We start from the raw sequence: 144,179 nt of genomic DNA on the forward strand, positions 1-144,179 counted from the left end.
CTGCTAGGAATCAGTTTGGTTCAGTCATTCAATGTGTCTGACTCTTTGCGACCCCATGAATCACAGCACACCAGGCCTCCCTGTCCATCACCAACTCCCGGAGTTTACCCAAACTCATGTCCATTAAGTCAGTGATGCCATCCAACCATCTCATCCTCCGTCGTCCCCTTTTCCTCCTGCCCTAAATCTTTCCCAGCATCAGGGTCTTTTCAGATGAGTCAGCTCTTAGCATCAGGTGGCCAAAATATTGGAGTTGCAGCTTCAACATCAGTCCTATCAATGAACACCCAGGACTGATCTCCTTTAGGATGGACTGGTTGGATCTCCTTGCAGTCCAAGGGACTCTCAAGAGTCTTCTCCAACACCACAGTTCAAAAGCATCAATTCTTTGGTGCTCAGGTTTCTTTATAGTCCAACTCTCACATCCATACATGACCACTGGAAAAACCATAGCCTTGACTAGGTTGACAAAGTAATGTCTCTGCTTTTTAATAGGCTGTCTAGGTTGGTCATAACTTTCCTTCAAAAAAGTAAGCGTCTTTTAATTTCATGGCTGCAGTCACCATCTGAAGTGATTTTGGAGCCCAGAAAAATAAAGTCAGCCACTGTTTCCACTGTTTCCCCATCTATTTGGCATGAAGTGATGGGACCAGATGCCATGAACTTAGTTTTCTGAATGTTGAGCTTTAAGCCAACTTTTTCACTCTGCTCCCTCACTTTCATCAAGAGGCTCTTTAGTTCTTCCCTTTCTGCCATAAGGGTGGTGTCATCTGCATATCTGAGGTTATTGATATTTACCCAGGCAATCTTGATTCCAGCTTGTGCCTCTTCCAGCCCGGCATTTCTCATGATGTACTCTGCATATAAGTTAAATAAGCAGGGTGACAATATATAGCCTTGACGTACTCCTTTTCCTATTTGGAAGCAGTCTGTTGTTTCATGTCCAGTTCTATCTGTTGCTTCCTGACCTGCATACAGGTTTCTCAAGAGGCAGGTCAGGTGGTCTGGTATCCCCATCTCTTTAAGAATTTTCCACAGTTTATTGTGATCCACACAGCCAAAGGCTTTGGCATAGTCAATAAAGCAGAAATAGATGTTTTTCTGGAACTCTCTTGCTTTTTCGATGATCCAGTGGATGTTGGCAATTGGATCTCTGGTTCCTCTGCCTTTTCTAAAACCAGCTTGAACATCTGAAAGTTCACAGTTCACATATTGCTTAAGCCTGGCTTGGAGAATTTTGATTACTACTTTACTAGCATGGGAGATGAGTGCAATTGTGTGGTAGTTTGAGCATTCTTTGGCATTGCCTTTCTTTGGGATTGGAATGAAAACTGACCTTTTCCAGTCCTGTGGCCACTGCTGAGTTTTCCAAATTTGCTGACATATTGAGTGAAGCACTTTCACAGCATCATCTTTTAGGATTTGAAATAGCTCAACTGGAATTCCATCACATCCACTAGCTTTGTTCATAGTGATGCTTCCTAAGGCTACAGGAATAGATTTTTTTCTTGCTCAATGTCTATCACATAATAATCCATTCAAGAAACACTTGATAACTGATTAGTGACTCACCAATTAAAATCTTCCTTTTATTAACAGCTATGTGGATCCCATTGGACATCAATGTAAAAAAATATGAAATGCTTTGAACAGTTTTTTTTTTTTTTTTTTGTTTATGTTCTCCATGATTTACTCTTTTATTGAAAAACCTATCAAATAAATGTACCTGGTCCCTGTATTTATGCCAAACCATATGTACTATGAATTCCTCAGTTTATAGGTATTTCTCATACCACATATTCTTTTAGTAGTTCTAAATTTCAAGATACTGAATTTGGTGACATAGACTTTATAACCTAATTTTAAAAGTATACAGTTTAAAAATGCTCTTATTTTATGATTCATTTAAACCAAAATTCCTTTAAATGGGAAAGGGCAATACATTTACAAACTCCCAACCCTTGTTATCTCTTGCACATAATTTCTCTATTCTTGTTCCTAGGTTACATAGCACTGCTGGAAAAAATTTTATAAACCCATACTCAAAAGTATCCTGGAGTATGAAAATAAAGGACAAATATAAAGAGGATGCTAACCAGCAATTCAAACAATGATGGCCAATACATGCTTAAATGTAAAGCACAAGATAAAAATGAACAACTGTACGAAAATTCAATTTCCTTACTTTGTTATATCTGGCTTTCAACTCTTATGATTAAAGGCAATGATTTCCCTTGAACATCAAAGACAGCAGACACACAATATAAAGTGCATAAGAAAAATCTTGTTTTCTGTTTATTCCCAAAATTGTGTAGATACCTCAAAGGGAGAAATAAAGACAAAGTGTGAAAGTTCTGGACTCATCTATGCTTGTCACCAACTTGAGGTGTGTTTTGAGTTCCTTATTGTTATCACTAGTGTCCCTCATTATTATTTTTTCTTTCCCACATTCAACACTATCCTTTCTATTCTGGCCAACTCATTTAACCTGTCTGGTAAATTCTTTCTTGTCACTCATCATAACAATGTAGTGAAAATTTGGGAGACATTACAGACTTGAAGAATATTCAATGAAAAGAGTGTTTAATGGTGATATAGTGGAGGTACTGTAAAGATAGAGATTGGAAATAGATATGGATACAAGACTCCCTGTAGACACTCAGATATGTAAGACAAGGCTCAACACTGTGGTCTGTGAAAATGACTTGATTGTGAACTAGCTCACCTACATCCTCAGACTTCGCTTGGATTATTCCTCCCATGACCCTGACCAGCATCAAAACTCCCCAGCAGTGTCTCCGTCCACCACTCCTCAGAACTGCATTAATTTAAGAAGCAACACATTCTGACCTCCAGCCACTGACACAGCGTCCCTCTACCACCAGCTCTCAGCAGTGCCTCTCCTGTTGACTCCTGGTTCCCTTCTTGCTGCTGCTTTCCACCGACCGCTAGACCCACCAGTAATTCTCTTAATAGTTTAGCCTTTGGCTTGCAGCCTTCTCTCAACTGATTCACGGCAATACCTTGTTCATCTCAATGTCCATATGAATGGTGCTTTCCACATATCAGCCTCCGTGTTCCTACACCACCTCTGCATCTTCACTGAAGCACCCACCCACATTTACCTTTGGATCTGTTGTCCAGCTTACAAGATTTTAAGTCGAGATTTCTCCTCTTTGATTGTTATGTATCCTTCCTCCCTTTCCACATCTACCGAAATTGCTGCTCAGTCACCCTCATCACAGCTTTCAACATGTTCATTCCTCCTTTACCTCGGTTCTTTCTTTATTTGCCTTTTTAGCCATCTGTGGCTCTTATACTGAACAAGTTAATATAATCCCTATTAGTACTCCAGAATCCTTTGTGTTTCCTTTTACCATGTCACTGGCCTTGGCAAGTTCTGAGCAAACTGTCATCAACTTTCTCCACACTCCTATCAGGCTGCTGAATATTACTGAAGAAAATTTTGAACGTGAGTCACTTCTTTTCATTCCAAAATCTGGCCTCAACTGGGCCTGCACTTATATTCACAGTTCTGAATTTACTTCTGAATAAGCCTCTGTTACTTAGGCTGAATCAAATTGTTATCAGTTATCTCAACGTCTACCTATTTTGTCATCTTCTATTTTCTTAATTATGCTCTATATGATGTAAATGTATGAGCTTTCTCTTCTCCATACTTCAAATGTCCAGCTTGTATAATCCATCCTATTCTTTTTTACAGGAAGGCATTTCTGTACTGCTGTATCCATTACATGTATGCATTCCTTTCCCAACTCCTCCAAGAATATACTCCATTCATCATCACACCCACCTCTGGCATCCTTTCTCAGCCAACAATTACACCCAAGTCTCCCACACTCATACAAAGTTCCCTCAATCATCCTATCTCCATGAGGTACCATTCTTCCTGTGTCTTCTTGCAACCATCAAGTAGAAAATTATCTATGCTTGATGCCTCCAACTTCAACTTCCACTTCTTCATTTATGTGCATCTAACCTCGCCAAGGTCAACAGTGACCATCTTAGCCACATAATCTTTTTTATTAATAATCGTTTTCTCAAAGAACATTCAAAAACATGAGAAAATTCCCATGATAGAATGGCAAAATTTTTTAAGTAACAAAATTATAGAATATGGCCTCAATTTGTGTTACTTAAAGTGTTGACATGGGTCGGGAAGATCCTCTGGAGCAGGAACTGGCGACCCACTCCAGTATTCTTGCCTGGAGAATTTCATGGACAGAGGAGCCTGGCGGGCTACAGTCCATGGGGTTGCAAAGAGTCAGACACGACTGAGTGATTAACACAAAGTGTTGACAAACATGTTAATGTGAATGTCTGTTCAGGAAGTAAGTGGGAAAAAAACTACCAAAATGTTAGAAGTTATCAGATTTAAGGTTACTGATAAATAAGTCAAATTATAGATACTTTTTACATATTTTTATGCTTTTACAAATATGCTTTAATGAATATCACTTTCAAAATCAGCAAGGCAAAAAAGGATTTAAATATATAGATGTTTTCCTCATTCTACTTTCTCAGGCCTCTAATGTGTTTCACCATATTGATTGCAAGTCCCAAGAGCTCTTCCCAGGACTGGTATCTGAGACATGCGATCTGTGCAGTCACACAGTGGCCCATTCTTAGAAAGACTCTACTTGCAGCTCAGGACTCTTTTGTCTCTGTTTTTAAATTCTTAACACTTTTTTAACAGGGGCCCCATATTTTCATTTTCCGCTAAGCCCTACTAAGTATGTAGCTTGTCTTGACTCTTCCTTTAGCTTCAGACACTGCATTCTCGTTTTCCTACATCTCTAACCTGCCTTTTTTATTTCATTATTCCACCCACTAAATTCAGTTTTTTATAAGAGTTCCCATCACCAACCTTGCCCTCTCCTCTGTTATTCTCACTAATGGATTCAGCTCTCACTTCATCAGATGCCACCTAAACATGCTTACCTGAATCTTGAGCTTCAAATCTGTGTTTCCACCCATAATCTGGATATTTCCACCAGGACCTTCAATCAGCACTTCACATTTAACATGTCTAAAAAAGGAATGCAGCCTCTACTTATGTGTTCTTCCATGACCTTCTTCTTGCCCTCAACTTTATGTTTTGGAGGTTTACTCATGTTGATGCATGCCACTATATTTCACTTATTTTCACTGCTGTGTAGTATTCTGCTGTTTGAACATACTTCAATTTATTTCTCCATTTTTCTTGAGAGGAATATTTGGATTCTTTAAGTGGGGGAAGTTTGCTATTTCTCATTACATCCTGGTACACACATGCCAAAAAAGAGTTTCCCTGGATTATGAAGCTAGGAATGATATGGCTATGTCACAGAGTACACATAAATTCAGCTTTACTCGACAATACTAAACTGTTTTCAGAGTGGTTGCTGCAAACTCCTAAATTATCCCTCTGCGCCCCAATAGCCCTTTACCATAAGTTTGCCTTCTATGTCTGTGGATCTATTTCTGTTTTGTATGTAAGTTCATTTGTACCTTTTTTTTCTAGATTCTACATATTAACAATATCATATGATATTTATCTTTCTCTGTCTGACTTCCCTTAGTATGATACTCTCAAGGTCCACTTAGGTTGCTGCAAATGGCACTGTTTCATTCTTTTACTACTGAGCAATATTCCATTGTATATATGTATCACATCTCCTTTATCCATTCATCTGTCGATTTTGCTTCTATGTCTTGTTATTATAAATAGTGCTGCACTGAACATTGGGGTACACATATCTTCACATTACTATATATTTATTGTATATAGATACTCACAAGGAACTACTGTATAGCACAGGGAACTATACTCAATATTTTGTAATAACCTATAAAAAAATTTGGAAAAAGAATACACATATATGTGTGTGTATAAATCATGTTGCTATACACCTGAAATTAACACAACATTGTAAATAAACTATGTTAGTGTTAGTCACTCAGTCATGTCCAACTCTTTGCGACCCCATGGACTATAGTCCACCAGGCTCCTCTGTCTATGGAATTCTCCAGGCAAGAATACTGGAGTGGGGTACCATTCCCTTCTCCAGGGGATCTTCCCAACCCAGGGATCAAACCTGGGTCTCTTGAATTGCAGACAATTAGGAAAAGAGAGAGAGAGATGGCCATCAGTTTACATACACTCCCACCTGCAGGGTGTGAAAGTTCTTGTTGTTCTATACCCTCACTGACACTTGAAATTGTTGGATTGAAATTTGTCAATGCTATGGTATCTCACTGTGATTTTGATTTTCATTTCCCTGATTATTAATGATAATGGACATCTTCCATATGCTAATTGTATCCTGTCCTTGTAGTACCATTATAATCAGAAAATTGCCTTTTAAAAAAAATTATACTCTATACCATAGCCAGCTGTTGTCAGCATAGAAAAGCTTTTCATTCAACCCTAAAGAAAACTAAAATCTAAATTCCTATCCTCACTTAGATGTTAAACTTGACCAGTGTCAAAAACTCTGCTACTTTGGGACTTGACTAAGTAATACAGTCTCATGACTATGATGATTTATAAAAATAGTTCTGTATGGAGGCTATCCATGTAACCAGCTCAGTGCCGTATTTAGAGACAGATTAACTTCAGGGATAGACATCATATAGAAGAAAGAATTCTCATGCCACCCAGAAGAACTCAGCTCCTAACCCAGCAAGAACAAGAACTAGGGAAGTAAACACAAGAATCTATTTTTTGAAGAGGCTTCTCTACTCAGGAAAGGACATGTGGAAACCATGGGAAATGAAAGTACACGGCCATCCCTGGCCCAGCCCAGCTCCACCTCTCCTAGACACTTCCCTTGACACTTTCTGGAGTTCCCCAAGCATGCTCTCCTCATAAGTCACTGCTTCCTGTCTATGTCACCTAAATATTTCACATCAGGGAAGACTAAGTACCCTGCGGCAAGGAATCCCCCAAATTGAGTTGAGGTTAATTAACTTACAAAGTACACATGGCCATGAATTTCAAGTTCCTGAATTACAGAGATGAGATGATGATTAACTCAGTTCAATCTGACAGATGTTTGTTAAGCAACTACTATAATCCTCATAAAACAAGACAATAGAACCCTTTCTCAGTTAGTAAGCAAAGTTTATAAATCAAGAATAAGAAAGTATTCCACAGCTCTTACTTGAAAATAGAAAGACCACTATCAAGCCACATCCTGATTTCATCATAATTTTTGCAGGATATTTAATAAAATGCTATACTTAATAAGTCTCGTCCTCACTTTCCTCTCCAGTAACAATTGGGAGAAAGTTGGCCTTGATATTATTTCAAAAGCTTCTTGGTAATTCAAAATTATTGCTCTACCATTCCATCCTCTAAAGTAAAAAAATAATAATGGCCAAAATTTATTGAGTTCTTACTACGTGCCAGGAGTTACAGCAAGTGACATGCATAGCTTCTCACTTAAGGTTCACAACAACCCTTTGAGGTGTATTTTCTTGATGCTGTTGCTGCTCTGATTTAGGTGTAATTCCCACACAATAATGAGCTATATTTAAATAATAATTTTATATGTTTTAATGATATATATTCCTCTGAAACCTTCACCATAACCAAGACAATGAAAATATCCATCAGTCCAAAAGTTTATTCATGACCTTTTATAATCTCTCCCCTTCACTCCCCCCTGTTTTCTCCCTCCTTCCCATTCAAGCAAATACTGATTATTATAGATTAGCTTGAGCTTTCCAGAATTTTTGAAAGTGGCATCTTATCATATGTACACTGCTTTTCTGGCTTTTTTACTCATCATAATTATTCTGAGATTCATCCATTTGGGATATTTGTCAATAGCTGTTTGTTTGTTTTTATCTCTACTGCTTAGCTCCACATTCCATTATCTGAATATACCATGATCAGTTTGTTCATTCACCTTTGATATTTGACCTTTTTCCAGGTTTTGTCTATCATGTAGAAAGCAGTTTAAACACTCATATATAGGTTTTTGGATGAGCATGTGCTTTCATTTCTCTTGCGTAAATATCTAGGGGAAGAAAGACTAGGCTACCTCTAGATTAGATATATGCTCAACATTAAAAAAGGATCTGCGCATCTTACTGCTGCTGTAATAAATTACAACACACACCAAAAAAAAGTGGCTTAAAAACAGCACAAATTTATCTCATAGCTCTAGAGGTCAAAATTTCGAAGTTAAAGTGTTAGCCAGACTGTTCCTTCTGGAAGATTCAGGGGAAAAGTTATTTGCCCTCCTTTGTTAACTGCTGGTCTGTCTGTATTCCCTAGGTTCTTGGCCTCTTTCTCCAGACACTAACTTCCTACTTCTGTGATCACACATCCTACTACTGACTCTTATTCTCCTGCCTCTCTCTTATAAGGACACCTTTGTGATTATATTGTACTCGTCTGGATATGATAATCTCCTGTATCTCTAAGATCTTTCACTTAGTCACATCTACAAAGTTTCTGTATGATGAAATCTACTACAGGTTCTGGGCATTTAGATGTGAACATCTCTGAGTAGCCATTATTCAACCTACCAATCTGTCTTCCAAAGAGGTTGTATTATTTTACATCCCCAATAGTGGGATAAGGGAGTACCGACCCTACACATCCTTATCAACCCTTGTTAGACGTTTTAATGTTAACCATTCTAACAGGGTCACGTTAAAATCTCATTGTTCCTTTTAATTTGTGCTTCTTGAATAATGGGCTTCCCTGGTGGCCCAGACAGTGAAGAATCTGCCTACAATGCCAGAGACCTGGGTTGGATCCCTGGGTTGGATCCCTGGGTTGGGAAGATACCCTGGAGGAGTGTGTGGCAACCTACTCTAGTATTCTTGCCTGGAGAATCCCCATGGACAGAGGAGACTGGCAGGTACAGTCCATAGGTCGCACTATCGGACACGACTGAGCAACTAAGCATAAACACACGTCTTGAATAACAGATGATGTTGAACATCTTTTCATGTATTTCTTTGCCATTAGTAAATTTTCTTAGATGAAGGGTTTTTTCAAGCTTTTTCCATTTTTTAAATTTGGTTTGTGTTTTTATTGTTGGATTTTAAGAGTAGTTTATATATTCTGAATATGAAACTGTTATTAGATGTGATTTGCAAATATTTTATGCCAGTCTGTGGCTTCTCTATTTGTTCTCTTAACAGTCTTTCAAAATGCTGAAGTTTTTCATTTTGATTAGGTTCAATTTATAATTTTTTTCTTTTGTAAACTGGGCCTTGGTGCCATGTCTAAAAAAAATTCTTTGCCTAATCTAAGGTCAAAAAGATTTTCTCTTGTGTTTTCTTTTAGACATCTTACAGTTTTAGTTCTTATATTTAAGTCTATGATCCATTTTGAATTAAGTTTTGTATATAGTGTAAGATATGAATTAAAGTCCTTTGTTTTGCATATAAATATCCAATTGTTCTAACACCACTGGTTGAAAAGCCCAGGCTTTCTCCACTGAATAGCCTTGTGCCCTTAGTTGTCCATATATGTGTGAATCTATTTCACAATATCTGGTCTATTATATTTACCTATTTGTCCATCTGTGTATCATTAGCATACTGTCTTGATTATATTAATAAGACGTGGAAGCAGATAATGTTAATCCTCCAATTTTATCCTTTTCTAAGTTGTCTTGGTTATTTTGGGTCTTCATTTTTTATCCGAATTTTATAATTATATTGCAATGTATATGTATAAGTCTCTGGGGATTTTGATTGGGATTATATTGAATTTCTAGCTTATTTTGAGGAGAAATGACATCATGGCAACATTGATTCTCCTGTCCTATGAACACTGTATATCTCTTCATTATTAAGTTCTTCTCAATGTTTTATAGATTTCAGTGAATGCAGGTCTTATCTTTTGTCAAATATAATTTTAAGTATTTTCATATTTTTGATGCTATTTTAATTTTTTTTCAATTTCTGATTGTTCATTGCTAGCTTATACAATTTTTTGTATGTGCTAAGTTGCTTCAGTCATGTCTAACTCTTTGTGACCCTATGGACTGTACCCCACCAGACTCCTCTGTCCTTGGGATTCTCCAGGCAAGAACACTGGAGTGAGTTGCCATTTCCTTCTCCAGAGGATCTTCCTGACCTAAGGTCAAACCCACGTCTCTTATGTCTTCTGCATTGGCAGACAAGTTCTTTATAATTAGCACCTCATGGGAAGCATCTTGCAATCTTGCTAACTCATTTATTAGATCTAGTAGCTTTTTTAAAACATTGAATTCTCTAAGTAGTTGTCTGTAAATAAAGACAGTTTTATTTCTTCTTTTCCAAGCTGAATGTCTTTTTTCTCCTTTGGTTTGTGCAGTAAATTTCATTATAACTACTAATTTAGTAGCATCCAACTGATAGATTTTCATATGTTGTGATTTCATTTTCATCAGTTCACAGTACTTTCTAATTTCCCTTTTGATTTCTCTTTTGACTCATGACTAATTTAGAAATGTGTCATTTGGTTTCCAGCTAGTTGGTCGTTTTCCATAGATCCTTCTGTTATTGATTTCTAACTTAGTGGCCAAAAAACACACATTATATGACTACTATCTTTTTAAAGATACCAAGACTTCTGGGGCCCAGAATATGATCTTTGTAAATATTCAACATGCACTTGAAAATAAATGTCTGCATCTGAAAATAAACTGCTAGAATTGATGAAGTATTCTATAAATGCCAGTTATTTAAATGCTGGTTAATTGTCTTTAAAGGTACACACCTTAACTAGTTTTCTGTCTACTTGTTTTATCAACTGAGAGAATTATATTAAAATATCTGATTATAATTTGTGGATTTGTCTACATCTCCTTACAGTTCTGTTTCTGTACCATATATTTTGAAGCAAAGCTCTCTGCTCTTTTACTGAAAGCATGAGCCCTCAGGAATGTTATTTCTTCCTGATAAATTGACATGTTTATTATTATGTAATGACCTCCTTTATCCCAAGTAATTGTCTTTGCTCTGAAATCTGCTTTATGTTATTAATATAGCCTATAGCCACTTCACTTTTCTTTTGACTAATGTTAACATACTATTTTTCAATCTTTTATTTTTTATTTCCTTCTGTCTTTGTATTTAAAGTGTGTTTCTTGTAGACAACATATAGTTAGAGCTTCCTTTTAATCAAATGCAATAATTTCTACCTTTTAATTGGGGTGTTTAGCCTATTTACAATTAATGTAACTATAGCTATGGTTAGATTTAAGCTTATCATCTCACTTCTTTTTTCTATATGTCTCATGATATTTGTTCTTTTTTTTATTTTCTGTGTTTCTAAATTAATTGAATATCTTCAATAATTGAAATTTATCTCCTTTGTTAACAGTATTAACTAAAACTTCTGTTTCAACAGTATACATTCATTTGCCCATTTCAGTTTCCGGGTTTTGTCATATATTTTATTTCCACATATGTATATTAGTTTCTACATATGTATATTGATTTTCTAGTTTTCTGCATAACAAATTAGTATAAACTCCCAGATGGCGGGTGGGACTAGTGGTAAAAAGCCCGCCTGCAAATACAGGAGATATAAGAGACACAGGTTTGACCCTTGGGTGGGGAAGATCCCCTGGAAGACAGCATGGCAAACCGCTGTAGTATCCTTGCCTAGAAAATCCCAGGGACAGAGGAGCCTAGCAGACTAAGGTCCATAAGGTCGCAAGGAGTCAGACAAAACTGAAGCGACTTCACTCACTAGAGGCTTAACACTATACTCATTTATTATCTCACAATTCTATAAGAAGTCTCGGATGACCTGGCTAGATTTTCAACTTTCGGTCTCACAGGCTGAAATCAAGATATAAGCCCAGGGTGCTCTTATCTGTATGGGGTCTCCTCCCAATCTCATTCTTCTTACTGACAATTCCGTTCCTTGTGATTTTACAGCTGAAGTCCTCAGCTCCAAACCACCTCGTTGATGGTACACAAGCAGTCATTCTCAGCTCCTTGTGACTGCTCTCCAGTCTCTACAGGAACCCTGCCATCTGCAAAGCCAGCACCAGGACATCAAATTCCTCTCGTGCTTTCAATTTCGGCATCTTCCTCTCAACCACCAGATGGAGAAAAATGTCTTGCTTGTAAAACTACACTTATGATTAGGTAGGTACACTTGGAAAATCTCCCTATCTTAAGGCCAACTAGCTGTAAAATATAACATTGGAATAACATTAGAATATAACACAATAATAATGATATTACAATATTCAAAGGTATCAGAGATTAGAGCATGGTTCTTGGGGGACAATTTTTTAAAATTCTCCTTAACACAATACTTTATAAACCACACATCACATTGTTATTATCTTTGCAATATTTAATTTTCTTTCAAAATATTTAAAATAAGAAAAATATCTGGAAAATTCTTAAGGAGATGTGAATACCAGACCACATGACTTGCCTCTTGAGAAATTTGTATACAGGTCAGGAAGCAACAGTTAGAACTGGATATGGAGCAACAGACTGGTTCCAAATCGGGAAAGGAGTACATTAAGCCTGTATACTGCCACCTTGCTTATTTAACTTACATGCACAGTACATCATGAGAAACACTGGACTGGATGAAGCACAACTGAACTCAAGATTGCGGGAGAAATGTCAATAACCTCAGATATGCAGATGACACCACCCTTATGGCAGAAAGTGAAGAAGAACTAAAGAGCCTCTTGATGAAAGTGAAAAAGGAGAGTGAAAAAGCTGGCTTAAAATTCAAGATTCAGAAAACTAAGATCATGGCATTTGGTCCCATCATTTCATGGAAAATAGATGGGGAAACAGTGGAAACTAACAGCCTGTGTTTTGGGGGGGCTCCAAAATCACTGCAGATGGTGATTACAGCCATGAAATTAAAAGACACTTGTTCCTTGGAAGAAGAGTAATGACCAACCTAGACAGCATATTAAAAGTCAGAGACATTACTTTGCCAACAAAGGTCCATCTAATCAAGGCTACAGTTTTTCCAGTAGTCATATATGGATGTGAGAGCTGGACTATAAAGAAAACTGAGTGCCAAAGAATTGATGCTTTTGAACTGTGGTGTTGGAGAAGACTCTTGAGAGTCCCTTGGACTGCAAGGAGATCCAACCAGTCCATCAAAGGAGACCAGTCCTGAATATTCATTGGAAAGACTGATGCTGAAGCTGAAACTCCAGTACTTTGGCCACCTGATGTGAAGAACTGACTCATTTGAAAAGACCCTGATGCTGGAAAAGATTGAAGGCAGGGGGAGAAGGGGACAAGAGAGGATGAGGTGGTTGGATGGCATCACCGACTCAATGGAAATGAGTTTGAGTAAACTTCAGGAGTTGGTGATTGACAGGAAAGCCTCACGTGCTGTAGTCCATGGGGTCGCTAAGAGTCGGACACAAGTGAGCAACTGAACTGAATGTCTTGTGCTATTCATTTCTTTGTGAGCATCCATATTTCTGTCTGCTATCTTTTTCCTTCTGACTGAAGAAGTTTTTTCAACATTTCTTGTTGTACACCTCTGCTCATGAATTCTTTAGGCTTTTGCATGTTTAAAAGCATGTTTAAAAATTCTTATTTCTCCTATGCTTCTCAAATATATCTTTACAGGGTATGCAATTCTTGGTAACAGTTTTTTATTTTTAGTGTATACATCAAGATGTTGAGTCATTGTCTTCTCAGTTGCATTGTTTCTGATGAAAAAATCTATTACCATCATTATCTTTGCTCCTCTATACATACTGTATCTTTTTTTTACCATTTATAAGATTTTTTTTCTCTATCATTTCTAACAGTTTGATAATGATGTGCTTTGGTATTGTTTTCTTCAAGTTGCTTGTGTTTACATTTCAATATATTTCATTAATCTGTAGGTTTATAATTTTCACTAAATTTGGAAAACACTCAGCTATTATTTCTTCAAATATTTTTCTGTATTTCCTTTTTCAGGAACTTGTATTACATCTACATTAATCTGCTTCAAGTTGTCTGAAAGCTCACTGATGCCGTTCATATTTTATTCATTTTTTCAGGGTGTATTTCATTTTGGATTGCTTCTATTGCTGTGTCTTCAAATTTATTATTTTTTTTGTGATGTCTAGTTCAGTTCAGTCACTCAGTCGTGTCCGACTCCTTGTGAACCCATGGACTGCAGCATGACAGACCACCCTGTCCATCACCAACTCCGAGTTTCCCCAAACTCATGTCCATTGAGTCAGTGATGCCATCCAACCATCTCATCCTCTGTTGTCCCCTTCTCCTCCTGCCCTCAATCTTCCCCAGCATCAGGGTCTTTTCAGCTGAGTCAGCTCTTCACATCAGGTGACCAAAGTATTGGAGTTTCAGCTTCAGCATCAGTCCTTCCAATGAACACTCAGGAATGATTTCCTTTACAATAGACTGGTTGGATCTCCTTGCAGTCCAAGAGACTCTCATGAGTCTTCTCCAACACCACAGTTCAAAAGCATCAATTCTTCAGCACTCAGCTTTCTTCATAGTCCCAACTCTCAATTCCATATATGACCACTGGAAAAACCATAGAATTGACTAGATGGACTTTGTTGACAAAGTAATGTCTTTGTTTTTTAATATGCTATCTAAGTTGGTGGTAACTTTTCTTCCAAGGAGCAAGTGTCTTTTAATTTCATGGCTGCAATCACCATCTGCTGTGATTTTGGAGCCCAGAAAAATAAAGTCTGCCACAGTATCCACTCTTTCCCCATCTACTTGCCATGAAGTGATGGGACTGGATGCCATGATTTTCATTTTCTGAATGTTGAGCTTTAAGCCAACTTTTTCACTCTCCTCTTTCACTTTCACCAAGAGGCTCTTTAGTTCTTCTTCACTTTCTGCCATAAGGGTGGTGTCATCTGCATATCTGAGGTTAATGATATTTCTCCTGGCAATCTTGATTCCAGCTTGTGCCTCATCCAGCCCAGCGTTTCTCATGATGTGCTCTGCATATAAGTTAAATAAGCAGGGTGACAATATACAGCCTTGGTGTACTCCTTTCCCTGTTTGTAACCAGTCTGTTGTTCCATGTCCAGTTCTAACTGTTGCTTCCTGACCTGCATACAGGTTTCTCAAGAGGCAGGTCAGGTGGTCTGGTATTCCCATCTCTTTAAGAATTTTCCACAGTTTGTTGTGATCCACACAGTCAAAGGCTTTGGCATAGTCAATAAAGCAGAAGTAGATGTCTTCTGGAACCCTCTTGCTTTCCTGATGATCCAGTGGATATTGGCAATTTGATCTCTGGTTCCTCTGCCTTTTCTAAAACCAGCTTGAACATCTGGAAGTTCATGATTCATGTATTGTTGAAGCCTGGCTTAGAAAATTTTGAGTTCTACTTTACTAGCATGTGAGATGAGTGCAATTGTGTGGTAGTTTGGTTTAAAGATCTATTGAGCATGACCCCGCCCATCAGAACAAGACCCAGTTTTCCTCTCAGTCAGCTTCTTCCATCAGGAAGCTTTCATAAGCCTCTTATCCTTCTCCATCAGAGGGCAGACAGACTGAAACCACAATCAAAGAAAACTAAGCAATCTAATCACATAGACCACAGCCTTGTCTAACTCAATGAAACAGTTATGCCATGTAGGGCCACCCAAGATGGACGGTGGCCATGGTAAAGAGTTCTGACAAAACATGATCCAGTGGAGAAGGATGGCAAACCACTTCAGTATTCCTGCCATGAGAACCACACAAACAGTATGAAAAGGCAAAAAGATAGGACACTGAAAGATGAACTCCCCAGGTCAGTAGGTGCCCAATATGCTACTGGAGATCAGTGGAGAAATAACTCCAGAAAGAATGAAGAGACGGAGGCAAAAAAAACAACAACCAGTTGTGGATGTGACTGGTGATGGAAGCAAGGTCTGATGCTGTAAAGAACAATATTGCATAGGAACCAGGAATGTTAGGTCCATGAATCAAGGCAAATTGGAAGTGGTCAAACAGGAGATGGCAAGAGTGAATGTCGACATTCTAGGAATCAGCGAACTAAAATGGACTAAAATGGGTGAATTTAACTCAGATGACTGCTATATCTACTACTGTGGGCAAGAATCCCTTATAAGAAATGGAGTAGCCATCATAGTCAACAAAAGAGTCTGAAACGCAGTCCTTGGATGCAATCTCAAAAACGACAGAATGATCTTTGTCCATTTCCAAGGCAAACTGTTCAATATCATGGTAATCCAAGTCTATGCCCCAACCAGTAATGCCAAAGAAACTGTGATGTCTAATCTGCCATTAATTCTATCTATTATATTTATTATCTCAGACATTGTCATTTTAATCTCTAGAAGTCAATCTGGGACTTTATGTCTTCTATGTTCTGATTTTATTGAACATATATAATATAGTTATAATAACAGTATAAATGCCCGTCTGCTAATTCTAACATCTCTACCAGTTAGGGATTGGTTTTGATTGATTTTTCTCACCATTGTGGGTCATATTTCCCTGCCCCTTTGCATGCTTGATAATTTTTGATGGGGTGCCAGACATTATGAATTTTGTCTTGTTGAATACTGAGTATTTTGATATTCTAAAAATACACTACTGAGCTTTGTTCTAGGATGCAGTTAAATTATTCTGGAACAGTTTGATCATGTTAGGTCTTGCTCTTAAAATTTGTTAGGCAAGACCAGAGCTGTGTTTATTCTAGATCTCATTATTTCTCACTGAAGAAGCAAGAACCTCTAAGTACCCCAGCTGTGAACTATGACATTTTACAGTCTGGTGGGAACACATTATTCCTCACCCTATGTGAGTACTGGGCAGTGTTCCCGCTACTCCTTTGCAGTGCTTTCCCTCCTCAACCCTGAATAATCCTTCAAATGCAAGTGCTGGTCAGAACGCACATAAATACTTCATCAGGTCCTTCTGCAGCTCTGCAGGATTCAAGTATCTAAAAATACTTTCATTCTAAGGAACCCAAGAATTGCCTTGCCCCTGTCAAATATCTCAGCACTATACTGCCATCATCCTTAAGGCACTTCTGTCAGTGTGTATAGTAGTTAAAATCAGAGTGCTTCCCCTAAGTAGGTACTCTATCACCTTCGATGGTCTAAAAAGTGTTACAGAACATAAAAATTTTCATTTTTATCTCATACAGCACTTCTCATAATAAAATGTTGACTATAGGTGTACCATTCGTTTTCTAGAAGGTCATGGGCACTCAGAACTTCCTAGCATGATGAGTCATCTCCTTGCCCATTCCTTGACCATGTTCCAACCCACCTCAGAGGTTCAAGTGACTTTTCTGATAGGACTTTCCCACAAGACAAAAAACAATTAAGGACCCCATTCAGGGACCCAGATTGTTGCTGTTATTCAGTGGCTCAGTCGTGCCTGACTCTTTGCAACCCCATGGACTGTAGCACACCAGGCCTCCCTGTCCTTCGCTATCTCCTGGAGCTTGCTCAAACTCATGTCCATTGAATCAGTGATGCCATCCAACCAACTCATCCTCTGTCATCCCCTTCTCCTGCCTTCAATTTTTTCCATCATCAGAGACCCAAGTACTTTATATTTAACGGGACAGAATGGTAACATAGCTTCCTTTTTGGTAAAGTAGAAAAATTTAAACCAGAAATTATAAGTATCCCTAAATAATAATGTCCTTAAATAATGCTAAAAGGCATGATTTCAATGTTTAATATTAATTTCTGGTGATACTTAATCAACATTGGTTTAGAACACTGCAGTTTTTAGTGTTGAGCAGTTAACTGGACCTGTCAGAAAAGCTTGAGAAATTAGCACTTAAAACAACCCAACAATCCTTCTGTGATCCCTTTACAAGGTGAGTAATGTCACCTTCTAATTTCTCTTTTTACAAACAAGATGTTCAGGTACTACTGTTAAGCAATCTATTTCATAATGCAAAAGTCTGAAAGACTTTTGCTGTCATGATATTTTGGTGATGGATAGTCAGAGAAATTTTCTCAGTGAGGCAACCCTTGGAGAGCCCTGTTCAAATGACTCTCCTCTCCTCCATCTTCACCTTCAGTTAAACCTGTCAATGGTTTCTTTGTTCTCAAAGCAAAGCTACCACCACAACAATTAAAAAAAGAGAAAGGAAGGAGATCTTCCTTTCCTGAGATGCTATCCTGTGTCTCTCTTTCTCATCATTTAACTTTTCCAAATGTTTGAAACCTCTATTTCCTCATCCTCTACTCATTCCAAATTCCTTATCATCTGGCTTTTGCCCTGTATTAATTTACACACTATAGGATAGTCTGAAACTAGACTGTCTCAGACATCATTATCTGAACATGTAGTAACAAACCAATCCCTCTTTCACCTTTATAACTCTGCAACATTTAACATTCATCATTCTTTCCTAAAGTCTCCTCCTCTATTGTCTTTATGACAGCATTCTTTCAGAGTTCCTCCCACGTCTACAAAACAATCTCTCTACCTACTTATTTGACTCCTTTTTCTACCTCTGACCCCTGATGCTTAATAAACATGTAAGCAATCAGTAAGTATATAATGCCAAATTAACCAGTCAATTCATCAAATTTTAATGCCTTATAAAGGGAGAAAATGATTTGTGAAGTGGATTACTTGATCTCTTAAATAATTGCAGGGAAAGGGAAAGGGAAAGGGAAGTTGCTCAGTCGAGCCTGACTCTTTGCAACCCCATGGGCAGTAGCCTGCACAAAGCTCCTCCGTCCATGGGATTTTTCTAGGCAAGAATACTGCAGTGGGTTGCCATTTCCTCTTCCCCACCCAAGGATCAAACCCAGGTCTCCCGCATTGTAGACAGACACTTTACCGTCTGAACCACCAGGGAAGTCCCATTTCAGTGAAGGAATACGTAAATGATGTGTGTGGTTGAAGAGATAATGTGCTCTAAAGCAGTCTTGGTTAGACTGAGGATGACTGGTGGGAGAAGGGTGAGGGGGTTGTATTCTTGAAGTATTTTGTGTTTAAGATAAGACCTGGAAGACTAGGTAGGATTTTGTAAGCAAAGTTGCAGGGGACTAGATTCCAAGCTCGGTGTGAACAAAGGCATAGAGAAGCAGGAGAATATGAAGTGTTCAGAGAATGATTAGAAGAGTTTGACCCAAGGAGAGAATTCATATAGAGGATACTGAGAGATAAAGCTGGAAGGGCAAGTTAAAGTTAGATTATGTAGTCTTTGTCCCACTGGTGGGTGGAGCTGCTGGCAACTGCCCGGGAACAATGAACGCTGGGCTTTGCCAGAATCAAAGTTGTCAGATGCTCATGTGACCATGATGACTATGTGAGTTTTCCCACTTCTCCACCATCCCTATGGCAGCATTTTACCTTATAATGGTCAGTTCCAGATTTTCTTCTGGTTTATTCAACCATCTATTTATTCAAACATTCATTTAAAAACTTACTATATTCCAAACATTGTGCAAGATTCTAAGGATTCCAAGATAAGCAGCCATGCTTCTGGTCCCAGAAGCTTCACATTTCAGTAAAATGCCAGCCTTTAGTTTCTTCCTGGCTAAAAATGTTATGCTGATGACATGAAGTCTTACCTAAATAAGTTTGGGCTTCCCTCATGGTTCAGCTGGTAAATAATCCGCCTGCAGTTCGATCCCTGGGTTGGGAAGATCCACTGAAGAAGGGAATGGCTACCCACTTCAGTATTCAGGCCTGGAGAGTTAGTTGGACATGACTGAGTGACTTTCACTTTCTTCACTAAATAAGTTTTGTGTTTCATCTGTTTTGGTTTTTTGCTTTGGTCACCTATTGGATTTGTCACTTAATATGTACTATTTATTAAAAAAGCTTCCGAGGTGGCACTAGTGGTAAAGAGTCTGCCTGCCAATGCAAGAGATGCAAGAGAAATGGGTTTCATCCCTGGGTCAGGAAGATCCCCTGGAGTAGGAAATGGCAACCCACTCCAGTATTCTTGCCTGGAAAATTCCATGGACAGAGGAGACTGGTGGGCTACAGCCCATGGGGTCAGAAGGGAGGGGACTTTCCTAGCGGTCCAGTCAGTAAAGACTTTAAAAAAAAAAAAATAGTCCATGTCCAAAAAAAAGAAAATTTTAATAAATTAGAAAAATAAAAAGAGAAAGAAGCTAGTTATTTTTATTTTTACTTTAGCAAAAGTATATCAGAAAAAAGACTTTCCCCCTTGGAAAGAATAGCAGATCTTTGTGATTTAGATATTAACTTACCATCTTCTCCAGGAAGGAAAATACCAGAATTATTTTCTTAGGTATATTTTAATTTGTGGGTAGACTAAATCCCTGAAATAATCAGACTTTATTTAACTCAGAAATTCTAGCAGTTTCAGAGGCAGAAACACTGTTTAGAATTTTTTTTCTGAACATGGTTACAGTAAATGATAACTGAGAGTCTGTACCCTACCCCAACCTCTAACCTAAGCCACAAAACTATGGTGTAATGCTCCCAAATTATTTTTTGTCCAGCTGGGGAAGAGGAAGAAGAATAGATAAGGGATTTTCTCTCTTGAATTCTTTGTGATTTCAGAAGCTTAAGACATTAATTATACTATTCTTGCATGAAACTGCTGACACCATTATTTGATGCCCATGAACTTCCTCTTTCCTGTAATCATTTCCTCTTTAGAAGCCGTTTTCTATTACTGTCAATACTCTCTTTTATATAACAGCTATATTTTTAAAAGATGGCAGATGAGCCTGCCCAAAAAAGCTGACATAGTTATCAAGTGGAAAATCAAATATATCATGTAGCAAAGGCTAGTTTCATAATCAATATCCTCTTTCCCCCTAAAATAACAAATGAATACTTTCTTCATAGCAGCTTCATTGGTTTTAATGACTGCTGAGAGGGAGCTATATAACAGAGGGATTATACGAAGTCCGGAGAAAGCCCATCGGGAGCCTGCCAGATTGTTTAGGCGGCACAAAGTAATTCTTTGGGAAATAAAGTCAGCAAGCTGGATGGAATATTAACCATCAGGGAAATGCAAGTCAAAAATGCAATGAGATAGTACCTCACACCTGTCAGAATGGCTATCATCAAGAAGACAAAAAATAACAAGCGTAGGCGAGGATGTGGAGAAAAGGGAACATTCCTGCACTATTGTTGGGACTACACATTGGTCTAGCCACTGAAAAACAGTATGGAGATTCCTCAAAAATCTAAAATAGAACTACCATATGATCCAGCAATCCCACTTCTGGGTATTTGGCTAAAGAAAATAGAAATACTAGCTCAAAAAAATATTTGCCCCCTTTTATTCACTGCATGCTCACTTAAGGGTCTATAGATGGATGAATAGATAAATAATATGATATATAATAAAATATTATTGTCATTAAAAAAGGAAATTCTGCCACTATGACAACATGAATGGACCTTGAGGGCATTGTGCGAAGTGAAATGAGTCGGACAAAAAAAAGCAAATACTACCTGACCTCACTTATATCTAGAATACAAAAACAAAACAAAACAAAAAAAACCTCACAGATACAGAGAAGTGATTAGTGGTTGCTACAGGCAGGGGATAAATCTTTAAAGTTCTAATCACAAGGGGAAAAATTATAACCAAGGATGGTAATTACTGTCAACTAGACAGGATAATGATCATTTCACAATGTCTACATACATTGAAGCATTATGCTGTATATCTGAATCTAATATAATGCTATGTGTCAGTTATAATAAACCTAGAACCTATAGATTTATGAGCCATGCCCTCTAGGAAATGACACATAAACCAGGGTATTAAATGGAGGTGTATTTTAGACTAAATACTTCCTACTCTAGGAGATAATGTCCCAATATATCACTCAGAGATCTTGTCTACTCTGAATGAGACAGCATGTGTTTGATGCAGAAGGGAAAACCTGATAGCCACCCTTAGCATCTCAGATCTCTGGCTGCTTTGTCCGAGACTCTATCATTTCTAACTGAAATCATTAGTAAAATCTGATACTGGCTAATAATTTCTGATTCTTGTAAACCTGTTTGACAACCCAATTCTTTGTTTTAGCTCACACTCCTAGAAATGAATGGTCCGATGACTGCTGTCATCCCTGGCAGAGCAGAAGAAAAAGGAGGCTTCCTTTGACATGGGAGGAAAAAAAAAAAAAACAGCTGAACTTTATTTAAATAAAGCTTTAATCTCTAAAATGCCCAGGCACAAAGAGAATCTCCACCCACCTGCCCATGTTTGTCCATAGGCCTTCTCTACGCATTCACAGCAAAAACTAGAATCAGACCAAAGGCATCGAGAAAGACTGCTGAGGCCTAGGCAGAAAGGACAGTGGTGTCTGAAGGAAAAGCAGAATAACTAACAGAAATCCTCCAGGCACTCCAGGCCTTCATTAAGTATGAAGACAGGGTCACCTGTAGCTGGAATGTGGCAAAAGACCCGAGGGAACCCAGCCGTGCAAGCATGTGAGGCCTGCCGTGAAGTGAGCATGTGAAGTCTGAGAATAGGAAAACTAAAAGAAATTTTCCTAACACTGTGTGCAAGGCAACGAAAGTGTTATCACTGAAGAATGGACAGAACAACCGACAGAGGCTCCTTTGACATTCAGATACAAGGGGTCTGATCAAGTTTGATGTCAGGGCTAAAGAACTGAGAAAAACACTCTGGCCACTTTGGGCCTCGGCAGTAGCGACCTGTCTTTGGGAAAACAATATAAATGAGAGAGACTCCCTGACAGGCAGGCATGTGGGGCTGCTAAAGCCAAGAACAAGGAAAGATCCAGGCACATAGATTCCCAAACTTGCTACAGGAAAGATCCTTATCTCAGCTTCAAATACTTTAAAGCCATTGTGAACTGAATCCAACTAACAGAACCACTAAATCCCAAAGAAGATTAACTCAGTCTCCTGTTGGCCTGACAGGAGATATGACTTTCCTGGGCAAAAATATTCTTTACTTCAAGATCTAATACTCTTGATGTGTGTGTTTTTAATTTCTAAGTCGTGTCTGATTCTTTGCAAGTCCATGGACTGTAACCCACCAGGCTCCTCCGTCCATGGGGTTTCCCAGGCAAGAATACTGGAGTGGGTTGCCATTTCCTTTTCCAGGGGATCTTTCCAACCCAGTGACTGAACTCACATCTTCTGCATTGGCAGGAGGATTCTTTACCACTGACGCACCAGGGAAGCCCAGTGTTCTTTACACTGAAGAGTTTAAAATTCAATCAAAATTCATTAGACAGATAAAGAGGTAAGGTCATATAACTTATCCCTAGGCAAGTGTTGTGAGTTGAATTACTTCCCCCATTCCTCCCAAATCAAAAAAACAAACAAACATATATTGAAGCCCTAACCTAATGTAACTGTATCAGTATTTGGAGAGAGAGCTTTTAGGGAGATAAGGTTAAACAAGTTCATAATGGTCAAGCTCTACTCTGATAAGATTGGTATCCTCATAACAAGAGGGGAGACACCAGATGCCTTACTTTCTCCCCATGCTTACAGAGGATGGTCACCATGTGAGAACAGCATGAGAAGATGCCTGCCTGCTAGCAAGGAAGAGAAGATCCACTAGAGACCATCTCTGCCGGCACCGTGATCTTGGGCTTCCAGCCTCCACAACTATGAGAAATTGAACGTCTGCTATTTAAGTCACCCAGTCTGTGGCCTGTGTTTGCAGCTGAGCTGACTAATATAGAGAGAAAACACTCCATAAAATCAGATCCAGATATAAATCAGAGATTCAAATTATTATACAGGGACTTTAAAGTAACTATAATGAACATATTACATGATCTAAAGAAAAAGGAGGACAGCATACATGTACAGACAGGGAATTTCAGTAGAGATATGAAAATTATGTTAAAAACTATGGTACAAATGAACTTATTTACAAAACAGAGTCACAGATGTAGAAAATAAACTAATGGTTACTGGGGGGAAAGTGGGGACAGGGGAGATAAATTGGGAGAGTTGGATTGACATATACACATTATTATATATCAAATACATAACTAGCAAAGACCTAATGTGTAGCACAGGGAACTCTCAACCCGCTGCATTGACCTGTTGGATACATGTATAACTGATACACTTTTGACCTACAACCTGAAACTAACACAACATTGTAAATCAACTACATTCTAATTAAAAACAATTTTTAAAAGCTAGTGGAAATGCTATAAATAAAAAATAAAATTAGAAAAATAAAGATTTTTTCAATAGGCTTATCAGCAGATGGACACACCAAAAAAAAAAAAAATCACTAAACTGAAAGTAATTATCAATATTCAGGCTAGGAGGGCAGATAATCAATAATGGTGATTTTCCACCCAAAATAATAGAAACCACAGGACAATGGAATTTTTTTTTTAATGTTAAAAGAAGTAAGTTAATTTAGCATTCTATAACCAGAAAAACTATTCATCAAAAGTGAAAGTGAAATAAAGACAAAGACATTTTTTGACACACAATACTTGAATGTTTCACCTGCACACCTGAATTACAAGATATGCTAAAAGAAGTTTCTTAGATTGAAAACAAATGATTCCAAATAGAAATCCAGTTCAGCAAGAAGGAATGAGAAACACCAAAAAAAGTAAAAACTTTGGAAAACATGACTTTTTAAAAGATTATTCATACAGATATTTTTAAATCTCTTTAATAGGCTTGTTGAAAATAATATGCTATTGTAGCCTTTAGTGTCTATGTATAAATAAAATATATATTACAAAAGCAAAAAAAAAGCAGGAGTGAAAACTGTAAGGTTTTAAGAAAATTTGAGAAGTAGAGAACATTTTTTGAAAGTCAGCAGTAATATATTAAAGTCAATAGTGAGGCAAAATGGAATACTAAAGATATTCAATTTAGGAGAAGAAATTTTAAAAGGGAAAGAAGAAAATAGATCATAAGAGGAAAATAGAACACAAACACAAGTTGATAGCATTAAGCCTAACAGTTTTATAATGATATTAACAGTAAATAAACTTGGAACCTTAATTCAGTTCAGTTCAGTTGCTCAGTTGTGTCCAGCTCTTTGGGACTCCATGGACTGCAGCATGCCAGGCTTCCCTGCCATCACCAACTCCCAGAGCTTACTCAAACTCATGTCTATCGAGTTGGTGATACATCGAATCATCTCATCCTCTGTCATTCCGTTCTCCTCCTGCCTTCAATCTTTCCCAGAATCAGGGTCTTTTCAAATGAGTCAGTTCTTCGCATCAGGTGGCCAAAGTTTTAGGGTTTCAGCATCAGTCCTTCTAATGAACATTCAGGACTGATTTTCTTTAGGATGGACTGACTGGATCTCCTTGCAGTCCAAGGGACTCTCAAGAGTCTTCTCCAACACCACAGTTCAAAAGCATCAATTCTTCGGCACTCAGTTTTCTTTATAGTTCAACTCTCACATCCATGTATGACTACTGGAAAAACCATACCTTTGACTAGACAGACCTTTGTTGTCAAAGTAGTATCTCTGCTTTTTAATATGCAGCCTAGGTTGGTCATAACTTTTCTTCCAAGGAGCAAGTGTCTTTTAACTTCATGGCTGCAATCACCATCTGCAGCGATTTTGGAGCCCAAAAAATAAAGTCTGTCACTATTTTCACTGTTTCCCCCTCTATTTGCCATTACATAATGGGACCAGATGCCATGATCTTCATTTTCTGAATATTGAGTTTTAAGTCAACTTTTTCACTGAACCTTAATTTACCCTGTGCTATTTTCAGTACTATACAGAAACAGAAAAGAAGGAAGATATAAAAATCTATATCCACCTTAAGATGCTGTGCTGTGCTTAGTTACTCAGTCATGCCTGACTCTGCAACCCCTATGGCCTGTAGCCCACTAGGTTTCTCTGTCCATGGAGATTCTCCATGCAAGAACACTGGTGTGGGTTACCATGCCCTCCTCCCGGGGATCTTCCCAGCCCAGGGATTGAACCCTGGTCTTCTGAATTGCAAGTGGATTCTCTACTGCCTGAGCCAGCAGGGAAGCCCAAAGATGCTAGTTTAAAAAAAAGAGAGAGAGAAAAGAAAATTCAAAGTAACTAGAAGGAAAGAAATAAAAAATAAGAGTGGGGGGGGAGACAGAAAATGGCAAAACAATAGAAAAAATTAACAAGTCAAGATTGATAAAATCAATAAATCTCTAGTAAGAGAAATTAAGAAAAAGGAAGAAGATATAATGTCCAAATACTAGAAAAGAAACAATGTCTATTATTAAAGATCCTATTGTTGCTGTTGTTGTTCAGTTGCCAAGTCATGTCCCGCTCTCTGAGACCCCATGAACTCTACCACACCAGGCTTCCCCTCCTTCACTACCTCCCTTAGTTTGCTTAAACTCATGTCCATAGAGTTGGACATGCCATCCAACCATCTTGTCATCTGTCTCTCCCTTCTCCTCTTGCCCTCAGTCTTTCCCAGCATCAGGGTCTGGTGGCCAAGGTATTAGAGCTTTAACTTTAGTATCAGTGCTTCCAGTGAATATTTAGGGTTGATTTCCTTTATGATTGACTGGTTTAATCTCCTTGCTGTTCAAGCAATTCTCAAGAGTCTTCTCTAGCACCACAGTTTGAAAGCATCAATTCTTTTGTGCTCAGTCTTCTTTATGGTCCAACTCTCACATTCGTACATGACTACTGGAAAACCATACCATTGAGTATATGGACCTTTGGCAGCAAAGTGATGTCTCTGCTTTTAACATGCTGTCTAGGTTTGTCATAGTTTTTCCTCCAAGGAGCAAATGTCTTTTAATTTCATGGCTGCAATCACCATTCACAGTGATTTTGGAACCCAAGGAAATAAAATCTGTCAGTTTCCACTTTTTACATTTATTGACCATGAAGTGATGGGACCAGATGCCACGATCTTAGTTTCTTGAATGTTGAGTTTTAAGCCAGCTTTTTCACTCTCCTCTTCACCTTCATCTAGAAGCTCTTCAGTTCCTCTTTTCTTTCTGCCTTATGGGTGGTGTCATCTGCATATCTGAGATTATTGATATTTCTCCAGATATCTTGATTCCGGCTCGGGCTTTTTCCAGCCTGGCATTTCACATGATGTACTCTGCATAGAAGTTAAGTAAGCAGAGTAACAATATACAGCCTTGACATACTCCTTTCCCAATTCTGAACCAATCCATTGTTCCATGTCTGGTTCTAACTGTTGCTTTGTGACCTGCATACATGTTTCTCGGGAGGCAGATAAGGTGGTCGGGTATTCCTATCTCTAAGAATTTTCCACAGTTTTTTGTGATCCATACGGGAAAGGGCCTTAGTGTAGTCAATGAAGCAGAAGTAGATTTTTTTTAATTCCCTTGCTTTTTCTATGATCCAGTGGATGTTGGCAATTTGATCCCTGGTTCCTCTGCCTTTTCTAAATCCAGCTTGGACATCTGGAAGTTCTAGGTTTACATACTGCTAAAGCCTCGCTTGAAGCATTTTGAGCATAATCTTGCTAGCGTGTGAAATGAGTGCAATTGTACGGTAATCTGAATACATTGCCTTTCTTTGAGATTGGAATGAAAACTGACCTTTTCCAGTCCCATGGCCACTGCTGAGTTTCCAGATGTGCTGGCATATTGAGTGCAGCACTTTCACAGCATCACCTGTTAGGATTTGAAATACCTTCATTGGAATTCTATCACTTCCACTAGCTTTGTTTGTAGTGATGCTTTCCTAGGCCCACTTGACTTCACATTCCAGGATGTCTGGCTCTAGGTGAGTGACCACATGATCATGGTTATCCAACAGGGCCTTTTCCCAGGCCCCCAGGAAGCATGTTGACCAACACCTAGAAGCCACTAAAGGTTCTACACACTCAAGAGGACAAGCATTGGGACAACCAGGGTACTGAACATGTCCTCTGGCTATGTTTAGCAGCTGAAGGGAATGTCCCTGCTAGTCAGGGCCTGACAAAACATGGTCCACTGGAGAAGGGAATGGCAAACCACTTCAGTATTCTTGCCTTGAGAACCCCATGAACAGTATAAAAAGGAAAAAATATATATATATTACACTGAAAGAAGAGCCCCCCAGGTTGGTAGGTGTCCAATAAGCTACTGGGGAAGAGCAAAGAAATAGCTCCAGAAAGAATGAAGAGACTGAACTGAAAAGGAAAGAACACCCAGTTGTGAATGTGTCTGGTGGTGAAAGTAAAGTCTGATGCTGTAAAGAACAATATTGCATAGGAACCTGTAATGTTAGGTCCATGAATCAAGGTAAACTGGAAGTGGTCAGACAGGAAATGGCAAGAGTGAATATCAACATTTTAGGAATCAGTGAAATAATCAGAGAAATATCAATAACCTCAGATAAGCAGATGACACCACCCTTATGGCAGAAAGGGAAGAAGAACTAAAGAGCCTCTTGATGAAAGTGAAAGAGGAGAGTGAAAAAGTTGGCTTAAAGCTCAACATTCAGAAAACTAAGATCATGGCATCTGGTCCCATCACTTAATGGCAAATAGATAGGGGAACAGTGACTGACTTTATTTTTCTGGGCTCCAAAATCACTTCAGATGGTAATTGCAGCCATGAAATTATTCCTTGGAAGGAAAGTTATGCCCAACCTAGATAGCATATTGAAAAGCAGAGACATTACTTTGTCAACAAAGGTCCATCTAGTCAAGGCTATGATTTTTCCAGTGGATGTGAGAGTTGGACTATAAAGAAAGCTGAGCACTGAAGAATTAATGCTTTTGAACTGTGGTATTGGAGAAGACTCTTGAGAGTCCCTTGGACTGCAAGGAGATCCAACCAGTCCATCCTAAAGGAAATCAGTCCTGAATGTTCATTGGAAGGACTGATGCTGAAACTGAAACTCCAATACTTTGGCCACTTGTGAAGAGCTGACTCATTTGAAAAGACCCTGATGCTGGGAAAGATTGAGGGCGGGAGGAGAAGGGGACGGCAGAGGATGAGATGGTTGGATGGCATCACTGACTCCATGGACATGGGTTTGGGTGGACTCTGGAAGTTGGTGATGGATAGGGAAGCCTGGCGTGCTGCGGTTCATGGGGTCGCAAAGAGCTGGACACGACTGAGCAACTGAACTGACTGAATTAAAATGGACAAGAATGGGTGAATTTAATTCATATGACAATTATGTCTACTCCTGAGGGCAAGAATCCCTTAGAAGGAATGGAGTAGTCCTCATAGTCAACAAAAGAGTCTGAAATGCAGTACTTGGATGCAATCTCAAAAACGACAGAATGATCTGTTTGTTTCCAAGGCAAACCATTCAGCATCATAATAATCCAAGTTTATGCCCTAACCACTAATGTTGAAGAAGCTGAAGTTAAATGATTCTATGAAGACCTACAAGACCTTCTAGAACTAACACCAAAAAGGTATCCTTTTCATCATAGGGGCCTGAAATGCAAAACTAGGAAGTCAAGAGCTACCTTGAGTAACAGACAAGTTTGGCCTTGGACTATAAAATGAAGCTAGACAAAATCTAACAGAGTTTTGCCAAGAGAACATACTGGTCATAGCAAACACTCTCTTCCAACAACATAAGAAATGACTCTACACATGGACATCATGAAATGGTCAATACTGAAATCAGATTGATTATAATCTTTGTAGCTGAAGATGGAGAAGCTCTATACAGTCAGCAAAAACAAGACCTGGAGCAGGCTGTGACTCAGATCATCAGCTCCTTATTGCAAAATTCAGGCTCAAATTGAAGAAAGTAGAGAAAATCCAGGGACCTTTCAGGTATGACCTAAGTCAAATTCCTCATGATTACACAGTGGAGGTGATGAATAGATTCAAGGGATTAGATCTAGTAGACAGAATGCCTGAAGAACTATGGATGAAGGTTTGTAACATTGTACAGGAGGTGGTGACCAAAACCATCCCCAGGAAAAAGAAATTCAAGAAGGCAAAGTGGTTGTCTAAGGAGTCCTTACAAATAGCTGAGAAAAGAGGCATGAAAGGCAAAGAAGAAAGGGAAAGATACACCCAAATGAATGCAGAGTTCCAGAGACTAGCAATGAGAGATAAGAAAGCCTTCCTCGGTGATCAATGCAAAGAAATAGAGAAAAACAACAGAATGGGAAAGGCTAGAGATCTCTTCAATAAAATTAAAGATACCAAAGGAACATTTCATGTAAAGATGGGCACAAAGGAGGACAGAAACACAGGAACCTAACAGAAGCAGATTGAGGAGGTGGCAAGAATATACAGAACTGTACAAAAAAGTTCTTAATGACCTGGATAAAAGATCCTATAGATATTAAAAGTAATAAAAAAGTACTATTTTGAACAACTTTTTGCCAATAAATAGAACAACTTACATGAAATATACACATATCTTGAAAAACATGTCATGAACAGGCCTGATATTGTTTTAATTACAATGTAAGTGCGTGACATTGAGCTTTTGATTGCTGAGGCATCCATTTCAAAGATATCCATCTCAAATAAACATATTGCCAGCTATATGACAGAACAAAACAACTAGATAAAGAACTAGTCCACTCCTACGCATGAAATTCTCCTTTTATAAAGCCCTGGGTGACCTAGATAACTGACCACTTTAGTGACTCCTGCATTTATTTGAATTCCCACACTTATGCTTTAAATTCACCAATAAACAGTAAACTCACAATGCCCTAGATGCCTTACTCTTGGACCCTAATAAAGGCAGGGCTCTAGGTTTTCTCTCTCTGTGTCTCTAAGACCTTGCTATGTGGCTTTCAGCCATGCTGCGTACACTCTTGGACCTATGAGTAATAAATCTTGTTATTAAAAGTTCCCTGATTCTTTCTTGCTGAAATGCATCGTGCAATCCTAATAGAACCACAAGGGCCATGCCAGCCACAATATTAGTAAGGATAGGGGAGGGTTCTATAAGGTTGTAGGGCTGGGCGAGTGCCTAGGGACTCCCAGGCAAGAACATCACCATCAGTAAGTTGGGAGAACACAACAACATAGCTTATCAAAACTGACAAAACAAATGAATTCACTGGTGGTCCAGTGATTAGTACTCTTCGCTTCCACTGGGGCACAGATTGGATCCTCAGTTGGGGAATTAAGATTCCATGTGCTGTGCAGTATGGCAAAAAAAAGAAAAAAAAAAAAACTTTTTTAGAAAAAGCTTTTTAAAAACTAACAAAAAAAAATAGAAAATCTGAATATCTTACATTTAAAGTTTTTTTAATCAAATTTTCAACTTAGAACTGCTAGGACCTACGGGCTTCCCTTGTGGCTCAGATGGTAAAGAATCTGTCTGCAATATAGGAGACCTGAGTTTGGGTTGGGAAGACCCTTGGGTTGGGAAGATCCCCTGGAGAAGGGAATAGCTACAGTGCTCTTGCCTGGAGAATTCCATGGACAGGATAGCCTGGCTGGCTACTGTCCATGGTGTCACAGAGTTGGACATCCCAATCCAGCTCGTGCATATATGAACTAGCATTTTTAATAAGTAGTAAAATTAAGGACTATTCCACAAATGTTGTTGGGACAATTGATCTGGCAAATGCATTATTTTCCAATCTTACTCCCAAAAAATAAATAAATAAGAAACAATTCACCTTCACCTAGAAATGGACAACAGGAGTTGTTAACCATATGTATTTGCCTGGACCACCTGGGCATCTCTCAGAACAGAAGAAAGTGGGAGATAAATTCTACAAATATTCAGGGGACTGACATATCAATTAAATTTTTAGAGGCTTAGTGGTCTAGAGCATGTTGGACATTTCCTCCAAAGTAAAGGATCGATTATTTTACTTTGTATCTCTCACCAAGAAGTACAACACACACCAAAAAAAAAAGAAGAAGAAGAAATACAACACATAAGGGCTTCTTCAAGTTCTGAGGGGAGTATATTCCATACCTGGGATATTACCAGGCTTCCCTGGTGGCTCAGCTGGTAAAGAATCCACCTGAAATACAGGAGACCCTTGTTCAATTCCTGGTTCAGGAAGATCCCCTGGAGAAGGGATAGGCTACCCACTTCAGTATTCTTGGGCTTCTGTAGGGCCCAAAGCAGGAAAGAGAAAGCTAGCAGACCCAGCCTGTGGGACAAGTGGCCCTGATTGTTGAATCACATGACCACATTCCCTGCAATGGAAAATCATATATCTGATGAACAACAAATTCTGCTGCTCTACTGAACCATAGTAGAGATAGAGAGCTAGTTCCTGGAACATCAAGTGAACCACCAGCTAGAACTGCTGATCATAAAGCTGTCAGACCTACAAAATCACAATAAGGTCTGAAGGCCCAGCAGTAGGCCATCATGAGATGCAACTGGAACATCTGAGATTGAGCATGAAAAGGGCTGGAGGGTTTCAGCAAGCTCCATGAGCAGGTAGCTAGGTCAGCATGTCATTGTCATCAACCATTATTGCACCAGTTCAAACATACGGCCACATGCAATTACTTTAAGACTAGCTTACCATGATGGTTAGTTTATGTGGCAATTTGAGTGGACCACAGGGTGCCCAGATATTTGATTAACCATTATTTGTGTATTCCTGTGAGGGTAGTTTTAGATGAGATTAACATTTAAATTGGTAGAGTGAGTAAAGCAGATTGCCAGCCAGAATGTGGGTGGGCCTCATGCAACCAACCAAGATCAGAAAAGAACAAAAGGTCGATCCTGCCTTGAATAGGAGAATGCCCCTGCCTGTTGGTCTTCAAGCTAAGGCATCCACTTTTCCTGGTTCTACAGCAACTTCTGGCCTAAATACACATATATATCCCCTACTGGTTCTGTTTCTCTGGAGAACGTTGACTATATTTGTGAAGGCAAAATGATTAAGCTTGGTCCATGAATTAGCCAGCTTAGTATGTGGGTGTAAGCCTAAGAAGACAGTGCTTGAATTATACTCCTATTCATTGGTGACTGTGAAAGAGAATGGTGAGAGGAAGTCTTCCCATTGGGCCAAGCTTTGGGAGATATGTATCTGTTTGCGATTAAAAAAAAAAAAGTGACCAGTGCAAAATGACTTGGCACAGCTGATCAAGGTTTTAGAAGGAGAAATACTGAAAGACTGGGGTCAAGAAAATCTAGAGTAGGAACATGAGATGTGGGCTGACATATGGAAATGGATTCAAAGTCTAAAGGGTTTGTATTGCATATAATCCCTAAAGAGAATCTATGATAGAAAAATCACTAAATGCACAGGTAGACAAAATTATTTGACAGTTGACATACGTTAGTTTGCATTGGCCATTCCTTGCATTGAACACATGGACAAAGTAGCCATGATGGCAGAAATGGAGGCCTTGTATGAGCTGAAAAGCATGGGCTTCCAATTGCCAAAGTTGATCCAGCTACTGCTACTGCTAGATCTCCTACCTGTCAACCCTAAATCGCTATTACAAGACTCTTAATGAGACTGAGATTGTTTGTCTCCAATGTGGCCACCATCAGTTCCTCTCTTCCCTGTATGCACATGTCACACCCCCCATCCATAGGTAGAATCCATTTCTCCTTTATCTCGGATCCTGGCTGGGCTTTAATGACTCACCAGTAGAAATCCAGACATTCTGTAACTTCCAAAGCTAAGTGGTAAGAAGCCTTGCAACTGTTACTGGACCTCTCAGAATGCTCTTTCCTAGGGAGCATTCTCTAGGAAATGAGAGAAACCACCTGCCCACCAAGCAGCTTGAGATATCTGTCTGAGACAACCATGCTGCGAGAAGACACAGTCATCTACAGAGAACTGAGTAACGAGACACCGTGTCCAGAGAGAGAGAGGCAGGCTAAGGCACACAGATGCATCAGACTTCCAAGTAAAGAGCTACCTGAGAAGTGACTCCTCCAGCCTCAGGTACTCCTGCTGAAGCCGTGTGGGTCAGAAACATACTAGCCAGGTGAGTCCTTCCTGACCTCTTAAACCAGGATATCAAGAGCAAAAATAGAATTAAGTCACTAAGTTATGGGGTGGTTTATTATACAATAATAAAGACCAAACCAGTCAGTTGGTGGCAAGTTGACTGCATTAGACCCCTTCTACCTTGGAAAAGGTAACAATTCATTCTGACAATAATATGCAATTATTCAAGGTAAGGATTAGTTTCTATTTGCAGGCCTGAACAATTAGAAGGTATCTGACTCACTGTCCCAGCATCCCACATTATATCACCTCATATCAAGTGAACAACACCAAACGACATACAAGAGTTGGCACATGATTGCAAAATCTCTTAACTCATACTGTACCATGGAGAACTCACAAAAATGACAGATCAAAGGCGATACCTTGCAAGGATAGGAATCCCATCCTTTAGAACATTGTACTTTTTTTTTTTTTTTTTTTTTGGTCATTCAGAAGTTTTTTTTTTTTTCCATTTATTTTTATTAGTTGGAGGCTAATTACTTTACAACATTGCAGTGGTTTTCATCATACATTGAAATGAATTAGCCATGGATTTACATGTATTCCCATCCCGGTCCCCCCTCCCACCTCCCTCTCCACCCGATCCCTCTGGGTCTTCCCAGTGCACCAGGCCCGAGCACTTGTCTCATGCATCCAACCTGGGCTGGTGATCTGTTTCACCCTAGATATACATGTTTTGATGCTGTTCTCTTGAAACATCCCACCCTCGCCTTCTCCCACAGAGTCCACAAGTCTGTTCTATACATCTGAGTCTCTTTTTCTTTTTTTGCATATAGGGTTATCGTTACCATCTTTCTAAATTCCATATATATGTGTTAGTATACTGTAATGGTCTTTATCTTTCTGGCTTACTTCACTCTGTATAATGGGCTCCAGTTTCATCCATCTCATTAGAACTGATTCAAATGAATTCTTTTTAATGGCTGAGTAATATTCCATGGTGTATATGCACCACAGCTTCCTCATCCATTCGTCTGCGGATGGGCATCTAGGTTGCTTCCATGTCCTGGCTATTATAAACAGTGCTGCGATGAACATTGGGGTGGACGTGTCTCTTTCGGATCTGGTTTCCTCAGTGTGTATGCCTAGAAGTGGTATTGCTGGGTCATATGGCAGTTCTATTTCCAGCTTTTTAAGGAATCTCCACACTGTTTTCCATAGTGGCTGTACTAATTTGCATTCCCACCAACAGTGTAAGAGGGTTCCCTTTTCTCCACACCCTCTCCAGCATTTATTGCTTGTAGACTTTTGGATAGCAGCCATCCTGACTGGCGTGTAATGGTACCTCATTGTAGTGTTGATTTGCATTTCTCTGATAATGAGTGATGTTGAGCATCTTTTCATGTGTTTGTTAGCCATCCATATGTCTTCCTTGGAAAAATGTCTGTTTAGTTCTTTGGCCCATTTTTTGATTGGGTCATTTATTTTCCTGGAATTGAGCTGCAGGAGTTGCTTGTATATTTTTGAGATTAATCCTTTGTCTGTTGCTTCATTTGCTATTATTTTCTCCCAATCTGAGGGCTGTCTTTTCACCTTGCTTATAGTTTCCTTTGTTGTGCAAAAGCTTTTAAGTTTCATTAGGTCCCATTTGTTTATTTTTGCTTTTGTTTCTAAAATTCTGGGATGTGGGTCATAGAGGATCCTGCTGTGATTTATGTCGGAGAGTGTTTTGCCTAAGTTCTCCTCTAGGAGTTTTATGGTTTCTGGTCTTACATTTAGATTTTTAATCCATTTTGAGTTTATTTTTGTGTATGGTGTTAGAAAGTGTTCTAGTTTCATTCTTTTACAGGTGGTTGACCAGTTTTCCCAGCACCACTTGTTAAAGAGGTTGTCTTTTTTCCATTGTATATCCTTGCCTCCTTTGTCGAAGATAAGGTGACCATAGGTTCGTGGATTTATCTCTGGGCTTTCTATTCTGTTCCATTGATCTATATTTCTGTCTTTGTGCCAGTACCATACTGTCTTGATGACTGTGGCTTTGTAGTATAGTCTGAAGTCAGGCAGATTGATTCCTCCAGTTCCATTCTTCTTTCTCAAGGTTACTTTGGCTATTCGAGGTTTCTTGTATTTCCATACAAATTGTGAAATTATTTGTTCTAGTTCTGTGAAAAATACCGTTGGTAGTTTGATAGGGATTGCATTGAATCTATAGATTGCTTTGGGTAGTATAGCCATTTTGACAATATTGATTCTTCCAATCCATGAACACGGTATATTTCTCCATCTGTTTGTGTCCTCTTTGATTTCTCTCATCAGTGTTTTATAGTTTTCTATGTATAGGTCTTTTGTTTCTTTAGGTAGATATACTCCTAAGTATTTTATTTTTTTTGTTGCAATGGTGATGGTATCGTTTCCTTAATTTCTCTTTCTGTTTTCTCATTGTTAGTGTATAGGAATGCAAGAGATTTCTGTGTGTTAATTTTATATCCTGCAACTTTACTGTATTCATTGATTAGCTCTAGTAATTTTCTGGTAGAGTCTTTAGGGTTTTCTATGTAGAGGATCATGTCATCTGCAAACAGAGAGAGTTTCACTTCTTCTTTTCCTATCTGGATTCCTTTTACTTCTTTTTCTGCCCTGATTTCTGTGGCCAACACTTCCAAAACTATGTTGAATAGTAGTGGTGAGAGTGGGCACCCTTGTCTTGTTCCTGATTTCAGAGGAAATGCTTTCAATTTTTCACCATTGAGGGTGATGCTTGCTCTGGGTTTGTCATATATAGCTTTTATTATGTTGAGGTATGTTCCTTCTATTCCTGCTTTCTGGAGAGTTTTAATCATAAATGGATGTTGAATTTTGTCAAAGGCTTTTTCTGCATCTATTGAGATAATCATATGGTTTTTATCCTTCAATTTGTTAATGTGGTGTATTACATTGATTGATTTGCAGATATTAAAGAATCCTTGCATTCCTGGGATAAAGCCCACTTGGTCATGGTGTATGATTTTTTTAATATGTTGTTGGATTCTGTTTGCTAGAATTTTGTTAAGGATTTTTGCATCTATGTTCATCAGTGATATTGGCCTGTAGTTTTCTTTTTTTGTGGCATCTTTGTCTGGTTTTGGAATTAGGGTGATGGTGGCCTCATAGAATGAGTTTGGAAGTTTACCACCTTCTGCAATTTTCTGGAAGAGTTTGAGTAAGATAGGTGTTAGCTCTTCTCTAAATTTTTGGTAGAATTCAGCTGTGAAGCCATCTGGTCCTGGGCTTTTGTCTGCTGGAAGATTTCTGATTACAGTTTCGATTTCCTTGCTTGAGATCGTTTTGTTAAGATCTTCTATTTCTTCCTGATTCAGTTTTGGAAAGTTATACTTCTCTAAGAACTTGTCCATTTCTTCCAAGTTGTCCATTTTATTGGCATAGAGCTGCTGGTAGTAGTCTCTTATGATCCTTTGTATTTCAGTGTTGTCTGTTGTGATCTCTCCATTTTCGTTTCTAATTTTGTTAATTTGGTTCTTCTCCCTTTGTTTCTTAATGAGTCTTGCTAATGGTTTGTCAATTTTGTTTATTTTTTCAAAAAACCAGCTTTTAGCTTTGTTGATTTTTGCTATGGTCTCTTTAGTTTCTTTTGCATTTATTTCTGCCCTACTTTTTAAGATTTCTTTCCTTCTACCAACCCTGGGGTTCTTCATTTCTTCCTTCTCTAGTTGCTTTAGGTGTAGAGTTAGGTTATTTATTTGACTTTTTTCTTGTTTCTTGAGGTAGGCCTGTAATGCTATGAATCTTCCCCTTAGCACTGCTTTTACAGTGTCCCATAGGTTTTGGGTTGTTGTGTTTTCATTTTCATTCATTTCTATGCATATTTTGATTTCTTTTTTGATTTCTTCTATGATTTGTTGGTTATTCAGAAGCGTGTTGTTTAGCCTCCATATGTTTGAATTTTTAAGAATTTTTTTCCTGTAATTGAGATCTAATCTTACTGCACTGTGGTCAGAAAAGATGACTGGAATGATTTCAATTTTTTTGAATTTACCAAGACTAGATTTATGGCCCAGGATGTGATCTATTCTGGAGAAGGTTCCGTGTGCACTTGAGAAAAAGGTGAAGTTGATTGTTTTGGGGTGAAACGTCCTATAGATGTCAATTAGGTCTAGCTGGTCCATTGTGCCCTTTAAAGTTTGTGTTTCCTTGTTCATTTTCTGTTTAGTTGATCTATCCATAGTTGTGAGTGGGGTATTAAAGTCTCCTACTATTATTGTGTTACTATTAATTTCCTCTTTCATACTCGTTAGTGTTTGCCTTACATATTGTGGTGCTCCTATGTTGGGTGCATATGTATTTATAATTGTTATATCTTCTTCTTGGATTGATCCTTTGATCATTATGTAGTGTCCATCTTTGTCTCTTTTCACAGCCTTTATTTGAAAGTCTATTTTATCTGATATGAGTATTGCGACTCCTGCTTTCTTTTGGTCTCCGTTTGCGTGGAATATTTTTTTCCAGCCCTTCACTTTTAGTCTGTATGTGTCCCTTGCTTTGAGGTGGGTCTCTTGTAGACAGCATATATAGGGGTCTTGCTTTTGTATCCATTCAGCCAGCCTTTGTCTTTTGGTTGGGGCATTCAACCCATTTACATTTAAGGATTAATAGGTATGGTCCCGTTGCCATTTATTTTGTTGTTTGGGGTTCATGTTTATACCACCTTTCTGTGTTTCCTATCTAGAGAAGATCCTTTAGTATTTGTTGAAGAGCTGGTTTGGTGGTGCTGAATTCTCTCAGCTTTTGCTTGTCTGTAAAGCTTTTGAGTTCTCCTTCATATCTGAATGAGATCCTTGCTGGGTAGAGTAATCTAGGTTGTAGGTTATTCTCTTTCATTACTTTAAGTATGTCCTGCCATTCCCTTCTGGCCTGAAGGGTTTCTATTGATAGATCAGCTGTTATCCTTATGGGAATCCCTTTGTGTGTTATTTGTTGTTTCTCCCTTGCTGCTTTTAATATTTGTTCTTTGTGTTTGATCTTTGTTAATTTGATTACTATGTGTCTTGGGGTGTTTCGCCTTGGGTTCATCCTGTTTGGAACTCTCTGGGTTTCTTGGACTTGGGTGGCTACTTCCTTCCCCATTTTAGGGAAGTTTTCAGCTATTATCTCCTCGAGTAACTTCTCATGGCCTTTCTTTTTGTCTTCTTCTTCTGGGACTCCTATGATTCGAATGTTGGGGTGTTTCACATTGTCCCAGAGGTCCCTGAGGTTGTCCTCATTTCTTTTGATTCTTTTTTCTTTTTTCCCTCTCTGCTTCATTTATTTCCACCATTTTATCTTCTAACTCACTTATCCTATCTTCTGTCTCTGTTATTCTACTCATGGTTCCCTCCAAAGTGTTTTTGATCTCATTTATTTCATTATTAATTTTTAATTGACTTTTTTTTATTTCTTCTAGGTACTTGTTAAACCTTTCTTGCATCTTCTCAATCTTTGTCTCCAGGCTATTTATTTGTAACTCCATTTTGTTTTCAAGATTTTGGATCATTTTTATTATCATTATTCTAAATTCTTTTTCAGGTAGATTCCCTATTTCCTCCTCTTTTGTTTGACTTGGTGGGCTTTTTTCATGTTCCTTTACCTGTTGGGTATTTCTCTGCCTTTTCATCTTGTTTAGATTGCTGTGTCTGGAGTGGGCTTTCTGTATTCTTGTGGTCTGTGGTTCCTTTTTATTGTGGAGGTTTCACCCAGTGGATGGGGTTGGACGATTGGTTTGTCAAGGTTTCCTGGTTAGGGAAGCTTGTGTCAGCGTTCTGGTGCGTGGAATTGGATTTCTTCTCTCTGGAGTGCAATGGAGTGTCCAGTAATGAGTTTTGCGATGGGTCTTTGTGTTAGGTGTGACTTTGGACAGCCTGTATATTGACACTCAGGTCTATGTTCCTGCGTTGCTAAAGAATTTGCGTGGTATGTCTTGTATTAGAGCTTATTGGCTCTTGGGTGGTGGTTGGTTTTAGTGTAGGTATGGAGGCTTTTAGGTGGTCTCTTATTCCTTAATGTTCCATGTAGTCAGGAGTTTTCTGGTTTTCTCAGGTTTTGGGCTTAAGTCTCCTGCCTCTGGATTTCAGTTTTATTCTTCCAATAGTCTCAAGACTTCTCCAACTATACAGCACTGATAATAAAACTTCTAGGTTAATGGTGAAAAGATTCTCCACTGTGAGAGACAACCAGAGAGATTCATAGAGTTACATGAAGAATAGGAGAGGGAGGAAGGAGACAGAGGTGAGCAGGAGGAGAAAAAGGGGACTCAAGAGGAGAGAGACGGATCTACGCAGTTATCTGTTCCCAAAGTGTTCTCTGTAGCCCAGACACCCACAAATATTCACAGAATTGGATTGGGAAGAGAAGGGGAAAGGAGGAAATAGAGGTGTTCTGAGGTAGAAAACAGAGAGTCAAAAGTGGGAGAGTAATCACCACACTCCTGGATAGAAATGGGAACTGAATATTGGATTCTTAAATGTCCAAAATTTATATCACATACTGAAAAACAAAGATTAAAAATCTAGTGTAGAGGTTAGACTCTTTGAAATACAATATTTAAAAACAAAAACACAAAAAAATTTAGAAATGTATATGAAGTTTGGTTTAAAAATAGGGTTTCTCTCTTTTTTTTTTCTTTTGTTTTGGCAAGGTTATAGTGAAATGAAAATGAAAATTAAGGAATAATAGAGGAGTATTAGAGGACTTTAAAAGGAAATAGAAGAGAAAAACAAGAAAAAGAAAAAAAAAAAAAAAGAAAAAAAATTTTTTTTCTCCTAATTAAAAAAATCGTAAAAATATATGAAAATGAAAGTTGAGGAGTAATGGGGGAGTAATAGGGAATTTTAAAAGAAAATAAAAGAGAAAAAATTTTAAAAAAGGAAAGAAAAAAGAATTTTTTTTAATTAAAAAAAAATACATATATATCTAGGAATTTCTCTGGAGTTGTTGCGGTCAGTGTAGGTTCAGTTCAATTTCAGACAGCTCCTCTTTCCAGCTCACACTTCTCGATATCTATAGGCCCCTTCCGGTGTAGTCGGTGTTACCTTCAAGGATTTTAATCTGTTGCACCGGTCCTTTCTGAAGCGGTTCCCTTTGTTTATTTTGGCTTCTCTTCGGTGTCTAATTTCCGCCCTGACACAGGCGGGCGGAGGTGATCTCTTATTTAGGTTCTCTAGTTCAGTTCAGTCCTGCTACGGGGAGGGCGGGGCGCTGCAGACAGATACCGCTCTGTGTGGATAGCACTCACCGTGTTCCGGTCACACTGGGTTTGCCCCGCTCACGGGTGTCAGTGCTTTTGCCGTCTACACTGCTCAGGCTCCCGGCTGCTCTATATGGAGCGGGCCCTGCGTTGAGTGCGGTTCCAGTTTTCGGGTACTCCACAAAAGCACGGATTCGGTTGCTCCTGCGTTTTGCGCCTTTCCTGGCCTGAGCGGTTCAGGCAGCCAGAGGCTTGGGCGCACTCTCCCCGGGTACGGCGCGCTTTTTCCCTCCGCAGCCGCAGCGCGCAGCCAGTCGGGTCTCAGGAAGTCTTTAGCTAGAACCCGGAGGCCTGTTTGCAGTGTGGGAGGGGGTGGCCTCTCAGGGGCTGAGTTTGCCCTTTTCCCCTCCCCCCTGCCTCCTGCCTCCAGCGGGGATGGGCCGGCTCTTCTCAGTCCCTTTGTTTTGCGAACCGCCGGCAGTGTGTCCGGGCCGGTTAAGTTTCTCCCTTGCTATCCCACAGTTTAAAAAAGCTCCCTCCGATTGCTCTCAGGGTCTTCGGGCCGGTCCTTACCCTAAGCAATGCCGCCCGCTCCTCTCCATTCCGACCCCGCTTGTTGCTGGCGGGTGCGGGCGTCTGGGGTACTTTTCTGCTGGGAGTTGCTTTTAGGCACGTACTCTGTGGGCCTTATTTAATTTTTCCTCCCAGTTAGATTGCCGAAAACTTCCCCCAGTCCTGCCAGTGCGAGGGTTTCCTGGTGATTGGAAACTTCCTCTATTAAGACTCCCTTCCCGGGACGGGTCTCCGTCAGTAGCTCTTTTGTCTCCCTTTTTATCTTTTATATTTTGTCCTACCTCCCTTCGAAGACAATGGGCTGCTTTTCTGGGCACCTGATGTCCTCTGCTAGCGATCAGAAGTTGTTTTGTGAAATTTGCTCAGCGTTCAAATGTTCTTTCGATGAATTTGTAGGAGAGAAAGTGGTCTCCCCATCCTATTCCTCCGCCGTCTTGGCTCCTCCCTCAGAACACTGTACTTTAAAAATCATTGACCTTTATATGATTTCTAATAGATCACTAATAGGTTGAATACATGCGCCCAGGAACTAAGCAGTGGAAGTAGACATGGCCCAACTTACCATCACTCCTGGTGACCCACTCGGGGATTTTCCCCGAGTTTTTGGAGAAGCTTCCTGTTGTAACTCAGGGCTCTTTAGAGTTCAAGGTCTCAGTTCCTCAAGGAGGAACGTCTCCACCAGCAGACACAGGTAAAACCCACTCATCTCCATAGTGCCTCTGCCTCCTGAGCCCTTTAGCTTCACATTCCAGATATCAGCAGTCAACAAAAGCAGCCACTTGATGTGGGCTGCCCCAGGAAGAGGGTGTGACTTTGGGCAAGGTGGTTGTGTATAGTGATCTTGACGAGGACTGGCCCCTAAGGGCTGAATGTTGACAGCATTCCCAGCAGTTAAATAAATAAATTTTTCTGTCCCATAGGAGAATCTTAGCAATGCATCATACTCTTCTTATCTACCTCATAGTGTATTTGGAGAAGGTAATGGGAGGACCTTGTATTTCATATGTGGATATTCATCCTTGACCTGGGTAGTTGTAAAAGCAAACCCAAGAGATCTTATTTAAGCCTTCATTGTAGAGACTGAAAATGTTTGTGTCAAAAAATACAGGTTTTCAACTGACCAGTGGAGTTGGGAGATTTAAGGGTCCAGAAGCAGATCCAGACATATAAGATCAACTAATTGACAAGGTGACACTGCAATTTAGTAAAGAAGATAAGGATAGTCATTTTAATAAACAGCACTGGGTAAATTGGATTGCCATCTGAAAACTAGTACATTTTGATCCTTACCTCCTGTTGCACTAAAAAGTTAACTACACAGATTATTGATCTCAGTGTAAAGGAAAGTTTTTAGAGGAAAATAAGAAAATAAACTGTTAAACACTTCCCAGCACGTTGATATCCTCCTCTCCTGCCTGGTCACTTCTCACCCTGCACCTCCTGGAAACTCCTTCCTCAGCTGATGAACACTGAGAAAATTGACACCATAATGGGGAAGACTCATAACATCTGTTGAACAATAAAACTACCTGAATTTATGCTCACACTTTCCATTTTCTCTCTCATTAAAATAAAAGCTCTACCTCTGTCCTCTCAAAAGAAAGACAAGCAAGTAAAAATGAAAACTCCACTTTTATTCCAAGTCTGCTCTTTATGCTTCAGTTTCCTCACCTCTAAGCAAAGTAAGACTAGCAATAGCTCCTGCTTCATCATAGGGGTTCAGTTCAGCTCAGTTCAGTTCAGTTCAGTTGCTCAGTCATGTCTGACTCTTTGCAACTCCGTGGACTGCAGCACGCCAGGCTTCCCTGTCCATCACCAACTCCCGGAGCTTGCTCAAACTCACATCCATCGTGTCGGTGATGCCATCCAGCCATCTCATCCTCTGTCGTCCCCTTCTCCTCCCGCCTTCAATCTTCCCCAGCATCAGGGTCTTTTCCAATGAGTTGCTTCTTCGCATTAGGTGGCTAAAGTACTGGAGTTTCAACTGCAACATCAGTCCTTCCAAAGAATATTCAGGACTGATTTCCTTCAGGATGGACTAGTTGGATCTCCTTGCTGTCCAAGAGACTCTCAAGAGTCTTCTCCAACACCACAGTTCAAAAGCATCAATTCTTTGGCACTCAGCTTTCTTTATAGTCCAACTCTCACATCCACCCATGACTACTGGAAAAACCATAGCTTTGACTAGATGGACCTTAGTTGGTGAAGTAATGTCTCTGCTTTTTAATATGCTGTCTAGGTTGGTCATAACTTTTCTTCCAAGGAGCAAGCGTCTTTGAATTTCATGGCTGCAGTCACCATCTACAGTGATTTTGGAGCCCAAAAAAATAAAGTCTGTCACTGTTTCCACTGTTTCCCCTTCTATTTGACATGAAGTGATAGGGCCAGATGCCATGGTCGTGGTTTTCTGAATGTTGAGTTTTAAGCCAACTTTTTAACTCTCCTCTTTCACTTTCATCAAAAGGCTCTTTAGGGGAGGTGGGAGGGGGGACTGGGATGGGGAGTACATGTAAATCCATGGCTAATTCATATCAATGTATAACAAAAACTACTGTAATGATGTAAAGTAATTAGCCTCCAACTAATAAAAATTTAAAAAAAAAAAAAAAAAAGGCTCTTTAGTTCTTCACTTTCTGCCTTATGAGTGGTGTCATCTGCATATCTGAGGTTATTGATATTTCTCCCGCAATCTTGATTTCAGCTTGTGTTTCATCCAGCCCAGCATTTCACATGATGTACTTTGCATACAAGTTAAAAAAGCAGGGTGACAATACACAGCTTTGATATACTCCTTCCCCAATTTAGAACCAGTCTGTTGTTCCATATCCAGTTCTAATTGTTGCTTCCTGACCTACATACAGATTTCTCAGGAGGCAGGTCAGGTGGTCTGGGAACCATCTCTTGAAAAATTTTCCACAGTTTGTTGTGATCCACACACTCAAAGGCTTTGGCGTAGTCAATAAAGCAAAAGTAGGTGTTTTTCTGGAGCTCTCTTGCTTTTTCAATGATCCAACAGATGTTGGCAATCTGATCTCTGGTTCCTCTGCCTTTTCTAAAACCAGCTTGAACATCTGGAAGTTCACGGTTCACGTATTGTTGAAGCCCAGCTTGGAGAATTTTGAGCATTACACTTTTCTAGCGTGTGAGATGAGTGCAATTGTGTGGTACTTTGAACATTCTTTGGCATTTCCTTTCTTTCAAATTGGAATGAAAGCTGACCTTTTCCAGTCCTGTGGCCACTGCTGAGTTTTCCAGATTTGCTGGCATATTGAGTGTAGCACTTTCACAGCATCATCTTTTAGAATTTGAAATAGCTCAACTGGAATTCAATCACCTCCACTAGCTTTGTACATCATAGGAGTAGGTAGTATTAAATTAGTGATGATAAAAATAGTTAAAATATTGACTGGTTCATGACAAGCACTAAATAAGTGTTAGTCACTACTCTACCCAGCGGGATATCTTTAAGAAGTTGACTTTACTTATAGTCTTCACTTTCTCACCTCTCATTCACTCTTAAAATCAAATAGCATTACGCCCATGTAAAAACTTCTCTAAAGTCTTCCCATTGAATGCATGATAAACTTTTAATCCCTTATGACATAATCTAGCAGACTTTCCCTTGTGATCTGGCCCCTGGTCATTTCATGTTTTCTCTTAATCCTTCCCTTCTGTTAAATCACCATGTGCTGTGCTGTGCTTAGTCGCTTAGTTGTGTCTGACTCTTTGTGACTCCATGGACGGTAGCCTGCCAGGCTCCTCTGTCCATGGAATTCTTCAGGCAAGAAAACTGGAGTGGGTTGCCACTGCCATCCTCCAGGGGATCTTCCCAACCCAGGGATCAAACACAGGCCTCCCACATTACAGGCAGATTCTTTACCATCTGAACCACCAGGGAAGACCAAGAATACTGGAGTGGGTAGCCTATCCCTTCTCCAGGGGATCTTCCTGATCCAGGAACTGAACTGGGGTCTCCTGCATTGCAAGCAGACTCTTTACCAGCTGAGCTACCAAGGAAGCCCATTCAATCACTATGCCTCAGATGAAATGATCTTTTTTCTCTTCCTCCAATATTCCAAGGTCATTCCTGCCTTTGCAATTGTTGCTTTATTTTTTATTCGCCTCCTTCATAAGTTACCATGAAAGGAGATATCAGGTGTGTTTTCTCATCCATCAATCCTCAAACACCCAGCAAATAATGTCTGTTATATAGTAAGTCCTCAAAAAAATGTGTGTGGACATCAAGAATTAGTTAATGAAAAACCCATTCTAGCCTGACTTACTTCTGTTTCGTGTTTCCAAATCCAGGAGACACATCTTTTCACACTTTAAGCTATTTTCCCCATAAGTCCACAGTTCACTCCATGAAACTCTCTTCCTTGCCTTTTATGAGGCTACTGTTTTCATGATTTTTCTTTGACTCCACTGTTTTTGCCTGTTAAATATGCTATGCAGGCTCCTATCCCCTCTATATATCTAAATTTTGAGGGTGTCAGTCATGGCTGGATCATGGGAATAACTTCTCCCCCCCTAATCTGTACCTAACCTGCTACATTGCCTTGTTATAAAAATTGCTGTGAACAAATCTGTTAGAGGGTGGGGGAGAATTCTGGCATTTTTCCCTCCCAAATGGAATTTTTGGTTAGATACCTGAATCTACAGAATAGGTAGGATGATTTCTTCATGTGTAAGACGGAAGACGGAGAAATCCCTTATCAGTTCACAGCCTTGACTTTGAAGCGTTGTGATATTCTCAGGCTCCGGTTACCTGCCTCATGTGGTCGCAAACAGTCAGACAGAACTGCGTGAGTAAGCGCCGCACAGCCGGAATGTTGCCTCTTGTCTCTGCCCGGGCTTGTCACCCGCTCTTCCCTCCATCTGTCACAAGCCGCCTCCCAGCACCTTTGTTCTCACACTACACCCTCTCTGTCCCGCCAATTTGTAACATCTGTCGTTTGCTCTTTGCAGGCACATACAGACGGGACTGGCCAGCAAGGCAACCACGTGAGAAGAGGAAGAGCACTTAGCCTCTGTACATTTTATCACACAGTCACAGACCACCTCCCTGGAAGGACTGAACTCAACATAATTTCTCTCTCATTCGTCGGCCACTTCTGCATACTCCCTTCCAGAGTCACTGTACCCTTCCTGCAGCAGCCAGAGACTAGACTTGCCCCAGAAGCGCCATGTCTGAAATATGAATAAAAGATCAACAGAAACAAATAAGAACATCCATTTATCGTTTTCTTTTTCTGGCCCATTCGAACACTATTTAATCTGTATGAATCAGGGCCATGTTTTTAAAAGGGCATCACCTTAAAACACAGAAAGGGGATTAAAGACCATCCTTTCAGATGAAAGTATCTGGCCAGATGTTAACAGGCAGAGAACTCTACAGCTGGAAGCCTTCCAAACATTTTTGCTTAGTAATAGATGTATCGTTCCCTTCGCCTGATGTCGTCCCTTTGTTGGTAGAGTCAAGAAAAGGAGGGGCATGGGAGGCAAGAAGAAAAACTAACCTAGTTATTCTTGGTCCAGGTACTTGCCTGGGCAGATGTATGTCAGAATTAGGGAGCTGATCACCAGTGGCTTCATATGCCTTCACCAGAAGAAAGCGCCAACACCTTTAGGACTTCTCATTTTAGAAAATAATTGGTAGCAACAAACAACTATGACCTGAATTATTTTACTAATAAAATAACTCCTGCTCATCATTTGTTCCAACTTATTCTGAACCAGCTCAGCAGAAAGAAATGCTAAATTATTTGCAAGTTCTGGGTGTACCTCGCTCACCTCCTGAAATTGAGACTGTAGCCTTGTTTTTTTTCTTTTATTCCCCTACTTCAGCACTAGTGCAAGGAGGGATTGTTTTATGGTTTATTTTTCCAGAGGCATAATGCAAGGTCATGCTGCACCAGTTCCTGAGGGAAAAATCAAGGCCAAAAATACACACAAGATATAAACCTCATAACCCCTTAAAAACAGATAAAAATAACCAGAGAAATGGCAATAAACCTGATTTAAACAAATTTGTGGAAGATGAAAATTGGATGGAGTGGTGACTAGTTTGACTTAGTAAAGGAAGGTGAATTCTAAATCCCCTTAGTGAGGGACAACAAAGAAAAGCAAGTTTATCCACTCCACACATTGGAGTTTCTGGTTTGATAGTCAGTCTTCCCCAACAAATCCATAATAAGCTCCTCCTCACGAGCAGGATAGAGTCTATCTTCACTCAGATTTTACTCCCAGAACCTAATAAAATGCTTGGCTGATAATTAGGGCTCAAAAAGTATCTATGAGTAAAAAGAGTGACTATATCACCTTGTTAAAGTACCTACTGGAAGACCTATTTACCTAATTCAGCTTTTAAAATCATAGTCTATGGTCAAAATTCTCCTTAGGGAGCTAGCCTAACACGGCACTTTATTATTTAGACAGAATCCGTGAAATGAACTAGCAAGAGACAACAAAGAGATGGCTTTCTTTTGCTGCTATAATAAATTACTGTGAACTCAGTGCCTTAAAACAACATAAATTTATTACCTTACCATTCTAGAGGTCAGCCATGTTTCTTTCTGGAAGCTCCATTTCCTTGGACCTTCCAGTTTCTAAAGGCCACCCACATCCCTTGGCTTGCAGCCCTCTTCCTCCGTTTTCAAAGCCAGCAACAGTGGGATGGGTCCTTCTCACAGTAAATCAGTCTGATCCTTGTTCTATCATCACACCTCTCTCTGACCCAACTATGAAAGTTTCTCAACTTTTAAAGACATGTGTGATTAGATTGGACCTCCTAGATAATCTAGCTTAATCTCTCATGTCAAGATCCTTATCTAAATCACATACGCAGTGGGTAAAGTAATATAATCCACAGTTTTCAGATAAGGTTATCTTTGGGGAGATTTTTTGCCCACCACAAATGGCTTCAAGTACCACTGGACTATATTGGGCCTATGCCCTCAGCACCTCTTAGAAGGGACCCATTTCCCTGAAACAATGTCAGCCATACTCGCTGGGAAGGAAAATCCCTCCATAAATTATATCAATAAAATACCATCTCATGGCAAACCCCCAAATGTCCCCTCTTCTAACGAGACTTAATCTGGCTTTAGTCATGTCTCTCACAGGGATCACCTGACTGACTGCTTACATCAAGCTATATCAAGCTGATCCATTTTTTTTTTTCAGAGAGACAAACATACTAACCATGCAGAACCACACATCTACTCAAATAAGTTGAAGACTGAAAAAGAAAAAATGTAAATTAGCCCTCAAAAGAAATCCTTTCAGTTCATGTTTCAACATAATAGTATCTTTCCACAGCTAAAGGTCATTCATCTATCTAGTTTTTGTTAGATGGGTTTTTTTTTTTTTTTGTCAATTTGGTAGTGGGGTTTTTTTCCCCCTCACTTCCCCACTCTGCTTTTCTCTTCTCCCAGCATTGGAATGGGTGAATGACCTTTCTTTTTTGTCTTGTATTTGTCCAAATCCAACTACTCCTGACAGTAACTTCATCCTCATTCACAACCAGTCTTCCTCGCTTTCTGTATTTTCACAGAACCTGTTCTCAGGACACTGTTCAGACAAGCACTGATTGGCTGAGTTATTATTACCATTCATTCCAAGACCATTGGTCACTCATAGTTGAGAGAGGGTCCAAGGCATCTATTAGCATGAACCTCTGAAGAAAGGACAGCAGAATGTTTTTCAAACAGCTATAGACTTCATTTGAGATTTGATTATTTATTACAAATGAAGAGGTCCTTATTTTTATTCTCTAAGACTTGAGTGTAGGAGCATGCGTTAGATTTCTTCAAAATGCAAGGTTCCTATACAGGCTATGCTGTAGCTCAGCCTTCTCTGAAACTAACACCTCAAGTAACCACATGATTAAAATGATATTTTCAGGGGAAGGGGAGGGTGTGATTCAAGAATGAAACCTATACTTGCTATAATAATTTCCTCAGGTTATCAGAATAATGAAATGCTGCCAGTTGGAAACTTCCATTTCCCAGCACTTGAGAGACATTTGAAATATGGGACAAATCTTCCTACCAGGAAGTTTTGCTAAGGTGTTTAATTAAAATTCCAAACTGTCGCAGAAATGAGACATTAAGTCTGGTTCCCCAACACCTCCCACTTCTGTGTTTGCCACATCTTCACTGGTAGCTGGCCCACTCATTCCATAAAATACCCTCCTGCATAGCATACACTTAGCCTTGAAGGTGGTCGGAGAATCCTCCCCAAGGCTTATAGCCATGCCACCATCTCTCCTCTCTACTAACACTGACGTTGACTGCCATTGCTCAGGTTTTCACTTTTTTTCCCTTCTCAGGAGGGAGACAAGTCACCTACTAACCCTTCTTGCCATTCTTCCTTTCTACTGGAAGCCCTCATCACCTGTATTTCCTTCACTGTGACCACAGAAAGGGTACCTTATGCATGAGTCCTTTAAATGATAATTACGATCTTGTTTCTTTTCCATCCTCCCACCGAAGGATGTGTATGTCTTGTTTTTGTCAGTTTCTTTCTGTGTTATTTCAAGACTTCTTTTTTGGTTCATGGTCTCCTTTTCCCTTCACATTTCCTAAATCCATTCTTGTGAGTTTATGCAGGTATTACTGTAGCATTACACCATAAATAGTAATAGGCATAAAATTCATACTGACAAATACCAGGGTTCATTTGCTGTAAATGTTATACAGGGTAACACAGAGAGAATAGAACAAAAAAGGCTGGTACTTTGACTTCTGAGCAACAACTAGGGCACCTCTGGAGTCAGTGAGGAGCCTACCTTACTCATAATTGGCTTTTGCAATATTTTAAACAATGAATAAGGTAGAGCCTTTATGAGTTCAACGCAGTGCAGATCTAAAAAGCTATAAATCATCACAAATATCTCCACATTCTTTATTCATTTGGGGATTCTTGGTTTGAAACCTTTAGCATGAATCATAAAACCAAAAGCAAATTTTAGGATAAAAGCACATTTAAAAAAAAAAAAAAAAGCAAATTGTTTACTGTTGTAACATTTCTAGGAACTAAGTGTTTGATCATCTACAGTGCTTACCACGGCGCCTATCACATAATGGTCTCTCAGCGGATGACTCTAGAATGGATAGATACACTAATGAATTCACAGTGTGGAAAGAAGAGGAGAGAGGCTTGTTTCAATACAATGTACCTGAAAACTTATCCATTACTTCAACGTCAGGACATGTATGCTATTTCACGAATGAGTGCCAAGCATTTTGAAAAGATGTTGATAACTGAGCATAGATCAAGGTAAAACCCAGTCGTGACTAACAGGGACACACCTCCATGCTGTTTGGCTTCATTTTTCTCCTGCCAGTCACGGCTCCCAACCTTCCTGTCAGAGTTCATTTTGCTTCCTTATTGAAACCAATATTCATATTCAAGGTATCTGCAAGGACAAACACAAACAACAGAGAAAGCTAATGCTTTGTATTCATTCCTCTTGAAGACAGCTCACAAGTTAGTCTTTCTCCTTTTCCCTCTAAAACCCCTACATCCTTCATTCACCCAGGTTCTTTCTCACCCTGCCTTCAGAAAGCTTTTCCCACCCTGCCTTGGAGAAATATGTAACCCTCTGATGAATGGAATACTAACAAGGCAAGGTAAGAACAACTTCAATTCTTTCTAGGATAACATAATTCCTTTTTCAGATTCATAAATTCTCTCAACCTCATAGAACCAGCAAAGCTGAAGAGACTCGAGATTCTGCTTTAACTGAGAGATTGGCCCTCCTCTAGAGTGGCAAGTCCAAACTTTGGTCAATTCTGGGTCATTTCCATTCTTGGTAAAACAAATGAATTTGTTTGGAACAGCTGCCCAGGGACCGCTCTATGGAAAACATAGTGGGTATAGTTTGACCTAGGATTCCAGATTCAAGCAAGGGAACCCTACTTTTTTAATTGGAGTATAGTTGCTTTTTAATGTCATGTCAGCTTCTGCTGTACCTCAAAGTGAATCCACCACACATATACACACATCCCCTCTTCCTTGGATTCCCTCCCCATTTAGGTCGCCACAGAGCAATGAGCAGTTCTCAGGCTATATAGGAGATTCTAATTAGTTACCTCATGCGAAGAGTTGACTCATTGGAGAAGACCCTGATGCTGGGAGGGACTGGGGGCAGGAGGAGAAGGGGACGACAGAGGATGAGATGGTCAGATGGCATCACCGACTCGATGGACATGAGCTTGGGTAAACTCTGGGAGTTGGTGGTAGACAGGGAGGCCTGGCATGCTGCAGTTCATGGGGTCGCAAAGAGTCGGACACGACTGAGCGACTGAACTGAACTGAACTGAATTAGTTATCTGTTTTATACATAGCACTGTATATATGCAAATCCCAGTCTCCCAATCCATCCCACGCTTCTTCCTCCCTTGGTATCCATACATTTGTTCTCTACATATATGTCTCTGCTTCTGCTTTGCAAATAAGTTCATCTATATCATTTTTCCACATTCCATGAATATAGAGGAATGGATAAAAGTAAATGTGGTACATATGTACAATGGAATATTATCCAGCCATAAAAAGGAACGACATTGTGTCATTTGAAGAGATGTGAATGAATCTAGAGACTACCATACAGAGTGAAGTCAGAAAGAGAAAAACAAATATCACATACTAACTCATTTAAGTGAGTCCTGCTTTGAGATTAAAAAAAATCTCTCTTCACAACAAAAAGGAATGGTTGGGGGTTGGGGTGAGTAAGAATACAACATTATTATCTTTGCTTCAAATTGTGCCTGCGTTAGACCCAGATCCATATAAGACACTCAGAATATGTTACAGTGCCCCAATTTTTATCATATCAATTTCACAACATTTATTGCTTCATCATATACCATAAGGATAAAAATATGAGAGGAAATCAACTGCTGGCTTCTTCCTTAGTCAAAAAACTATGCATTACTGTAGACCCCATCTTGCCCTCTTATTAAACTACTTACTTTAATAATGTAGGAGTGATAAATAGACATCTTTAAAATGTCAGTTGGGATGAAGATAGTTTATTTCAGTTTATAGTCTATCATAAGTTCCAATTGATCCAACAACTAGAAACTAGAACACATATATAGACTTTGAGCATCAGCAAATTGACCTCACAGATTATTAATGGCAGTTTTATATAATCTAGTTGAATACTTAAAAGATTATAGTAAGAGAAAGTAATTGTCCCTGTAATCAAAGTGAAATTGCCAGTATTTGATTTGGAAGAGACAAAGGTTCAAAGGTAGCTACTGATCCCATGCTGAGAGTTAAGATGTTCGGTGTATGAAGCACCTGCTTTTCATTATCTCACATCACTCATGTACCCAGAATTGTTGGCCTCTTTGGCCATGAGAGTCATCTACCCAACTTCTACCAGCTTCTCTTTGTCTGGAAAGGAAGCTACCCACAGAGCCTCTCTCATAGTCTATTTCAAAGATAAAAAGATGAAATTTGTCCCAGGGGGCCTATCTTTATACCAAGCCAGGAACACCCACATATAAGTTGGTTTCCAAATCAGCACTTTGCCCCAGTATCTACATGCCCGTTGATTGTTCCTGACTTCTATTCTTCAAATCTGATGCAGCCTCAAGTGACCTTAGGTGGTGGATAATTCTACCTCTGCTATAACTGGAATCTTTCAGAATGTTAAGCCAAACCTGGCCTAGTGGGTTATTGCTCATGGAAAGCAAACATTACATCTCTGAAGGCAAAAGTTATAAGCCATTTTCTAAAAGCTGAATAAAGGGAGGAAGAACATCAACCTATACTGGATCATTGTGAGACTGATCTCCTTAGATTTTGGGAAAGCTCCACCTCTCTGTGGAAGTCAATCTTTACTTGTCACAGCTAATGCAATTACCAAGGAAAAGAAGTAAAAGTGATACCACATTCCTGTAGTTTTCAAAGTAGCTGCCCCAGAATTCTCTTTCACATGCTACTCCCAAGTCTCTGTGGTCAGCTTACAATTTTTTAAGTCTACTGTTAAATAGAAAGCATGTAGTTCTCCGCAATACTTTAGGTATGAATTTATATTTGCAAATATATTTAGTCCTTCATTAGTTTACTGCACATACAATCCTCATCAGAAATGTTCTACTAGAGTTAAATGCATTCAAATATTTACTGCAACTTTTCTCTTCTTTGTCTAACTCAAATCCAGCCTGCTATACCATAATCCCATTTCCATTTTCTGGCTTCTCATTTCATTTGGCATCAGCACAAGAGAGATCAAGTATTTATCTGAAATTTGCACCAGGCTGGTTCACCTAGGTATCTAATTCATTTCTTATGCCCAACATTGATAGGACAGTGAGCCAACTCAATATGGAATTTGAGAAACCTGCACCGGTGACCCGACAGCTGCTTTTATCTCCTCCTTATTGAGTCCACTTCTCTGTAAGCCTACCCAGAATTCATATTCTCCCAAACCCAGTAGGAAAAGTTAAGGTTAAGTATGTAGATTACATAAGAGCAGACTCAACTAGGAGTTCTTGCTTTGTGCTGTAGGTTGTGGAGAGGAACAGTTTCACAGTAAAGATGATGTTTGAAGAGAATACATCTAGCAGTAGGAAGATTAGTCGAGGCTGTTATTTAAGAACATGAGACTTGGAGGGTGGCAATGAACATTACAGAGAAAGAAAACAAAGTAAAGAACTATATAAAATAGGGTTTGATAGAACAAGGTATTAAATGTATATAGGGAATAAAAGATAATCTATCAATTCCAGACTTAGAAATATAAAACTGGGAGCAAATTGAGAAAGACTTTTTCTTTAATTGACATATAGCTGATTGGCAATGCTGTGTTAGGTTCAGAGGTAAGCAAAGTGATTTAGTTATATACATTTTTCAGATTATTTTCCATTATAGGTTATTACAAAATATTGAATATAGTTCTTTTTACTATATATTAGGTTGCTGCAAACATAATTGCAGTTTTGGACTCTAAGTGTTAAATCATTATCATCAGTTCAGTTCAGTCAACTCAGTCATGTCCCACTCTTTGCAACTCCATGGACTGCAGCACACCAGGCTTCTCTGTTCATCACCAACTCCTGGAGCTTGCTCAAACTCATGTTTAATGAGTTGGTGATGCCATCCAACCATCTCATCCTCTGTCGCCCCCTTCTCCTGTCTTCAATCTTTCCCAGCATCAGGGTCTCTTCTAATGAGTCAGTTCTTCGCATCAGGTGGCCAAAGTTTTGGAGTTTCAGCTTCAGCATCAGTCCTTCCAATGAATATTCAGGACTGATTTCCTTTAGGATAGACTGGTTTGATGTTCTTGCAGTCCAAGGGACTCTCAAGAGTCTTCTCCAACACCACGGTTCTAAAGCATCAATTATTCAGCACTCAGCTTTCTTTATGGCCCAACACTCACATCCATACATGACTACTGGAAAAACCATAGCTTTGGCTAGATACACCTTTGTCAGCAAAGTAATGTCTCAGCTTTTTTATATGCTCTGTAGGTTTATAAAAGCTTTTCTTCCAAGAAGCAAGCATTTTTTTAATTTCATGGCTTCAGTCACCATTCACAATGATTTTGGAGGCCAAGAAAATAAAATCTGTCATTGTTTCCATTATTTTCCTGTCTATTTGCCATGAAGTGATTGGACTGGATGCCATGATCTTCATTTTTTGAATGTTGACCTTTAAGTCAGCTTTTTCACTCTCCTCTTTCAGTTTCATCAAGAGGCTCTTTAGTTCCTCTTCACTTTCTGCCATAAGGGTGGTGTCATCTGCATATCTGAGGTTATTGATATTTCTCCCAGCAATCTTGATTCCAACTTGTGCTTTATCCAGCCTGGCATATCACATGATGTACTCTGCATATAAGTTAAATAACCAAGGTGACAATATACAGCCTTGACATACACCTTTCTCAATTTGGAACCAGTCCATTGCTCCATGTCTGGTTCTAAATGTTGCTTCGTAACCTGCATACAGATTTTTCAGGAGGCAGGTAAGGTGGTATGATATTCCCATCTCTTAAAAATTTTTCCACAGTTTATTGTGATCCACACAGTCAAATACTTTAGTGCAGTCAATTAAGCAAATGTTTTTCTGGAATTCTCTTTTTCTATGATCCAGCAGATGTCGGCAATTTGATCTCTGATTCCTCTACCTTTTCTAAAACCAGCTTGAACATCTGGAAGTCTCGGTTCATGTACTGTTGAAGCCTAGTTTGGAGAATTTTGAGCATTACTTTCCTAGCATGTGAGCTGAGTGCAATTGTGTGGTAATTTGAACATTCTTTGGCATTTCCTTTCTTTGGGATTGGGATGAAAACTGACCTTTTCCAGTCCTGTGGCCACTGCTGAGTTTTCCAGATTTGCTGGCATATTGAGTGCAGCACTTTCACAGCATCATCTTTTAGGATCTGAAATACCTCAGCTGGAATTCTACCACCTCCACTATATTTGTTCATAGTGATGTTTCCTAAGGCCCGCTTGACTTTGCACTCCAGGATATCTGGCTCTAGGTGAGTGATCACACCACCATGGTTATCTGGATCATGAAGATATTTTTTGTTTAGCTTTTCTGTGTATTCTTGCCACCTCTTCTTAATATCTTCTGCATCTGTTAGGTCAATACCATTTCTTCTCAAACACATCTTTATTAATCAAAATAAAAACCATTACAATCAGTACATTTTTGCCAATGAGATATAAGTTGGTTTATTCCTATAGCATAAAAATCCATGCTTCGGGATTTGATGAACACTTGGAACACATTTTATACTTCCTTCTCTTTGTGGAAGTGTTTTCCCTGAAAAAAGTTGCTGAGATGCTTGAATAAGTGGTATAGTCAGTTGGTGAGAAGTCAGGTGAATATGGTGAATGAGGCAAAACTTCTTAGCCCAATTCATTCAACTTTTGAAGCAGTGTTTGTGCGATGTGCAGTTGGGCATTGTCTGGAGGAAAAGTGGGCCCTTTCTGTTGACCAAAGCTAGCTGCAGGCACTGAAGTTTTCAGTGCATCTCACCGATGTGCTGAGCATGCTTCTCAGACGCAGTGGTTTCACCGGGAAAGCTGGAGTGGGTCACACCAGCAGCAGACTACCAAACAGTGACCACGACCTTTCTTCAGGGCAAGTTTGGCTTTGGGAAGTGCTTTAGAGCTCCTTCTAAGTCCGATCACTGAGCTGGTCATCACCAGTTGTATAAAAATCCACTTTTCATCGCAGGTCACAATCCCAATCAAGAAATGGTTCATTGTTGTTGTGTAGAATAAGAGAAATGACAGTTCAAAACAACAATTTTTTTTTAATTTGTGGTCAGCTCATGAGGCACCCAATTTGTGAGCTTATTTTACCTTTCCAATTTGCTTCAAATGCTGAACGGCTGTAGAATGGTCAACATTGAGTTCTTTAACAAATCCTCATGTAGTTGTAAGAGGATCAAGCGAAACTGAGAGATGGCTCTCAGTTGGTCATTATCAACCTCCAATGGCTAGCTACTACACTTCTTATCTTCAAAGTTCTCATCTCCTTTGCAAAATTTCTTGAGCCACCATTGCACTGTACATTTACTAGCAGCTCATAAGCCAAATGTGTTGTTGATCTTGTGAGTTGTCTCTACTACTTTATGACCAATTTGAACTTGAATAAGAAAACTGCTTGAATTTGCTGTTTGTCTAACATTATTTCCCTAGTCTAAAATAAATATAAAATAAACAGCAAATAATAAGTCATTAACAGAAAAACATAAAGTGAGAAATGCACATTAAAATGGTATATAACATAACCCACATTTATCTAAGAATGCATTCCAATATCAAACAGCAAAGTTCAACTATGCAAAACCGCAAATACTTTTGCACCAACATAACAGTAGGTCTTTGTTGGTTATCTATTTTATATGTAGTAGTGTGTATCTGTTAATCCCAAACTCCTAATTTATCTCTCTTGCCCTCTTCCCATTTGGTAACCATAGTTTGTTTTCTATATCTATGAGTCTATATCTGTTTTGTAAATAAGTCCATTTGTATCATTTTTTTTAGATTCCACAAGTAAGTGATATATTTGTCTTTCTCTGTGGGGAAACTTTAAAGAAAGTAAGTTTAGCCTGGAACATAATGATTTCCAAATGATCTCATAACACTGAAGGCATCTAGAAGGCAGCTATATATGAGTTCTAGAGTTCAGATGAAAATCTGGAGCTCAATAAATGGAGGCAAGCATTCTCTTCAGAGAAGTGAAAGCTGGAATCAAAATTAACCTAGTCTCCAAGGAATAAAGTATAGAAAGATGAAGTGAAGGAGTTTAGAAAAGAATTTAAACACCTTTGGATTTGGCAAGGACAAGACTGTCTGTCAAGAGGTGCTGGTGGAAGCTCCATTTCTTCCTGTCTCATTCTCCTATATTTAAAAAAGACACAGAAGAGCAAATCCTTGAACCTGAAGCAAATGCCAGCACTTTGCAGAGCAACTCAGACAAGCTTCAAATATCAGTTCTGTACATTTAGAGACATGATCAGGTCATGGGGAAAGCTGGCATCAGCAAGGCTCTGAGGCCAGCTCAGCATCTGTGAAGCAGCCCGCTGGCTCAGCCACACTTTCTCACCTGCAGCTGAAGTTGGGATCAGTGGCTATAGCCTGGGAGACTCTTCACTGGGCATTTGCCTTGGGAACCCAGGCAGCTTGCTCTGGGGTCCCTGCAGTTACTCTCCAGACATGAGACTCTTTGGGGATTTGGGGGGATGGGCTGATTAATGAGTTTGTTGGTCAAGTTCTGTTTTATTTTTATGTTTTTTTTTTTTTTCCAGAGAAAGAGAATTTTCTTAACAGACCAGATAGAACAATAAATCCTGGACATCTGTGTCCTGAGGAGTGGACAGCTCATATATAGGAAACATCAGACCTATGAACAAGATACATGATGCCGACAGACATTTACTGCAGGCAACATTGTGTGAGGCTAACAGGTCAGAATCACGATAAATAGACCCAAGCAAAATGCCACTGAGCCCAGACAAGGCGAGACAGTCAAGAACATCTGGGGACCGAGATAAGTTCATGTGTAGAAAGACTGGAAATGACTGGACAGAAAGTAAGCCAAGAGAGTTTCCATGACCTCATAGCAATGTTTTAAGCAGTGCTCAAATCTTCTGGTGTAAGGATCTTGGTGGTTAATAGAGCTAACTCATAGCACATACTTCCCCCTAAGGATAGCAGTTGTTGTTTTAAGTCTGTGTCTTCTTCAGCTTTCCTCCATGTGTTCCTTGGACTCACACTTTCTTGCTGAGATGGTTTGGGTCTTTTTGCCCCTTCCCCCATCCCTTCAAGATGTGACACTCCCTCCACTTTTTAAACTCCCCCAATTTCTGAAACTCGCTCAGCACTGTTCAGCCTTCTACCGATGACACCGGTCAGACTCCCACAGGCCTTTGGTTGATTTCTACATGCTGTTTCTGGCTCACGTCTTCCTGTGATGAAACTGAAACCAGTTGCCTACTGCCGACACGCAGCTGACTCTACCAATAAACTCAGACAAAAAGGCAGCTGAGACACTCACTTCTGGATCAGGCTTGATCTCTGCAAGACAGATTCTGAGGGCTCAAAGGAAATGAGCTCCTATCATAAGCATGATGATCACCACATCAACATAAAGCCAAATGGGCACCTCCACTGGAATACCACCCCTTGAAAAAGGACGCGCTTTGGTACCCGCGCCACCACGAAAAGACCGACTCGCTGAGTCAAAAGCAGACTTCTGAGTCACCAGCCAGACAACACTTCAAGTCCCTGGAAACCATGACATCATGCACAACAAATCAAAAACTTCATGTTCCCAGCTTTTTTGTTTGTTTTAACTTAAAGATTCTTTGCTAGCCTTACCTCAGAGTCTGGGTAGCTATATTATCTCCCTTGGTTTATAGTTTACCTCTGCCTACCTGCCTCAGCATATAAACTGTACTCAAGTAATGCTTTGGAATATTAATTATTCTTCCAGGCAAACAAACAATCCTGGACATGGGGAACTTCAACACAAACTCAAATGTTCAATAACTGGCCAATGTATAAAGTACGTGACAACTCAAAAATATTCAGAAGTATTTTTAAATGTAGCTGAGGGTTACACAAAATTAACAAGATGGAGCTTACGCATTTGCATTCCAGATCCAGAATGAATACATGGCTTGCTCCACCCACTTCTGCCTTCTCATGAACAGCAAGATCTGGACAAATGTCATGACTACACGAGTGCTGTGTGGTCACTCTGGCTTTACAAGAAGAGCCAACGGATACACAACCACAGGGTTCATCTCTTTGTTCTTTAAAACATACTGTAAATAACAATTTCCATAGTAGTAATTTTAACTAGTAATTTTAATATTAATATGTTAAATTTCAACATATTAATATTAACCTGTTAACAAATTAATTTACAGAATTAACAAAACATAATTAACAAGATCCATACTGAATAGACCATGTAAGTATCTCATCAGTACTTTGGCAATTTTTTTTTTGTAGGACATAAACTCATCATGAAATGAGAATTCCTGTATGTGCCCTAGAAGCATATTGATAGAGAGTAGGAAGAACGACAGCCACATAGCCAGGCTCAGCATAAAGCACTGTGACCCAGTCTGAACCATGGCTGCTCAGTAGCATGACCTCAGGAGTGTAATACTCACTGGCATTCCCCCCTCCTTTAATCTTCTCATTGTACCTTCCTCTTACTCATGTCTAGTGAATGACCTCTTATTTTACTAAGATAGCTTAAAGCCTTCTTAAGGTTCCTCATCCACCATTTAATTTCTACAGCATGGTCTTATATTCAGCCTCACATTTAAATCATAAATAGTCTTCCTGCCTCCAGTTCTCTCCACCTCCACCACCCCAGTTTTTATTTCAACCTGATCTACCTTCATGGTTTTTTCCAGTAGTCAGGTATGGATGTGAGAGTTGGACTATAAAAAAAGCTGAGCACTGAAGAATTGATGTCTTTGAACCATGGTGTTGGAGAAGACTCTTGAGAATCCCTTGGACTGCAAGGAGATCCAACCAGTCCATCCTCTAGGAGATCAGTCCTGAATATTCATTGGAAGAACTGATGCTGAAGCTGAAACTCCAATACTTTGGCCACCTGATATGAAGAACTGACTCATTGGAGAAGATCCTGATGCTGGGAAAGATTGAAGGCAGGAGGAGAAGCAGATGACAGACGATGAGCTGGTTGGATGACATCACTGACTCAATGGACATGAGTCTGAGTAAACTCCAGGAGTTGGTGATGGACAGGGAGGCCTGACGTGCTGCAGTCCATGGGTCACAAAGAGTTGGACACGACTGGGTGACTGAATTGAACTGATCTACCTTCCTAAACCCCAGCTTCCACTATGGGACTCCTATGTTCAAAAGCTTTCCAAGAATCTATGCCTCTCATCATGGCCCTCTAAAATTTGACCATGGCTATTCCCAACATAAATGTTCTCAATCCAGATCATTCCTTTGTATATCCTATACTCTATAAAGATTTTCATCTCTTCTGTCTTACTCTAAAACTTCTAGAAAACAGAAACTGTAGCAAAAATTATGAAATATTTCTTTAGGGAAATGCAATCCTGGGACAAGAGTGAAGGAAAAAGAAAGGGACACAGGGAATGATGACAAGCAATAAAAGGTAACATAACAGCAATGGCCTCTACTTCACTACGAGCTTAAAGAATCTCAGTCACTTATCAGGTCACCTACTCAGCTACCCAGAATGTCTCCAGACAGGCTGGTCAGAGAAACTGTCTTGGATGAGTCCATTGAAGGATGGAAAGGAAAGAGTACTTATCTGCCCAAATTCTTTCCAGCTCTTACTGCTCTTTGCCCAAGTCAACTCTCTTCTAGGTTGTGTCTTCTGGACCTCTGAAGAGCTGCTTAGGCAGATAGAGCCCGTGCTTAATAGTATGATGTATCATACAAGCCTCAAAGTACGGAAGGAACCAGAGAGTCCAGGCATGGAGCTGGCCAGTCTTGGGTGGTAGAATGTCAAAGACTTTGTCAGGCTCCCAGCTGAGGCAGAGCAGATGGATGGAAGAGGTCAAAGCTCTTGAACCAGATAAGACTAAGAGAATGTGCAGAAGTGTATATGTTCAATATGCCATCTCCCCATCTATTCAAAGTCAGCCTTTCCATAAATTTTCCCCACTGATCTTCACCCCTGAAATCTTTATTCGAGGGCTTGCTCACATGCTACTAGATTTGAAGGTTATTTAAAGATGGTATGTGTGTGTTTAGTCTCCTTCTTTAAATTTTAAGCTCATTAATGGCAGATGCCACGTGTGTATTTCCGTGGATGTCCATCTCATCTGGCCTAGTAACAGCACATAAATAGAATCCCATCAGCAGCTGTTTAATAAGTAAAAGAGCAGAACGACCTGGAGGGTAGCAGATGTGGCGATCACTTTGGCCCTGGTGAACACAAGAACAGCCTCTTTTCTTTTGGCTTCATAGAAATAGCCTGAGTTTTGAAAGAAACCCTAATGACAGTTAAATCATTCCCTCATTGCACCCTATTCTCTCAAATCATTTCTTGCACAGTGAAAAAATGATGTAGGTTCCAAAACTACTTAGAAGCAACTGACTCTTTTTTTTTTTTTTTTTTGGCTCTTATTTTAAAAAAGAAAATGAACTCTTTTTCCTCTCCAACAGGAAATTAGTTAAAATTAGATCCTGTGTTCATCATTCAAATATTTTTCTTTTTTGTGAACAACCACCAATTCAAAATCAAGACCATGCAATGTGGTAAAATTGTTAAGACCATAGACTCTGGAGCCAGAGTCACTGGTTCAAATCTCAGCTCTGCCACTTACTGGCTATCTGACTTTGGGAGAGTTATTTAACTTCCATGTCCACAGTTTCCTTACAGATAAAATGAGAATAGTAACAGCCCCTACCCCAGAGGGTTTTTATGAACATGAAATGTGTAGGCATCTGTCATGCCTGGAAAACTACCTGAAACATGGCATAACACACATGAGAATTTGCTTAATAAATAAACAAGGTTGTGGGGTTTGGAAAGGAAAGATGAGAACAAGCAAAAGTATATACTGCTCTGGTTGGTTGAATTTATGGCTGTAAACTCTTTAAGATCAGACTTTCTCCTACTAAACAATATATCGCTGATGGTGTATAAATTTGAACTGTTTTTTTGAATAAATGGGGGAGAGGAAGTTATAAGCAGGAGTGAGAAAGCCCAGCTTGCAGCTAAAACTTGACGAACTAGATAACACCTAGTCTCTACTCCAAGAAAAGCATTTATATAGTTGATTGAAAAGTATGTGGGTCCCACCCAACATGCTGGTTGATTATTTCCTCATTCTTCTGTCATCTCAGCAGGTGTGGCTTATCATTCCAGACTCATCTTGCCAGTCCTATTTGCTCTTACCTCTGTTTTTCATTCTCTCTGTCTCTCAGACACCTTACTGGGTCCTTACCATTTGTTCAACTTCCTAGCTTCAAGACCACTCTGGAGAGAGAAGACAACAGCCCAGGGCAAATGCCAAACCAAACACATCCAGCTTCAGAGAAACTAACTCTTTGCTACTCCTCCCCAGGAACACAAAGGTTTTTCTTCCGAAGTAGGGGATATACCTTGGGGTCACATCCTTGCCTCATCACTACTCTCCAGAGTTCCTCCTCCTATATGCCTCTCTACCCTATACAGTAGACATTTACAGATCCAAACAAAATTATAAATGTAATCTGAGGACGTTGCAGCATGCCGGTTTTATTAAAGATCATTTGCTCAATTCAGTTTGAGTTAATATTTATAGCTATTGGACCAACTAACCCCAGTAAAAGGTCATTGGCCCAAGTTTCATACAGTGTGGCATTTTATTTACAGCCTCCTCCAAGTTTTTCCTGCGACTGAAACTCTATCAAAGTCTACATTTTCCCTGCAGCGATGAATTTCAACACTATATTGAATGGGAATTTGTACAGTGAATTTCTTCCCTCAGTATGGCATTTGCCACATCAAAGGAGGCCAATAAGAAAGTGCCTTCCAGAGAAGGCTTTCCTTGTGGCTCAGCTGGTAAAGAATCCACGTGCAATGTGGGAGACCTGGGTTTGATCCCTGGGTTGGAAAGATCACCTGGAGAAGGGAAGTTACCCACTCCAGTATTCTGGCCTGGAGAATTCCAGGGACTGTATAGTCCATGGAGTCACAGAGAGTCACTACTGAGAAATTTTCACTTCACTTCCAGAGAAGGGCTTTGAACTAGCTCTCTGAGGTATGTCATCAATTTGTAGAAGAAAATAAGGAATCATTTTCCCAAAAAAAATACACATACTACTAGGGAGCATTGTGGGGAAGGTGAATTTTTAATCTCTTATTCACTGTACCCTACATTCATAGGATTTCCTTCTAAAGAAATTGTGATACTGTTAGCGTTAGCCACTCAGTCCTGTCCAATTCTTTGCCATCCCATGGACCATAACCTACCAGGCTCCTCTGTCCATGGGATTTTCCGGGGATCAAACCATGTCTCCCACACTGCAGGCAGGTTCTTTACTGTGTAACTTGACCCCAACCTACAGGTCAGCCTCTCTGGCAATTAGGTCCTTTGAGTATAAAGAATAATAAAAATTTAGGGTAAGAAGAGAGCTTAAAATAGCATAGTCTAATTCCCTTACTTCTAGTAAGGAAACTTAGCCCAAAAGGGTGAAATGATATAGTCAAAAAACTCATTAAAAAACTAACTAAAATCAGAACTAGGATTTGAATCCAGACCTAATTATACTGATACTGGGCTCTAGTGCTAGGATATAATGCAACCATAAAAGTAACCTGAAATCTGTAACATTGTATAAACTCTCAACACAATGACTCAACTAAATACCAAGAATGTTTATTAATTTATTAAAAATTATTTCTTCTTTAACTATAGTGTGTTCAACTCTCTTTGGTAATCAGAAAAGCTTAGGAGTCAAGTTAAAGAAATGTGTAAAGTATAAATAAAGAAAAGTAAAGGGCATTTAAAAAGAAACTGAAAAGATGAGAGACGTCACCACATAACTGAATAGCAGGACATACACTGTCTAAATACACATTCTCTCCAGTGAAGTTAAAATAATTAGGAGAATCACATAAATTATGGTAGAAGCACCTTGCAAGTATTAGCCCACGAAACTCTCCTAACAGCCTTGCGAGGCAGAGGGAGTTAAGTAATCTGTCTTTGGTTGGTTCCTTCCAAAGAGTCATCAAGTGAGAACACTGGGGTCACATCCAGACAATCTCACTCCAGGACTTTGCTCTTAGTGACCACTCCTTCAGGCAGTAAGTATATGAAGACACAGTATCACAAAAAATAAACGTTCAAAGCCTGTTTTCACTTCCATCGAACTGTCAGAGTGGCAAACATTACACACGTATAGCCTTGGAAGCAGGGTTTGTTTGTAGGTGTTTCCTAGAAGGAGACTCAGAAACTAATACATGAAATGCTCAAGGATGCATCGTTTGTGATACTGAGAATCTGGAAATAAAATAAATGTCAACCAACAAGAGATTCCTTAAACTATGGGGCAGCCATTCTGTGGGGGACCAAGAAGGGCGTGACAAATAATGTAGCAAATTCCTATGTATCGTCATAAAGCAAGTCACATCTCATGTATTGCTAGAGGGATGGAAATGGACACACCCTGAGGTGGTGCAGGGGTCAAGGATTGACCTGCCAGCGCAGGAGATTCAAGAGACGCAGGTTTGGTCTCTGGGCCAGGAAGAACTCCTGGAGAAGGAAATGGCAACCCACTCTAATACTCTTGCCTGGAAAATTCCATGAACAGAGGAGTCCGGCAGACTACAATCTATGGGGTAGCAAAGAGTTGGACACCACTGAGCGTGCACACACACACACACACACACACACACACACGAGTTAAGCGTTCAGTCCCTGGAATGAGACACTCCTGAGTTCCAATTCTGGCTCACTACTTTCTACTCTCTGACCTTGGGCAAAATTACTTCTTTACCTCTCTGAGCTTTTGTTTTCTCATCTGTAAAAAGTACTGGTGCCTGCTTTATATCATTAGTATGAGAATTAATAATATAGTGCTTGTAACAGGCCCAAAGCACAACACAATAAATGCTCAAAAAATGTTAACAAATGTTACGGACTTAACCTGAAGAGCCATATCTGTCTGTTTTCTGGCTATAGGGACAGCAGTGCTTGTCTTTAGCTTCATCAATAATGGTGTGTTAATCCAAAATTCAAGAAGACACATACCCCAATGTTCATTGCAGCACTATTTATAGTAGCTAGAACATGGAAGCAACCTAGATGTCCATCAACAGATGAATGGATAAAAAGTTGTGGTACATATACACAATGGAGTATTACTCAGCCAACAAAAGAATGCATGTGAGTCAGTTCTAGTGAGGTGGATGAACCTAGAGCCTATTATACAGAGTGAAGTCAGAAAGAGAAAGATAAATATCTAGAAAGATGGTACTGGTGAATTTATTTGCAAGACAGCAATGGAGAGACATAGAGAAAAGACTTATGGACACAGGGAGAAGGGAGGAGAGGGTGAGATATATGGAGAGAATAACACGGAAACTCATATTACCATATGTAAAATAGATAGCCAATGGGAATTTGCTGTGTGTCTCAGGGAACTCAGTCAGGTGCTTTCTATCAACTTAGAGGGATAGGATGGGGAGGGAGATGGGAGGGATGTTAAAGAGGGAGGGAACATAGGTACACCTATGGCTGATTCATGCTGATGTTTGGCAGAAAACAACAAAATTATGTAAAGCAATTATCCTTCAATTAAAAAATAAATAAATTTTTAAAAAATAATGGTGTGTTACTTAAACAGTATCTGAGCCAAGTCCTAAACTTTCCTGGTGAGTTGTTCTGCATGCAGTCTAAGTTCCAACTTGTACCAGTCCGGATATTATCTTGTGGAAGCATTTGCAATACAATTTTTGTTATGCTAAATAAAGTAGTACCTGAGTAGAAGCATGAATTAAAAAGCAAGTCAGTAACAAATACCATATGATGTCACTAATACACAGAAACTAAAACATAGTACAAATAAACTTATTTATGAAACAGAATCAGACTCATAGGCATAGAAAACAAATTTATGGTTACCAAAAGGGAAGCAGGGATAAATTAGGAGTATGAGATTAACAGACACACATTACCATATATAAAATAGGTAGATAACAAAGAGTTACTGTTTAGCATAGGGAAATGCATTTAATATCTCATAACAACCTAAAATGAAAAAGTGTTTGTTTTCATTCTTAATCGTTTTTTCTTCAATTTCTTAAAAACTTTTTATTTTATATTGGAGTCTAGTGAGAAACAATGTCATGAAAGCTTCAAGTGTACAGCAAAGTGATTTAAAATTTTTTTTAATTTTTAACATTTGAAAAAAGACTTTTTAAATTATATATACACTTGAAACTAACACAGTATTGTAAATCCATTATATTTCCATTTTTTAAAAGTCAGTTAGTTTTTCAATTCCAATTGCTGTTTTTCTTCAAATTCCAACTTAGTTTCCATCTCCTCGCCTTCCATGCTCCATTCCCTGAAGTTACTCAGTCAGCACATTTTCTCTGCTGAATACTTCAGGTATATTTCTATTATGGCAACTATCATTCTGTATTTATGCTTGTTTGCTCTCCTAGACTGTACATGCTTCCAGGTCAGGTGCTAGGTCTTATTCATCTTTTACCCACCAAATACCTCCATGATGCTGAAAATATACTCAAAAATGTGAAATAGATTACAGTTAAAATAAGCTGAATTCTGAGGTTCGACCTCAGAAATATTTGAAAACTTATCCCCAAAATGGCTAGAAAATAGCCTAAAGAGAAAGATAGAGGAAGGAAACACAAAGACCAGTTTGGAAAGTTGCTGCATATATAATAGAACAAAGCATAAGATTCTGAGGTCATAAATCAACCCATGCTCTATTTATTTTAGCTTCCACTTTTCTGAACACAGTTACTTAGGAGAGCTCAAAGCAAGACAGAAAGAATCCTAGACTAGGAATCTAGAGACCTGGATTTAGTCCCAGCTGTGCCATGAACTATCATTTACTGTCTCTAAGTCTGTGTGGGACATAATGATTCATAAGATTCTTTCAAATTCTTCCCATATCAGCACAACACCTGATCTACTCTCATTAATTTCACTCTACAGCTAGAAAAATTGAGACAAGAACTCATATCAGAGTCCTACAACAACTGGCGGTCAGAATCAAAAGTGGAACATGGAAGGAAAAGCTCCCCACCTGGAGCCCATCCCTGCAGAGGCACCCTGCGCTTAGTGGCAGAAGGGACTGGTAGGGAAAATCAAAGCTTCTCTGCCCTCTGCCAAGAACATGACATTCCCACACCCATGGAAGACAAATGAGTGCATAGTGTTGGCAGTCAGCACAACCTCCTGGGTTCCAAGACATGCAAGGATGTCTTAATCAATGTTCCTGCCAGGCACCTGGGGACAGAAATTGCTCAAGATCCACCTATGAAAACAGGAGTCTTGCCTGGGCCATCTTGTTTGTTGTAGGAACATTGATTAAGGCATCCTTGCATGTCTTGGAAACAGGAGTCTTGCCTGGGCCATCTTGTTGACTGTAGTCACCGAGGCATCATCTGAGGCTGACAACTAGATCCAGGACCAAATCCAGAGGTGAGAATTTGACTGACCATTTGGTTCAGACACCCACATCCAAATAGAGAACACTGAAATCTTGAAAAGAAGTCTAAAAACATGGATTGTACGCACACATTTTAGACTAAAGTCCATTCAGCTTCTCAGAAGACAAGGTAAGAATAAAGAATCAGGAGGCGGGATCAAGACAGCAGAATAGGAAGACCCTGAGCTCATCTCCACAGACACCAAACTTTTACATTTAGACAATTACTTTGACAGAATTACTGTCAATTAATTACTTCTAGGAAACAATTACTTCTGGAGAAACTCTCTCTGAAAAGGACCTGAAGACTAGCAGAACAGCTCATCTACAATTAAGGATACAAAGAAAAACCACATCACGATGGGTAGGAAGGGAAGACCCACAATCTAGCCAGGACCCAAACCCCAGCACAGTGACCCATAAGCAGAAGGAGATGTCACAAATGCAAAGGTGCTCTCTAAGAAGCAAAGGGTTCAAGTCCCACATTGGGCACCACAGCTCTGGGGATAAGCACTGGGAAGATGAGCCCATAAAACTGGCTTTGAAAAATAATAGGGCTTAACTCTGGGAGGGCCAGAGAGCTGAAGGAAATCTAGACTCTGCTTTTAAAGGTCTCACATATAAACTCATTTTCTCTGAGTTCCAGCTCAGGTAGGAGTTTGAAAAGTGCCTGGCACTCTAGCTAGTCCATCAAAGCCACCACCCCACCAGGCTCCTGGCCTACATCCATTCCAATGCCAGCTGTCCCTCCAAGGCAGCAGCCCAGGCATACACTGTGCCCATTGCAGCTCCAGCCATCCCACCAGGACAGTAGTTTTGGCATGCCTTGGGAGAGCTCTAACCTGAACCTGCTCCATTTCTAGCCATTCAACCAAAGTAACCCTGATCCAACCTAGTGCACCCTGCAACTCTCCCCGCTTCAGCCCCAGCTGGCCTGCCAAAGTGACCCCAGCACATGCAGTCTACATAGGGAATACTCCAACCCAAGACTACATCTTCAACATCAGAGGAGGTAACTATTTCACCTAATTCATAGACGCAACCACAGAAAATCAAACAAAATGAGGAGACAGAGGAGTTTATTCTAAAAGAATAGACCAAAATGCCCAGGGGAAAAAATGCCCAATGAAACAGAGGTAAGTAATTTACATGATAAAGACTTCAAAGCCATAGTCATAAAGATCTACAGAACTTGGGAGAAGAATGAAAGTACATAGTGAAAACTCCAACAAAGAATTAGAAAATAGAGAAAAGAATCAACCAGAGCTGAAGAATACAGAAATGTAATAAAAAAAAAAAAAAAAAAAATATATATATATATATATATACTAGAGGGAATTGACACGAGATTATATGCTACATAAGAATGTATAAGTGACCTGGAAGATAGAATGATGGAAATCATCCAATCAAAACAATAAAAAGAAAAAGATTTTAAAAGAATATACGTTCAGAAACCCATGACAATATCAAGCATGCTAATATTTGTATTATAGGAGTCCCAGAAAGAGAAGAGAAAAAGGGCCAGAAAATTATTTTAAGAAATAGTGGCTGATGAGAATTCCTTGGTAGTCCAATGATTAGGACTTAGCACGTTCACTTTTATGTGGCCCAGGTTCAATCCCTGGTAGGGGAACTAAGATCACACAAGCCATGTGGTGCAGCCCAAAAAAAAGTGGCTGAAAACTTCCCTAAACTGAAGAAGGAAACAAATATCCAGGTCCAGAAATCAAAGAGAATACCAAACAAAATGAACCCAAAGAAACCCACACCAAGGCTTTTCAGAATTAAAATGGAAAATTGTAAAGAGAAAATATGAAAGGCAGCAAGAGAAAAAAAGTGATTCACATACAAGGGAAGCTTTCTAAGGTTATCAACTGCTTTTAAAGTAGAAACTGTATGCCATAAAGGAATAACATAATGTATCTAAAGTGCTGAAATGAAAAAAAGTTACAACTGAGTAAGGCTATCATTCCAAATTGAGGGAGAGACCACAAGTCTGTTCTATACATCTGAGTCTCTTTTCTTTTTTTGCATATAAGGTTATCGTTACCATCTTTCTAAATTCCATATATATGTGTTAGTATACTGTAATGGTCTTTATCTTTCTGGCTTACTTCGCTCTGTATAATGGGCTCCAGTTTCACCCATCTCATTAGAACTGATTCAAATGAATTCTTTTTAATGGCTGAGTAATATTCCATGGTGTATATGTACCACAGCTTCCTCATCCATGCACTGGGAAGACCCAGAGGGATGGGGTGGAGAGGGAGGTGGGAGGGGGGACCGGGATGGGGAATACATGTAAATCCATGGCTAATTCATTTCAATGTATGACAAAACCACTGCAATGTTGTAAAGTAATTAGCCTCCAACTAATAAAAATAAATGGAAAAAAAAAAACAAATTGAGGGAGAGAGAAAGTTTCTGAAACAAACAAAAATGATAAAACTGCATTACTGGTCTTACAAGGATGTTAAAGGGAAAAGAAAAGGTCATAACTAGAAATGCAAAAATGTATGAAAGCAAAAAATCTCACTGGTAAAAACAAATGTATGGTAAAGACAGTGGATCAACCAATTAAAAAGCCAATATGAAGATTAAAAGACAAAATCATAAATCAACTTTAACTACAGCAAGTAGTTAATGGATACACAAAGTAAAAAGATATAAAACATAACATCAAAAACAAGAAACCTAGGGCTTGAGGAGGTAAAATGAAGTCCTTCTAGAATGTATCCGAACCTAAGTGACTATCAGCTTAAACAAGCACTAGAGGGAATATATAGAGCCATATAGATAGATATAAATCCCATGGTAACCAGAAACCAAAAACCTATAATAAGTTCTCCCCAAAAAAGAAATGTAAATATAATACTTAAGAAAATCTTAAACTACAGGGAAAAGACTTAAAGAAGAAAGGAAAAGAGAAGAACTAGAAAAACAACCAGAAGACAAGTAACAGAATGGCAAATGAACAAACCTATCAATAATTACTTTAAATGTAAATGGACCATGAGAAGTTACTCAAGGAGATAATAGCTGAAAAGTTCCCTAAAATGGAGAAGGAAATAGCCACCCAAGTCCAAGAAACCCAGAGAGTCCCAAACGGATAAACCCAAGGCGAAACACCCCAAGACACATATTAATCAAATTTACAAAGATCAAATACAAAGAACAAATATTAAAAGCAGCAAGGGAGAAACAACAAATAACACACAAAGGGATTCCCATAAGGATAACAGCTGATCTATCAATAGAAACCCTTCAGGCCAGAAGGGAATGGCAGGACATACTTAAAGTAATGAAAGAGAATAACCTACAACCTAGATTAAATGTAAATGGACCTAATGCCCCAATCAAAAGATATAGAGTGGCTGAATGGATGCAAAAAAACAAGACCTATATATATGCAGCCTACAAGATCAAAAGACACACAGAGGCTGAAAGTAAACAGATGGAAAAAGTACTCCATGCAATTGGAAAGAAAGAGAAAGCTGGAGTAGTAATTCTCATGTCAGACAAAATAGAATTTAAAGACTATAACAAAAGACAAAGAAGGACGTAATGATCAGAGATCAATCCAAGAAGAGGATGCAACACTCAAAAATACATATCTAGCCAACACAGGAGAACCTAAATACATAAAACACACATTAACAGACATAAAGGGAGAAATTGACAATAACACTAGTGAAGATTTTAACAGCCCACTTACATCAATGGACAGAAAACCAACAAGGGAATATTAACCTGAAACAACACCTTAGACGCAAGAACTTTAATAGATACGTAGAGAACGTTCCATCCAAAAGCACAGGGACATACATCTTTTCAAGTGCACACGGAACATTCCATGGGATAGACCACATGCTAGCCATAAAACAACTCTCAGAAACCTTAAGAAGACTGAAATCATATCAAACATCTTTTCCTACCATAACATTATAAGACTGGAAGTCAACAAGAAAAACACTCAGACACATGGAGGCTAAACAATATACTAAACGAACAGTGGATCAGTGAAGAAATCAAAAAATGTGTGCATGGATGCTAAGTCACTTCAGTCGTGTCTGACTCTTTGTGACCCTATGGACTGTAGCTTGCCAGGCTCCTTTGTCCATAGGATTCTCCAGGCAAGAATACTAGAGTGGGTTGCCATACCCTCCTCCAGGGGATCTCGCCGATCAAGGGATCAAACTTGCAGCTCCTACACTGCAGGCTGATTCTTTACCACTGAGCCACTGGGGAAGCCCTAAATCAAAAAATACTTGGAGCTAAATGAAAATGGAAACACAATTTCTTGAAATCCCTTGGATGCAGCAAAGCAGTTCTAAAAGGAAAGCTCATAGTGATATAGGCCTACCCCAAAATATAAGAATATTTTCAAATAAATAATCTAAAAACTTATACCTAAAGAAACTAGAAAAAGAACAAGAAAAGCCCAATACTGGTAAAAGGAAAAAAATAATAAAAATCAGAGCATAAATAAATGAAATAGAGACTGAAAACCATACAAAAGGTCAATGAAACAAAGAGCTGGCTCTTTGAGGAGATAAACAAAGCTGACAACCTTTAGTCATCAAGAAAAGAGAGGTCCCAAGTCAGTAAAATCAAAAATGATAAGACAGACATTTCAACCGATACCACAGAAATACAAAGAATCTTAAGAGACTACTATAAACAATTATATGCCAACAAATTGAACAACCTAGAAGAAATGAATGGATACATACATTCCTAGAAATCCTCCAACACTGAATCAGAAAGAAATAGAAAATCTGAACAGATTGACTACAAGTAATGAAAAAAAATTCCAACAAACAAAAGTCCAAGACCAGACAGCTTCACAGGAGCATTCTGCTACACATTTAAAGTTGAGTTAATACCCTTCCTTCTTAAACTGCTCCAAAAAATTTGGGTGGAAGGAACACTTTCAAATTCATTCTAAAAGCCAGTATCACCCTGATATCAAAACCAGACAAAGAAAAAAAAAAGATTTATATACTACATACTTGATAAACAGAAAGAAAATATTAGCAAACAAAAATTAACAATACATAATATACAATGATCATATGGAACATATTCCAAGAAATAAAGATGGTTCAATATCTACAAAATCAATGTGATATACCATACTGAAAATATGAAGGATATCTGAAGGATATGGTTTACCCAATACGAAGGATAAAAATCACATGATCGTTTCAATAGATTAAGAAAAAGCACTTGACAAAATCCAACATCCCTTTATTATTAAAATCCTTAAACAAAGTGGATATAGAGGAAATGTAGCTCAACATAATAAAGGCTGTATGTAATAAGTCCACAGCTAACATCATACTCAATGGTGAAAAAGTAAAACTTTTCCTGTAAGACCAGGAAAAATACAAGGATACTATCACCACTGTTATTCAAAAATGAATTAGAAGTCTTAACTGCAGCAATCAGACAAGAAATAGAATATTCAAACTATTGCACAAGTGCATTCATTTTACATGCTAGCAAAGTAAGGCTCAAAATTCTCCAAGATAGGCTTCAATAGTACATGAACCAAGAACTTCCAAATGTTCAAGTTGGATTTAGAAAAGGCAGAGGAACCAGAGATTAAATTGCCAACATTTGTTAGATATAGAAAAAGCAAGAGAATTCCAGAAAAACATCTATTTCTGCTTCATTGACTAGACTAACACCTTTGACCGAGTGAATCACAACAAACTGTGGAAAATTCTTAAAGTGATGGGTATACGAGACCACCTTACCTGCCTCCTGGTGAAACCTGTATGCGGGTAAAGAAGCAACAGCTAGAACCAGACATGGAATAAAGGACTGGTTCCAAATTGGGAAAGCAGTATGTCAAGGCTGTATATTGTCACCCTGCTTACTTAATTTATATGCAGAGTACATCAGATGCAAATGCCAGGCTGGATGAAGCACAAACTAGAATCAAGATTGCCAGGAGAAATATCAATAACCTCAGATATGCAGATGACACCACCCTTATGGCAAAAAGTGAAGAGGAACTAAAGAGCCTCTTGATGAAGATGAAAAAGGAGAGTGAAAAAGCTGGCTTACATTAAAAAGAATACATTTGAATCAGTTCTAATGAGGTGGATGAAACTAGAGCCTATTATACAGAGTGAAGTAAGCCAGAAAGAAAAACACCAATACAGTATACTAACACATATATATGGAATTTAGAAAGAAGGCAATGATAACCCTGTATGTGAGACAGCAAAAGAGACAAAGATGTATTGAACAGTCTTTTGGACTCTGTGGGAGAGGGCGAGGGCGTGATGATATGGGAGAATGGCATTGAAACATGTAAAATATCATATGTGAGACGAATCACCAGCCCAGGTTTGATGCATGATACAGGGTGCTCGGGGCTGGTGCACTGGGATGACCCAGAGGGTTGGGATGGGGAGGGAGGTGGGAGAGGGGTTCAGGATGGGGAACACTCAGGGTGGATTCAAGTCAATGTATGGCGAAACCAATACAATATTGTAAAGTAAAATTAATTAATTAATTAATTTTTTTAAATAAAATGCAAAACTTAAAAAAAAAAAGGAAAGAAAAAGCTGGCTTAAAACTCAACATTCAAAAATCTAAGATTGTGGCATCCGGTCCCATCACCTCATGGCAAGTAGATAGGGAAACAATGGAAAGAGTGACAGATTTTCTTTTCTTGGGCTCCAAAATCACTGCGAATGGTGACTGCAGCCATGAAATTAAAAGGTACTTGCTCTTTGGAAGAAAAGCTATGACAAACCTACAGAATATGTTAAAAAACAGAGACATTACTTTGCTGACAAAGGTCCATCTAGTCAAATCTATGGTTTTTCCAGTAGTTGTGTATGGATGTGAGATTTGGACCATAAAGAAGACTGAGCACTGAAGAATTGATGTTTTTGAACTGTGGTGTTGGAGAAGACTCTTGAAAGTCCCTTGGACAGCAAGGAGATCAAACCAGTCAATCCAAAAGGAAATCAGTCCTGAATATTCACTAGGAGGATTGACGCTGAAGCTCCAATACTTTGGCCACCTGATGCAAAGAGCTGACTCATTAGAAAAGACCTGATCCTGGGAAAGACTGAAGGCAGGAGAAGAAGGGGACAACAGAGGACAAGATGGTTGGATGGCATCACCGACTCAATGGATATGAATTTGAGCAAGATCTGGGAGTTGGTGATGAACAGGGAAACCTGGCATGCCACAGTCCACTGGGTCTCAAAGAATTGGACATGACTGAGCAACTGAACAACACCAACAACGTCGGAAGGGAAGAATTAAAACTGTCATTATTTTCAGCTGACATGCTACTACATATGGCTAACTCTAAAGATTCCACCAAAAAACTATTAGAATAAATGAGTTCAGTAAAGTAAGATGTAAAATCATTAAACATAAATCTGTTGCATTTCTATACACTAATAACAAAGTGTTATTCACTATCAGAAAGCGAAATTAAGAAAAAAGCATTCACAATGTGAGAAGCTTCATCTAACTCAACAGTTGTGAGTTTTTGAAGAATCTGAGAGTCTTCTGTGTGTATGTATAATTTTTTAGAGATATTTCATATCATAAAAATTTTCCCTTTTAAAGTATACATATAATTCAATGGTTTTTAATATATTCAAAGGGTTGTACAACTATCATTACCATCTAATTTCAGAACATTCCATCACCCAAAAAAGAAACTCCAGCTTATTAGCAATCACTTCCTTGATTAGTCTCCCCTCAGCTCCTGACAACCACTGATCTATTATGTCTGTAGATTTGCCTATCCTGGACATTTTTATACAGATGAAGTCATATAACATGAGCTTTTGTGTCTGGCTTCTTTCTGTCTGGCTACTCTCTTGCTCCACGACTCTAGATCACAAACATAATAAGAAAGGAGAAAGACATCTTAATTTTTTTTTAATTCCTTTCAAATACCACACTAAATGTTTAGAATAAATAACTCATAGACCAACACTCTAGTCTAACCTATCTCTAGACCATAGGAAGGAATACTGCTCAGACTTACCAGGTTGATTTAGGTCTGGCCTAAGTATAAAGATCACCCCTAAGACTGAGCAGGAAATCACAAGAAACCTAAGGGCTTCAAAGGACCCTGACTCCAAACCCTGGCAAAGTCATTTACTAGCTCCAGGTTGACCTTGAACCATTTATCTAACTACTATATTTTCATTTTTCTCTTGTACAAAATGAGCATGACAGCAATATATTCTTTGTGAGGTTGTTTTGAGGACTAAAAATAATTATATGAAGCACCTAATGCCTGGCATAAAGAGAGCCTTCAAATTATTATTATTGCTACTACTTCTATTATTTTTCTCCTGTTAAATGCTTTTCTTAATCACCCGTGTCATGTGTCCTGTAAGCTGAACAAAGAATTACATTGGTCATCATCCTTGCCCTCAAGGAAATGACATAGTATGGGAAATGTACATTTTTTTTTTAGTCTAAGGTTGTATGTCCCTATTGTACTTTAATCCTACCACTTAGTGTTGGAGAGGAATGGAATGACGAGTATTCTGCATTACTTGTGCACACATTTCATCTACATTACTGGATGGGATTTTGTGTTGGCTTGATTCTTCCAAGAAGCAGGGTGTCAAGATGAAATGAGTCAGGCAGGATATTTCTTGGAGAAATGCCTGTGAAGAATTAAGAGAAGAGGCATCAGTCTTGATGGGGAGTCTTCAGATGCAGACCATGATGCAGGTCTGACTCTTAGGAAAGAAGAGACAAGAAAAAAAGATAGAATAATAGGAAGGTCAGACTAAAGTACAGCTTTGAGAAAGTCTAAGTCAGGCCAACTGGGAGTCCTTAGGCAAAGATTACCCATGGCAGGGTGGTCCTGTGTTGGGCAGAAACGGCCACACTCAGTCACTAGCTGAGAAGACCCCAGGAGGAGTAGGGTCTGGCAGTGTGAGAGCAGGAGATGGTCCCAAAGAGGCTGGAGCTGGAGACAATGGACAAACCACACTCCTAACAGGAGGTTCTCATGAAGGTTGATTTGAGCAGCATACCTCCACAGTCTCTACAAAACTCCCAAAGTCAAAAATCAATGGTATCATTAACTATACTTAGTAAATTCTCCATATTGTTTGTTGAAAACTGAGTAAGTGCTGATTTTCAGCCATTAGATAAAAGAGCAAACCATTTACTCAATCCAGGTGGATTTGGTTTCATAATTCCTGAAGAGGAGAAATGTATTCCACCATTTGAACTAAATGCCAAGGCCCAGGAAATGTTCCCATGGCATAGAAAAATCCCAGCCCACAAATTAAAAAAGTGCGGTGGGGTGCTGAACTGAGCAACAGAAGTGTCAGACAAAGTGGCTTTGAGGCTGAATTAAACCTGTTGTTGATTTGATTATCCACTTAATTTCACTTATACAGACACAGCCACAAGATGAAGCAATCAGCAGAGGGTGTGGCCTCAAAGCTAGAAATAAGATGGCAGATAAAGTGTTTCTGAAACAGACAATAGAGTAGAGAAAGCTTCAGGAGCCCAGGCTGGTGGGAAGATTTTAATTATGGAGGTACACTTAGCTAAGAGAATCCCCTGGTAACTCGGTTGGTAAAGAATCTGCCTGCAATGACCCGGGTTCAATCCCTGGGTGGGGAAGATCCCCTGGAGAAGGAAATGGCAACCCACTCCAGAATTCTTGCCTGGGAAATCCCATGGACAGAAGAGCCTGATGGGCTACAGTTCACGTTGTCACAAGAGTCAGACACGACTTAGCGACTAAACCACCCCCACCACACTTGCCTAAAGCAGGTCACCACAGCACCCACTGGAGTCGTGAAAAGGATCATTTCAGTTTTCAAAGAATCAAAACCGCTAGGGGTGAGGCTAGCTGTTTTGAGTCACAAATCTGGAAGTAAAATGAGATCTCTAAGCTAATGACAACAAATAAAGGAAGGCAGAAAGAAGAATAGTGTTCCTATTGGGCTCATTTTTCACTTTCATAAGGGGCAGCAATCTACTTCAATTTTAAGATTATTTAGTGAGCACCTGCTATACACAGAAAGAAGCAAGGTTTCAAGGACATTCACATGTCCAACAAACATTGCTGAGTACCAGCTCCCATGAGCCAGAAACCTGCTAGACTTTGGGGAAACATGGAAAAACATTCCCAATTGCTTCCCTCGTTTCTGGGAAAGAAACAGACCCACAGAACAAAGTAAAATACACATGATGTATTGTAGATCATGCAGTGATACAGGAAGGTCCAAGTACTATGAAAACATTCTAAACTGGTGACCATATAACTCATGATCCAAGTCAGAGTACTATGAATGAATATCAATAATTACATTGCTACAACAGGCATAAACTGGGACTGTTACTGGCCAAAGCAGATGAATATCCACAAGGAATAAAAGTGGGAAGGAGAGAATTAGGAAAAGAATGAAGGAGGAAAAGCACAAAACACTGGAATGAAGAGGCTAACTTGTCACAAAGGAAAGGTGAGAGAGAAATGGATCAGGAAGGGAATGAAGAAAAAACAGTTTAAAGGAGCTATCATAACTTTGAAGCTGGAAAAATCTTGAAAATAACCTCACAATTTTACCAAGGAGAAACTAAGGAATGTGGGTAGAAAACCAGCATTTGTTAAACACCCACAATGTGCTAAGCATTATGCCAAGCACTTAAAAAGTGTGATCTTATTTAGTCCAACCTAAAACATAGGTATAGTTATCCTTGGTTTACAGATGAAAACACTGAGGCTCAGTGAGTTTAAGTGACAGCTGAGATTTGAACCTCTGCTTGTGAATTCTAAAGTCTCCACCCATAAAATTAGTAGCACAGGCAGAATTAGTACCTATTAGGACTATTCCAATTTCTAGGCCAGTGCTCCTTTTACTGCGCAATAGCGTAAGTTTTTACTGGGTTGAATGGTGTTCCTCCAAAATTCACATCTCTCTGGAACCTCAGAATGTGATTTTACTTGGTAATACGGTCTTTACAAAAGTAAGCAAGTTAAGATGAGATCATACTGGATCAGGGTGGGCCCTAGACCAATAACTGGTAACTGGAAAAGAAGAAGGAGATTTTGAGCATTCACAAAAGGGAGACTGCCATGTGAAACTACAGAGCAAAACATATAAACTTGGAGGCAAAGATTGGCATGATATTTCTGCAAGCCAAGAAATGCCAAGGATTGCTGGCCACCACAAGAAGCTTGAATGAGACAAGGAAGGATCCTTCCCTAGAGCCTTCTGAAGAAGCATGGCCCTACCACCACCTTGATTTCAGACTTCTGGCTTCCAAACCAGTGAGACAATAAATTTGTTTTTAAGTTACCAAGTTTGTGGTACTTTGTAACAGTAGATTTAGTAAACTAATACAGAGTTAGAGAAAGGAACAGGAGGAGACAGCAGGAAGGACAGAGTTGGAAGGACGGTTATGGGAAGATTAGCAGCAAAGAATCAGAGGCTGAAAAATTCTAAAGGAAATGTCACTGGAGCAAAGGAAAAGACGATGTCATTAAAACCCCAAAAATCACAAATAGTTTCTTTGGTTCCATGATGATACCTCCCCTGATCTCTAACCTCACCATTCTCACCATTACTCCCTCCTGCTTTTAAGCTCTCTGTAAGATTATTGGTCAGCTCTGCCCAAGGAAAAAGAAAAGAGTACTGAAAGCTAGGAAAGAATTGACATAAGCTACTGATAGCAATAAAACCACACAACTATGAATGTCAGCTGTGAACAATGAGTCACAGCTTCAACTAGCAAAGTTGATATTCATAAGCTGAGGATAGATGTGGTGATTTCTAATCAATAGTAGTAAAGTCAAAGAAAGTGAAAGTCGCGTCCGACTCTTTGTGACCCCATGAACTATATAGTCCATGGAATTCTCCAGGCCAGAATGCTGGAGACAGTAGCCTTTCCCTTCTCCAGAGGCTCTTCCCAACCCAGGGATTGAACCCGGGTCTCCCGCACTGCAGGCAGATTCTTTACCAGCTGAGCCACAAGGGAAACCCAAGAATACTGGAGTGGGCAGCCTGTCCCTTCTCCAGAGGATCTTCCAGACCCAGGAATCAAACTGGGGTCTCCTGCATTGTAGGTGGGTTCTTTACCAACTGAGCTATCAAGGGGTGTGCAAATATCAAGCTAACACAGACCAAAATAGAATAATGAAAAACATTAAATCAATCTAAAACAAGTGAAGAAGAGGCAAATAGCTTAAAAGGGGAAATAGAAAGCAAAGGTTAAAATTTCAACCCAAATACATCTGTAATTACATTAAATGGAAATAAATTAAATAATTCAGTTAAACCACAAATGACTGTATTATTAAATAAAGAAAGCAAAATACTATGTACTGCTTCCTTGAAATATATACACAATGTGCTGTGTTTAGTCACTCAGTTGTGTCCGACTCTCAGGCTCCTCTGTCCATGGGGATTCTGCAGGCAAGAATTCTGGAGTGGGTTGCCATGCCCTCCTCCAGATATATACAATAAAAGGATACAAAAAGACTAAAAGAGATACGACATGCAAACACTAAATCACTTAAAACTGTCTTTGGTTGAGTTCCCTCTGAAACAGATCTAAGACAAATATTTGAAAACACATAGTTTACTTGGGAAGTGATTCCAAGAAGCTCCAGAAGGAGAACTGGGAAGGATGACAAGTGATAAAAGAAAGAAAGCAAACAATACTGGATGTATTAGTGATCAGATTACCTTATAGGATTACCTTATAGACTCAACCCCACCAAGGATCTCCGACAGATATAGAATACTCCTCAGAGTTGCGCTACTCAATGAATGACAAAGCTAAGGTATTTATCCTCCAGTTCCCATCCATCCTAAGATAAGGACTGCTACTGGGGCATTAACTTCCCAGAACTAATGGTCTGTTTGCCCTGCACACAAGCCTAGTTAACCAGAGAAAACCCTCAGATGGAGAGCCACAGATGATCGCAGTTAGGCACCACTGTTCGCATAAATGGCAAGAGTCAAGGAAAAATGAGGGTACTGATAGGATCTGATACATATTTAAAATAGACTTCAAAGCAAAAAAAAGCACTGCTAGAGGTAAAGAGGGACACCTTATAAAAGTTTTAACCCACGAAGAAATATATAACAAATTCATATACCCCTAATAATACAGCATTAGAATATAAGGCAAAAAAAAAAAAAATTACAAAACTAAAAAGGAAACAGACTAACCCACAATCTTAGCAGGACAGAAAAATACTTCAATGGTATTCCAGCCAGAAATACATAACTTTAATTGAATCATAGAGATGAAATTTAACAAATCCAAATTGAGGGCAATTTTACAAAATAAATGGTCTATGCCTTTAAAAATAAAGGGTCAAGGTCATGAAAGACAAAGCAAAACTAACAAGCAATTCCAGATTAAAGGAGACAAAAAAGACACAACAATCAAATGCAGCCTGTTATTCTGAATCAGATCCTGGACCAGGAAAAAACTCTTTTGCTTCTTTCACTATAAATGGCATTAGTAAAACATTTGGAAAAATCTGAATAAGGTCTGTTGTTTATAAAGTAGTTTTGTATCAATAATTAAATGATTCTATGTAAAAATCCACTGATTTTAATAATTATACAGTATTTACATAAGATAAAGTTCTTTTTAGGAAATATACATCAAGATATTTAGTGGTAAAGTAGATATTAAATCTGCCACTTACTCTCAATTGGTTCTGAAAATAATATTATGTACAGGTAGGATGTATGTGTACACAGGTCCACCTTGATCAATTATCCTGTGCTTAGTCACTCAGTCATGTCCAACTCTTTGTGACCCCTGGACTCTAGACCGTCAGGCTCTTCTGTCCATGGGGATTCTCCAGGCAAGAATACTGGAGTGGGTTGCCATGCCCTCCTCCAGGGGATCTTCCCAACCCAGGGATCGAACCCAGGGCTCCCGCATTGCAGGCAGATTCTTCGCCATCTGAGCCACCAGGGAAGCCCTGATCAAGTATAGACTGAGCTAAGTTATCCTGAACATAGGAAAAGCTAAATTGGTTTCAACATCAGGAAATGTATTGACTCCTTTTAAAAGAAAAGATTCTCATGGATCCCAAAAGGGATGTTCAGAGACTGATTTCAGAAGAAACCAAAGTCTTTGTATTAGGAAAACAATGTGGTCAAAATAAAATTTCTTTTTATTCAGGTGAGTATCATTATCTCCACATTAAGACAGGGGGAAAAAATATATTCCTCCACACACCTTTCTATGATCCACTGAAAGTAAATAATCTTTAAAACTTATTTCATACGCTCAGCAACACTCTGGAGAAATGGGAGGGTATAGGAAAAATAAGCAATAAAATCATTCTTGGACTGAAAGAACATATAATCTAAGGAAGACTTAAGAACAATATCCAAGAAAAAAGAATCAAGTATTTAGGTAAATAGTAAAGTGTATCTTAGAGACTACCAGTGCGACACAAGTTCAGATTTTTCCAAGTTCTTAGGCACTGATAAAGTGATTCCAGGTGGTGGGTGAGAAGTGACTGTCCTCCTTTTATGGCAGTTTCTCAGCCCAGGCACAAAGTTTGCTCATTGTTCTTTCATCTAAGACAGCGCTGAGAAGCAACAGTTTGGAGAAAAGGCAGGCTGGGAGCCTGACACACAGCTAGACGCCTTATGTGCCCATCCACATCACCTCAAGTTACCTTTCAAGGAGAAAAGCGTTTCCCATACCTGGCCACTGGTTTCAGGTGGCCTGCGACCAACTTCAGACTTGGCCACTTACCAGCTATTTTCACCATGGGGAAAGTCATATCCTCGCCGAGCCTCAATCTCTTTGCCAGCACAACAGAGATGCTGATAACTCCTTCATAGAGGCATTTGTGAAGACTGAATGCTTTTACATAAAACCCTTTTAACCCAGTAGAGGGACCATTACATGCTTACTAAAAGTTTATTTATGAGGAAACCTCTTCCAGGTTTATTAAGAAAGCTGTTACATTTAAAAAAAAAAGGTCAGAGGCCCCCAAGTTCTGCATTCAGAGACTTCTCTGGGATGAGAAATCTCAAAAGATATTGTCTTTAGCTTCTAGGTTTGGAGCCCCTTCCACCCCTGATTCGGTGATCAGGCTGCTGTGGCTATGCTGTGACTCAGGGAAGAAAAAGGGGACCTGCCAGTGCCCTGCTCTCAATAAGACCCAAGGCAATCCCATCCACAGCACACAAACACACCCCAAGTCTGCGCAAACATTAGCAAACATGGATGTAAAGTAGCTTTTTTTGCCAAGCGATGTTTCCTTCCTTCCTCCCTTCCCCACATCTCCTACAGCCTCAAGACCTTTTATAAGAACTCTGTTGTTTTCCTCTGCCCTTACTTGGTTTCATCTGGTGAAACAGGCTAGGGAGAATAAAGGGCCCTCGAGTGTTATTTATGCCATTCGTTCCCTCGATCATTATATATGTGGGAACAGAATCTCAGAAAAGTGACTTGGCCAAAAACCTGGCAGGATGGAATGAAGAATTCAGTTCCCAGGTCACTACCCTTCCCTCTTCTAAATGTTGCCTCTCTGGAAGCTCTGGCCTCTGAGTTATTTCATCTTCTAGAGACTGGAATTCTTTCTTAGTAAATACCTTTGAACTATAGTATATTAGATTCCTGTGGCTTCTGTAACAAATTACTGTCCACTTCCTTAAAACAACACAAATGTATTCTCTTATAATTCTGGAGGCCAGAAACTTGAAATCGGTTTCACCTGGACAGAATCAAGGTGCCAGGAGGGTCATGCCCCTTCCCTAAAGTTTCTAGGGAGGAATTCTTTTCCTTTTCTTGTCTCTAATAGCCACCTGAATTCCTTGTCCTGTGACCTCTCCCTCCATTTTCAAAGTCAGTAGTATAGTATCTCCTCTCTACAGTTCCATTTCCTTCTGCTTCCATCACATGGTCTTCCAATCTGTGTCAAATCTCCCTCTGCTTCCCTCTTAAAAGGACACTTGTGATTATGTTTATTGCCCACATGTTAATCCAGGATGCTCTCCTCATGGGGAGAGCCTTAATTTAATCACATCTGCAAAGATTCTTTTGCAGTAGAAGGTAACATTCACAGCTTCCTGAGATTACGACCCGTTTTATTACCAGGCAGCACATTAAAAAGCAGAGACATTACTTTACCAACAGAAGTCCATCTAGTCAAGGCTATGGTTTTTCCAGTAGACGTGTATGGATGTGAGAGTTGGACTGTAAAGAAAGCTGAGCGCCAAAGAGTTGGTGCTTTTGAACTGTGGTGTTGGGAGAAGACTCTTGAGAGTCCCTTGGACTGCAAAGAGATCCAACCAGTCCATCCTAAAGGAGATCAGTCCTGAGTGTTCACTGGAAGGACTGATGTTGATGCTGAAAGTCCAATACTTTGGCCACCTGATGTGAACAGCTGACTCATTTGAAAAGACCCTGATGCTGGGAAAGATTGAGGGCAGGAGGAGAAGGGGACAACAGAGGATGAGATGGTTGGATGGCATCACCAACTCTATGGACATGAGTTTGGGTAAACTGGGAGTTGGTGATGGACAGGGAGGCCTGGCGTGCTGTGGTTCATGGGGTCACAAAGAGTCGGACATGACTGAGTGACTGAACTGAACTTATTATCAGGGGCCACTATTCAGCCTAAAACACACAGTAACTATTTTAATGAAATGAATTTGAATGGCTTCCAAAAATTTAGTTTACCCAAACGCAAACTGAAAAGGCTAGGATTAAGGAAGTTGTTGGGGGTGGGTGGCGGGGGGAAGCCTAATATCTGGATTACAACAGAATGTTTATAAAATATATTTGATCTTATTTGGATCTTAGTTCAGCAAACCAACTATGGAAAGATATCTTTAGACAATCAGGGACATTTGAATGTAGGCTGTATATTAGAGAATACCGAGGAATTCTTCTTAATATCTTTCAATATGATGATGGAATTGTAGTTACATAAGAAAATGTTTATATTTTTACAAGGTGCCCACAGAAGTATGTAGGAGTGAAATGACATGAGGTCTGGAATTAGCTTTAAGATAATTTGGCCAAAAATGTGTTTATTATGGCAAAATATTCCTAATTACTGAACACGGATGATGGTATCGGAGAGATCATAACATCATCTCTCTTGTTGTATATATTTGAAATTTTTCAAGGGTAAATTACAAATATAGAGCCTTCATTTCAGAATATAAATTGCATGTCCCAATAGCCAAGGTTCAGCATCTGAGTAGTTGCTCTATAGAGAGGATAAGCAAAGTGCAAGTGAAGAAACCTTTTTGTAAGCCAGCTTACAAAAAAAGGAAAGTGAAGCCTCAGTGCCAGTGAGACTGGATGAGAGGCCGGCTGCCTGGTAAACATTATAAAAGACATCTCAGGATTCTGACAGTAGAAACCCATAGGAATATATTTGTGTTTGGGTGTTGGTTGCATTTCTGTTTTGAAAACCCCTTTCTCCGTCTTTCAGCATGGGATTATGATACCCAATATAAGGATCTTTTCCCCAGTGAGGTTGGGATATGAAAGGAAAAGGGAAGAATTAAACCATCGACCCATCCTACCCGCTTTGAGTCCCTTTTCCATAATGCTGCCAGAGCAAGCCTTCCTACAAACCTATATAATCCTGTCTCCTCAATGGCGACCCAGTCCATGCCAGATAAAATGCATACATCTGGTCTAGACACACAGGACCCTGCATGATCTGGCCCCTCCCAAAGCTGGGAATCAATTAGTTCTAAGAAGAAAATTCAGCCCCCAAGAAATAAAGGAATAGGATAAAGGAATTATATGTTTGAATACCAGTCCAACAAAAAATTATATAACAAACAGAAATAAGAGTTAGCCTTGAACTATTAGGGTGCAATAAAATTCAGGGTGCAATAAAATTTGGAATTTTTAACAGACCCATACAATCTTAAGGAACAACTCAGTATTTTATTGTAAATTCATACTGTGATGTGAAAAGTATTTGATAGGATGATTGTCATGACATTAAAAAATATTAACTAGATAAGTTGGAAATCCTTCCTTTCTAAATCAAAAACCAAGGTCTCTTGTCTTAGTACAAAATAATTTAAAATTGCAAGTGCCCTGGAAAATTTCAGATACATGGATGCAAATATTTTCTTTTCATCAATGAAACAAAACCATACAAATGGAAATTTTCAGTGACAAGTGAAGGATCTCCCAGATTGGATTGCAAAATTAGATTTACCTGCTTACAAAAATTGCTTCAAGTGTTTGCCTTCATCCTAGAGCTCTCTTTTGATTGGGCAAACACTGCATCTTCTGTTTTCCCAATTTGTCTCTTCTTGCTGGAAGTAAATTCATGTAAAATTAAGATTCTTTCAGGAACTTGGATTGTTCTCTCCTTTTCTGAACAACTATATACTTAGTTTCTACCCTCTTCGACTAGAAATGATTATCCACTGGTCTAGTTCCATTAAGACTTTTCTTTATTAAAAAAAAAAAGCATGTTTCTTTATAAGGGAAAATCTTTATATAGGAATTACAATGATTTCTTTAAATAACATCAGAAACACAGAAAACAAAATACAGATAAATTGGACTGCATCATAATTAAAAACTTTTGTGCATCAAAGAACACTATCAAGAGAGTAAAAAGACAACTCACAGAATGGGAGAAAATATTTGCAAGTCAGGTAGGTATCTGGTAAGAGAGTAATATCCAGAATATTTAAAGAACTTTTACAACTCAACATGAAAATATAAGCAACCCAATTCAAAAGTGGAAAAGGGACTTGGCAAGGAATTTCTCCAAAAATGATACACAAATGGTCAAAAAGCACATGAAAAAAATGTCAACACCTCTAGTCATTAGAAAAAATGCAAAGCAACACCACAAAAAAGATAATCTTTCACTCATTAGGATGGCTATTATTTCTTAAAAGTGGAAAATAACAGTATGATGAGAATATGGAGAAATTGGAACTCTTGTGCATTGCTGGTAGGAATGTAAAATGGTACAGCCACTGCATAAAACAATTTGGCATTTTCACAAAAAATTAAAAATAGAGTTATCATCTGATCCAGCAATTCCATTCCAGATATATACCCCAAAGAACTGAAAGTAGGCATTCAAACATACATTTGTACCCCTCTGTTCATAGCAGCCAGAGAAGGCAATGGCAGCCCACTCCAGTAATCTTGCCTGGAAAATCCCATGGACGGAGGAGCCTGGTGGGCTGTGGTCCATGGAGTCGTTACAAGTCAGACACGACTGAGCGACTTCACTCACTTTTCACTTCCACGCATTGGAGAAGGAAATGGCAACCCACTCCAATGTTCTTGCCTGGAGAATCCCAGGGACGGGGGAGCCTGGTGGGCTGCCATCTCTGGGGTTGCACAGAGTCAGACACGACTGAAGCGAGTTAGCAGCAGCAGCGCATAGCAGCATTGTTCACTATAGCCAATGTCCATCAACAGATGAATGAATAAACAAAAATGGGCTATATAAATACAATGATATGTTATTCAACCCTAAAAATGAAGGAAATTCTGATACATGCTACAACATGGATGAACCTTAAGGACATTATGCTAAGTGAAATAAGCCAGTCACAAAAAGACAACTACTGCATGATTGTACTTATTTGAGATACCAGAAGAGTCAAACTTATAAAAACAGAAAGTAAAATGAATGGTGATTACCAGAGGTTAGGGGAGGAAGAAATGGGGTATAATCGTTTAATGGATAGAAAGTTACAGCTTGAGAAAAATAAGACAGTTCAGGAGATAGGGGTGATTATTGCACAACATTATGAGTATATTAAATGCCACAGAATTATACACTTAGTTTGGTTAAAATTTTTGTTAATTTTAAAATAGTCATTTTTATGTGATATACATTTTAAAGCATTAAAAATAATTAATAATAACATATTTTTAAGGATCTGGCCATTGTGTAACATCTCTGGAGTCCTACATGAATCCTGTAACACCAGACAAACTGTAAGGTACCTAAAAGTGATTTGCTTAATAATTAATCGACTGGTATGTTTGTCAGTTTACATGATCATTGCTTTCACATTCACAGGGAAAGGAAGGGAAGACAAAGAAGAAAAACATGTACTTGGCACCTACTATGTCCCAAACACTGATAAAGGTTTAATTTACCATAATTCACTTAATCCCAAAGACTTGTAAAATTAGAAAAGAACTTCTCATCATAATCAGAACTTCAATTGGGGTCCAGCTTGTTCACTTTCTGTATGCATTTTTACATATTGTATCATCTCCATAATTATCAGAGAGCCAACATGTAATGTGATTTTGAGTCAGTTTCCCTCTAGGTGAATTTATAGTACAAGCCTAGACCCTCAGGCAACCACAACCACAAGATTCAACTTGAGGCCCTAGAAGATAGCTCTGTAACACTGGACTTCTCAGGACTATCTTCAGAGCTGCCCCTAGCCCAAGACAGATGAGCAAGTAGAGAGGCTCTTCATGAGCAAATCCCAGCAGCTGACTCACATCCACTAGCAGATTCAGGGGTTTCTATTTAATGGCCACAAATCAATGGAAATGGCAAATCCAGTTTTGTCAGGCTCGTTAGGCTGCTTTGGGTACAAATATATCCTGAGAAGTATGTAAGGAAATTAGAAAAAAAGCGTTTTGGGGAGATTTTCAAAGATTATAATTTAGCTGACAGATTGCCATTAAATCCCCTGCTCTGTTTAGGAATGGGACATCCCTCAGCACAGCATTAACTCAGAACTGGTTCCAACTCAGATTAATGAATCCTTATGTTGAAATGATAATTTCAAGTCTAAATTTAAAGGAAAAGAGGTTAAACTATATTCACCAATTTGGGTTTTCACTTCAATTGACATAATTTTTACTCATGACAGATTCCACCTTCACAGGATCTTTTGCTTCCAACAAAAATGCAGACAAAACCACTTGTTAACAGAATAGAAGCAATTAAAGTTAATGAGGCAGGAAGAGGTAGAAGAATCCAGGACTAGAAGCAAATGATTCATCAACATAAGTGGATACACAAGCCCTTGTTAAATTTTCTCATGATTTATCCCACACAGAGTTACAAGGAACCAGTGAAAACACTTTCGGCAAAGCTTGAAAAACTAAGTTACTAAGGTCACTTGATCTTATGGCTGGACTATGAAAAGAATGAAATGGGAGTTTGAAGGCACATAAAGGTTAGCTGGCCTGAGTTCTCTGGAAATATCTATTAACTCTGCACAGACTCTTATTGGGCCATCAAGATTTAACAAAGTATCAGAGAGTCAAGAGTTCTTAAAAAGGCAGTTAACTGATTTAAAACACTGCGTTGACTAAGATCTTGTCCCTGATCACACTGAGCCCTTCTACAATGCCCTCTTAATATCACATTTTTCAGATGGCTGCTCTGATTACCCCAGATAAAACTGATTAATTCCTTACTAATCAGAAGTCATAACACTTCCTTAGAAACACTAATGTTGCCATTCTCTTCCTCTATTTTATAGTTATTTTGTTTGTTTGTTTTTTTCCTGAGGGCAGGAACCATGTCTTATTTTTTTAATTTTTCAAAATGCCTTTTGTATAGTGGGCACCTGAAATGTTAACTGAAGCAATGGCTTCAATTTTCGGGCCATGTGCCATTATGTGGAAAGATCTTAAGCATCTTAATGCAGAGGAAGGATTGGCAAGAATCCAGATTTCTGTTAAATTTTATTTTTAATGGACTCACCTTCTGATTTATATTGTACTTATGCTAATTGTCAAAATGCTTGATTTCCCAGGATACACAATTGTTAGAAGGGGGAAGATATACCAGAAGAATGTTGAATTACTAGCAAGAAGAAATCATTTTGAAATTGAAACTCTTCCCTAACTATTTTAGGTCATGTTCCCTAGGGAAAAGACTGTGGTGGAGATTGCATCAAGATTTCATTCATCTCAGGTACATCTGTAATGGGGAGAAGAATGAAGGATTAGTTAAAGGAGAGATTTATTGAACTGTGATACAGAAACATCAGACTTTCTGGTTCAAGATGGCAGAGTAGAAGGATGTGTACTCATCTCCTCCTGTGAGAGCACCAAAATTGCAACTAGCTGCTGCATCCAAAAACAAAGAAGAAGCCACAGTGAGGATGGTAGGAGGGGCACAATCACAAACAAAAAAGCAAATCCCATACCTTCTGGGTGGGTGACCCACAGACTGGAGAAAATAATACCAGAAGTTCTCACACTATTGTGAAGATTCTGAACACCACATTAGGCTTCCCAGCCTGGAGATTCGAAAAGGGGACTGGGAATCCCATTCGGATCTGATTATACACCTTCCAGAGGGCTGGGGGAAACAGAGACTCCAATCTTGGGGGGCACAACCAACATGTCCTGCACACCAAGACCCAGAGGACAGAAGCAGTGACCCCACAGTTGGCTGAACCAGAACTACCCACTAGTGTTGGAGGGCCGCTCCCCTGGGGAGGTGTGGGTCAGCAGGGGCTCACCCCAGGGACAGGGCACCAGAAGGTTCCCCTTAGCGCAGACTCTCTTGGAGTTCACCATTCATTTCAGTTCAGTTCAGTCGCTCAGTTATGTCTGACTCTTTGTGGCCCCATGAACCGCAACACGCCAGGCCTCCCTGTCGATCACCAACTCCCGGAGTCTACCCAAACCCATATCCATTGAGTCGGTGATGCCATCCAGCCATCTCATCCTCTGTCATCCCCTTTTCCTCCTGCCCTCAATCTTTCCCAGCATCAGGGTCTTTTCAAATGAGTCAGCTCTTCGCAAGACATTGGCAGGTGGCCAAAGTTTTGGACTTTCAGCGTCAACATCAGTCCTTCCAATGAACACTCAGGACTGATCTCCTTTAGGATGGACTGGTTGGATCTCCTTGCAGTTCAAGGGACTCTCAAGAGTCTTCTCCAACACCACAGTTCAAAAGCATCAATTCTTCGGTGCTCAGCTTTCTTTACAGTCCAACTCTCACATCCATACATGACTACTGAAAAAACCATAGCCTTGACTAGACGGACATTTGTTGACAAAGTAATGTCTCTGCTTTTTAATATGCAGTCTAGGTTGGTCATAACTTTCCTTCCAAGGAGTAAGTGTCTTTTAATTTCATGGCTGCAATGACCATCTGCAGTGATTTTGGAGCCCAGAAAAATAACATCAGCTACTGTTTCCACTGTTTCCCCATCTATTTGCCTTGAAGTGATGGGGCCAGATGCCCTGATCTTAGTTTTCTGAAAGTTGAGCTTTAAGTCAACTTTTCACTCTCCTCTTTCACTTTCACCAAGAGGCTCTTTAGTTCTTCTTCATTTTCTGCCATAAGGGTGGTGTCATCTGCATATCTGAGGTTATTGATATTTCTCCTGGCAATCTTGATTCCAGCTTGTGCTTCCTCCAGCCCAGCGTTTCTCATGATGTACTCCGTATATAAGTTAAATAAGCAGGGTGACAATGTACAGCCTGACGTACTCCTTTTCCTATTTGGAACCAGTCTGTTGTTTCATGTCCAGTTCTAACTGTTGCTTCCTGACCTGCATACAGCTTTCTCAAGAGGCAGGTCAGATGGTCTGGTATTCCCATCTCTTTCAGAATTTTCCACAGTTTATTGTGATCCACACAGTCAAAGGCTTTGGCATAGTCAATAAAGCAGAAATATATGTTTTTCTGGAACTCTCTTGCTTTTTTGATGATCCAGAGGATGTTGGCAATTCGATCTCTGGTTCCTCTGCCTTTTCTAAAATCAGCTTGAACATCTGGAATTTCACCATTAACCCTACCATAGAGCCTACAGACCCCAGGGCTGGGTGGCCTCAGGCCAAGCAACTTGCAGCGAGGGAGTGCAACCCCACCCATCAGTAGACAATTGGATTTAAACTTTACTGAGCAAGGCCCTGCCCACCAGAGCAATACAGAGTTTTTCCCATCACCAGTCCCTCACATCAAGAAGCTTAGACAGTTAAGAATCTGCCTGGAATGCAAGAGACCCAGGTTCTATCCCTGGGTTGGAAAGATCCTCTGGAGAAGGGAATGGCAATCCACTCCAAAATTCTTGCCTGAACAATCCCAAGGACAGAGGAGCCTGGTGGCCTATGATCCATGGGATCCCAAAGAGTTGGGACATAACTGAGCAACTGACCACTACAGCCCCTCCCATTAAGAAGCTTACATGAGTACCTTAGCCTCATCCATCAGAGGGCAGACAGAAGAAGCAAGAAGCACAATCTCACATTGGCCAAAACAAAACCCTTATTACAGAAAGTAAATCATGATGAAAAAGCAGAAAGTTATGTCCCAGATGAAGGGACAAGACGAAATCCCAGAAAAACACTAAATGAAGTGAAGATAGGCAACCTTCCAGAAAAAGAATTCAGAATAATGATTGTGAAGATGATCCAAGATCTCAGGAAAAGAATGGAGGCAAAGATTGAAAAGATGTAAGAAATGTTTACCAAAGACCTAGAAGAACTAAAGAACAAACAGATGAATAATACACTAGAAGGAATCAATAGTAGAATAACTGAGGCAGAAGAACGAATAAATGACCTAGAGGACAGAGTGGTGTAAATCATTACCACAAAACAGAATATAGAATGGAAAGAAATGAAGACAGCCTAAGAGACTTCTGGGGCAACATTAAATGTACCAACATTCACATTATAGGGGTCCCAGAAGGAGAGGAGAGAGAGAAAGGACCTGAGAAAATATTTGAAGAGCTAATAGCTGAGAATTCCTGAAACATGGGAAAGGAAATAGTCAACCAAGTCCAGGAAGTACAGAGAGTCCCAGGAAGAATGAACCCAAAGAGGAACACATCAAGACACATAGTAATCAAACTGACAAAAATTAAAGACAGAGATAAAATATTAAAAGCAACAAGGGAAAAACAGTAAATAACATACAAAGGAACTTCCATCAAGCTATCAGCTGATTTCTCAACAGAAACTCTACAAGTCAGAACAGAATGGCATTATATATTTAAAGCAATGAAAGAGAAGAAGCTACAACCAAGAATACTCTACCCATCAAGACTCTCCTTCAGATTTGATGGAGAAATTAAAAACTTTCCAGACAAGCAAAAGTTAAGAGAATTTAGCACCACCAAACCAGCTTTACAACAAATGCTAGAGGAACTTCTCCAGGCAGGAAACACAAGAGAAGGAAAAGACCTACAGAAAATAAACCCAATAAAGACAATTCAGAAAATGTTAATAGGATTATACACGTTGATAATTACCTTAAATGTAAATGGATTAAATGCACCAATCAAAAGACATTGACTGATGAAAACATGTGCATGTATATTCTTCCACTTACCACATCACTCTGCTTTAGTTCAGTTCAGTTCAGTCGCTCAGTTGTGTCTGACTTTTTGCGGCCCCATGGACTGCAGGACACCAGACTTCCCTGACAATCAACAACTCCCGGAGTCCACCCAAACTCATGTCCAGTAAGTTGGTGATGCTATCCAACCATCTCATCCTCTGTCGTCCCCTTCTCCTCCCACCTTCAATCTTTCCCAGCATCAGGGTCTTCTCCAATGAGTCAGTTCTTCGCATCCGGTGGCCAAAGTATTGGACTTTCAGCGTCAACATCAGTCCTTCCAATGAACACCCAGGACTGATCTCCTTTAGGATGGGCTCGTTGGATCTCCTTGCAGTTCAAGGGACTCTCAAGAGTCTTCTCCAACACCACAGTTCAAAAGCATCAATTCTTCAGCACTCAGCTTTCTTTATAGTCCAACTCTCACATCCATACATGACTACTGGAAAAACCATAGCCTTGACTAGATGGACCTTTGTTGACAAAGTAATGTCTCTGCTTTTTAATATGCTGTCTAGGTTGGTCATAACTTTCCTTCCAAGGAGTAAGTGTCTTTTAATTTCATGGCCGCAGTCACCATCTGCAATGATTTTGGAGCTTGATCCCCCCAAATTGTATGCAACTATTTTATATTGCTAAGTTAATCATCCTCCCATTAAGGGTTTCAATTGTATTATCTTTTATTTTTTTGTCTGGCTATGGATTGTGAAAACTGATAAACATCTTTTACTATTGTGATTATGTAACTATTATTCACTTAATACCATTGTATCATGATTGGTCAACAGAAAAATAATAGAACTATATATCACCAAACTAGGATCTAATAGAAAAATCTGTAATCACTTTTTAAAATCCAGATGCATATCAGAATTATCTTGAAATTTTTTGAAAAATACAAATGCTCAAGTATTGCTTTTTTTCTCCAGAGCTCCAGATATGTTTCTAATGAGCAGTTATGTTTAAAAACAACTGAACTATATGATGATCTTTTACATTTATCTAGTTTGTTTCACTTTTTCTATTTCATATTCAGTGCTCCCATTTAATTCAGTTTATGTTCTCCATTTTCTCCATCTTTTCTTTTTTTATATTCTTAAGTTTTTATCAAATATAGTAGAAAAGCTTTTGTATACATATGTATAATATTTATTTTAGAAAACATGAATTTTTGTCTAAAAAGTTATGACTTTTTGATTCCACTTGTTTGACTTAGTATGAATAGAATGCTAGATTTCTAATTTAAATGTAGATATGCAACAAGCAACAAAGGTTTACTGTATAGCATAGAGAACTGTAGTCACTATCTTGTAATAACTGATGATGGAAAATAATTTGAAAAATATATATGTGATTTTATAACTGAATCACCTTGCTGTGCACCGGAAACACTGTAGGTCAACTATACTTCAATAATATATACTTATTTAAAAAGAAAGAAAGAAACATCAGCGTTCTTGCCAAATACCATGGGGACCTAAGGTGCAATAAAAAACCATCAAGAGTTGTTACAAATGAAAGCAAGGGAACCTGGAACATTTTGCATACCTCTTGGAGGCAGGCTACTTCCAGTCTAAACAGTAAGTATAGACTTGGGCAAAGACACTCCCTTAGACTGAAAACAATCCCCAGATAGGGACTTGTGTAAAAGCTGGCTGCAGCCAACACTTGGGGAAATGAGGAAAGGAGTGCCTCAGTCTTGAAGTGGGAAAAATCTAGATGTTGCACCACAGTATCCCCTACACAAGCTAATCTACGAAGCAATCCACACAGATGGGCAATGAAGTGAATGTATATATAAATAAATCAATGCTACTATTCAACCAAGAAAGTTAAATCACAAAATCATGGACATTTTTAAATATTGTTTTGGAAGATTATTGAGAAAATGTGACATCAAAAAAATAATTTCTATCAATTCTTCTCCCAAAATCTAGTTATAATGGAAATATCAACCTCTCATGGTGATTTATTTAAATGAAATTAAGGGGGAAAATGCTTGGATTCATTGTTTTCCCAAAGAGATTGTTAAAAACAGATATACTCTTCAAACTACCAACGGTATTTTTCACAGAACTAGAACAAATAATTTCACAATTTGTATGGAAATACAAAAAACCTCGAATAGCCAAAGTAATCCTGAGAAAGAAGAATGGAACTGGAGGAATCAATCTGCCTGACTTCAGACTATACTACAAAGCCACAGTCATCAAGACAGTATGGTACTGGCACAAAGACAGAAATATAGATCAATGGAACAGAATAGAAAGCCCAGAGATAAATCCACGAACCTATGGTCACCTTATCTTCGACAAAGGAGGCAAGGATATACAATGGAAAAAAGATAACCTCTTTAACAAGTGGTGCTGGGAAAACTGGTCAACCACCTGTAAAAGAATGAAACTAGAACACTTTCTAACACCATACACAAATATAAACTCAAAATGGATTAAAGATCTAAATGTAAGACCAGAAACTATAAAACTCCTAGAGGAGAACATAGGCAAAACACTCTCCGACACAAATCACAGCAGGATCCTCTATGACCCATATCCCAGAATTTTAGAAATAAAAGCAAAAATAAACAAATGGGACCTAATGAAACTTAAAAGCTTTTGCACAACAAAGGAAACTATAAGCAAGGTGAAAAGACAGCCCTCAGATTGGGAGAAAATAATAGCAAACGAAGCAACAGACAAAGGATTAATCTCAAAAATATACAAGCCACTCCTCCAGCTCAACTCAAGAAAAATAAATGACCCAATCAAAAAATGGGCCAAAGAACTCAACAGACATTTCTCCAAGGAAGACATACAGATGGCTAACAAACACATGAAAAGATGCTCAACATCACTCATTATCAGAGAAATGCAAATCAAAACCACAATGAGGTACCATTATACGCCAGTCAGGATGGCTGCTATCCAAAAGTCTACAAGCAATAAATGCTGGAGAGGGTGTGGAGAAAAGGGAACCCTCTTACACTGTTGGTGGGAGTGCAAATTAGTACAGCCACTATAGAAAACAGTGTGGAGATTTCTTAAAAAGCTGGAAATAGAACTGCCATATGACCCAGCAATCCCACTTCTGAGCATACACACCAAGGAAACCAGATCTGAAAGAGACACGTGCACCCCAATGTTCATCACAGCACTGTTTATAATAGCCAGGACATGGAAGCAACCCAGATGCCCATCAGCAGACGAATGGATGAGGAAGCTGTGGTACATATACACCATGGAATATTACTCAGCCATTAAAAAGAATTCATTTGAATCAGTTCTAATGAGATGGATGAAAATGGAGCCCATTATACAGAGCGAAGTAAGCCAGAAAGATAAAGACCATTACAGTATACTAACACATATATATGGACTTTAGAAAGATGGTAACGATAACCCTATATGCAAAACAGAAAAAGAGACTCAGATGTATAGAACAGACTTGTGGACTCTGGGAGAAGGTGAGGGTGGGATGTTTCAAGAGAACAGCATTGAAACATGTATATTATCTAGGGTGAAACAGATCACCAGCCCAGGTCGGGTGCATGAGACAAGTGCTCAGGCCTGGTGCACTGGGAAGACCCAGAGGGATCGGGTGGAGAGGGAGGTGGGAGGGGGGACCGGGATGGGGAATACATGTAAATCCATGGCTAATTCATTTCAATGTATGACAAAAACTACTGTAATGATGTAAAGTAATTAGCCTCCAACTAATAAAAATAAATGGAAAAAAAAAATCCAATGAGATAACAGAAAAAAAAAAAAACAGATATACTCTTTATTCAGATTTATGACCTATTGCTAATACTAAAATGAGGTAAAATAGGGCTTTAGTTAGGAATATAGGTCCTAGCCAACCTAGAAGTAATGGAAAAATTCTTATAAAGGTATAATCTCCCAGGATTGAACTAGGAAGAAATAGAAAATATGAACAAATCAATTACCAGTAATGAAATTGAATCAGTAATTTTAAAACATCCAACAAACAGAAGTCCAGGACCAGATGTCCTCACAAGTGAATTTTACCAAACACCTACTCTTCTCAAACTATCCCAAAAAAATCTCATAAGAAGGAACACTTTCAAATTCAGTCCGAGGTCAGCATCACTGTGATACCAAAATTAAACAAAGATCTCACACAAAAAAGAAAATTACAGGCCAATGTCACTGATGAACATAGAGGCAAAAACTTTCAATAAAATACTAGCAAATCGAGCCAAATAATACATTAAAATAATCATACACCATGAGCAAGTGAGATTTATTCTGGAGATGCAAGGATTTTTCAATATCCACAAATCTGATCAATGTGATACATTACACTAAAAAATTGAAGACTAAAAACCATATGATTACCTCAATAGATTCAGGAAAAGGTTTTTACAAAATTCAACATCCATTTACGATAAAAACTCTTCAGAAAGCAGGCAGAGGGGGAACATATTTCAATGTAATAAAGGCCATTACCACAGCTAACATCACTTTTTTTTTTTTTTTTTTTTTTGCCTTTGACACAGTTTTATTTGTAACAGCCCCAAACTAGAAATCACCTCAGTGCCCACCAACTGGTAACTGGATAAACAATTACAGATACAAAACAAATATATCCACTCTGACCATAAAAGGGGGTTACTTACACAATATGCATCTCAAAATAATTATGCTGAAAGAAGAGTACACACTGTCTGATTCCATTTAGGCACAACTCTAGAAACTGCAAACCAGTCAGTAGTGACAGAACCAATCTAAGGTGACAACGGTTGTAGAGAAGGGATAACAAAAGGACACGAAGTTTTGGGGTAGTGATGGATATGTTCCATCGGAGTGACTCTAGGGGTCCCTCTTCAATCACTGGGGAAAATGTGGGGTCACTACCACAGAACAGAGCAATCAATCCTGCCTGGGTTTGTCCAGGTTCATGCCAGGTCTAGCTGTGTCCTCACATATGCTATTGCAAAGGGTGACAATTTGTTACTTAAAAAAAAAAAAAAAAACTTTTTGTACTGGGGTATAGCTGATCAACAAACGATGTTGTGGCAGTTTCAGGTGAACAGCTAATGGACTCAGCCATACATATACATGCATGCATTCTCCCCCAAACTCCCCTCCCACCCAAGCTGCCACATAACACTGAGCAGAGTTCCATGTGCTATATAGCAGGTCCAAACGGTGAGAATTTGGTCTCTGAGAAACCATCTACTGCAAATCTCTTGCAAGCCTGACGAGGATGAGACTCTGAGACGAGTGCCAGGGCCTGGGCTGCTTTTATATACACACCAAGTCCAGCCCACACCTCTGATCTCTTACCCTGCGCCTTCTGGGGCATCAGCTTTCGCAAACACTTAGTTCTTCCTTTTGTAACGTGGCCACTTGCAGTTCAGCAATCAAGCAGGAAGAAGTCACGGACTACGGAGCTAGGGCACACAGTCAGGGAGGGAGCAGACGACGAACACCAAGGCCTAGTCCAGAGGCGGGTGGAAACCACCCGCACCGCCTAGCTCTGCCAGGATCCGGGGCCGCACTTGGAGGCAACATCGCTCTTCTCTGTGAAGACAGGGAAAATCAGGCCGTGGAGTCCACCTGGCGGTCCCTAGTCTCCTAGAGTGACGGGGAACTAGAAACGTGACCTGCTTTGACGCGCCCCACCTAGTAAACAAAGGCGGAAGGTGCCAGGCAGCGTAAACCTCACCGCCGCCTCAGTCTCAGCCCGCCCACTTTCAGGCACGCGCCCCGTATCCGGCGCCGCGCGAGGCATGGCGGGAGTCGCGCCCCTAACATCACATTTAATGGCCAAAAGCTGAAAGCATTTCTCTAAGATCAGAAACAAGAGAAAGATGCTACTCTCACCACTTTTATTCAACATGGTTTTGGACATCCTAGCCATAGCAATCTGAAGAAATAAAAGGAACCCAAATTGAAAAGGAAGAACTAAATCTGTCACTGTGACATGATACTGTACACAGAAAATCCTAAAGTTGCCACCAGAAAACTACTAATACCTATCAATAAATTTGGTAAAATTGCAGGATACAAAAATAATATACAGAAATCTGTTGCATTTTTATAAACTATGAACTATCAGAAAGATAAATTAAGGAAACAATACCATTTATCACTGCATCAAAAAGAATAAAATTACCTAGGAATACATCTACCCAAGGAGTCAAAAGACCTATATTCCAAAAACTTTAAGACACTGATGCAAGCAATTGAAGATGACAAAAAAGAGATGAAAAGATGTACTATGTTCTATGTACTATGTTCATAGTTCTATGTACTATGTTCGGGTTGGAAGACTCAATATTGTGAAAATGACTCTGTTACCCAAGGCGATCTATGGATTCAGTGCAATTCCTATCAAAATACCAATGGTATTTTTCACTGAACCAGAACAAATAATTTTAAAATCTGTATGAAAAAACACAAAAGACCCTGCATAGCCAAAACAATCTTGGAAAGAAGAGAGCTGAAGGAACCAGGCTCTCTGACTTCAGGTTATACTATAGAACTAAGGTAATCAGTATGGGACGGGCATAAAGCAGACATGTGGAGCAATGGAACAGAACAGAGAGCCCAGAAATAAATCCATGCACTTATGGCCAATTAATCGATGACAAAGGAGGCAAGAATATTCCACTGAGAAAAGACATTTTCTTTAATAAGTGGTGCTGAGAAAACTGAACAGCTGTAAAAGAATGAAATTAAAACGTTCCCTGACACCATATACAAAAATAATGAAAATGGATTAAAGACCTAAACCATATGTATGACCGGAAACCATAAAACTCCTAGAGGAAAACATAGGCAGAACATGCTTTGATAAAAAGCATGGTAATATTTTTGGATCCGTCTTCTAAAGTGAAGGAAAGAATAGCAAAAATAAACAAATGAGACCTAATTAAACTTAAAAACTTTGGCACAGCAAAGAAACCATTGACAAAAGGAAAAGATAACCTACTGAAGGATAGAAAATATTTACAAATGATACCGACAGGGAATTAACATACAAAACATATAAACAGCTCATACAACTTAACATCAAAAAACAAAAAACCAAATCAAAAAATAGGCAGAAGAATTGAGTAGACATGTTTCCAGAGAGGAAATGCAGAGGCCAGCAGGCACATGTAAAAATACTCAACATTGCTAATAATCAGGGAAATGCAAATTAAAACCACAATGAGATATCACCACACACCTCTCAGAATAGCTATCATCAAAAAGTCTACAAATTACAAATGTTGGTGGAGATGTGAGAAAAGGGAACCCTAAAATACTGGTAGTGGGAGTGTAAGTTAGTGGGAGTGTAAGCTGCTGTGGAAAACAGTATGGAGGCTTTTTTTTTAATTTATTTATTTTAATTGGAGGCTAATTACAATATTGTAGTAGCTTTCACCATACGTTGACATGAATCAGCCATGGGTGTGCACGTGTCCCCCATCCTGAAACCCCCTCCCAACTCCCTCCCATCCCATTCCTCAGGGTCCCAGTGCACTGGCCCTGAGTGCCCTGTCCCATGCATCGTACCTGGACTGGTGATCTATTTTACTTATGGTAATATACAAGTTTCAGTGCTATTCTTTCCAATCAGCCCACCCTCATCTTCTCCCACAGAGTCCAAAAGTCTGTTCTTTATCTCTTTGTCTCTTTTGCTGTCTCACATATAGGGTCATTATTACCATCTTTCTAAATTCCATATATATGTGTTAATAAACTGTATTGGTGTTTTTCTTTCTGACTTACTTCACTCTGTATAATGGGCTCCAGTTTCATCCACCTCATTAGAACTGACTCAAAAGCATTCTTTTTAATGGCTGAGTAATATTCCATGATGTATATGTACCACAGATTTCTTATCTGTTCATCTGCTGATGGACATCTAGGTTGCTTCCATGTCCTGGCTATTATAAACAGTGCTGCAATGAACATTGGGGTGCACGTGTCTCTTTCAGATCTGGTTTCCTCGGTGTGTATGCCCAGAAGTGGGATTGCTGGGTCGTATAGCAGTTCTATTTCCAGTTTTTTAAGGAATCTTCACACTGTTCTCCATAGTGGCTGTACTAATTTGCATTCCCACCAACAGTGTAAGAGGGTTCCCTTTTCTCCACACCCTCAGCATGGAAGCTTTTTAAAAAAATTAAAAATAGAACTACCATATGACTCAGCAATTCCATTTCTGGGTTAAAAAAAAAAAAAAGATAAAACCACTAATTTGAAAAGATACATGCACCCCAACATTCACAGTAGCATTGTTTACGAGTTCACAACTTTTAAAGTTATACTTCATTTATAGTTATTATAAAATACTGCTATATCCCCATGTTATACAGTATACATTTGCAGCTTAGTTTATATATAATAGCTTGTACCCTGTAATGCCCTACCCTTGTATTGCTCCTCCCCACTTCTCTCTCCCCACTGGTAATCACTAGTCCGTTCTCTATATCTGTGAGTCTGTTTCTTTTCTGTTATATTCACTATTTTGAAAATAACTATGAGTTTGTTGTATTTTTAGGTTCAACACTTGAGTGACATTAAACAGCTTCTGTCTCTTTGTCTGACTTACTTCACTTAGCTTCCCCCACCAAACTAGCCCATATAGTCTATAATAGACTATAGACATCAACACAAGTGATCACTAATTAGGAGAGAGAAATCATTCTACAATGTACACATATATCAAATCATGATGTACACTTTAAGTGTCTTACAATTTTATTTGTTAATTATACCTCAATAAAGCTGAAAAATTGAAGGGGATATAAAGTCTTTCTCAGACAAACAAAAACTGAGGGTGTTCATGACCACCCAGCCTCTCTTCTTACACAAGAAATGTGTGAATTCTTCAAATTGAAACACACCAAACAGCAACATGGAAACAGAAATCTCTATGGCAAAACCAATACAATGTTGTAAAGTAAAATAAATTAATAAGTTAATTTTTTAAAAATAAAAATTAAAAAAAAAACATAAATCTCACTGACAAAAGTAAAGATATGACAAATACAGAATAATTTCACATTGTAATATTAGTCATAATTATGGTGCCTAAAATAGTTTCTACCCTAACATAACCGTAAAAAGATAAAATTTATTACTGGACTGTTAAGTCAGCGAGTTGTGTCTGACTCTTCTGTGACCCCATGAACTGCAGCCAGCCAGTCTCCTCTGTCCATGGGATTTCTCAGGAAAGGATGCTGGAATGGATTGCCATTTCACAGAATAATTTAACATTGTAATGCTAACTGTAATGGTGGTGTCTAAATTAATTTTAACCCTAATATAACAGTAAAAGATAAAATTTTTTAGTGGATACACAATACAAAAAGAAGCAAACTCTGATTATAAGAACACAAAATGCGTGGGAGAAGGGAGTAACAGTATAGAGTTTTTATTTGTGATTGAAGTTATCAACATGCAAGAGATGCTTGTAATTGCAATAAATTTTATGTGAGCCTCAAGGTAACCATAAAGAAAAAACCCTTTAATAGATAAAGAAAAGAGAAAAGCGTCAAAAGAATCACTACAAAAATCATCAAATAACAAAAGAAGGCAACAAGTGGAAAAGAAAAAGCAAAAACAACTGCAAAACTGACATAAAATTAATAAAATGGAAATAATAAGTCTTTACCCATCAATAATTACTTTAAATGTAAATGGATGTATTTGCCCAGTCAAAAGGCATAAAGTGCCTGAATGGATTAAAAACAAAGTCTAGTGATATACCGTCTATAAGAGACTCACTTTAGGCTTAATACAGTCTACTTCAGACACATATCTTAAAGTCAGGAAATGAAGAAAGATATTTATGCAAATAGTAATAAAAAGAAAGCAGAAGTGGCTATTATATCAGAGAAAATAAAATTTAAGTCAAAAACTGTCCCTAGAGACAAAGATCATTACATAATGATAAAGTCTCAGTTCAATAGGAAGATATAGCTATTATAAATATGTAGGCCTGCAACACTGAAGCAGCTAAATACATAAAGCAAATACTAACAAATCTAAAAGGAGAAATTAACAGCAAATCAAGAATAGTATAGGATTTAAACAACTCACTTAAAATAATGGGTAGAACACACAGACAGAAGATCAATAAAGAAATAACTAACTTGAACAACATTGTAAACCAAATGAACCTGACAGACATATAAAGAACTTACCAATCCAACAGAAGAATACATGTTCTTCTCAAACAAACACAGAACATTATTCAGAATAAATAACATTAGATCAAAAAGCAAGTTTTAACAAATTTAAGATCAAAATAATTTCAAGTACCTTTACTGACCATAAGAGGATGAAACTATAAATCAATACCATCTAGGCAAAAAAAATTTTACAAATGTGTGAAAACTAAACAACACACTACAGAACTAAAAGTGGGTCAAAGAATAAAGCAAAAGAGAATTTTAGAAGTATCTTGAGACAATGAAAATGAAAACATATCAAAGCTTTTGTGATATTGCAACAGCAATAATAAAAGGGAAGGAACTGACAAAGATTACAGCAGAATTAAACCAGATAAATAATAGAAAACCAACAGAAAAAAGTTAACAAAACTGAAAGCTGACATTTTGAAAAGATACACAAATCAGCAAACCCTTAGTTATACTAACAAAAAAGAGAAAAGACTCAACTAAATAAAATCAGAAATGAAAGAGGAGACATTACAATAGATGTCTTAGAAATGAAAAGGATAATAAGGAACTAATATGAACAATTATACACTAATAAAGGGGATAACCTAAAAGAAATGAACAAGTTCCTAGAAATATACAAGCTACCAAAGTGAATCGAGAAGAAATAGAAAGCTTGAACAGACCAATAGCAAATAAGGAGGCTGAGTCAATAATCAAAAATCTTCCAAGAAAGAAAGGCCTAGGACTTGATGGTTTTATAGGTGAGTCCTACCAAACATTCAAAGGATTAATACTGAATGTTTTAAAACTCTTTCAAAAAATACAAACAGATTGCCAAGCTCATTTTATGAGACCAGCATCACCCAGATTCCAAAACCAAAGATACCACAAGAAAACTGAGGCAATACCCCTGACAAACGTACATGCAAAAAACCCTCATACAATACTAGCAAACTGAATTAAACAGCACATTAAAAGGGTCATACATTATGATCAACTGGGACTTAAAACTAGAAAGCAAGGATGGTTTGACATTTGCAAATCAATTGTCCACTGATGAATGAATAATACCACATTAACAAAGTGAAAGAAAAAAAGCACATGGTCATTTTCTCAGAAAAAGCATTTAACTATAAATTAAACACACTTTCATGATTAAAACACTCATCAAAATAGTTATAAAAGGAACTTGCTGTGCTATGTATGCTTAGTCGCTCAGTCGTGTCCGACTCTGTGACCCCATGGACCATAAACCACCAGGCTCCTCTGTCCTTGGGATTCTCCAGGCAAGAATACTGGAGTGGGTTGCCGTGCCCTCCTCCAGGGGCTCTTCCCAGCCCAGGGATCGAGCCCAGGTCTCCTGCAGTGTAGGTGAATTCTTTACCATCTGAGTCACCAGGGAAGCCCAAGAATAGGATAGGAGTGGGTAGCTTATCCCTCATCCAAGGGAACTTCCCGACCCAGGAATCGAACCAGGGTCTCCTGCATTGTAGTCAGATTCTTTACCAGCTGAGCACCAGAGAAGCCCATAAAAGGAACTTACCTCAACGTAATAGAGGCCACACATGAAGATCCCACACTAACACCATAACCAATATGAAATTAAGCTGGAGAATACTGCAAGTTTTTCCAAGGTCTGGTACAAGGCAAGGATGCCCATTCTCACTGATTCTCAACGTATTAACTGGAAGTCCTAGCCAGAGCAAGTAAATAAGAAAAAGAAGGCATCAAAATCAGAAAGGAAGAAGTAAAAATATCTCTATTTACAGATGACATAATCATATTTAGAAAACTAAAATTTCAATATAAAAAGGATAGTCGTGGTGGTTTAGTTGCTAAGCCATGTCCGACTTTAAGACCCCATGGACTATAGCCTGCCAGGCTCCTCTGTCCATGGGCTTCTCAGGCAAGAATACTGGAATGGGTTGCCATTTCCTTCTCCAGGGGATCTTCCCAACCCAGGAATCAAACCTGGGTCTCCTGCATTGCAGGCAGATTCTTTACCAACTGAGCTATGAGGGAAGCCCAATAAAGAGGATAGAACTAATAAATTGAGTAAAATTGTGGGATATAAAATCAACATAAAAAACCAGTCACATTTCCATACACAAACAATGAACAATCCAAAAAGAAAATTGATAAAATAATCCCATTTATAACAGCAACAAAAATAACAAAATACTTCACTTCAGTTCAGTTCAGTCACTCAGTCGTGTCCGACTCTTTGCGACCCCATGAATCACAGCACGCCAGGCCTCTCTGTCCATCACCAACTCCCAGAGTTTACTCAAACCCATGTCCATCGAGTCGGTGATGCCATCCAACCATCTCATCCTCTGTCATCCCCTTCTCCTCCTGCCCCCAATCCCTCCCAGTATCAGGGTCTTTTCCAATGAGTCAACACTTCGCATGAGGTGGCCAAAGTACTGGAGTTTCAGCTTCAGCATCAGTCCTTCCAATGAACGCCCAGGACTGATCTCCTTTAGGATGGACTGGTTGGATCTCCTTGCAGTCCAAGGGACTCTCAAGAGTCTTCTCCAACACCACACTTCAAAAGCATCAATTTTTCGGTGCTCAGCTTTCTTCACAGTCCAACTCTCACATCCATACATGACCACTGGAAAAACCATAGCCTTGACCAGACGGACCTTTGTTGGCAAAGTAATGTCTCTGCTTTTTAATATGCTGTCTAGGTTGGTCATAACTTTTCTTCTAAGGAGTCTCAGTTGGTAAAAGAATCTGCCTGCAATGAGGGAGACCTGGGTTCAATCCCTGGGTTGAAAAGATTCCCTAGAGAAGGGAAAGGCTACCCACTCCAGTATTCCGGCCTGGAGAATTCCATGGACTGTAGTCAGACACGACTGAGCAACAAAATACTAAGGATTAGACTTAATTGAAGAAGTGAAAGATTTGTATACTCAAAATCATAAGACATTGATGAAGGAATTTTAAAAGACACAGATAAATGAAGACATTGTAAGCACACAAATTTGAATAATTAACATTGTTAAAATATTCATACTACCCACTACAGATTTAATGCCATCCCTATCAAACTATCAATGTCATTCTTTACAGAAATATAAAAATAATTATAAAATTCATATGGAACTACCAAGGACTTCAAGCAGCCAAAGCCAACTTGAGCAAGAACAAAGCTGTAGACATACACTTCCTGGTTTCCAAATATACTACAAAGCTACAGTAATCAAAACAGTATAGTATGGTCATAAAAACAGATATCTAGACGAACAGAACAGAATAGAGAGCCGGAAATAAAACCACTTCTGTAGAGTCAATAAATCTTCAACAAGGGTGTCAAGAATATACAATGGGAAAATGTTAGTCATTTCAAAAATGGTGTTGGGAAAACTGAATATCTACATGCAGAACAATGAAACTGGACCCCTATTTCACTCCATATACAAAAGCGAACTTAAAATGGATTAAAAACTTAAGCATAAGACCTGAAACCATAAAACTGTTAGAAGAAGAAAAGCTTCTTGACATTGTACCTGGGTAATGACATTTAGGATATGACACAAAAATCATAGGTAACAAAACCAAAAAAGACATGCATCAAAACTGAAAGGCTTCTAAATACCAGAGGAAACCATCAACAAAATGAAAATGCAACTTATTTAATGGGAGAAAATATTTACAATAAGGGGTTAATATCCAAACATATAAGGAATTCATACAACTCAACAGCAAAAATAAAATTAATGGGTAAAAAACCTGAAAAGACATTTCTCAAAAGAAGACATACCAACGGCCAAGAGGTACATGAAAAAGTGCTTTGTATCTCTAATCATCAGAGAAATACAAATCAAAACCACAATGTTTTTATTTATTTACAATGGAAACAAGTGAGAGTTTTCATACTTGTTAGACTGGCTATTAATCAAGAGATAATAAATGTTGGCAAGAATATACAGGAAGGAGACTATACCTTGTACACTACTGAGGAGAATGTAAATTGGTATAGCCATTTTGGGAAATAGTATGGATATTTGCCAAAAAATTAAAAATAGAACTACCTTATGCTCTAGCAATCCTATTTTTGTGTATATAAACAATGGAAATGAAATCAGTATCTCAAATTAACATATGATCTCCCATGTTCATTGTAGCATTATTCACAATAGCCAAGATATGGAAAGAACCTAAATGTCCATTTGTGAGTGAATGAATAAAGCAAGTGGAAAAGCAAAGTGTTGTTATACACAATGCCTTAAAGGGGAAGGAAATCCTGACATTTAAACAACATGCATGAACCTGGAGAACCTTATGCCAAGTGATATAAACCAGACAAAGAAAGACAAATATTGCATTATCTCATATGTGCGTGAAATCTAAAACTGTCACATTCATAGATGAAGAGAGTAGAATGATGGTTGGGTTTCAGGAGAGGGGGGAAAGAGGAGATGTTGGTCAAAGGGTACAAGGTTTCAGTTATGCAAGATGAAGTTCTAAAACCCTAATGGATAGCAAGGTGAGCATGGTTACCAGTACCACACCATATGCTTGAAGTTTGCTAAGAAGGGTAGATCTTAAGTATTCCCTCCTTAAGAAGGAAGGGAAGGATGGAGATAGGAAGATAGGGAGGGAGGAAGCAGGGAAGAAAGGAAAGGAATGGTAACTAAATGAGGTGATGGATGTGTTAATTTACTTGATTGCAGCAATTGTTTAAAAATGTTTACCTATATCAAAACATTAAGTCATATACCTTAAATATACACAATTTTTGTCAATTATACCTCAATAAAGATGAGGGTGAAAAGACCATGGTGCTATTACATTGAATTACATGTGGGATATAGTTTAGCAAAATGCATCCTATATCACATATTTAAAGAATCAGTAAATGCCAAAGAGTATATTTGAAGATATTATAAACTTGAAGAACTATGTTCAACCTTCAGTGAAATATGTTCTATAGAAAAGATCCAGGAAAACCACCTTTCAAAAGGTTATAAAATATCCTGAAGCCTCCTGACACGGTGAAACTTTGGTCTGCCTCTACTATCCTAGTGCAACACATTCTTGTATTCCAGCTACATTCCTTTTAGCTCACAATTCATCTAAAAGAGCTTTTAAAACTATTCACCTTATCACATATTTTACTTTTAATTATAGGTTTTAAAATTTTATTTCTAATCATTAGAAGAGAGAAATGTATACATTTCATGAAATAAAATAAATGAGGTCTAATTAAAATAAATATTTCATAATGTGACTTAACTAGGTTTTAACTCATCAAATGAAGTACAACTGGTTTGAAAACACATCTCTAAACAGCCATTTCTTACGCAAGAACTAAAGTTAATTTTTGGCTCTATAAGACTGAGTAGGGAATTAATTTAGTATAACACATTTAATAGTTTATTATACTTTTCAAACAAATCTCTGTACTCATAGATCTCCTGGTGGGCTTTATCTCTGAACTATTGTTTGGTGGGAGACACTATTCTGGAATCTTGGTGGCCTTTATAAAAATATCAAAAGGAACGTGACAAATTAAGCTGTCCTGAAGCTGACTCTCCCATTTCTCAAGATTTTCCCATGTATTTTGACTTTTTGTATTTAACTCAGCCTGTCACTGAAAGTCTTCCTCTTTTAGTGAACTTCTTTCAATTTGGGGGAAATGAAAAGATGATAATTTCCCATATGGTCAATGACCAGAAAGCACTATGTGTGTTTATAGCCTGTTTGAACAGGACAAAAAGAAAAATAAATTTTAAAAAACAGAGGGGATGGAGACTTTTTTTAAGTGCTATAGCTGCTCTGTAAGATCACTAATTTCTTGGGTTGTAGAGGAAATTTTGACAGACTATGAAACTTAATTGATTGTTATCAAAAGATTATGCAGATAACTTTGAAACTGTTAAGTAACATTCACACCCACCCATTCTCCTAAACCAATATCCTGGAAAGAGCTGAAATTTACCTTTAAGTTATCATGAAGTAAAGGTCACAGAATTCTTGAGAAGCATTCTGAAAACAATTAATTCACTACTTTTATTTTCAGGTGCCAAGAAAATGTGAAAGTATGAGAAGCATTTTTAACATATCTTTTAAATACACTATCAATGCATTATTACAAAGAAATTAAAACAAATGATATATAGTACAGCAAGTAAATAGGAAATAAAATAATTTCTTCTGATGCACTCTTCCTGCTGAGGTAAGTATTAAGTGTATTTTTTTCCACAGCCAAGTTGCAAAGTGCTGGTATAGCAGAAACTTTTTTGCTTAAAAAAAAAAAAAGCTTGATACAGTATTTACCATAAAAGGTTAACTGTGATGTGTTGGAATCTTGTTGTCCAATTAGATGAAATTATTAAAATACTATGGACCTTGTGAGTAGTTTAATTTTTTAGAGCTTAACACTACTAATGGAAGGACATTCTAAATGATAGAATCATAAAGTAGTAGGCTTCAAAAGGACCTTTGATATCATGTGATATTAGGCTTCAACTGACATGTCACAAAGCTTAGAACAAGAGAAGTTAAACAATTTGTTCAAGGTGAGTGGCAATGCTTGAAATACAACTTAGGATCATTCTGAGTGTCATGTTTTTCCATCTTCAGTAAATGTAATTTATTTATATGTTACATGGCCTGTTTAGGTCACTGATTGGTTGTAAAGTTTAAAGTGAAGCAATATGGGGAATTCCCTATCCAGTGGTTAGGACTCTGCACTTTCACTGCTGAGATTCCAGGTTTGATCCCTAGTCCAGGAACTAGGACCCCACAAGCTGCGCAGTACAGCCAAGAAAAAAAAGTAATATAGATGAACACACTGTTTTAAAGTTCTCTAAATACTGCAATGAAATGTAAGGCAGAAGTAGCATGGTATCCTACAAGAAGGACCTGAAGTTAAGACCCAGTTTAATGATTTATGGGTTTCCTAGGAGGCGCTAGTGGTAAAAAAAAACAAACAAACAAACAAAAAACTCCCCTGCTAAAGCAGGAGATGGAGAGATGCAGCTTAGATCCCTGGCTCAGGAAGATCCCCTGGAGGAGGGTATGGCAACCCACTCCAGGATTCTTGCCTGGAGAATCCCATGGACAGAGGAGCCTGGCGGGCTACAGTCCATGCAGTCACAAAGTCGAACACGACTGAAGCAACTCAGCATATATGCCATTTACAGGATCCACTTCATCTCTGAGCCTGAACTTCTTTATCTTCAAAAAAGAGGAAATAACGATCTACTCTGCCAACCTTATATAGTTGCAAGGATTAAATGAGGTCAATAGCATATGGTAAACATCAAACTAAACTATAAAATGCTGTAACAGCAAATCCCAAATATAGCTAATATAGTTCAGTGTGGCCCAGTAGTACGCAGAGTATTATGAAGAAACAGCAGTCCAGCAAAAAGTAGACACACGCATATTCACACCCACACACTTACACACGTGTCCTTGTGTGCACATACACTTGTCCTTGCCTGGTTGATTTTTATTCTAATTTAGCCATCCTATTGGATAATAAGTGATATCTCATTTGTGGTTTTGATTTTCATTTACCTAATGACTAATGAGATTGAGCATCTTTTCATGTGCTTATTGACCATTTATATGTCATTTGGAAAAATGTTTATCCAATTCCTTTTCTCATTTATAAGTGTATAATTTGTCTTTTTGTTAGAAGTACTCTTCATATACTGAACACAAATTCTTTATGAGAGAAATGATTTGCTATGTTAACCATACTAGATCTTGGCTATATATGAGACAGATCAGAACTGTGAACTATGCGAATTCATTGATGTCTATGCTCTCCCACAATCCCACCCTTCCACTCCCACCATACTCCACCTTTAGTTTTTGCCAGAGTTCCTTTTGGAAGTGTCCAACATTATCACAGCTGAACCAAAAGGAAAAAGCCTACAACTCTGCCAAGACATGCTGGGAAATCAGTATGTTCTCAACGATCAGATGTCTTTGTGGTACATCTTCAACTAAAAAGTTCAGAAGGGCCAGCATAGAAAATATTGACCCAGAAGGGGCAGAATTGGGTAACAGCATAACTATTTTTCTCTTCTTGTATAGGCAACAAAACTGCAAAAAGAAATGACAACTAAAAGCCTGAGAGAAGAATCAGAAAAGCATAAAAAGTAAATATAAGAACTCAAAAATACATAGTGGTCTCTGCTCATTTTTCAAAGGAGCCAATTGTTCTGCATAACTCAGGACATCATTGGGTACAATCAGCCAGTAGCTCTTTTCCAAGAGTCACTGCAGGTCAGCACTACATCTACCTAAAGAGAGACTGGAGTCATCTTAGAATTCTGGCCGCAAGAAAACGGAATTAGATTCAACTGGAAAGTTTTCGTCCCAGCTCGCTTATTACAGAAAAGAGTCTTTGATTGGTCCAGACTAGTCAAGTTACCACCTCTGTTCCAATCAAGGTGGCCAACTTCATGTAACACAAATATGTCTCCTCCAGTAAGGAAAGCTGAAAACATGTCTTTGATGAGATCACACTTGTGGCAGTTTCACTACCTAATGAGAAGAACAGTGGTAGTCTATCAGGTTACATAATCTCTAGGCAAGTCCTATCTTTACGGTCAATATATTTTTTAATGTGCTTGTCCTGTTTAGAATCAATGGGGCTTTTCTAACTTCCACATACACATACTTACACACACACTTCCCATAGACCAGTTAAATGACTCCTACAATTATGACATTTAAATACTTTTTTATAAATATATATCCATGTTTAGGTCTTTTTCCAAACAGTGAATTCTCCCATAACACAAAATAACCCCAAATTCTGAGGGGGTTTTTTTGTGTTGTAAAGTTATACTTAATTTTTTCAAGTGAATAGTTTCAAATTACATTTTCAACTGGGAGCATGGATCAGTGGTTAAAAACAGGAAGTTTGATGAGCAAACTTGAAACCAGTGAAAATACAAAAGATAATGAGGGAAATTCAGAGAAACCTGAAATTGTCCACAGATGTGAAGTGACAGTTATGGAGCCATTCCTAAGATTTCCCACACGACCTGCTGGTGGAAAGCATGATTGCAATATCCTGTCAAACAAGTAATAAGTCAACAGAAAGTAATCACAGGCTGTTCTCACGTGTGAACTTAAAGTGTCTTCCTTAGTATTTTGGAAATTTAATGAAGTTTTGCTTATCTTTATTCAAGAAATCCTGGAATAACGACTGCCTGAGACCTTCATGCTAGCAGAATTCTTTAAGAACCAATCTTGCAAATTTTAAGGACAAGCACCAGAATTCAATGGAAAAAGTACAATCAAAAAGGCTAACTTGAAGTTTCCATCAAAGGCAGTTTTAGAACACCCTGAGAAAGGGAAGCCTTCATACTAGTAGAAACTGGAGAGGAAGAGAGGAAAGCAAGTGAAAAATCATCATGTCAAATAACTCATTTCTATGGCTCAAAAAGCATAAACGATTGTTTCGGGAAACTGAAGTCAATGTGTTTTTAAACCTTGCATTAGAGTTAAAACCCCAAATATTAATAATATGGCCCTTTCCTTGGTCTTTGCTTACTATATTTATAATGGTGTATTTGATGGCAAAATGATGAAATAAATAAATTTTCACTAAGTTACTGACATATGTTCAAATCTAAGACCCACAAATGAAGGGGTGACGTTCATGGCCTGAGACATAGCAAACTCTGAATGCTCAAGCAATCTCCTCAAATTTCACCAAAAACACACTTCCTCAGAGACTTGTGCTGATATTCCAAATGTATCCAAGGGGACAATTAGCATTCCAAATCAGTCTTAAAAATATGTTTTAAATATTCTTTGTATTTGAAAAACTCACGATGAAGTGGAAGTTTATCAACCACACAGATGTAAACTCTCTTAGCTAGAAGAAAAGCCTCGCCGGGGAAAAACTAATTCTCATCTTAACTTTTAAAATCATCCTAAATTTGGCTCCCCAAAGACCTTCTTGAAATCCATCAAGTCCTCACCTATGATTAAAGCTTGTAAAACAAGAGAACATATGACTCTTATCATATCTTAGCCAAGAAAGTCCTACTTGTCCTGATGTTACTGACCGATGCGGCAAACCCCAGCATTTTCTGAGCTGCTTCCCTCACTCTTGGATCAGATCCCAGAGAAGTTCTGTCACCCTAAGATGACTGACAAGTTCTGTCACAAACTGTGGTGTACCTAGGATGTTTTATTTCTGCTTATGTCAAAGCGACTGCCTTTACACAGTGACAAGAGGGACGCTAGGATCCCCTCAGACTACTCAACAAATGCCGAGATTTGGGGTGCTCCTGCGATGAGTAAGAGCTAGACTTTTTACAATGTTGTCATTTCCTCTCTTTACCACATCTCATTCTTTCCAGGGCATTTCCTTTATTTTCAGATACAGGGCAATTTGCCAGCCTATCTTCTGTCAGGGATGTTAATCATTATACCATGCCAAGAATTAGAATGGGATTAGAATGGAAGACTGCTTTCAAAACTCCCTTGCTCTGTCAGCATAAACCTAGTTTTGTGACTTTTGAGGGGACTTTTATTTCTTTGCATTTCATACTTTTCTGACCCAATCAGAAAATGACAGCTTTGTTCCCCTCAAATGAACTGCCTTTCTTTTTTCTTCTTCTCTTTCTCATTTTCATCCCTCTTCTCTATTTCTCTTTCTCCTCTCATAAACAGTGGTTCTGTTTAAAAGACTTTCACAAGTGGGTCTGTATATCAAAGGTTTATTATTCTCATTAAGCCAAAACATACTGAGAGCCTAGTAGACCGGCTACTTCAAAACATAGATACAGTCTTAGAGTTATGGCCTCCGGGAGGGAGAAGTTAGAAAGTGTAAATGAATAAATAACCACTAAAATGGGAATAAGTTGGGGATGAGAAGTGCAAAGTCTTTACGGAGTCAAAGGAGAGAGAAGTTCCAAGTGTTCGGGTGATGAGGGAAGGCGTTTGGGTAAGCACAGTGGAAGCACGGGTGGCAGACCGAGTCCGGTTTGATGTCGGTCCTGAGAGGAAAGGCAACAGGAGAGAAAGGTAAGGACGTGTCAGAGGCATGCAGACCACGTCTAAAAAACTGTGACGTATAAAACACTGTGACACATAGGTCTGTGAAAATAACCTGGACCTTGTGCTTTCCTATTTCATTTTCGGGAAAAGAATGAAGCCACAAAGGTTTCTGAGCAGGGGAGTGGCCTCATCTGAGGAAGCCTGAGGAAGCCTGAGGAAGCTCAACCTACGAGCGGTGTGTGGGGGAGGGTGAGCCCAAATGTCCGGCAGGAGCCCCACCAATTGTTCAGACAAGTAACAAGGTAGGTGTGAACGGAGGAAGGGCAACGGAAGGAAGGAAAGGGAAGAAAACACGTGACGAACACCTACTTGTCGGGAACCTCTTGAAGTACCTCTACAAGGTCATTGCATTTAAGGGAAATGAAAAGTGGCTATGAGAGAACCAGGGCCAGGGAAAAGAATTAAAACGACTACGTGGTAAGAAGTAGAAAATGTGCAGCTCTTTTCAAATGCTCTCAACTGGGTATATATATATATATATATATATATATATATATATATATATATATATATATATATATATATATGTATATATATATGTATATATATATAAAATTATGAATGATTCATGTTGTTGTACATCAGAAACCAACACAACATTGTAAAGCAACTTTCCATCAATTAGAAAATAAATAAATAAAATAGTGGTGTCATTAATAAAAACAAAATGAAGACAATCTGACTTTGGAGTTTAATGAATATAAGTAAATAACTTCAGTTTTTAAATATGCTGAGCTTGAAACCTGGCTGATTGCCTGAGTAAGGGAATCCTAACAACAGTTTGAAATTGCTGATTTTGAAATCATCAGGAGAGAGATTTTGAGATGAAGGGAAAAGAGATTGAAGAGATTCAGTGTGTAAAGCACAGTGAGAGAATGAGGCGTTACCTGTGGGGAAGAGAATATCTTCATTATGGAGCAGAAGTAGGAAGAAAAAGCAGCTTGTGAGGGAGGCAGAAAAACGGTTCTCAGAAAGTTTAAAGAACCGGCAGACTACAGTATCACAGAGGCCATAGGAGGGGAATGTTCCAAGAGGGGAAATTTCTGCAGAGACGACAAGGAGAAAGAGGACTAAGAAAGGCTTATTATGTTGCATATGAATAATCGATGGGGTGGCCTTCCAGAAGGCAGTTTCATAGAGGGCTAGAGGTGGAAACCATATTGCAAAGGGTTAAGAAGTGAATGCATGAGTAAGAAGTGAAAGCAGAATTCAAACTCTTTTAGAAGTTTGCTGGTGAGCGGAAGAGAGATAAGTAGAAGCTTGCTCAAGTAGCAGCGTCAGAGGAGGGTTATTTTAGGATAGGAAGGGCCCTCACCCTACTCATAGGCAGAGGAATAAAAATTAAAGATGGAAGAAAGATGGTACCTAAAGGATGGGGTCAAGCTGCGCAGAGGGGAGCAGTGACAGAATCAAAAGCAGTGTTCTTGGCAAGAAAAAGAATAAGATACCTCCTTCTGAGGTAGAAAAGGGAGCAGAGACTACCCACCAGGAGATGATGAGAGATTTCATATGGAATGGCCTCGTTCTCAATAAAACACAAGACTGCTAAACGGGGAAAAAAGACTCTCCCCCACAAGTTTGTGGAGTCCCACATTTTAAAAGAAAGAGAAATGTGTTCATAGGTCAGAAAATGGAAATTCAGTTTTGAAAAGTTACCAGACTTCAGCAATTTCTTCAGCTACTCTCTGTAGCATTTATTCTATTTTTTCCAGAATCTAAACTGCCATTCTCCAAAAAGGGCGTATATCTTCCTTGAACTGCCTGGTTATAATTTGGACAAAGAAGATAGCCTTTTTGGTTGTCAGAAATGAAGCAGTTCGTACTCTCATCTGTGTTCTTTAGAGGAGAAGTTTCAAGATAAATTTACTTCAGTAAATCTGGGGAAAGCAAGTACTGATATCAATGTTTATTTTCAAAGGCTATTAAGTACATGGTGATTTTGATTGGTCTACCTGTAATAAATGCCATCTCATAACATCTGGATCTTACAGAAACTTTAAAATAAACTCAGTTACTAGAGCTATCTTCCTAGCCCTTTCAATTCTGTTGTCTAATCACTAACCACTCACACTGATTGATCTGGTAATCCAAGTTGGGTGTATGATATATATGAATGTATCATTTAATCCTCATAATAACCTCATAGTAAATTTTTATTATTATTCCCATTTTGCAAAAAAGGTTAACTGAGCATTAGACTCAGTTAACTTCTTAACTTCTCTAATTTCTCAGAGCTAATAACAGTAGAACCAGCTTTAGTCCTGGTCTGACTTAAGAGCTCATACATCTAAAATTAAATTGTACCACCTCACAACTCAGTTTTTCTTACAGATATTCTTCTTCTCTAACTCCTTTGGTTATCTAAGACATTTCCTTTCTGCCTCCCTCCTTATCGCAAGAGTTTATTATTATTGGAAGAGACTCCAGAATACTGTACCTCTTTAGACTATGTGGAAGCAAATTGAAATAAGTTAAATCAACTTTTAAATAATTAAGCTGATTTGTTCTTCATCATATCTGCTTTGTTTCCCCCGCACTTCCTACATTCACCACCCCTTTCCCCATATTGGTTTCAAGAGAATATCCAAGTGCGAGAATGTGAATATTATTGTGAAAATAACCCTGTAAAACAGCTTCTCTAAACAAGACTGTGCTTAAGTCAAGTGTGTGAATGCATAGAGGATATAGAGAGCCTTCTCATCATCAGAGACCCAGAAAGATTTGAGCTGAGGTTTTCACACCCTTAGAGCTGATATTCACTTGTTCACTCAACAGCTTCATTGCTTAAGCTGGTTCCTGCCCTTTAGGAGTTCTCAGACAAGAGGAGAAGGCACCAGGTATTTTATAATTGTAGAACAGCCTGGTAATGCCAGAAAAGAGTTGGGGAGGATGGCTAAACAACAGTTTGACACTTTTTTTTATCATTAATTATATGTATTTCAAGCTAACTTCCCAATATGGGTTCATTTCCTTTTTGCATCAACATGAAGCCTCAAATGAAACCGCACAGTGTCTTTCATTTCAAAATGAAACTCATGACACAGCTAAGCAGTGAGTCATCTTCAGAAACCATAAAATTTCAATCCCAGTGTTTTAAAAACTGGCTGGGTCTTTTCCATCATCAAGTTGCATTGTGTATTTCTCCACCAGAACTTCTTTATCACCCATTTTAATTTCGAAGATGATTGCCAAAATAGTTCATCTTTGTGCCAGCAATAAAATCTACAATTCTCCACACCAATAAAAGTGACTTTGAAACAGAAGAAATAAAGTGAGAGAACTATTTTCCTTACAGACCTAGATAATGGAGGAAATTAGAGATTTGATCTCATAATGTTACACAAAGACTACCCTCACAGCCTAAACTTGTGCTATTATTTTCATTTCATTGGGCACCCTTTAGGGGTTAACAAAAGGCTGTATCTTTTCACTTCAGGAAGTGATTCCATGGAAACAAACACACACACAAAACCAGCTAGGACCTCTGACAGTAAAAAGCAGAAAGAGCAGGTCCAGGTCAATAACACAGTTCTGTATGACTGAGGAAGCTTCCTAAACCCTGGTGACATCACAGGTGCTTATCTATTTCCCATTCTCCTCTTGGGAAAAAAAAAAAAAACTCAGCAATTTCTCAGGGTTAGAACACAGGTCGATGTGAACCAACCACCTAAGAAGGTTCTTTAGTTTGTAGCTTCACTGCTACATACTAAAACAAATCCATATAAGGCAAAAGGAGAAGGAGATGAAAGTGTATGTCAGTAATGCAGATCTCAACTTCTATCTGATTTTCAAAAAGTATTCTTGTGTAGCCCAGAGTATACCAAAGCTTACACGTAGCTGTGCATCATCTAGATGCAACTCTGCACTCCTCTTCACCCCGACTGTCACTAACCCCACAGTGGTGTACCTGCCTTCCTACTTCAGCCCTGCTGTGTAAGGTTACGTGAAAAATGCACAGACGACTAAGTGGAATTGTAAAACCCTCGCAGAGGCCAGTCCCAAGGCTACTGATCACAGGCAAAGCATGTAATAATGGTTTCCAATGCCTTTGACATGCACCAAGACAAGACGTTTCATTAATTTAATGTAGTGCTCACTGGAAAATCCTAATGAATCACCGACTGTGTTACAAACAAGGAAACTGTCAGCCCATATCCAACTTGGCTACTCTGTGTCACAGGGAGGTGACAATAAACTAGAAAGTACTTGGATTTCACAACTCCTAATAGTTTGAGTTTGGTCAAAATCAAGGCCTTTCCTAAATACTTATCAGCTAGAAAAACAGATACACAGAACCACTTCCATTGTGACACATCTTCCACTTTCAGCCTTACCAATTTTAGTGCACCCCCAGATGAGATCCCGGTCTTTTCTTCTCTCTTCACAACAGAGTCACATCTTGCTCCAGGGTTAGGTGGCTCAGCCCATAAAGCGAAAATCTCTTGTAATTCAAATTACCCTTGAAAAAGCCTTAAGTGCCCTAGAGCACTCAATGTCCTCAGGAGGTGATATTATCAGTTCTCTAATGTTCCTCTGGGGCTTTTGATTAATTTTTCAATTCCTACATTGAGCACATCAATAAACCTTCACTATCCACTTACCAAGTTCCTTGAAAATCTGTTTTACGTCTTTATTACTGGTCAGTGAAACCCTTAAAATTATTCAGGACAATCTTTCCGTGAATTCCTACCAAAGGTGTTGACTATTAATATTTCAGGCTTGATTGAATCTGCTGAGTAGAATGAGCAGAGAACCACACCACCACTATATCCCAACCTTTACCCCACCTTTTTGTTTCCCACCTCTATCCTGTCATTTCTCTCCTTTCCTCTCTCCTTTTAATTCCACAAAGTTCAGCTGAGATAAATCAATTGTTCCTATCAGGAAAATCTGCTATAATGAGGAAATATTCTCAAGAAATACTTATAAACCCATTTGCCTGACTTTCTTCCACCAAACCTATTACTTTGTATTGCTCTCCTATACTCATCCACTCACCCATTCTGCAAGTATTCACTATGCACCAGCTACACACCAAACATTATTCTAAGCACAGGGGTCTCATCAGAGTTCACAACAGGCAAAGTCCCCGCTCTCAAGGAACTCACTTTCCGGTGGGGTAGGCAGCAAGTAGGCATATCCCTAAGACACTATTAGGAAGGACTGAGTGCTAAATATGGGGGATCAGGTAGTCAGACAAGGCTTCTAAAAAAGTGGCATTTGAGCAAAGACCCTAGTAAGCAAGGAAACAAGCCATGTGGATATCTGGGGGAACCATGTTAGCAACAGAGAAAGCAGTAAGTGTACAGGCCTTGAAAGGAGCTTGGCGCTGGAGATTTCCAGAAACAACCAGGAAACTTCCAGGATGGGTGAAGCCAAAAGCTCAAAGAGAAGAGTGGTATGAGATAAGTTTTTGATTTGGCCAGAATCCGGGACTTTGGCCTTTATCTGTGAGTGTTATGCAAAGCCCTAATCCGCAGATCTTTTTGTAGGGAGGTAGCATGACCCAGGGGCTTCCCTGCTAGCTCGGCTGGTAAAGAATCCGTCTGCAACGCAGGAGACCCCAGTTCTATTCCTGGGTTGGGAAGATCCCCTGGAGAAGGGATAGGCCACCTACTCCAGTATTCTTGGGCTTCTCTAGTGGCTCAGATGGTAAAGAATCCTCCTGAAATACTGGAGACATGGGTTCGATCCCTGGGTTGGGAAGATTCCCTGGAGAGGGGAACAGCTACCCAGTCCAGTACTCCAGCTCGGAGAATTCCCACAGACAGAGGAGCCTGGCGGGGTACAGCCAGGAGGGTCATGAAGAGTTGGACACAACGGAATGACTAAGCAGAGCGCAGCGCGGCCTGACTGAGGCCTCTTTCAGAAGGATTTCTCCATGTTCTGTGGAGAGCTGTGGGGAGGGCCTGTAGGGAGAAAGTCAGGACCCTGGGAGGCTCCCCTAGCCCCTGACCACCGCCTAGTATCTCAAACTAGTGTTTCTCAGTATTTGCCTTTCCTGTCAGGAAAAGCAAGTGAGAAAAGATTTCTGGTTAAGTGGTTTCTGGTTTTTTCACCAAACTGTGTGACTTTCACACAGCCCTCGTCTCCTGCTCTCGAGGTCTGACTCCCTGTCAAGCCCGCTTCGAACCTGCCCTGAGAGAAAAGCTCCCTGGTACTCAGGCCCCTTCAGGGCCCTGGAAGCCACAGAGAGTCGCTGAAAACCACCCTCTTCCTAATACAGGATTCTACCTCTTCACTGTCTTTTTTACACAGAGATTCTGGCAGCTTTATCAAATATCATACTAGCGTGAAACAAAAAAAAAGTGTTTCTACTAATAAAACAATGTGCACTCTAACACAGGTGGTAAATGTGTTTCTGAAGACCTTAATATGTGTACAGTAGCTTTCAGTGCCATGAAAAAAATCTGTAAATGTAACAGATTGAGTTTTAAACCCGTAAGAAGTATTAATTTTTCAAGTTTACCTTAGACTTTAGAGGTGAATAGTATGGTTTTTTTTAATTAAAAATGAAAAGGGGCACTTGATTTAGTGCAAAACACAATGTAGAGAGCAAATTATTATCACTGGACTCTCCATTTCTCATTTATATACATATGTGTATGTGTGTGTATATATATGTGTAACACATGTGTATATATAGACACACATACACATATAGGTACACATTTACGTAAATTTTTATCACTTTTTCCTGGGGTATTTGTATTTAAATCTTCTGGCAGCCCAGCACTTAGCTCCTCCCACTGCCAGCATACCCCTGATCACTGAGTGGCACTCAGATGCCTGAGTCTGGCTATTGGCTGCTGGTGTCATGCCAAGGAAAGTAGACTCGACTTTTTAAGCCATATGGGCCCACTGAATATTTCACAGAATACAAGTAATATAATTTTTCAATGTTTATTCCAACATTTGTTGTAGACCAACCATGAAACAGGCACTGTGCTAGGCAATGCGTAGTGAAGTCGCTCAGTTGTGTCCGACTCTTTGCGACCCCATGAACTGTAGCCTACCAGGATCCTCAGTCCATGGGATTTTCCAGGCAAGAATACTGAAGTGGGTTGCCATTTCCTTCTCCAGGGGATCTTCCCAACCCAGGGATCGAACCTGGATCTCCCACATTGTAGGCAGAAGCTTTACCGTCTGAGCTACCAGGGAAGCAGACAACCACAAATAAGATGTAGCCTGTGTCCCTCCAGGATGGACTGTTGCTGAAGCTGAAGCTCCAATACTTGGGCCACCTGATGTGAAGAAGTGACTCACTGGAAAAGACCTTGATACTGGGAAAGATTGAAGGCAGGAGGAAAGGGGGATGATAGAGAATGAGACGGTTGGATGACATCACCGACTCGATGGACATGAGTTTGAGTAAGCTCCAGGAGTTGGTGATGGACAGGAAAACCTGGCGTGCTGCAGTCCATGGGGTCACAAAGAGTTGGATATGACTGAGTGACTGAACTCACTGATCGACTGACTGCGCCCCTCCAGTGCAACTGCCACAAGGAAAGTAGCTGGTAGGGAGCTAAGGTTAAGGACAAAAAGTCGGCAGCAGCCTTCTGTAACAGTCTAAGAAGAAAATGGTGAAGCTGAAAGAAACTTAAGGGACATGTCAGGGATAGAGTCAACTGGATTCTCTCAGCCATTTCACTGTCCAGTTTTCTGATCAACTCTTAATTAATAAACTCCAAGATTTTCCCCGTGTTTATAAGACTTCCAAACTCTGAATGTGATCCAAGTTCTGAGAGCTGTACCAGAGTACCTTCCTTTATTTGCTTATACATAAGTAGAATAAATATTGCGAATGAGTTTAGTCAAGGATTTGGGTACCTGGGTTTTAAGGTAATAAAGAAGAGGAAACTCATCCAGGAAAAATATGAAAAATAAAGGTCTGCTTTATAAAGCAATGAGGATAAAATAAAAGTACTAAAGTCCTTATTAAATAGACCCCATCCAACACTCTCAATGAAGTATTACAATACTTTCCAGTACTTCAATGGAAAAATAAAAGGCTAAAGTTTTGGCACCATCTGAAATCTGGCAGGTATAATGTTTAGCTAATCTATAAAGCTGTCTTTCTCCTGGGATGTCTTCAAAAAACAGTACAGACTGCCTCAGAGCCACATTTTAAAACAAATAGTCTATGTCAGAGGGAAGAAGCCTTGAGGTGCTATTTTGTTTGCTTTTCAGAATAAAATCAGGATTAGGCTAGAGACACCAAATTGCCTCAGATTATGACCTGAGACATTTAACCACAAGTCGAGGAAATCTATTTGTGACAAATAAGCCCTTATGTTGGTGTTCAGTCATTTAGTCCTGCCTGACTCTGCGACCCTATAAACTGCAGCATGCCAGGCTTCATTGCCCATGATGGAGAGAAATCATCTCCTCCCCAGTGTTTCAAGTGAAAAGCCTTGACACGTTTTACTCCTTAAAATGAGTGATTCTGGAAACTAATTTACAAAGATCTTAAGCCAAGCACCAAAGTGAAGGCAGTTGTTACTATGTACACATTTCTATATCCAACCATATAATCCTGATTTTCTGATCTTTGCAAATAAGTAACTGTGAACAAATAGACAAATAATAATAGACTGAGAAAATTGAGCTCTCAACTGCCTGTTTGTTGGCACTATTGTTTCAGTTATCTATCAGCATAAGAAACCACTCTGAAATTTGTGCTTAGCTGCTCATTTGTGTCCAATTCTTTGAGACCCCATGGACTGTAGCCCACCAGGCTCCTCTGTCCATGGGAATTCTCCAGGCAAGAATACTGGAGTGGGTTGCCATGCCCTCCTCCAGGGGGTCTTCCCAACCCAGGGGTCGAACCCAGGTCTCTTGCATTGCAGGTGGATTCTTTGCCATCTGAGCCACTGGGGGAGCCCTGTGACTCTGAGATATAGTGCGCTGCATAAAACAACAAACATACTATTATGTTGTCCCATTCTGGGGGGCAGGAACTTTAACAGAACACAGAGGGATGACTCATTTCTGCTCAGGGGTGGTTGGGGCCTCAGCGATGGTGACCCCACAGGCTGGGAGGTGACTCAAAAGGTATGGCTGGAATAGAGGGTCAGGAGAATCCACTTTCAATACGGTTTCTTTAATCAAATGTCTGGCACTTGTCCTGGGATTGGTGAAGGACAAGCTCAGCTGGAACTGTCCACCAGAGTGCCTACACGTGTCCTCCCAAACTTGGCGGTCTTAGGGTAATCTGAATCATGACATGCGGGCTCAGGGCTCAGAGGACAAGCCTTCCAGTGAGCAAGGAGGAAGCTGCATGGCCTTTTTGATCCAGCCTCGGAGGCCAGCCAGCATGACTCAGGGTGCTCTGCTGGTCAAAGCCAGCCAGATTTGAGCAAAGGAGACACAGACCCCACCTCGTGCTGGGAGGAATGTCAAAAAATTGCAACCTGGTTAAACTGTCCCAGTTGCCTTCCACATAAGATGTCACTACCCACAGAGAGGCAGAGTGTATTTAGGAGCAGAGGGTGGTGTGGGGGGATAGGGGAAAGGGACCCACAGGTACACGTGAGTTAAATGAGGGGACAGTCCTTACCAGTGTGATCTTCCCACTGGTCACTTCCAGGAAAACTCCGGGTCTAATTTCCACGTAGTAGATTTGCTACTTGGAACTAAGCTTCTTAACGTGCATTCTTCAAGACCTTCCTGAGGACTCCACGACCCTTTGGAGTCACAATGCATCATATGTGACTCTGTTATCAACACCATGGGGCTGCCGTGATTCCTTCCCACCCAGTCCTTACACATCGCCACAGAAATAAGGAGCCAGAAAATCACCAGAGCTGAATAGTCATCCCCGTGTTGAACGTATGGAGCAATTTGACCCCTGTCCTGGGTACCTATCCTGACTCCTCCGGGCGGGGAAGAATGGCTGGGGGAGGGGAAGACAAAGAAGGATTCCTGTTACCATTCACCCCCGAAGTCATCTTCCAGCTGCTCATGTCACACACAGTGGGGCCAGGGAGCAGCAGGGAAGGGAGACGGAGGTGAGCAGTGTACAGGGCCAGGCATGGATCAGCAAGCCATCAAGATTAATTATATAATTATGCAACTATATCAATACCAAATGAAATAAACTCTAACACGTAAAACTTTACTAGAGATAGAGTGTCACTTCATAATGACAAAAGGTACATTTCATGTAACAAAAATAATTTTAAATTTTTATGCAACTTTTGACATAGCCTCAGAATACTTAAGGAAAGTTTAGCAGGAAAAAATAGATAAATGCAATATTATACAGTGACAGTATAATAAATATTTCTATACCTGATAGACCAAGAATATACAAAAAAAGACAAAACTAAGATTCTCAAAAACACATGCATGCCTATGTTCACAGAGCACTATCTACAATAGCCAAGACATGGAGACAACCTAAATGTCCATCGGCAGAGAAGTGGATAAAGAAGATCTGATGTGTGCGTGTGTGTACATATATAAACTGAAATATTACTCAGCTATTAAAAAGAATGAAATGATGCCATTTGCAAAAACATAGATGAACCTAGAGACTGTTGTACAAAGCAAAGTGAGTCAGAAAAAGAAAGACAAATGCTATATGATATCACTTCTAACACAAACGGACATATCTACAAAACAGAGACAGACTCAGAGACATAGAGAATATACACTTGTGGTTGCCAAGGAGGAGAGGGAAGGGAGGAAGGATTGGGAGTCTGGGATTAGGAGATGGAAACTATGATATATAGGATGGATAAACAACAAGGACCTACTGTGTGGCACAGGGGACGATATTCAATATCCCATAATAAGTCATAATGGAAAAGAATATGAAAAAGAATAAATACACATATGTATCACTAGAAAAGACCCTGGTTGTGGGAAAGATTGAAGGCAGGAGAAGAAGATGAGATGGTCAGATGGCATCACCGACTCAATGGGACATGAGTTTGAGTAAGATCCGGGAGATGGGGAAGGACAGGGGAGCCTGGCGTGCTGCAGTCCACGGGGTCACAAAGAGTCAGACACAACCGGGTGACTGAACAACAACAGCAATATACATGTATAACTGAGTTCCTTTTCTGCTCCGCAGAAATTAACACAACATTGTAAATCAGCTAAATTTCAATAAAAATTTTAAAAAGGATAGAAGAATATTAAAAAATCAGCAAGAACGTAGAAGGTATTTAATTACATAATTATAAAAGTTAAAAGCATAATTATGATTTAAAATATATACATAGTAGAACAATTAGCCCCAACTGCAGAATATACTTCCCTTTCAAGAACACTTGAAACACAAAGATTGACCCACACAGATCCTTAGAGTGAATTTCAAAAACAAACCAAAATATTGGTTTCATTCAAAGCATAGTCTCTGATCACACCACAGTGTTGTTAAACTTGACATCACTAATAGAAAGATGTCCAGAAAAATTCCATGTTTGAATTCAATAAACTTCTAAACAGCTCTTGAATCAAAAAGCAGATTAAGTTGGAAAATAGAAAAAATTATAACTGAATAACAGTAAAAGCACCACAAACAAAACTTGGGGAAATACAGCTAAAGCAGACACTAGATAGAAATTGGTATCTTAAAAGCCTGTATTGGAAAAGAAGAAAGTCATAAAAATTAAAGTTCTAAGCATCGACCTGGGTAGAGGAACGGAACAGATATTTTCCCAAAGAAGACATACAAAAGGCCAACAGACAAATGAAAAGATGGTCAACATTACTAACCATCAGGGAAATGAAAAACCACCACGAGATATCATCTCCATTTAGGGCTCCTAAACTGGCCCCTATACAGAGAGAGCAAAGAGAGCCCTAAGAAAGAGGCAGACCACTTCAGATTGGAAAGTGGCAGGCGTAGTGAACAAAGGAACTTACACAAGAGAGTAGCTGTGGGCAGCTACAGAACAAGTAGATCTCTACACCCACCAGACAGAATCTTAGTTCAGACCCAGGCCTTAGCTGGGTTCACTCATGTATACTGTCCAAAAGTTCTCAACCACACCTTGCTTTCCCAAGTCTGCATTCCTCAAGGCTGTGGGAACAGTGGGCGGAGGATACATTCCAAGGACCTGGAGGTGGGAAGGAGCCCCCGATTGTGTGAGTCAGCTCTTGGGTCAACTGGGGGTCACATCCTCTCCATGACCTCCTCCAAAAACCTGTCAGAGTAGCTGTCACCAAGATGACGAGATGTGATGGCGAGAATATGAAAAAAGGGAACTCCTGTGTGCTGTGGGTGGGATGTAAATCCATTTGGCCACTACAGAACACAGTGTGGAGGTGGCTAAAAAATTTTTAAATAATATAATCCAGGAATCCCACTCCTCAGTATATATCCAAAGAAAATGAAAACAGAATATGGAAAAGATGCCTGCCCCCTCATGTTTATTGCAGTATTATTCATAAGAGCCAAGATATGGGAGCAACTTAAGTATCTGTCAGTGGATAAATGGATGAAGACACTGTGTTGGACATATATATACGATAGAACATTATTCATCCATGAAAAAAAAGAAATCCTGCCACTTGCAACAACATGGATGAAGTTTGATGACATTATGCTCAGTGAGATAAGCTAGACAGAGAAAGACCAATATTGTATATCACTTATAGGTGATCTTGAAATCTTGAAAAACCAAAGTCACAGAAATGGATGGCAAAATGATGGTTAGGAGGGACTGGGAGGTGAAAGAATTGAGAAGATGTTTAAGATACAAACTTGCAACTAGATGAGAATAAATTCTGCAGATCTGATGCACAGCATGGTGATCATATTCAACAACACTGTTTTATGGGGCTTCACAGGTGGCACTAGTGGTAAAGAGCCCACCTGCCAATGCAGGAGACATAAGAGATGCAGGTTCAATCCCTGAATCAGGAAGATCCCCCAGAGGAGGTCATGGAAACCCACTCCAATATTCTTGCCTGGAGAATCCCATGGACAGAGGAGCCTGGCATGCTACAGTCCATAGGGTCACAGAGTCGGACAAGACTGAAGCAACTTAGCATGCACACATACAAAATTGCTAAAAGATCAAGTTTTAAAAGCTCTCATCACAAAAAAGAAATGGTAATTATGTGACATGATAGAGGTGATATAAAGCTACAGTGGGAATCATATTGCAATATATAAATGTATCAAATAAATACATTATATACCTTAAACTTCCATAATGTAATATATCAATTATATCCCCAAGAGGAAATGTTAAAAGGAAAATACCTTTGAAAACTTTGGTGATACACCATGGAATATTACTCAGCCATTAAAAAGAATTCATTTGAATCAGCTCTAATGAGATGGATGAAACTGGAGCCTATTATACAGAGTGACGTAAGCCAGAAAGATAAAGAACATTACAGCATTCTAACACATATATATGGGATTTAGAAAGATGGTATCGATCACCCTATATGCAAAACAGAAAAAGAGACACAGATGTACAGAACAGAATTTTGGACTCTGTGGGAGAAGGCGAGGGTGGGACGTTTCGAGAGAACAGCATCAAAACATGTATATTATCTAGGGTGAAACAGATCATCAGCCCAGGTTGGATGCATGAGACAAGTGCTCGGGCCTGGTGCACTGGGAAGACCCAGAGGGATCAGGTAGAGACGGAGGTGGGAGGTGGGATTGGGGTGGGGAATACATGTAAATCCATGGCTGATTCATGTCAATGTATGACAAAACCCACTACAATATTGTAAAGTAATCAGCCTCCAACTAATAAAAATAAATGAAAAAAAAACTAAAAAAAAACCTTTGGTGAGATAGAAAAATCTCAGAAATATATCAATTTACAAAATCTGATTAAAGAACTGGGAAAATTTAATATTTCTATTATCACTAAAGATATTGAATCACGCTACTATATATAAAAGATAACTTATAAGAACCTGCTGTATAGCACAAGGAACTCTATTTGGTGCTCTGTAACTCAGCAGTAACCACAGGACTAGAAAAGGTCAGTTTTCATTCCAATCCCAAAGAAAGGCAATGCCAAAGAATGCACAAACGACCACACAATTGCTCTCATCTCCCATGCTAGCAAAGTAATGCTCAAAATTCTCCAAGTGAGGCTTCAACAGTACATGATCCATGAACTTCCAGATGTTCAAGCTGGATTTAGAAAAGGCAGAGGAACCAGAGATCAGATTGCCAACATCCACTGGATCATCAAAAAAGCAAGAGAGTTCCAGAAAAACATCTACTTCTGCTTTATTGACTATGTGAAAGCCTTTGACTGTGTGGATCACAATAAACTCTGGAAAATTCTTAAAAAGATGGGACCCTATGTGCAAAACAGAAAAAGAGACTCAGATGTATAGAACAGACTTGTGGACTCTGGGAGAAGGCGAGGGTGGGATGTTTCAAGAGAACAGCATTGAAACATGTATATTATCTAGGGTGAAACAGATCACCAGCCCAGGTTGGGTGCATGAGACAAGTGCTCGGGCCTGGTGCACTGGGAAGACCCAGAGGGATAGGGTAGAGAGGGAGGTGGGAGGGGGGAATGGGATGGGGAATACATGTAAATCCATGGCTAATTCATTTCAATGTATGACAAAAACTACTGTAATGATGTAAAGTAATTAGCCTCCAACTAATAAAAATAAATGGAAAAAAAAAAAAAAAGATGGGAATAACAGAACACCTGACCTGCCCCCTGAGAAATCTGTATGCAGGTCAGGAAGCAACAGTTAGAACTGGACATGGAACAACAGACTGGTTCCAAATAGGGAAAGGAGTACGTCAAGGCTGTGTATCGTCACCCTGCTTATTTAACTTATATGCAGAGTACCTCATGAGAAATGACAGGCTGGATGAAGCCCAAGCTGGAATCAAGATTGCTGGGAGAAATATCAACAAGCTCAGATATGACACCACTCTTGTGGCAGAAAGCAAAGTCTTGAGTATTCATTGGAAGGACTGATGTTGAAGCTGAAACTCCAGTACTTTGGCCACCCGATGCGAAGAGCTGACTCATTTGAAAAGGCCCTGATGCTGGGAAAGATTGAAGGCGGGAGGAGAAGGGGACGACAGAGGATGAGGTGGTTGGATGGCATCACCGACTCAATGGACATGGGTTTGAGCAAGCTCCAAGAGTCGGTGATGGACAGGGAAGCCTGGCGTGCTGCAGTCCATAGAGTCGCAAAGAGTCGGACACGACTGAGTGACTGAACTGAATGATCTACACAGGAATGGAGCTGGGAAGACGGTGGATGTATGTATGTGTATATGTGTGGCAGTTTATTTTCCCGTACAGCAGAAACTGACACAGATGTAAATCAGGTGTACACCAATAAAAAATTAATTTTTAAAAAAGATAGAGTCAGCACTTTAGTCACTTATGTTGGCTTCTGTGACATATTTTTCTTCATACAGGGCAGGAATATTTGGCTGTTGAATGCATAAAAATTTGTACTTAAATATAATTGAATTCTAATTTAACACAAACTATTCCAGAATATAAAAGAGAAAAAAAATACTAAGCACTGTTTATGGGCATAACCTTGATTCCAAAAGCCAACAAAGGCAACACACACAAAAGAAAATTACAGGCCAGTCTCAGTCATGAACATATATGGAAAAAAGCAAGGAAAATAAAAGCTAACCAAGTCACCCCAAGGATGTTCCAATGTGCTAGAAAGTTATATTCCTTGACCTGACTGGTGAATACCTGGGTTTTTTAAAACATTGTCCTTTAAACTGAACAAATACATATTTGCTACATTTTGTACACTCTTCTGTTTATTGGCTATATTTCCTTATAAAAACAAAAACAATTGCTGGAAGCACCTGACTCACTGACGCTTTCCCATTGGACTCATCTGTTGCTTATCTGAATCCCTCAAAATTCTGTTCTTGGTGCCACAAAAAGTGTGACTCACATGGGAACTTGTCAAATATGAAAATTCCGAGTCTCTCACTGAACTAGAATCTCTGGAGGTAGGACTCATGAATTTGTGTCTTAATAAGCCCTCCGGGTTATTCGGAGGCTCACTCAAGTGTGAGAACAGCTTTTAGTAACAGCAGCAAGTAACAGAGGGTTCACAAGCAAGATACAGGGCTTAAACCTAAGGGAATTTGAGCCAGAGGCAATTTGGTGTTCAGAATACACCCACTGCCTTACCTGAGCACATTGCACCACGCTGGGCTTTCCTCTGCCGGACTAGCCTCACCTGGACCAGTCTCATGTCACAGGGAGAATGACGATCATTTTCCAGTGACTCACACCTGAACATCTGTGTCAATTATAGAGCCCTGGTTCTTTAATTATATTACAGGATTCCTTTTCTGCACTGGTCACCATGTAAGCCTCCCAGAGTAAACTTGCTGCTCTTGCTCTGGGTGAAGGGGAAGTGTGTTCATCCTGTATTATCCAGGGACAAAGACTCTCCTTAATTCATAGACTAATCATGCATTTGTGGGAATATTCAAGTTTTCCTTCTTCCTGCTTCCTCTCTTTTGTCCTCTCCACTGTTTCCCAGTATCTTTGCATACACAGGAGAAATGATTGAAGATGCTTTCAAAAAAGATTCTCAGGGTATCAGCAAAAGATTCACTAGGAATAGACACAGGAACTGACCAAAATAATACACATTTTAAACATGGATTGTGCATGCTCACTCAGTTGTGCCAGATTCTTTGCAACTGCATGAACTGTAGCCTGCCAGGCTCCTCTGTCCATGGGATTCTCTAGGCAAGAATACTGGAGCAGGTTGCCATTTCCTTCTCCAGGGGATCTTCCTGACCGAGGGACCAAACCTGCATCTCTGGCATCTCCTGCATTGGCAGGTGGATTCTCTACTGCTACATCACCTGGGAAGCCCTAATTATAGATTAAAATTTATATATTTTATATATATATATATATTTTTGCATATTTGTGTGCGTTAGTCACTTAGCTGTGTCTGACTCTTTGCGACCCTATGGACTATGGCCTAGCAGGCTGCTCTGTCCATGGGGTTCTCCAGGCAAGAATACTAGAATAGGTTGCCATGCCCTCCTCCAAGAGATCTTCCCAACCCAGGGATCAAATAAGTCTCCCATATTACAGGCAAATTCTTTAACATCTGAGCCACCAGGGAAGCCCAATAGATGTATGCAAAATAAACCTCAAGAAAGTTAAATAGCTATCAGTGGTAAAACTAGAATAAAATGTATTCTAAGTTAATTCTAGACATTAATGCCTGTTGTCTCTATGCCCGATGCCTAGCTCTCCCTTCATTCATTCTGAAGAGTCCTTTGTAACCTCTAATATTAAATCTCCTGTTTCTGATCTCCCATGTCTTTCTCTTTCTTAGTTAACTCATTTTAATAGATCATGTCTCTGAGAAAAAGCTCATAGGAGATTAAATTTTTCAGAGCATGAGTCTGAAAAATCTGATGTTTTTATTCCATCCTCACATTTGCTTATGAATTTCACTGAGTGTAGAATTCTAAGAATCACTTTTCCTCAAAAATTTGGAAGCAATGTTTCATTATATTCTAGCCTCTGTTGTTGCTGTTGACAATTCCCTGGCAATCTGATTTTCATCTTTTATGTGTGACTTTTTCCTGGAAATTTGTAGAACTTGAGAAAGTACAAAATTATGTGTTATGGAGTGAGTCTTTTTAAATTATTTTTAACTCTGCTGGGAAATCTATGGATCCTTTCAACTTGGAAACTCTAACCTTTATTTCTAGAAATAATAGTCCAACTGGATCAACAAGTACAGTGAAGCTTGTAGTAATCCTCAACCACAGGCTCAGAACTTCCCATCAGTTCTTTCAGGGCCACACTCTTAAATGTGATAGGCAAGCAACGTCAGAGATAAATGTGGTAAGACTTTGCCCATGAAACATAGAGGTCAAAACAAACACAGAGGAAAAAAGCAATGTTGAAGGAATTTTTCTCTAACTATTTGAGTAATGATTTCCTCCTTTTCTCTTTTCCCTCTTTCCTTTTTCTCCCTTTGAACTTCAAAGGTATTGAACCTCATGATCTGGTTCTTTAATTTTTTTATATATATTTTATATTTTCCATATCTTTTCCTGTTTCTTCAAATTTCTTAGAGATTTCCACTGTTCTGTTGTGCTTTTCATTTGTTATCATATTTTCAATTTCTAACTGTCCTTTTTTTAAAATAACCTGTTCTTATTTCATGAATGCTAACCTTTTAACAGCTAAGAGAAAACTAATGATGACTTCTTAAGTAGTCTTTCCTCTGAATTTAATCAGAATTTTTAAAAATCACAGAAAAAACAAAACAATTAACTGATATACTCTCTTTGAAAAATTGGTGATGTCTACCAGAACTGAAATAGGCACTTCCCTGTTGGTCCAGTGGTTAAGACTCCACCTTGCAAGGCAGGGAGCACAGGTTCAATCCCTGGTTGCAGAACTTAGATCCCACATGCTGTGGAGCAGCTAAGCCCACGCCAAGCAACAAAAGACCCCACATGATGCAACGAGGATCCTGTGTGTTACAACTAGGACCCAATGCCACCAAACAAACAAATTAAGAGAAAGAAGAACTGATAGACTCCACACCAGAAATGGTGCATTTCTAATATACTAATACACCCGATAGAAATATGTACATATGTTCACCAAAAATTAAGTACAGAAATATCCATAGCAGCCCTAATTCATATTAGCCTAAAACAGGAATCAACTCTAATGCCCATCAACAATGAAATATATGACAGATTTTGGTATGTTTGTGGAGTAAACATAATATACACAATGGAATACTATAAAATGAAAACGAGTCAATTATTGCTTTCTTTAAGAACACAAATATAATATTGAGTGAAAGAAGCAAACACTAAATAGTATCTATTATAAAACATAACTTCTATCAAATTCAAGCTATTCTGCAGTGATAGAAGTCAAACAGCACCCACCTCTAAAGGAGAGGATCATGACTGGAAGCAAGTGGAGGCACATTTCTGGTGAACTGGTAATTCCTTGATCTGAGAGATGGTTCTGTATGCTCCTCTGCATGAATTAATTAATTATACACTTATGATTTGGCCATTCCTTTATACTTCAATTTTAAAAGTTCCTTCAAAAATTTGTTTTCTGTTACCAAAAACAAAGTCAATTCACTAAACAGGTTCATTTTGTACTGAATTCAGATTTAGGTAGATTCTTAGCCTCAAATGCCAGCTTCATCACTTAATAGAACGTGACTTCGGTTAAAGCATTATTTAAATTCCTCTATAATATTAAGACTCAGCCATTCACCCATCCAATAAAAATGTACTGTGTGCCTACTATTATAGGCACTTGGGATATAGCAATGAGCAACATATCCAAATCCACACCCTCATAGAGCCAATATTCTGATGAAGAAGGGGGAAAAAATGCTTGCTCTACCTAGCTCCCAGAATTTCTGTGACTCTCAAAAGAGATCATGGTAAGAACTTGCTACTCAAAATGCACTTTATGGACCAGCAATATTAGTACCACCTGCAAATTTGTTAGAATGGCAAATTCAGGCCCCACCCTGGGCCTGCTAGGCATCAATATCCTCATCTTAGCAAAATCTTCAAGTAATTTATATGCACATTAAAGTCTGAGAAGCATTGTACTTTGCGAATCATAAAATGCTGTCAAATGTAGGCTATAATTATTAGTCATGCCTACCAGGAAATTGCCACAGCCCTGCTTTGCCGATGCACTCCTACTCTAGCAAATAAGGAATCGGAGGGTGAGAAAGCACGCCTTTACTCCCATCTTAAAAGCTCCTCAACTGATAGGTTGTGTTGTTTTGGAGTGTTCTCTTTCTCTTTGGTCTTTAAGCCAGACTCAGTTCTCCAGGTCAATAGACCTCTGCATCAAAATCTCCACTGATGAAAATGGTATTGTTGAACTTCATTAATTGGTTTATCAACTGGTTCAACACCATTTACCAGTCGTTCAACACTGAGCCCCGGAAGAGCATGAAGTTGTAACATGCTGTACAACAAGGACTTCAAATGTGTGGAGTTTTATTGGCATGTTCGTAGGTCCCAGGTTCATTCTGTGCCTTTCATCTCCTGGCTGGGAGAGCTAGCAAAACGTTTTCCTGCAGGTTCTTTGGTGGATCTCTTATTAGACTCGTTCCAACACTGCTTTTTTTTTTTTTTTTTAACCTTCCATGATGAGATTTTTTTTTTTTTTTTTTCTGGCTCAACTTGATTTTTTTTTTCCATTTATTTTTATTAGTTGGAGGCTAATTACTTTACATCATTACAGTAGTTTTTGTCATACATTGAAATGAATCAGCCATGGATTTACATGTATTCCCCATCCCAGTCCCCCCTCCCACCTCCCTCTCCACCCGATCCCTCTGGGTCTTCCCAGTGCACCAGGCCCGAGCACTTGTCTCATGCACCCGACCTGGGCTGGTGATCTGTTTCACCCTAGATAATATACATGTTTCAATGCTGTTCTCTTGAAACATCCCACCCTCGCCTTCTCCCAGAGTCCACAAGTCTGTTCTACACATCTGTGTCTCTTTTTCTGTTTTGCATATAGGGTTATCGTTACCATCTTTCTAAAGTCCATATATATGTGTTAGTATACTGTAATGGTCTGTATCTTTCTGGCTTACTTCGCTCTGTATAATGGGCTCCAGTTTCATCCATCTCATTAGAACTGATTCAAATGAATTCTTTTTAATGGCTGAGTAATATTCCATGGTGTATATGTACCACAGCTTCCTCATCCATTCATCTGCTGATGGGCATCTGGGTTGCTTCCATGTCCTGGCTATTATAAACAGTGCTGCAATGAACATTGGGGTGCACATGTCTCTTTCAGATCTGGTTTCCTCGGTGTGTATGCCCAGAAGTGGGATTGCTGGGTCATATGGCAATTCTATTTCCAGCTTTTTAAGAAATCTCCACACTGTTTTCCATAGTGGCTGTACTAATTTGCACTCCCACCAACAGTGTAAGAGGGTTCCCTTTTCTCCACACCCTCTCCAGCATTTATTGTTTGTAGACTTTTGGATAGCAGCCATCCTGACTGGCATATAATGGTACCTCATTGTGGTTTTGATTTGCATTTCTCTGATAATGAGTGATGTTGAGCATCTTTTCATGTGTTTGTTAGCCATCTGTATGTCTTCCTTGGAGAAATGTCTGTTGAGTTCTTTGGCCCATTTTTTGATTGGGTCATTTATTTTTCTTGAGTTGAGCTGGAGGAGTGGCTTGTATATTTTTGAGATTAATCCTTTGTCTGTTGCTTCGTTTGCTATTATTTTCTCCCAATCTGAGGGCTGTCTTTTCACCTTGCTTATAGTTTCCTTTGTTGTGCAAAAGCTTTTAAGTTTCATTAGGTCCCATTTGTTTATTTTTGCTTTTATTTCTAAAATTCTGGGATGTGGGTCATAGAGGATCCTGCTATGATTTATGTCGGAGAGTCCAACACTGCTTTTGTGGAAGTGAGAACCCAGGAAGCAGCTCACCGTCTGGTTGAAGAAGAAGTTGTTCTGGGAATAAGGACTAATCAGGCTTTAAATGACTGTCTTGTTAGAGAAAAAAAAAAAATATTGAATACTTTGTCAAGTTGTTCCTATAGTAATGTTACTTAAAATTTAATGTGCATACAAATCACCCAGGAATCATATTATACAGTTGGGATTCACTAGGTCGGGGGTAAAGCTGAAAATTCTTCATTTCTAATATGCTCCCAGTTGATGCTGTTGCTATGGGCTCCCAGACCACACTGTAACAAGATCCTACGCTACAAAAACTCAAAAGAAATCACACAGTGATTTCGAACAACTCGTCTCCTCCATACACACACACAACAGGGTCTTCTAATAAAAGCCAGTGCCCAGCAAACCAAAGTAAGCCAGTTGACTTATTGCTTCTTTATGAATTTAGAAATTAAAAGCTTCATATTATAATGATGAATACATTGATACCTATTTATATAGAAACTGGCAGAAGTATATAAAAACGTTAAAATTTTTCTTGTTCCCACTTTCTAAATTTTCTAGAATAAACATAGCTTAATTGTATAATATGAAAACAATAAATGTTAGTTTTTAAAATGTATGTTTTTCAGACTCACAGACTTAGAGAAAAAACCTATCGTTACTAGGGCGAAAGGTATGGGGAGGGATAAATTGGAAGTTTGGGGTTGACATGTACACACCACTATATTTAAACTAGATAACCAACAAGGACCTACTGTATATAGCACAAGGAACTCTGCTCAATACTCTGTAGTAACCTAAATGGGAAAAGAATTTTCAAAAGAATAGGTACACGTATATGTATCATATAACTGAATCACTCCGCTGTACATCTGAAACTGACACAACATTGTTAATCAACTATATTCCAATAAAAGTTAAAAATGAAATAAAATGTATGTTTTAAAAAATTATCCTAATCTCATGCTAAACACTGAATAGTGGGTAAAAGTTTTTTCACTTTTCCATAAATATATAATATTTATGGAGTGTAACATATGTTCACATTTGGTCTGTTTCTTTTCTCCATCATCTCACCATAGGGGCATCGCTGAGGGCTGCAAAATGCCAAGTTGTAATGGACTTCAAATATATCCAACATTACTGTTTCTAAGATAAAGAATTCTTTTAGGGGGTTTTCCCCCCTAAGATTTAATGGTGAAAATGCATGTGATTTCATTAATAGTAAATAACTACTTCTTTATCAGAGGCTTCGTGATGTAAAAGTCTTCCTTAGAAAACTCTGGACTTCCCAGAAGCAAACCATGAATGCTTACTTTGATAAATTCATGATTATCTTAAAACAATTCAAAGAAAAAAAAAACTGGTTCATTCTAAAACTCTTGGGACAAAAAGTTGTTAAATAGAGATTGTTGTTGATGATTTGATCCTACAAGCAAGTAGAAAAAAGCCACAAGAGTGACAAGGCAATCTGACCAGAATTTGATCTTTCATCCACTTCCTTACAGCGCCTTTAACAAGGCTTAATATTTCCTGAGCACTTACTAGGTACCAGGGACTGTATTAAATACATTAATATAAATTATCTCACTTAATACTCACAACAAGGTATCTTTCCTATTTTTTTAAATGAGGAAACACCAGAGAGGAGAAGCAACTTTCCTGCAAATGTAAATAGCAGGAAAGGCAGAAAGTGGCTGATTCCAGGCCGTGTAGGTCTCAGTGACACTGCAGAAAGCAGTGAGCCTATCAAAGATACAGTATGTACTAAATATCTTAGATTTGTTTTCTGACTTACTAGGCTCCTGTGTGTGTGTGCACGCTCAGTCACTCAGTTGTGACCAACTCTTTGTGACCCCATAGACTGTAGCCCACCAGGTTCCTCTATCCATGGGATGTCCCAGGCAAGAATACTAGAGCGGGTTGCCATTTCCTACTCAGGGAACCTTCCTGACCCAGGGATCGAACCCACGTCTCTTCGTCTCCTACACTGGCAAATGGATCCTCTACCACTGAGCCACCTGGAAAGCCCTGCTAGCCTCCGACTTAATCCCGAATTTACTCATTAGCTGTTTTCCTGATGCTCATTCACTTATTGTTTTAGAGTCACTAATTGACTAGTTTCAGAGAAAAACTCACCTGTTTTCCTAAATTGGCTCTGTATATGGATTCTTACAAGTTTCTCTTATTAGTATAAAAATTGAACAGATATGTTTATAGAAAAACTCATGTTTCTACCTCCTAGCATCATCATCCTTATTTTATATGTAATCTGGTTTTTTACCTTCTTTTGTCTAAATTTTTCTCATTTGTGTTACCTTTAAAGTTATAAGTTCCTATCAGGCAGGGGCCATGTCTTTTCATTTGCAAACAGAGCTTCAGAATGAAAGACTTAAAGAAAGAAGGAAAAAAAAAAAACTACTAGCAATGGTTGCTTCTGGGTTAATGGGATTATCAGTAATTTCCTACACTTCAAATTTTCCACAAACTGCTTACAATTAGGGAAAATTATTACTTTTAGGCATTTTAACTTACCTCGTCTAGGATAATATATGTTGACTTTTGCAAAACATTTTTTCAACACTGAAAAATATCTGGAACAATAATAAATACAAATAAAATTCTTACATTAAATCTGAAGCAAGTGCTGAATGTGTTATAGGCCTCGTGAGAGAAGAGCCTTTGCCCTGCTTCATTCTGTACTCCAAGGCCAAATTTGCCTGTTACTCTAGGTATCTCTTGACTTCCTACTGCTGCATTCTAGTTCCCTATAATGAAAATGATATCTTTTTTGGGTGTTAGCTCTAGAAGGTCTTGTAGGACTTCATAGAACCATTCAACTTAAGCTTCTTCAACATTACTGGTCGGGGCATAGACTTGGATTACTGTGATATTGAATGGTTTGCCTTGGAAACAAACAGAGATCATTCTGTCATTTTTGAGATTGCATCCAAGTACTGGATTTCAGACTCTTTTGTTGACTGTGAAGGCTACTTCATTTCCTCTAAGGGATTCTTGCCCACAGTAGTAGATACAATGGTCATCTGAGTTAAATTCACCCATTCCAGTCCATTTTAGTTTGCTGATCCTAAAATGTCGATGTTCACTCTTGCCATCTCCTGTTTGATGACTTCCAATTTGCCTTGATTCATGGACCTAACATTCCAGGTTCCTATGCAATATTGCTCTGTACAGCATCGGACTTTACTTCCATCACCAGTCGCATCCATACCAGATGTTGTTTTTGCTTTGGCTCCATCTTTTCATTCCTTCTGAAGTTATTTCTCGATCTCCAGTAGCATATTGGGTACCTACCGACCTGGGGAGCTCATCTTTCAATGTCCTATCTTTTTGACTTTTCATACAGTTCATGGGGTTCTCGAGGCAAAAATACTGAAGTGGTTTGCCATTCCCTTCTCTGACATTCCCTTTTCTGGCCATAGCAAACCCCATCTTCCAACAACACAAGAAGAGACTCTACACATGGACATCACCAGATGGTCAATACCAAAATCAGATTGATCATATTCATTGCAATCAAAGATGGAGAAGCTTTATACAGTCAGCAAAAACAAGACCAGGAGTTGACTGTAGCTCAGATCATGAACTCCTTATTGTCAAATTCAGACTCAAATTGAAGAAAATAGAGAAAACCACTAGACCATTCAGGTACTACCTAAATCAAATCACTTACAATTATATAGTGGAAGTGAGAAATAGATTCAAGGGATTAGATATCATAGAGTGCCTGAAGAACTATGGACAGAGGTTTGTGACGTGATGGACATGAGTTTGAGTAAACTCTAGGAGTTGGTGATGGACAGGGAGGCCTGGCCTTCTGCAGTCCATGGGGGTCACAAAGAGTCAGACATGACTGACTGAGTGACTGAGCTGAACTGAACTGAAAGGAGAGCCACTGCAACAGAGAGGAAGGACAAAACCTGGAGGCAAAACCTTTCTGCGACCTCACCATTGGTCCCCTCCATCCAAATGGCCCCGATTCACAAACCTGCAGGGTGCTTCCCATAGGTTCCCAGAATAAAACCTCCCTGTGCTCCACACGAGCGGGGTGGTTTGTGAAGTGAAAACGTGACTTAGCACCTGCCTCAGTGTGTGGAGACATTCTAGTCCTGGGACAGAGCCCAGGGAGTGCAGCTATTAGCACACAGACATTGCTGAGCCTCATCAGCACACCATCACCAGGCAAGGCCCCCAGCTCAGCCTGCTGGCTGCGCCACAAGCGGCCCTGTCCCTAAGCAACCAGCTGTCAATGAACCACCGTCAGTGGGCCTGTTCAGCCATTGGTCAGCACCACAGTGGGTCCCGCCCACGAGCAACCAGCTGTCAACGAACCACCGTCAGTGGGCCTGTTCAGCCATTGGTCAGCACCACAGTGGGTCCCGCCCACGAGCAACCAGCTGTCAATGAACCACCGGCAGTGGGCCTGTTCAGCCATTGGTCAGCACCACAGTGGGTCCCGCCCACGAGCAACCAGCTGTCAATGAACCACCGGCAGTGGGCCTGTTCAGCCATTGGTCAGCACCACAGTGGGTCCCGCCCACGAGCAACCAGCTGTCAATGAACCACCGGCAGTGGGCCTGTTCAGCCATTGGTCAGCACCACAGTGGGTCCCGCCCACGAGCAACCAGCTGTCAATCAGGGCCGGTTAGTGGGGGATTCAGCCAAGTGTGTGATGTCGTGGTCCTCAGGTGGAGAGTAAGGTAAGAGGCAGATCCCAGCCTTCTCCCCGGCCTTAGGCCAGTGGATAAACTCGGGGGGCTCAGGGAATAGGCTTGGGGCTCCGTCCTGCAGGACTCCAGAACGCCCACCACGGCCACCCACTGGCCTTGGCCTAGGCCTTCAGGCAGCGGTGAACCTCTCCCCATCCCACCTCTGTGACCTAAGAGCAGGGGCCATCGGCCTGGCTCACAGTCTGCGGTACCCAGTTCCACCCGCCGCACCCCTCTTGCCCCTGTTTGGGCAGTCTGAGGAGCCCGAGGGCCAGCTGGGTTGCGTGCCTGGCTCCCTCAGTGATGACACCTGGGCAGGGTCTGGAGACCTGGTCCCGAGGAAGCTGCCAACTGAGATCTGCCTCCTCTTAGCCAGGACCAAGACCTTGGAGGGTAAAAGCTGTGCCCTGGGGCCTTGCCCATTCTCGTCAGAACAGAGAATAACCTTCATTTGGTAGAGAGTTACAAGAACACCGTTACCTGACCGTGACCTGACCTCAAGAACAGAGAATCTGAGACCAAGAAGTCTGCAACAACTAACTGCACCCCTCCCTCACCTTTCCTAGAAAAGGGTTTTGCTGAAAGCTTTCAGGGAGTTCAGTGTTGTTAAGGCATGAGGCACCCATCTCCTTGCATGGCCATCAGTAATCCTTCTCCGTTCCAAAGTCTGATGTTTTGGTATTGTTTGGCCTCACGCGTGAATCAGGCACATGGACTTGAATTTTCGGTAACAACCATTTATAATTGGAGATACTTTTTCCAGGCAGTACGATGCTTGTGAAATTTTGTGATCTTTTTTTAAAAATATTTATTTTTTTAGAGGGGAGGAAAGGCTGAGATGTATGGAAATTTTGTGATTCTTTTAAGCACAGACACTGATACAAACAGTGCTGAAGTTAGTTCCAGCTAAACCTTTTTCCTTCCATCTCATTAAAAAATTAGAAACTAGAAAGACTTAGGTTTTCTTAACAGGGACTTATTTCCTGGCATTGCTGATATTTTGAAATAAGTAGAAGCCATTGCTGTCAGCTTCTTGATGCTCTGGTTACTGTTGTGCCTCTGACATCATCGCTTGTGGGCTGGTGACATCACGGTGCATCCTTTGAGTTGTATTCATCACCCAAGTGCTGCTTAGAAGACAGACCATTGAAAGAATGACAGAGAAAATCTTGGAGCCTGCTCCTAGGCACGAGTCAGAGAGGAAATCGCTACTATCCTCAAGGCCCACCGAGGGAATACACAGTGTGTGCTGGAAGTGCCAGGGGAGAACACAGCTGTCCTTGTCAGAGCAACCCTGAAATGGAGATCAGAATGGCTGCTTCAAGAGATCAGGCCAGACCACAAAGCAGAAGCTTGGGGGACTGGTAGAGGGGGATGGGGGGCTGGGGCATACTTTGAGATGGGGTTCCCTTACATGAACCATGAACTTCCAGTTGTTCAAGCTGGATTTAGAAAAGGCAGAGGAACCAGAGATCAAATTGCCAACATCTGTTGGATCATCGAAAAAGCAAAAGAGTTCCAGAAAAACATCTATTTCTGCTTTATTGACTATACCAAAGCCTTTGACTGTGTGGATCACAACAAACTGTGGAAAATTCTGAAAGAGATGGGAATACCAGACCACCTGACCTGCCTCCTGAGAAATCTGTATCCAGGTCAGGAAGCAACAGTTAGAACTGGATATGGAACAACAGACTGATTCCAAGTCGGGAAAGGAGTATGTTAAGGATATATGTTGTCACCCTGCTTATTTAACTTATATGCAGAGTACATCATGAGAAATGCTGGGCTGGAGGAAGCACAAGCTGAAACCAAGATTGCCAGGAGAAATATCAATAACCTCAAATTTAGATGACACCACACTTATGGCAGGAAGTGAGCAACTAAAGAGCCTCTTGATGAAACTGAAAGAGGAGAGTGAAAAAGCTGGCTTAAAACTCAGCCTTCAGAAAACTAAGATCATGGCATCTGATCCCATTACTTCATGGCAAATAGATGGGGAAACAATGGAAATGGTGACAGACTTTATTTTGGGGGGCTCCAAAATCATTGCAGATGGTGACTGCAGCCATGAAATTAAAAGATTCTAGCCCCTTGGAAGAAAAGTATGACCAACCTAGACAGCATATTAAAAAGCAGAGACATTACTTTGCCAACAAAGGTCCATCTAGTCAAAGCTATGGTTTTTCCAGTAGTCATGTATGGATGTGAGAGTTGGACTATAAAGAAAGCTGAGTGCCGAAGAATTGATGCTTTTGAACTGTGGTGTTAGAGAATATTTTGAGAGTCCCTTGGACTGCAAGGAGATCCAACCAGTCCATCCTAAAGGAAATGAGTCCTGAATATTCATTGAAAGGACTGAGGTTGAAGCTGAAACTCCATACTTTGGCCACCTGATGCGAAGAACAGACTCACTGGAAAAAACCCTGATCTGGAAAAGAGTGAAGGCAGGAGGAGAAGGGGACGACAGAGGGTGACATAGTTAGATGGCATCACCAATGCAATGACATGAGTTTGAGTAAGCTCCAGGAATTGGTGATGGACAGGGAAGCCTGGCATACTGCAGTCCATGGGTTCGCAGAGTCAGACACGACTGAGCGACTGAACTGAATTGAACTGAAAGAATAACAAAATCTTCTACCGTGCCTCTGGGGGTTGAGATGGAGGTACAATTTAAAAGAAGCTCTTCCTTAACCCCTTCTGGAAATACAAGTTTTCCTCTGGGCCAGAATCCTAATGAGATAACTCAGTGATCCCTTGAAGGGCAATCATTAAAACCTTGGTGCCATGATTTGTAGATTGATGGCCTGTGTTCAAATCCCAGTCTGACAGGTATTTGAGATTGGTACTTAACTCTCTCAACCTCAGCTTCTCTACTGTGAAAAAAACAATGGTACCTAACTCATAGAAATGCTGTATGTATTAAATAAGGAGATGCTTGTAAAGCACTGCATATACAAAGTACAGAGTTCCTGGTACAATGAAGGCCTAAAAAAATGACGGCTATTACTAATTGTGTGTGTCTGTGTACATATACAGTTGTGGGTGTGTATACATATATATGGGCTTTCCAGGTGGCTCACTGGGCAAAGAATCCACCTTCAATGCAGAAGATGCAAGTTCGACCTCTGGGTCAGGACGATCCCTTGGAGGTGGGCATGGCAACCCAGTACGGTATTCTTGCCTGGAGAATCCCATGGACAGAGGAGACTGGAGGGCTACAGTCCACAGGGTCACAAAGAGTCAGATGTGACTGAAGCAACTGGGCATGCATTCATGCATGCATACATACATGTGTATAAGCTAGCCCAAACATATGTATACGGCAAAGAAAAATGAGATGCATTCTGGCTTTGATTCGGAATTTATTGTAGGTGATTAATAGCA

General features: G+C 39.3%; 2 long non-coding RNA genes across 2 annotated transcripts; both read right to left on the reverse strand.

Annotated features, from left to right (window-relative positions):
• Positions 1 to 50,365: 50,365 nt before the first annotated feature.
• LOC139031044 (uncharacterized) lies at positions 50,366 to 99,151 on the reverse strand. Its single transcript, XR_011483462.1, has 2 exons — positions 98,759 to 99,151; positions 50,366 to 50,893 (listed from the first exon to the last, which is right to left on the reverse strand). It is a non-coding gene; the product is annotated as an uncharacterized lncRNA (long non-coding RNA).
• Positions 99,152 to 114,303: 15,152 nt separating this feature from the next.
• LOC110143365 (uncharacterized) lies at positions 114,304 to 138,902 on the reverse strand. The gene is made up of 4 exons (XR_002315565.2): positions 138,598 to 138,902; positions 133,535 to 133,628; positions 124,202 to 124,328; positions 114,304 to 114,581 (listed from the first exon to the last, which is right to left on the reverse strand). It is a non-coding gene; the product is annotated as an uncharacterized lncRNA (long non-coding RNA).
• Positions 138,903 to 144,179: the final 5,277 nt, after the last annotated feature.

This window comes from Odocoileus virginianus, chromosome 25 (assembly GCF_023699985.2).
Source record: "Odocoileus virginianus isolate 20LAN1187 ecotype Illinois chromosome 25, Ovbor_1.2, whole genome shotgun sequence".
NCBI classification, from domain to species: Eukaryota; Metazoa; Chordata; class Mammalia; order Artiodactyla; family Cervidae; genus Odocoileus; species Odocoileus virginianus.